The sequence below is a fragment of the Bufo gargarizans genome, chromosome 4 (genome assembly GCF_014858855.1).
Source record: "Bufo gargarizans isolate SCDJY-AF-19 chromosome 4, ASM1485885v1, whole genome shotgun sequence".
Classification (NCBI taxonomy): domain Eukaryota; kingdom Metazoa; phylum Chordata; class Amphibia; order Anura; family Bufonidae; genus Bufo; species Bufo gargarizans.
Window position 1 is genome coordinate 477351627 of NC_058083.1, and position 144179 is coordinate 477495805.

Consider the following 144179-nt stretch of genomic DNA (forward strand, 5'->3'; position numbering starts at 1 on the left):
CTCACCCTGTTGGATCCTGGCACTAATGTCAGAACAAGAGACAACCTGTTCCTCCAAACGGTAGGACGAACAGGAGTCTCCCTCAGGCCGAAACACAAATGGCAGGGAAAAGAGCAACACAAGAAAACCCCAACAATAAACAACAGGGAAAGGAGACACTTTACTTAAAATGGCTATGGAAGCACAGGAACTCCGCCGAGATCAAAACACCAGCAATCCACAACAAGACTAAAGCTATAAACCCCACAACATGGTGGGAGAAGCAACAATAAATAGGGAAGGTTAAATGACCACATAAGCAACACCTGAGGTAAGGGGTGTGGCCATTACCAGAAACCACACAGACACAAATTGATCCACAAGGAACCTGTCAGATAAATCCACGTGTTGCCAGTCTCACTGATCTCCTGGCACCTGTCACGGGAACATCCGTGACGCGTATCCAGCATGCTTCTTTACTGTGGTCATGTACAGCCGACTTACCTTCTGCCTGTAGCTGTGACCAGAGACTGCAATAGAGTACCAAGTCTACCGGGATCATACTTTTACCATATACAATGAGTTGTGAGCTCAACACAGACTGCACCCATACAGCTTGTGTGCCACTAATTGTAACCATCAAGTTGTGTACCAATCTCAGACTGTAACCACAAAGCCAAGAACTATTGTGTGTTGCTGTTTTTCTTTGTGTCTTGGCCGAAATAAAATTCAAGGGTCAAGGGCAACATATTAAAAATATGGGTCCTTTTACATGACAACAGCATGTTCAGAGCAGGTTGACTGCAGTAGATGCAGGTAAATCAAGAAGCAATCTGATGAATGTAATCCAATATGATGTTTGCATTCATTCCTGGACAGCACAGAATGCTGATTTCATGTATTTGTGGAAAAACATTTCATCACTGGCATTATAAGTAGATTATCCAAGGTGTTGCCCTATAGCATTAGAGCTGCGTACACTCTGCTGCAATGCTTTCTACCATTCTAATTATCTGGGACTTTATTCTCTTCCTGGCATGTGCGGCTAGAAAGTGTTGACGAGAGCACAGAGCTTAGCTCTGCTTTAAAGATCATTATTCAATCCCTCTGTTCCCTTCTCATCTCTGACGGCTTAGCAAATTGGAATTCCACATCGCCTCTCTTTATTATTTCAGGGGAGTCACACGGAGCCTGCATTCTGGGATCTCGGCGGCTCTGCTGTTCAGATTATTTTTTAATTCCGTTTTTTTCATGATTGTTTTTTAATCACGGTAATAACGGTAATGGATTCAGCCACTTGAACTGCCGCACACGCTCGGATAGTGCTGGGTCCGGCCGCAGCATTCATTTTCAGAGATATACAGTTATTGTTCAGAGAGTGCAGATAAATATCAGATCTGAAGTCGTGTTACCACATAAAATCCCGTGCAGATGACAGCACTGTGATAGCCGTAAAACCCCGAAAATATACAACTAGCAAAGGTAGAAGCTCGAGACTTTACTGCCTCATTTATTTAGTGCACCCATTCCTCACAGTTTTCAAGATCTATGCGCGCTGTCAGGGAATGGAAACATTATTGCTGACGTTGAGAGGCTGTAATAGACCTAATACCTTTCACATTGGCAGTTTGCTACAATGTATAAGTCAAAGTAACCTTCTTTGAGAAAAAGATTGCGCTGCACACCTGCAAAGTGAGCAGATAAACAGGACCTGTCAACAATCTTGATAAAGAATTGTATTCCCCATGAAATACAAATTCTGAAGCCCCTTTTATTAGAACTCTGTATTGTTCCATTTTTATTTTATTCCTTCTAAAAATCTATTAATAAATGGACAACATGGTTTGACCAGTATGCCTGCTATCAGGACATGCGCCGAGGTTGTGGGGGCTCCAGCTCAATAGGGGTAAGATAATGTGTAACTTGTAGGTCATTGCCATATGTATTGCAGCTCATGTAGGTATAGGTCCCTCTCCACCTTGCAGGTTATGTAGTCTTATACTATTCGGGTGTTTTTTTCTGTTGTTACTGTTAGGACACGACCAAACGGTTCAGTCAGGATCCGGTCTGGTTTAGCCATGCTGCCGTCATGAAGTGTGGGGCCAATTAGCCTGCACTATATAATCGGTCTTCATTGTTAATGGCCCTGCAGCAACTTTAATACCGTGCAGCCATTAACAAAAAAGACCGACTAATCAGTGTGGTTAAATGAAAAGCAGCTGCAGGCAAATTGGCCACATGGTTCTTGACCGTAGCACAGCCGCAACCTGACGGAATCATAACCGTACTGTGTAGTCGTAACTAGGGATGAGCGAACCCGTGGAAGTTCGGGTTCACTGGGTTTGACTGAAATTCAGATCAAGGTTCAGGTCCGGGACACGAACTAGACCCCGTACCTGAACCACATTAAAGTCAATGGGGACCCAAACTTCACTTTATTATTTTCTGTTATAACATGGTTATATCAGAAAATAATAGCATTCCTAAGACATAATGAAAAAGAATATGGTCATTTAGGGGTTAAAAAAATAGACTTTCACCTCATCCACTTGACTGCGCTGCAGCAGTCTATTCTATCTTCATTCAGCAGGACCTGCGATGTGCACAATGATGTCAACGCGCTCTCCGAACTTTTGTGAAAAAGACTGTGTTTGGGTCCGGGTACCCGAACTTGCAAAGTTTGGTACGAACCCGAACTTTGCAGTTCAGGTTTGCTCATCCCTAGTCATAACCTTAGGATCTGGTGGTGTTTATTATTACACAAGAATTTTAAGTAGCTGCAGTCACTTGAGGTTTTTAATTTAAAGTGACAGTACCTTTTTCTACATCAGTTGGCCCAAGCATGTTGATAGAGCATGCTCGGCACATGGCGGTATTTGGCCGAATACCGCATGTGCTCGAGCGCAATGCTTGAGTCTCCTCCCCGAACCTTTGTTGGCTGCTACGCAGCCAATAAACATGCTGGTAAGTACTGCCCTTCAATGTAATGCCATAGCCATGACACGTGTTCGGCTCAGTGTTAGTCAGGGAGAGCTGTGCTGAGGAAGGGAAAGATAGTATAGAGAGAGAATTATTTTTTATTTTTTTGAAGTTGAAAAACTTGTCAGAGACCCAAAAGTCCTTTTAAGGACTATTGTTGTCTGTGGCAGCAGCAATATATATTTTTAGCGCAACCTGCGCTAAATTGCTAAAACTTTACAGACCAAAAAATCCTTTTAAGGACTATTGTGTATGGCAGCAATATCAATTTTTAGCGCATCCTGCGCTAAATAGTGTGCAATAGTTAGTCCGCTGCAAACAGCGACATTATCTGCGTTATATCTCCTGTGTAACGTGTGCATTCCAAAAATATCTGTGATATCCAGTGTACTTTTTCCGTAGACGGTGTCCACTGCGGACAGTGACATTAGCTGCACTACATCTCCTATGTAACGTGTGCACATCCCAAAAATATCAGTGACATCCAGTGTACTTTTTCCGTAGACGGTGTCCGCTGAGGACACTTACATTAGCTGCACTACATCTGCTGTGTAACGTGTGCGCATCCAAAAAATATCTATGACATCCAGTGTACTTTTTTCGTAGACGGTGTCTGCTGCGGACAGTGACATTACCTGGGGTACATCCCAAATACCTGGGGTACATCCCAAATACCTGTGACATTCCCTGTAATTTTATATTAGCCGCTGCTGACATCAGCGACATTATCTGCGGTATTTCTTCTGTGTAACGTGTGCGCATCCCAAATACCTGTGACATTCCCTGTAAATTTTTATTAGCCGCTGCTGACATCAGCGACATTATCTGCGGTGTATCTCCTGTGTGACGTTTCCACATCTCAAATACCTTTTTTAATTTTTTGGCGCATACACTTACAAATCCTAGGCTACTGTACATGTGACATACTTTCAAGCATATGTAACATTGAATATGAAGAAGGCGAGCAGTAAGGGACAGGGAAGTGGCCTTCATGCTGATGGTGCACGCAGAGGCCGTGGCCCTGGGCATGTTGAAACTGTGCCTGCTGCCAGAGCACAAGAACAACAATCATCCATGATACCTAGCTTCATGTCCCAGTTTGCAGGGCGGCGCAGGACAACACTCTCGAAGTCAGACCGGTGCGACCAGGTGGTTGGTTGGATTGCAGCAGATAATGCTTCCAATCGGTTAAGCACCACCCTGTCTTCCACCAGTCTCAGTAGCCAAGAGTCTGGTCAACACAATCCTCACCCTGAACCTCCTTCCTCCCACCATGGAGAGTCTTGCCAAATAAGTGATCCCACACTCGGATATTCCGAGGAGCTCTTCTTAGCGCCATTCCTTCATTTGGGCCTCTCGACAAGCCCACTTCAAGAGAGATATCTTGTGTCCTGATTCCCAAACTCTTGAGCATCCACAGTCACAAGAAGATGACAGTGGGGAACGGCAATTATTGTTTTACGAGGTGGATGATGATGATGAGACACAGTTGCCAATAAGTCAACAGCAATTAGTGTCTCAAGAGGTTGATGATGAGGATGAGACACAGTTGTCAATAACTGAGGTTGTTGTTAGGTCAACAAGTCAGGAGGATGAGCAGAGTGAGGAAGTGGAAGAAGAGGTGGTGGACGATGAAGTCACTGACCCAACCTGTGAAGGTGGAAAGCCGAGCGAGGACAGCAGTACATAGAAGGAGGGATCCACAGCACCGCAACAGGCTGGAAGAGGCAGTGGGGTGGCAAAAGGGAGAAGGCGGGCCACACCAAACAGGCCCGCAACTGTTCCCCGGAGCACACCATTGCGGAAATCTCTCTTGCCAAGGGGTAAGTGTTCCACAGTCTGGCACTTTTTGGAGGAAAGTGCGGACGGCAAAATAATTGTAATTTGCAACCTGTGCCATCCAAAAATGAGCAGAGGGGCTCTCGCCAGTCACTCAACCTAGATCCAGGCATGGTTGTGTCTGATAATGGCCGTAACTTGGTGGCGGCTTTGGAGCTCGGGAAGCTCACACACATCCCATGCCTAGCCCACATCTTCAACTTAGTGGTTCAGCAATGCGTTTTACGCATTTTGGACAACACCGATTACTGGTTGTTCACCTTTCTCGATCCCCGCTACAAAGAGAACTTCTCGAACAAAATGGTGCAATACCAGAAGGTCCTTGTGGAAAAATTTCTCAAAAAATTTCCAGCTGACATTGCTGGCAGCAGAGTACGTAGTTCCTTGGGCAACCGAGGAGGGGAGACGAGGGGAACACACAGCAGTTCCAACAAAAGCAAGGCAACATTCTCCAAGGCCTGGGACATTTTCATGACACCCGCCAGCACCCTCACCCTAATGCGCGGCCTAGTGTCACAAGGAGAGAAAAGTTTTGGAAGATGGTGAAGGAGCATGTAGCAGACCGTGTCAGCATCCTCAATGATCCCTCTGTGCCTTACAACTACTGGGTGTCCAAGGCGCTCTACGCCTTGAATGTGCTGGTCTGCCCTGCCGCCAGCGTTTTGTCAGAGCGGGTTTTTAGTGCTGCTGGGGGCATAATAACTGATAAGCACATCCACCTGTCAACTGAAAATGCTGACAGTTACAGATGGCCTTGCGGTTCGCCCGACGGTCATTGCGTGGTGAACTTTGCTCGTTTGCGATTCCTCAAACATGCAAACATATGGCGATATTTGCACGTGCCATATTTTTGGGCATAGCACCGAACTTTGACCCATGACACATCCATCAGGTGGTTTCAGCACATGGACACACGCACAACCCTATAACAGAACCCGATCTGGCAGGCATTTTACAATATGTGTTTTGCCAGTGTAGGGAGAGGTTGTATTTTGAGCAGGGACAGTTAGGGACACCAAACGCTAGCTAATAGGGCCACAAAAGTCCTTTTAAGGACTGGTATAGGTGTGCTATCGATGGGTGTGATGTAGAGGGGTGTGATATACTTATAATATACTTTCTAACATAGAAATTATATTATAGTGTATTTGTATTGTGCAGCAGTTGTGTGTGGTTCTGCTGCAATACTGCAGCTAGATAGAGGGACAAAAGCTATTGGAGTAACTAATTGCAATGGGTGTGACATACCTGTTGCCCCCAAAAAAACTGCTTGAGGGCTGCGATATACCTTCTTCCACAAAATACTGATTGAGGGGTGCCATATACATGTTTCCGCCAAATATTGATTGAGGGGTGCTATAACCCTGTTTCCGTCAAATACTGATTGAGGGGTGCTATATACCTGTTTCTGCCAAATACTGATTGATTGGTGCCATATACCTTCTTCCACAAAATACTGATTGAGGGGTGCTATTGCTATATACCTTCTTCCACCAAATACTGATTGAGGGCTGTGATATACCTGCTTCCACAAAATACTGATTGAGGGGTGCCATATACCTGTTTCCGTCAAATACTGATTGAGGGGTGGTATATACCTTTTCCCGTCAAATACTTATTGAGCGGTGCCATATACCTTCTTCCACTTAATACTGATTGAGGGGTGCTAATGCTATATACCTTCTTCCACCAAATACTGATTGAGGGCTGCGATATACCTTCTTCCACAAATATTGCTCTTCTCTACAGACTTAGGCCTCATGCACACGACTGTTCCATTTTTTGCGGAACGGAACAGGTGGCCCATTGTAGAAATGCCTATTCTTGTCCGCAGAACGGACAAGAATAGGACATGTTTAATTTTTTTTGCGGGGCCATGGAACGGAGCAACTGATGCGGACAGAACACGGAGTGCTGTCCGCAGCTTTTGCGGTCCCATTGAAGTAAATGGGTCTGCACCCGAGGATGCGGCTCGGATGCGGACCCGAAAAACAGTCGTGTGAATGAGGCTTTAGGCAGAGGGTCATTTAGAAAATGCCATATCGAGCACCGGGGAGGAGGCAGTCCTGTTCAGAATGAGGATCTCTTACTAGTAGCATCTCCTCTATTTAGCAGGAACTAGTGATGTACCCATATTTCCCTTCACAAGGTCTGTCTCATTATTTTGTGATGTTTATAATATCATCCAGGAAAACAATTCATGTACAATAATGGTATGCATTTTACGGTGATTAATTATAAGAATTTTTTTTTCGAATTATTATTTGTATTTTGACCCCTTGAGGAGCCCGACAACTCTCATCCTTGTTGGGGCATTATTATTTCTAACTTATATATATATATATATATATATATATTAATTTTTTTATCTCCCCTTTCTTAGGGCTATATAGGGCAAGAAGGGTACAGTCATGTGAAAAAATTAGGACACCCTTTGAAAGCATGTGGTTTTTTGTAACATTTTTAATAAAAGGTTATTTCATCTCCGTTTCAACAATACAGAGAGATTAAAGTAATCCGACTAAACAAAGAAAACTGAAGAAAAGTCTTTTCAAGATCTTCTGTAAATGTCATTCTACAAAAATGCCTATTCTAACTGAGGAAAAAGATAGGACACCCTTGCCCCTAATAGCGAGTGTTACCTCCTTTGGCTGAAATAACTGCAGTGAGACGGTTCTTGTAGCCATCTACCAGTCTTCGACATCGGTCTGAGGAAATTTTACCCCACTCCTCAATGCAGAACTTTTTCAGCTGTGAGATGTTTGAGGGGTTTCTTGCACGTACAGCCCTTTTCAAGTCACCCCACAGCATCTCAATGGGATTCAAATCTGGACTTTGACTTGGCCATTCCAGGACTCTCCATTTCTTCTTTTTCAGCCAATCTTTGGTTGATTTACTAGTATGTTTTGGGTCATTGTCATGTTGCATGGTCCAGTTCCGCTTCAGCTTTAATTTTCTAACTGATGGTCTCACATGTTCTTCAAGCACCTTCTGATACACAGTAGAATTCATCGTGGATTCTATGATGGTGAGCTGACCAGGTCCTGCTGCAGCAAAGCAGCCCCAAACCATGACACTTCCACCTCCATGCTTCACAGTTGGTATGAGGTTCTTTTCTTGGAATGCTGTGTTTGGTTTACGCCAAACATGTCCTCTGCTGTTGTGTCCAAATAATTCAATTTTGGACTCATCTGTCCAAAGAACATTATTCCAGAAGTCCTGGTCTTTGTCAACTTTATCTCTGGCAAATGTCAGTCTGGCCTCGATGTTTCTCTTGGAAAGCAAAGGTTTCCTCCTTGCACACCTCCCATGCAAGTTAAACTTGTACAGTCTCTTTCTGATTGTAGAGGCATGTACTTCTACATCAACAGTAGCCAGAGCCTGCTGTAGTTCTCGAGATGACACTTTAGGGTTTTTGGAGACCTCTTTTAGCATCTTGCGGTCTGCTCTTGGGGTGAACTTGCTGGGGCGACCAGTCCTGGGCATGTTGGCAGTTGTTTTGAAAGCCCTCCACTTGTAGACTATCTTCCGGACAGTGGAATGGCTGATTTCAAAATCTTTTGAGATCTTTTTAAATCCCTTCCCAGACTCATAGGCTGCTACAATCTTTTTTCTGAAGTCCTCTGACAGCTCTTTTGCTCTCACCATGGTGCTCACTCTCACTTCAACAGTCAGGAGCACACCAAACTAAATGTCTGAGGTTTAAATAGGGCAAGCCTCATTCAACATGCAGAGTAACGATCTACTAATTATGTGCACCTGGTGTGATATACCTGTGTGAGATCTGAGCCAATTTAAGAGGGAATACATGTGAGGGTGTCCTATCTTTTTCCTCAGTTAGAATAGGCATTTTTGTAGAATGACATTTACAGAAGATCTTGAAAAGACTTTTCTTCAGTTTTCTTTGTTTAGTTGGATTACTTTAATCTCTCTGTATTGTTGAAACGGAGATGAAATAACCTTTTATTAAAAATGTTACAAAAAACCACATGCTTTCAAAGGGTGTCCTAATTTTTTCACATGACTGTAGGTACGAGGACTGGGAAACCCCACCATTAGGGGTGATCCCTGGGCTGAGGTTAGATCAGGATCTGACTAGGGAAAGACTCCCCTGATAGTGAGATATCAGCTTCTTTACACCAATATCTGGTCAATGATCCTCTTTCCTCCCCGTTGTAGTATATCCACATTCATTAGTTACATCTGTGGTGGATGCTATATGTGGAGTAATAGGTGGGCTGCATTTGTTCGCCCATGTTTTTGTTGTTATCTGTCACCGATACTGGGGCATATATATTTTTTCAGCTTGATCAATAATAAGTTATATTTAAAGGGTCCTATCTCCTTTAGGTTTAATGCACATTGATTAAAAGAACTTGTTTGTACATAGTAACATAGTACATAAGGCCGAAAAAAGACATTTGTCCATCCAGTTCGGCCTGTCATCCTGCAAGTTGATCCAGAAGAAGGCAAAAAAAGACTGTGAGGTAGTAGCCAATTTTCCCCACTTTAGGGGAATAAAAAATCCTTCCCGACTCCAATCAGGCATTCAGAATAACTCCCTGGATCAACGACCCCTCTCTAGTAGCTATAGCCTGTAATATTATTACGCTCCAGAAATCCAGGCCCCTCTTGAATTCCTTTATTGTACTCACCATCACCACCTCCTCAGGCAGAGAGTTTCATAGTCTCACTGCTCTTACCGTAAAGAATCCTCTTCTATGTTTGTGTACAAACCTTCTTTCCTCCAGACGCAGAGGATGTCACCTTATTACCTCATAATATTGTTTGGAAAGTGTTAATCATTTAGAAAATGACAGGCAGAGGAAGAGGCAGACCATTCCGCAGGGGTGGTAGGGGTCGGGCAGGTGCACCAGGCCGGAGCCTAAATGGGAAGTTGGAGAAGGTGCGTGCGATAACTTCAAAGAGCGCACCAGAGTTGGTTGAGTGGCTCACTGAGCCTTCCGCTTCTGCACCCTCCTCATCCTCTGTATCTGCACTCTTCTCACTCTCTGCTAAGTGCACCCCAAAGACACCACCACCACCATAGCCCCTCCACTCGAGTTAGAGGAATTATTTTCCCATCTATTCTCAGACCTTACCGATGCGCAGCCAATCTTGGCGTCGGATGAGGAAGAGGAGGTAGCAACGGCCGCCACCCAGCGATCTAACGACAGTACCCAGTTCAGCCAAAGGAGGGTGGTCCCCGCTTTTGCTGCCTACTCCGAGATCTCTAATGTCAGTGGTGGTGAAGGTGACGATGATGACGTGTCGATGGACATCACGTGGGTGCCCACAAGACAGGAGAAGGATGGGAGTTCAGAGGGAGAGATGGAGCAGCAGATAGGGAGGAGATGCAGGAGAAGCAGGCAGAACTCGCAGTGCACAAAAGGCAACAAGCAGACTGTAAATGTATCTGGAGCGAGCCATCCACCGTTGCACTGTCACATCTTGTGCTCCCAGAACGCCGGCACATGGCTCCGCATTTTTTTTTTTTATTTTTTTTTACGTGTCAGCTGCTGATATTAGTGTTGCCATCTGCAGCCTGTGCTGTCAGCGTATAAGTCGCTGTAAGCCCAACAGTCACCTAGGGACGACCGCCTTAAGAAGGCATCTTGCCTCCCATCACCGAGCCCAGTGGGAGAAACACCGCCAGAACCCACAATACCACACTCCCAGCCAGTGTCGGACTGGGGTACCTAGGGCCCACCATTAAGTATTTTTTTTTATATGAACATAGGCTGGTTGAGGTACATTAAATATATGCATGTAGTGCAGTAAGTCTACTGTGTTATGTGGCACTTGTGCAGGGGGTGGGAGCCTAGGGGCCCACCTTGCTCAGGGGCCCACCAGGGGATTCAACTGTACCCCTGTGGGCCAGTCCGAGCCTGGTCCCAGCGCTCCAAGTCCTGCCTCTTCTCCTTCTCCTTTTTCTCTCTCCTCCCATTTGTCCTCCACTCCACCTTCAACCATGCCGTCGTCGCATTCATCTGGCACAAGGCAGGCTTCCGTGGGCCAAATGTTCGAGCATAAAAAATTGATGACACCGGATTATCCTTTTGCCCAACAGCAGACTGCCTTGTCGGAACTGCTTGCCCGCCAACTACTGCCATATAAACTGGTGGACTCAGAGGCCTTTAGATAATTTGTGGCCATTGGCACACCGCAATTGAAGGTCCCCAGAAGAAAAATATTTTCCCAATAGGGCATCCCTGAACTATATAGCCACGTTTAGCAGCAAGTTAATATATCTCTGGCACACAGTGTAGGTGCCAAGATACAGCTGATCACAGACATGTGGTCTAGCAAACATGGGCAGGCAAGGTACATAACTTTTTCTGCCTACTGGATGAACCTTCTAATGGCCGTCAAGCATGTAACCCGTGGCACCCATGTGGATTTGGTGTTACCTCCACGGATTGCATACAGGCCTTCCTCTTCTTCTCTTTCTCCTACTCCATCCTCCGTCTCCTCCTCGGCTGACTCCTCCTTTTCTGCTGCTACCGCCTCTTCCTCTGCACCCCCCAAGCTCCCCAGAACCTATTCGACGTGCCAGGTGAGACGTTGTCATGCTGTGCTGCGGCTGTTGTGCCTGGAAGCCAAGAGCCACACCGGTCCTGCAATTATTTCAGCTCTGCGGTCACAGGCCGATCAGTGGCTAACCCCGCTCAATTTTACAGTTGGTAAAGTGGTGTGCGACAACGGTGCCAATCAGCTGAGCGCGCTGAAACAGGGCAAAATGACACACGTGCCGTGCATGGCACACGTCCTGAACTTAGTCATGCAGTAATTTGTTGCCAAATACCCCAGGGTCCAGGACGTCTTGCGGCAGGCCAGGAAAATCTCTGGCCATTTTAGAATATCTTACACGGCCATGGCTCGCATTGCTGATGTTTACCGGCGACACCACCTGCCCGTTAGTCGTCTTATTTGTGACTGCCCGACGTGCTGGATCTCCACCCTGTATATGCTTGATAGGCTGCTCCAGCAGAAACGTGCTGTTAACGACTACCTGTACGAACTCTGCGGCAGGACAGGTTCTGGGGAGCTTGGTTTCTTTTCACCGCGCCATGCGCGATGCATGCAGACTTCTGCAGCCATTTGATGAGATCACCAAACTGGTCAGTCTCAGCCAGGGCGCCATCAGTGACATTGTACCTTACGCCTTCTTTCTGAAGCGTGGATTGCGTTGTGTCATTGATCAAGCCATCGAGGAGCAGGAGCTGGAAGATGAGGAAGTCGCAATGCTGAATGAATTCCCGGGGGGGGGCTACTCAATCTGTGACAAGTCAGCAGGAGTCTGAAGAGGAGTCAGATGAGGATGCTGGCTGGGGGGAGGAGGAGGAGCACGAAGAGCAGACTTTGAGGGGGACTTGAAACTTTTCAGGGATCCCTGGTGTTGTCTGTGGCTGGGGGGAGGAGACCAAGGACGACATTCTCCTGGGCGATAGGCAGGAGCCAGGGCGCTCCACCGCTTCCAATTTACTGCAAATGGGGGCCTTCATACTCCAGTGTTTGAAGAGGGACCCCTGTATAAAAAGCATAAAGGGAAAGGACCAGTACTGGGTGACAACGTACTTAGACCCCCGGTACAAACACAAAATGGCGGACATGTTACCAGCATCACAGAGGGCTGTCAGAATGCATAATTTCCAGGCATTGCTGCGAGAGATGCTGCATTCTGCTGTTGCAGGCACTGGCATAGGAGTTTCCACCCACAGCGAAACAGGTGCGGGTACCAATCCTACCACGCCTGTAAGAAGAGGGCGGTTTGAAGATGTGTTGGTCACTTTGGATATGAGATCATAATTGCAGCCAACCTATCGACAGCTGCCCTCCGAATCCAGCCTCAGGGAACGCCTAGACCGACAGATGTCCGACTACATCGGGTTAACGGCCGATGTGGGCGCTCTGAGAAGCATGGAACCCCTTGACTACTGGGTGTGCAGGCTTGACCTATGGCCAGAGCTGGCACAATTTGCCATGGAACTCTTGGCTCGTCAAGTATCCTGATCGAAAGGACGTTCAGCGCAGCAGGGGGGGATCGTGAACAATAAGCGCACTCGCCTAGCTCATTAAAAATGAATGAAGCATGAATCTCGGAGGAATTCAACACTTGTGATGACCATGTGTAATTGAATTTCCTCATGCCAGCCCACGCATATCCGCCACCACACAGAACAAAGAATGGTCCTTGCTTTATGTATATACAGCTGCATAAAAGGCCTTTTATGTTAGGTGAATGCCTAATTTTTGGGGCCTGTACTGGCCGACAGTTACATATTTATCCTGTGACTGCCTAATGCACCTCCAGCCACAGAATCCAAAGTTCTGTGCTGTCAGGTGACTGCCTATTGGCAAATTTTTGGGGCCTGTACTGGCCGATAGCAAAATTTTTTATCTCTAGCCACATAATCACACCCTTGTCTCACTCCTCTGCCTCTCATTATGGTGGCATATGATCCGCATTCACCATAAGGACCTTCTAATGTCACAGGGTCATGTGACTGTGCCCCCCACCCTGTACTGTGCCCCTCACCCTGTACTGTGCCCCCTTATACCCTGCATTGTGCCCTCTTACCACACCCTGTGCAGTGCCCCTAGTCATTTCCTGTACTGTGCCCTCTTATACCCTTTTATCCGGACACGGTATGGCAGTGTTATCCGTCACTGTACATAGGTGTTATCCGGTCAATGTATGGCGGTGGTATCAAATAACCAGATGGCCATAACTGTTTCCCTTTCCCTGCTCACACCTTCCTTTTTTAGACCTGGCATGAGCGGGAAAAATATGCAGATTGCAGTGCTAAGGACCTTTGCGCCACAATCTGTGTCAGAAATATGCCCAACATAGACGTATTTCTATATAATAAATGACCACCTAATTGTATTATTCAGGGGTAGGGCCAATATCTTTATATTATATAGATTCTAGTGTATTATACTGTGCCCTGTATTTCCCAGTAGAAAATGATCCTTGGGAAACACAGTCCTCATCCCTGACCACCAGGACCAGGTAGCGCTCTGTCAGTACATGACGCCTCCCCTCTAAGCCACGCTGCTCCGCTGTGTACTGGGGCTTATTCTGACACTAGGGATGGCTTCACATCCTATTTTTGCCATCCATTTAATGCATACCAAAAATGTATGCATTAGCAGAAGCCTCAGACTGATTACGTACAGTGGCGTCCGTTCACCATACAGTTCCATGGTAGAAATAAAAAGGATACAAAAACGTGGGGTGCTGCACATTTGTATACATCAGACCGATAGGAATTTTTCTAGGCTCCAGCAGGGCCCATTTTTGAGAGTTTCACTTTAAGACGCATAAAAATGGTCCCTGATTAAAATACATATTTTTTGTGGGAATTTTTGTCAATGAGCCCCCTCTGGTATATCACTGTCCATGTTGTGGGACTATTTGTGTACTTCTAGTAAATGTTTGCTGGCTGCAAATATGACATGAAGGTTTTTCATGTTCACCTGCCATTAAAGTGAATGGGGCCCGCCGCAAACGTGCGGTTCGCGAACATTTGATCGTTCATCACTACTTACAGGTTGACTCTTATAAAAATGAACAAGGCCTGGATTGCCTCTGACTTCTCTACTCCACCAGAGGAAAGCGGTTGAACATACCGGCACATTAAATGTGTTTTTTATAATGTACTAAATACACCCCTTCCACCACAAAAAAGGGTATATGGTTCAATCTTCCTTTTCTCGTCCTCTTCCTCCTCCATCATATCAACAGGCTTATTAGACTGCCCTCGCTCCTAATGTTTTAGAGGGTCAGCTCACCTGAAGGCCCTCACCTACATTATTTTAGAGGGTCAGCTCACCTGCAGGCCCTCGCATGTAATGTTTTAGAGAGTCAGCTCATCAGCAGGCCCTCACCTACAATCTTTTAGAGGGTCAGCTCACTGGCATAATTTTTTCGATGCTCAGATCAGCAACAGGCACTCGCCCTTAATGTTTTAGATAGTCAGCTCTGGCGCAGACCCTGAACCCTAATATTTTAGATGGTCAGCTCAGCAGCAGGCCCTCGCTCATAATATTTTAGAGGGTCACCAGCAGGCCCTTGCTCCTAATGTTTTTGAGGATCACTAGCAGGCCATCAATCATAAGTTTTCAAGGGTGTATGATGCCCACCTTTATGTGTAAAAAAGGGTGTATTGGAGTGCCGGTTCCTTGTACTTTTTGGAAGCCCTTTCACTTAGTGCATAGGCTTTATGAGTGTACCACTACCTGAACAATTGTACCACAATGTGAATGAGACCCTCCATTATGTGATATACAGGTTGTATTGGAATGCCTCTTCCTTGTAATTTTTGGCAGCACTTGCACTTTATATACAAGTAAATATATAGGAAAGAATGTTTCCTAACAATTTTTCCTCTAAAATCGATTCTATCCTCCCCATGCTGTTCCCGGAACTGCTCATGATCCTAAACATACCACCTCATCAGTGAAGCATGGTGGTGGTAGTGTCATGGCGTGAGCATGTATGGCTGCCAATGGAACTGGTTCTCTTGTATTTATTGATGATGTGACTGCTGACAAAAGCAGCAGGATGAATTCTGAAGTGTTTTTGGCAATATTATCTGCTCATATATTTAGCCAAATGCTTCAGAACTCATTGGACGGCGCTTCACAGTGCAGATGGACAATGACCCAAAGCATACTGCAAAAGCAACCAAAGAGTTTTTTAAGGGGAAGAAGTGGAATGTTATGCAATGGCCAAGTCAATCACCTGACCTGAATCCGATTCAGCATGCACTTCACCTGCTGAAGACAAAACTGAAGGGAAATGCCCCAAGAACAAGCAGGAACTGAAGACAGTTGCAGTTGAGGCCTGACAGAGCATCACCAGGGAGGAAACCCAGCGTCTGGTGATGTCTATGCGTTTCAGACTTCAGGCTGTAATTGACTGCAAAGGATTTGCAACCAAGTATTAAAAAGTGAAAGTTTGATTTATGATTATTATTCTGTCCCATTACTTTTGGTTCCTTAACAAGTGGGAGGCACATATGCAAACTGTTGTAATTCCTGCACCGTTCACCTTATTTGGATGTAAATACCCTCAAATTAAAGCTGGCAGTCTGCAGGTAAAGCACATCTTGTTCATTGTGGTGGTGTATAGAGCCAAAAATGTTAGAATTGTGTCGATGTCCACATATTTATGGACCTGACTGTATAATATAATATATTTGACAATATAGGACTTTTTATGGGAATCTATTTAGGTTGTTGCCGTTTTTTTGGTTTAGATTTTTCCTGAATGCAAAGATGGTCAGTGAAAAGCAATGCTCGTTAGCTTATTCCCATTGAAACGAATGTGTCAGGATTCAGTCTGCAAGCTGTCTGTTCATATAACAGATTGTATCTGGATGAAAAACTTGTTCATGGGAAATTAGCCTAAGGATAGGACCACATGGTCAGGTTTGCTGAAACCAGGAGTAAATTCAAAAATAAGGAAGTAATATCTGTCTTTTATACTTTCTCACCTTTTATGATCCTTTCCTGAATTTGGTTTCCTAAACTGCATCATGAAACCTGACCGTGTGGCTTTACCCTAATGGTACGACCACACATATTGGTCGTGAGCTGTTCGGGGCGCAGCTGGCTGCGGTTGAGAATGGCACGGCCAATTAGGCCTCGGCTACCTCTTATTAAACTGATGAAGACCACACTGGATAGCTGGTTTTCATTGTTAATGGCCGCGCAGCACCTTCAATTCAGGGCGACCATTAATAATGCAGACCACCTTTTCATTATTATTTCAATAAGAGGCAGCTGTGGCCTAACTGGCCACTGCCTGAATGGCTACCCTTGATGTATGACCACATGGTGCGGTTATGATGTGGTTAGAAACCTCAGTATCTCATTCCCCAATTGATGTCCATTGGAAAATAGGTTTCTGTGATAGACCTGGCACTTTCAAAGTTGTGATGACTGCACCTGGTTGACCGTACGTAAGACATATCCTGCTGCTTGCGGCTACATGGGGTATACAGTTGAGTAGCCGTTTACGGTATATGTTTAACATATTTTACCAAGTCTCACTATATGAACTTAATCAGAATACTAAAGAACCACTAAAATACACATAAACGATCGCGGACATAAAAACACACCCTAAATGCATGATTATATGACGACCAAGCCGTGTGGTCATACCCCAATAGTTCCAGCAGCATTGCAGAGGTTTCCACAGGAGACAAAGGACCTTCGCAGGAATCAAGGCTCATGTGGTCCGCAAAACACGGATCTGCAAAAAAACTAATGACATCCATGTGTCTTCCGTGTTACTTCATTATATATTTTTTTTTGCGGATCCATTGTAAAACAGACAATAATAGGACATGTTCTATTTTTTGGCGGACATACGTATATGGAATGCACACTGAGTCATTTTAATTTTTTTGTGGCCCCATTGAAATGAATGGTATTGCATACGGGCAAACTGAACAGACAGAACATTAATGTGCATGAGCCCTCACTCAGACCCAATTTGGAGCATTGTAAATCCACTCTTGGAGAAGATGTAGCCGGTTGCTCCTCGGTAATAACGGATAGGCCAGGAAGCAATGCATTAAGTTACAGATCAGACTGACACTGCTGAATTCATTCACTATCTTCTAGTTCTGATAGAAACATAACTATGCCTCGCGGTAATAACTATAAAAGTAAAGGATTAGTGCAGCAGCACATTTGTGTGGGTATAAAATTGAAATATAGATATGGATTCTTCCTTGCAGAGAACCATCACTACATAGGTGATATTAAGAAAGGTGATTGTGCTGCAAATGTCTGAATCTAGGAAAAGATATATCATTTATAATCTATCTATAATCACGGACAATAGCTCGGCTGCTCAGACTTATCATCGAAAACAAGTGGAATGGAAGAAGTGATTGATCCCTAGCACCTCCAGATCTCAAGGAAGATTGATGGGAAAGGTAATGAAAAGCCATATTAAAGAGGTATTCCAGTTTCAGCAATAAGGCTTGGTGCCCCTGTCTTCTTACAGCAGACTATTTCAACAGGAGACTGCTGGCCATAGTCACCTGTGATTTTGTCTTCTGTGCCTCACTACCTGTTAACCGACTTTTGTGGATTCCTGGATTATGACCGCGGATTGCCTGTTTTTCTCTGCCTTTGACTGCCGATTTTGTTAACTGATTGGTTTTCTGGTTCTCACCCTGCCTGGTATTTGACTGTGAGTTGTTCCTTCTGTTGGTGTCATTTTTTTCTCTCCTGGCATTGACCTTGGCTTGTCTTCTGGTTTCTGCAATTGTCTTCTGATTTGGATACAGAAATCTTGTTCTGGTTCTGGCCTGGTTTCATTTGATTTCCCTCATCTCCTGTGCATTTAGTCATAAAGGTACCATCGCCAAGTTGGGGTCCGCCACTTGGGGTTGATTGTCTAATTGGGTAGGGACAGTGATTTGGGGGTGCACTGTTCCCTACCTACGTGACAGCTGTTAAAGAGGTGCAAAGATTTTAATTGATCAGATAATTGTCTTCTCGATGGGGGATAATAAAATATGGAACTACCAAGTTTTACCCGTAGACAGTCTCATAGAAATGACTGGTTCAGCAGCATGCATGCTTGGTCACCTCATGCTCTGCCACATGAGCCCTTAGAGGAGGATGATGTGATACAACTTATCTGTGTACCAAAAATGGGTTGGTACAAGATTTTACTATTGATAGCCTATCCTCAGGATAGGCCATCAATGTCTGATCAGTGGGGTCCGACACCCTGTGAGGCCTCCTCCAGTTGTTGGAGAGGCACTTTGATGAGGGTGACCTATGCTGATCACGGCTGATGTACTGGCTTTTCCTCAGATGTTGCAGTCTCTGGTTGAACAACACAACTGACTTTTATGATTTACAGGGTTCAGGGGACAAATAAAATACAGATTTTTAGCTTTCATTTGTGTCGACATTAGGTCTGTGAAGTTGTCACCGCCAGTTCTGTGAGAAGGTCTGACGGACGTTCTTCTCTACCTCTTGTATGACGTTCTTTGTTTTGGTTTCACTTTGTCATCTCCTTTCCTTCTGCCAGGTGTCACTTATTTAGACTAATCAACTTCCTTTATATTCCCTCCCATACTGCCTCACTTTGCGGTTTATGCTACTTCATGGATGAAGTGTTCATTGCTGGAGGCTGCTGCTGCTGCTGCTGCTGTTAGCTCAGATAAGTCTTTTCCTTTATTGTGTTTCCTTGCTGGCTTGATTCTAGGTGACCCTGACTCCGTCCGTATTAAGTGCAGGGAGACGGTGGTCGTGTCCCCTCACTATTATAGGGTTTTCAGCGGTAACACAGTCTTAGGTACGTGGGCATGCAATCGTCTACCATTGAGACCCTTGCATGTGCATAGCAGTCAGGGAGAGCTCTTAGGGTTTTAAAGGGCTCACCTATATGCTCCTTAGTTTGGGATCAAGCCAGTCGGTCGTTATTTATAAGTTACAGCTATCTGCAAATTCATCCATGACAGAAGTACTGCTTCAAAACATCTATTTGGCCCAGGAGATGGCGCTCTTGTTACCCAATTTAGTAACAATAGAAAAACATTTATATCTCAGTGTGTAGTGCGCCAACACCCTCCAAACCCTTCCATCAACAACTACACTCCCCTGGTGTGCAACCTCCTCTCTACTGCTAAAAATCACATGGCGCAATCCAGTCGTCAGATGGACAGATGTTGTACTGTATTACATAATACTATACATACTGTGCTAGATGCATAAGAGCGTACAGGAGGCAGAAATGATCAAAATCGAGCAGAAAAGCTATGTTACTATGTAATACCACACACGGGCGGCTAAGGGGGTGAGACTGTTATCTGCTCTTGTATTGCTGCTGGACTGTATTAAATGGCATATCTCTGCATTTAGTAATCATGAATTTAGCAGGCCTGGCAATTATCACTGCTATATTATACATGTGCATGCCTCCCAAGTAGAGATGAGCGAATTATTGGAAAATTCGATTTGGCTGCTTTGCAAAAAAAATGTTAGCTTTGCGACAAATTACTTTGTCACGAATAGGGATGAGTGAATTTCATGTTATGAAATTCACTTTGCGCTTGGTTTGGTGGTAAAAGCAGAATTGCGTTATGGATTCCCTTGCCACGGACCATAACGCACCTCTATGACAGAATGTATAACGGAATGCGTTTAGAGGCATTCCATTATTCATTCCGTCATAATAGAAGTCTATGGCCCTCTTTATTGTTGTGCATTCTGTCATAGAATTGCGTTATGCTCCGTGGTAATGGAATCCATAACGCAAATCTGCTTTTACCACCAAACGAAGCGCAAACTAATTTCAAAATATGAAATTCGCTCATCTTTAGTCACACTTTGTAAGTAGTGGGTGCAATGACAGGGTGCGACGATTGCCACGCTCGCCATCCTTGTACCACATACATGATCTTCAAGCAAGTTGCCGGCAGCGAATAGATCAGGCAAGTATCATTTTTTTTTTTTTTTACACTATTTCAGGTTAAATCGATTCACTACCACGAAGCACGAGGAAATTAGGCTTTGCGGTGAATCGAATACATATCTTACATGGAGGCAATGTGGCTGCTGTGTTGTGGGGCCCAAGCACTGAATGAGAGCTCACTACATAGAGATTTACACAGCTCCTATTGAGTTCACTGTAAAAATCCGTATGTATTGAGCTCCCCCTAGTTGATGGAGGCCTATGTGACTGCTGTAGTGGAAGGAGGTCCTAAGCACTGAGGGGGAACTCACTGAATAGAGATTTATACAGCTCCTATTGAGTTCTATTGTAACTGCATAAATTCATATGTATTGAGATCCACTTAGTGGTGGCTCCAGGCAGCCAAAATTTTATCATTTACCTTGCGTTAAGGAGCTCACTGGGTGAGAATAATCAGTGCTATAACAGTCGGGATGAACACCATACTTTTTCTGTATTAACAATCCACTTTTTTCCAGTAATTTCTCCAGCATTCCAGCAAGTTAATGTCAATAGCTAAATATAAAATGTACTACAAACATTTTTCTTCCATTTTTTTTTTGGGCATATTATATGGGTCTATGGCATTCTTTTTTTAAACTGCAGCCCTAGGTGGCCAAAATAAACACACTTTGGGGGAAGCCTTAGGGTACGGCCACATGGTCAGATTTCCTGATGCAGTTTTGGAAGCCAAAATCAGGAGTGGATCATAAAAGGATAGAAGTATAAAGGACAGATACGACTTCTCCTCGTTTTTGAATTCACTCCATGGTTTTGGTTTCCAAAACTGTATCAGGAAGCCTGACCGTGTGGCCGTACCTTTAGAAAAGTGTCAGAACACAACACCAAATCAAACTACACCCTATTCACAAACATTATTTTAGGGAAGGGGGCATTCAAAATTTTGCTGTGGGTCCCTGTGATTTCATTGTATGCCCCTGCCCCTCTTTTTGACCTGAGAAATAATTAGGCATTAATAAACTTACTAAAGTGTTCTAGAAAATGTCTGCTTCCTAACTGTATGTTATAGCATAACTTATATACAGTATTATTTCATGTATTATTTTAATCATTTGGTGAAATTTGGACCTTAAAGGGTTGTGCAAGAATGGGGGTTTTGGCAACCCCACCACCACCACCACTTTACCTGGACCTGTAAAGGGAAGCCTACTTACCTGCTTCCCAGTGCTGGCTCCTCGCTCCTTCTCTCCCAGGCCTGCGATGCTCCTCAGGGCTCTTTTTGCTGTAAACATGCGCCTTGACATCACCACAGCCCATCCCTGGCTGCAGCGGTGACGGGTTCCCTGGTCATGACAGATGGTCACATGAAGCAAGGGGATTAGGTCACCCTCACGGCCAGTAGGTGTTTATAGTAAGGGAAGTCCAGCAGAGCATCGCGGGCCTAGAGGAGAAGGTACAAGGTGACAGAGATGGGAAGAAACAGAGAAACATAGAATGTGTCGGCAGATAAGAACCATTTGGCCCATCTAGTCTGCCCAATATACTGAATACTATGGATAGCCCATGGCCCTATCTTATATGAAGGATGGCCTTATGCCTATCCCATGCATGCTTAAACTCCTCCACTGTATTTGCAGCTACCACTTCTGCAGGAAGGCTATTCCATGCATCCACTACTCTCTCAGTAAAGTAATACTTCCTGATATTACTTTTAAACCTTTGCCCCTCTGATTTAAACATATGTCCTCTTATAGCAGTTTTTCTTCTTTTAAATATTCTCTCCCCTTTTACCTTGTTGATTCCCTTTATGCATTTAAACGTTTCTATCATATCCCCTCTGTCTCGTCTTTCTTCCAAGCTATACATGTTAAGGTCCTTTAATCTTTCCTGGTAAGGCTACTTTCACACTTAGCAGGCAGTGTGATCCGGCAGGCAGTTCCGTCGTCTGAACTGCCCGCCGGATCCGCCGATCTGCCGCTGACTGAAAGCATTTGTGAGAGGGATCCGTCTTGTATCTTTTTTCAAATTTTTACTGGTCTGCCCTTGCGCATGCCGGAAGGACGGATCCGGCATTCCGGTATTTTGAATGCCGGATCCGGCACTAATACATTCCTATGGGAAAAAATGCCGGATTCGGCATTCAGGCAAGTCTTCCGTTTTTATGGCCGGAGATAAAACCGTAGCATGCTACGGTTTTATCTTTTGCCTGATCAGTCAAAACTACTAAACTAAAGACATCCTGATGCATCCTGAACGGATTACTCTCCATTCAGAATGCATGAGGATATGCCTGATCAGTTCTTTTCCAGTATAGAGCCCCTGTGACGGAACTCTATGCCGGAAAAGAAAAACACTAGTGTGAAAGTTTTATCCTGTACCAGTTTAGTAGCTCTTCTCTGAACTCTCTCCAAAGTATCAATATCCTTCTGGAGATATGGTCTCCAGTACTGAGCACAATACTCCAAATGAGGTCTCACCAGTGCTCTGTAGAGCGGCATGACCACCTCCCTCTTTCTACTGGTAATGCCTCTCCCTATACACCCAAGCATTCTGCTAGCATTTCCTGCTGCTCTGTGACATTGTCTGCCTACCTTTAAGTCTTCTGAAATAATGATCCCTAAATCCCTTTCCTCAGATACTGAGGTTAGGACTGTATCACTGATTTTATATTCTGCTCTTGGGTTTTTACGTCCCAGGTGCATTATCTTGCACTTATCAACATTGCATTTTAGTTGCCAGATTTTTGACCATTCCTCTAGTTTTCCTAAGTCCTTTTCCATTTGGTGTATCCCTCCAGGAACATCAACCCTGTTACAAATCTTTGTGTCATCAGCCAAATACACACCTTACCATCGAGGCCTTCTGCAATTTCGCTGATAAAGATATTAAACAATATGGGTCCCAGAACAGATCCCTGAGGTACCCCACTGGTAACAGGAAGGTAAATAATCTTCCCTTTACTGATCTGGTAAAGTGGGGGCAGTTTGGCAACCCCCCTCCTCCCATTGTTGAATAACCCCTTTAAAGGTCAGGTGATGCTTGTACATGAAATAAATTGATGTTTCATACTATGAACCAGGGGCGGACATATCACCTGTGCAGCCGGTTCGGCTGCACAAGGGCCCAGCAATGGAAGGGGGCCCTGTGTAAATGACAGGGCAGCGGGAGATAAGTGATTCCATTGTGGAAGCGCTGATCTCTATATTCATCAGCATACAAATGATTGCTGCGGCGGGGCAGTGGAGAGGCTTCTCCCTTCCCCGTTTCTCTCATAGGCTGCAGGCCTAGCGCATGTAGCCAATCAGAGGCCTATGCAGGCGGCGCCTGAGCCAGGCAGCGTACAGCGCAGGACACAGCCCAGAAGAGGCCTGCACTGCATCGCTGACAGCCGCATGGAGGTAAGTATGTGAGTTTATTTTTTTTATTTTTTTTTTGCGTTCTGAGGGGTACTATGGAGAAGTGGGGGAAAGGAGCACTATGGGGGTGTCTACTGGGGGCCCTATATACTGGCACACATTACGGAGGGCACTATGGAGAAGTGTGGGAGAAGAGCACCATGGAAGCATTATACACGGGCACTACGGGGTGGAGATGAGCACTATAGGGGCATTTTATACGGCCACTATTGGCAAGGGGGAAGAAAAGCATTATGGGGGCATCTACTTGGGGCACTGTGTAGGGGCATTTTACACTGGCACATTATGGTGGCAATATGGGCGCAATGGAGGAACACTATGGGGTCTTCTACTGGGGGCATTATATAGGAGTATTTTATACTGACACAAATTATAGGGACACCTTGGACACTTAAGCTCAACTGAGGGATGTAAGAAAGTTTATTTATTTTTTTGCACTCAGTAGGGGGCATTGGCACACATGAGGGCACTATGGGAACATTGGCTCTACTGGGGGCACTAAGAGGAGATTTTTTTTTTTTACTGCCACACAACAGTGCATTTTTTGTACTGATATACATTATAAAGGGGATTTTGTGCACTGGCACACATTATAAGTGGGCATTTTTGTACTGGAGCACATTATAAGGGGACATTTTTCGACTGTCACACTATATAAGCTATCAGCTTAGCACAATTCTTTTTGAGGACATTATGTTTACACTATTAGTGTCAGGGGCACTATTTGCTGGGTGCAGGTTTTTTTAGGGCACTGTGTGCCAATAATTATTGAAGGGGCACTATCTGTGTGGTATGAGTATTTCCAGGGGGATTATCTGTTTCTGCAGTATAGTATTGGGGGTGCATGATGGGCTGTTGAGATGGTGAGGAGGGTAATGGAAAAGTAGGAAACTAAGTTGTCTGTTTGTCAAACTCTGCAGAGACGAGAAATTGCTGAAAGAAATCATCATGGTAGGTCTGGTCTGAATGGAGAACATGAGGAAAGAGAACATCTACATCAAAGAAGACGTCATTGGATGTAAGAGGTATGTGACGCTGTACTGTATTAGGCTATCTTCACATCTGCATTAGTGATTCACTGGATCCAACACTGCTGGATGCAGACAGAATGCCCGCTGGCCTCATTAACTATAATGGAGTCTGGCAGAGATTTGGCCACAATCTGGCAAAATACAGAGAATCACGGGACACAAACCGCTGCATGCTGTGGTTTGTGTCCGGCCGATTCCTTGCATTCTCTGCCAGACCAGGTGGCCGGATGGTAGTGCCGCAGGTGTGAAAGTAGCCTTACCCTGTATGTTATGTATTGCTGTATGTAATGTTAGGAGGGAATAGGTTAGGTTGAGAATTTGGCGTTGGGGGGGGGGGCAGGCACATTCTTTGCACAGGGACCCTCTGCCGTCTGTGTCCGCCCCTGCTATAAATCCTAAGTATCCCTCATTGACAGTACAAAAAGTTAAGATACATCTGTGTGTGTATGTATGTACTGTATGTGCAGGGCCAGATAATAGCCTAAAAATATAGATGCCAGGGGCATTTACTTTGGCTTTTGGTTTCAGCAATAGACCACTATACAAAATTGCTGCATGCTCACACCAATGCAGTTCTGGCAAATGGCAATACACAAGGGAAATAACATACTATTCCAATGAATCACCAGATTCACTAATATTTCTCATGTTTAAAACTAGGAATTATATAGTTTGTTTTTTAAAATCTCAGATATGGTTGTTTTATAAGGCATTTTGGTTCCTATCAACTGCAGCTTCATACATTAACCCAAACCTTGTAGTAGTAGTAATAAAAGCAGGATCAACTCTATCAAAGCAGGTATATTGCCTGGTAGGGTTGATCATGCTGACTAAAACGATACCTGTATGCCAAAAATCCATTGTGTCCTTCCAAAGATACCAAAGTTTTAATATATATGCAAATTGGAGCTTTAATGCACCTAGGGGCAGGCCCTAACCCCTTGGTGCACCTTAGCCTCTCCTCTCTCTCCTGAGTTTGCATTCCCTTCCCTGTCTTTGACTGACAAGGCCAGGCATCATTGTTGTCCTCCTGCCTAGTCATGCAATTCTGTGCGTGTACCATACAGCATATGCTGTGAAGATACGAGATGTGCAGCACCTGAAACTACGGATACTGGAAGCCTGTGCTAGCATTTCTCCTGCGCTGTTGCTATCAGTGTGTGAAGACTGGGAGAAGACGGTTGCATTGACCATCCAACACAATGGGCAGCACATTGAACACATTTTATAAGTGGTCAGCAACTTGTAAATAACTCATGAAAGAATAAAGTTACGTTAAAACCAAGCACACCATTGTTTTTCTTGTGAAATTCCCAATAAGTTTGATGTGCCACATGACCTTCTTCCTATTGAAAAAACTAAAGTTGGATTCAAAATGGCCGACTTCAAAATGGCCGCCATGGTCACCACCCATCTTGAAAAGTTTCCCCCCTCACATATACTAATGTGCCACAAACAGGAAGTTAATATCACCAACCATTCCCATTTTATTAAGGTGTATCCATATAAATGGCCCACCCTGTATAACTGACAGATGCACAGTACTTCTTTTTCAGGTTTCCCCAATGCCGAGATCAGCATTAAGCAGGATCAACTCTACCTGGTTTAATCAGGTTGATCCTGCTGACAGGTCTTCTTTAAAGATTATTTTGCAGTTTCAAAAGCTGAATAATAACCTTTTATCTACCAGGCTCAGAATGCCTTATTTTTATGTTCATTTCCTTAGTGAGGGTTTTAACCTAATTTTCATACCAGAAGGGAAGATCATCCATTTCTTGGGGGCCAAGTCCTTCCATAATTCCTTTCAGTTTAGGGAAATAATCCAAGCAAATTCCATAAAAATGGTAGCTAGTTCCACACCTGCGGTAAATCTATCTGGCAGGCTTTTCCAGCAAGGAGCAGATTGCTGGTGGTCAACTGTATCTAGCCTAGCCGGATACTGCCATTTATCCTCTAGATGCCCTTGACTTCAATGGGATCTGGGGAGGATCTGATGACCTTCTGGCATGAGAACCGCGTTTCGGACCGAAAAACCTGGTATACAGTTTTTGTCCTGTCAAAACCCAACGCTCATGGCGGAAACTGGCTGAATACCCGTTGAATCCCTCTATAGTTAATGGGCTCCGGTGGTGCATGGCCCTATCTGGCTAGGCCGGATACAGTGAACTCCAGCAAGCTGTTTCTCTGCCGACACAGCCTGCCAGATAGATTTACCCAAGGTGTGGAACAGTCCTTACCTGAATTTCTTTCTACTCAATGTACACAAAAACAGTCAAGTGTTGTCTCCATCCACCCAATAGACATTGAATAAAGTGGCATGACGCATCCGTGGGGTCCACTGAAACTCCTCCTGAAGTGAAGAGAAATGGGAGGCTTGGGACCTCCTTTCCAGTGACCGGTGCTGGTCCCAGTGGTTTTAGTCATTAGACATTGGATTTCCATTTGTGAGCAAAATTGGGCAGCATGCTTTGCTATTTCGAGTAATATTTTTTGACTGAATCTGTGACAGAGGCTGTAAAACTGAGCCTTCAATGCAAATGTGAACAGAGTCTAATCAGTATCGATGCCATTTATTTTGGTCACTTGATACAAATTTTCAAATAAATAAAGTCACAAAACTTTAGAATCTTTTTAATTGTAGAACTTTAATGTTTTACCGACATTGTCAAATTAGATATATTACAAACCGTGAGCAGGAACTAATGAAGCAACATTTTCTGAAGGTGAATATACAATGAACGTACCATATAATGCTGCTTAAAGAGATAGTCCCATATTAAAAAAAAATATATAATAATAATAATAATAGCATATCACTAGGATTTGCCATCACTTTATGTGGAGGTCCAACTGAATGGAGCTGATTGCAATTACCTGTATAACAGGGTGACAAGGATTGTCAATCCACAGGAAAATCGTAGTTGGTGGGGATCTTCACCATTGCTCTGGCACTTGCACCCTCAAGATTATTGAGGGCCTCAGAGGTTGTTCCCACTGATCATAAAGTGATGGCATACCCTAGTACTGTGATGGCTAACCTCCGGCACTCCAGCTGTGGTAAAACTACGACTCTCAAGATGCCCCATTGCTTGGCTGGTCTCAGAACTCCATAGAAATAAATGGAGCATGCTAGAAGTCGTAGTTTCGCCACAGCTGTAGTGCCGGAGGTTAGCCATCACTGCCCTAGTATGATGGAAATACCTTACTAATGTTAAGGTGAAATCCAATTAATATTTCTTTTTAAAAAGGAGCCACGGATATAACAAATACTTGTCTTCTGCCAGAGAGATGCCAAGCATCCCACTGAAATGAGTGGATATAAATATATGGGTATGGGGCAGCAGCAGGGGTTGTCAGATCCAGATGCCCTCAGTCAATGCTCTGTAGCTATCGGCTGTATCTGGAGACCACTGACTGGAGCATAAGCTATAGCCACCAGTTGCAGAGCAGTCGGGATCGAACAACCTCTGATGCTGCCTCAGAACTGTGCAGCAGAGGTTGTTTCCACTGAGAGGTCATGACATCTACCTGGCAAATAATGAGCAAAACTATGTTATGTGGAACATATAGGTCCATTTAGCAAAAATACTCCTTTTTTTTTTACCTGGAGTTTTGACTTTAAATATTATTTCACTTTGCAATTACAAAATGATGCATAGTTTTGTTATTTCCTTTCACTAGTGTTTAGGTTTATATATTGCTGTAAACTGTACTTATCATCATGTTCTAGTCTGGGTTACTACAAGTACTTATACATATATTTTAATTCTATGTGGTTTAAACTTAAGATCCCCGGTAGGAGAACCGTGATTGAGCAGGACAGAACACATTGTCTTGCACTTCAACATTTTTTATTGTGTGTGTGTTTTTATGTAATTATTAGAAATAGTCAAGTTCAGAATCTACGTTGCCGTTAGAACAGAATGGAAATAAAGTCCAACATTACAATGTTCTTTTCTTTGACTTTTAGCACCCTTTAGAATGTAATTCACTTTCCATCCAAAAATTTTCATGTTACCTTAAGGTCAAACATGGCAACAAAAAAATATCCTCTAGCACAGAAACCTCTCCAATCCTTGGGTTGAATTTTATGGACATATGTCTATTTTCAACCATACTATGTAGTTATGTAATGTTAGAGAGAAAATCAGCCTTTACAGTATGTTCCAACATAATTAGAATATGACTTATCAATCTCTAATATTTCATTGTTGGTAAAACTAGTACTAAACAGATAAGAATTTAAAACCTTTAAAACTACATCAAACAATAGAAAAGAAATCATGAAAATGTTACAATTTCTTTCATTCTCATGTTTTCATTGTTCATAGGAAAAATATATGACTATTAGCCAGAGACAGATGGTTAAGGAACGCTAAACACAGAAAATGCACAAAATTTTTTAAACAAAAAACCAGCACCTTCTTATTTTGTCTCCTCCTTCCCTTTGTCCTGTTTTTTTTCTCATATTTCAATAAAAAATTTGAAAGATTTAAAAAACTTTTCTCTGTCTGAGAAGTACAGTCATGTCCCCTTTGCTCCTCCTCACTGTCCGGTGTCTGGTTATAAGACAAGTGGCTGCAGCAGGAGCCTCCCCCTCCCCATTGTCTGTATTAGGACAAAAAGATCATTACGCCACACTGTCTTTCTTAAGCCACGTCAGTTCAACCGTCCACTAGCCAAGGAAGGAACCGATCAGGAGATAAACCCCTGCGTAGTCTACAGGATTTTCAACCCAGACCCAGAGTACTTAAAATATTATCCAGACTGAGAAATAGTAAGGCTAACTAGATTTCTTGTTTACTTTTAGCATTCATTTCTAGGTTTAGCGTTCCTTCCGGAAGAATTATTCTACCTTGCCTCGCTTACAGGTGTTTTGTAGTAGAGAAGAAAGTCCAGAAGCCATTTTACAACTTTTTCTGTTAGCTTTGATGGATGTATAACAAGTTAAGCTCAGCAGATGAGCTGAAAGGAAAATTCCACAGAAATAGAAAAACCTAGAGTAGGCATCACCTGTTATCAAACACTAAACATGTTGGACTGAAGTAACATATAATTCGGTGACTCAAGAGAGGGTCTACATGCTCTGGTGGCAATTTTTTTCCTTTATGAGTAGGATGGTCCATGTCTATATATCAAGTGATGACTTCTTTGACAGGAGGCAAGTTGGAGCAGGGAGCAGGAATGAATCTAATTTATCAGTCCTATTCTTACTGTTTCAGGTGAAATTCTAGATAATCTACCCTTAAGTGAACATTTCCAGGTGTCTACCAAGATATTCCTGAAGGACGATGATGAATGGAGGCTTTAATGAGCTAATATGGTTTAAAAACAATAGCCATTTATCTGAAAACATCTTGCATGGCCTGGGGCACATTGTAGCCTTTCGCGAAAATGTCTGCACAGACAGGTTGCCCGTTTGCAGGTATTTTTCAAAGTGACATTACAAAAAAAAAAAAAAAAAAAAATCTCATCATTTCCGCTGACCAGTTCTAATTTGTCTTAAATATTCCAAGAACAGACTGGATAAAATGCTATTGACTCCATGCTGTATAATAGCTAAAGGCAACAAAGAGCATGCAGTGAGACAAAATACCAAAGCTTATTTCATTCAAGGATGCACGAGATAAATCCTGCATTAGCTAAAATTGATTTTTAGAATTTCACAAAGCATCTGGAGGAGAAGAAGCAGAAGGGAATATCTTCGTAGCTGTGAAGATTACACAAGAAGGAAACTGTGAAAAATGGTGCCTGTGCTGCCTGCAGAGTTTACATTGCTGTTTAATGGGTAGAGCAGATAAATGGAGAGGGTGCTGTGCAGCATGTAAGAGGTATATTTAGAGAGGAAACAAGTGGAATAGAGGAGCTAGGAAAAGTCGGATAATCTCTGCATACATTTAGATGGTTGAGGTCAAACAAGGAAATAAGTATCATATTAGAAAAATACCTCTGCAATGGTAAAATGCATAAAAAGACAAGAATGTAGTGAAAACGACAAAAATGTATCAAAAACAAGATCACAATGGTAAATGTTAGAGTTCAGGCACCATAATAACCATTAACTTGCGATGTCATGCTTTCTACTGTACATCAGCGCTAAAGGGTTAAGTTGAGATACTGAGCTACAGATTCGTCCAAGCCTTGACCCACCCAGAAATTCCAGTTCATGATTATTGCCCTTGGCAAGAATAAAACCTGTTTTTGTTCCCTCCCAGCCAAATCTAGTCACAACACATTCACTGCAATAGCAGTGAAAGAAGAATTACGCAGAGCTCCCCACCCTCTCCCTACTAACAAATAGCTTTGGTAAGTTGAAGAACGGCGTCTTAGGCTTCCATGGTCTCGGGGATTTATGGGGATTCAGTGTTTGAAGCATTTCCTTTATTCACATAGAACGGGCGTTGCTGGGTCTGTTGGGAGCAAACAAGCCAAACGTGTTAATGACTTTAATTGTTTTGTGAAGACAGATTAGATATGTATTTATACAGTTATCCGTAGCCAGATTGTTGAATATACCAGTGTGTTATGGTATTTCCCTAGAATAATATCATTAAAGGAGTTATCCAGATTTTACTAAGCGATAGCCTATTTGTTATATACAGTATTTTACTCACTTACGGTATATAGCGCTGACCTGTTCCATAGTGCTTTATGTCTCTGGAGTGTGGGAGGAAACCCACATAAACTCAGTGAGAACACACAAACTCCATGCAGATGTGGTCCATGGTCAGATTTAAACCTAGGACCTCAACGCTGCACGGCACCAGTGTTAACTAATGAGCCACCGTGCCTATAGGATAGACCATCACCAGCCGATCAGCAGGGGTCCTACACCCCGCAATGCTGCCAATCAGCTGTTTGGATGTAGCTCCATCTCCAGACCTTGGACACAGAACTATACAGCTCCATCAACTGTGTTGCGGCCAGATCTCATCACCGCAGTACTGCTGTCGGTGACTTCAATGGGAGCAGCACTGTAGTAATGTGCTCTGTCAACTACACAGTTGATGGAGCTGTGTAGTTCCAGCTCTGACTACCGGAGATGGAGCTACATCCAAACAGCCGATTAGTTATTGATGCCCCATCCTAAGGATAGGCTATCACTTAGTAAAAGATGGACGACCATTTTAATATTTATGCAGTGAAACCTCTCCAAAAAAAAGAAGATGAGAAGATGACTCCCTTATCCAGACCAGATTTCATCCGGTGGATTTTTGGTTTCCCCCTATAGAGAACTTGACATCTTTGAAGACCACTTTGCAATGCAATTTTGAGTGTTTGTATTGTTACAGCACAAGACTGGATTATTGGGCTTTCTTGACTATAAGACTAAATAGTGGTAGTTCAATAGTGAGGACGATTCAGAAAAATGTGGATGAAATTCCAGTATATTTTTATACAAAATCTACTAGTGCACCACCATAGGTCCTGAACAAATGAAGATGAGCAAATTACTGGACAGGAAGTTCACCTTAGATATTATTATTGCAGAAAAACATGTCCTGAACCAAGTATAGTACAAACACACTGAAAAAATACAATACATATAATAGTTAAATATATCTGAACTATAATAGTTTCATAAAAAGACTAGATATTAAAGGCTATAGACATCGTTGCATCAATTTTTTTGCTTAAAAACATTTTTCAATGTGGATTTCACTAAACATTTTGCTTTCATTTGGCATCTGCTTCTGATATGTATATACAGTGCACAGCAGGCTGCAGAATGCAGTTCACTGGCAAATCCGTCAGACTGGTTGACTGATGGCGTGGTCTCCATTTCCTCACTCTATTCTCCTAAACAATCTTCTAAGCTGATTCATAGCCACATCAAGGTGAACTTTATATGGTAATAAATCAGCTTAGAACACATCTGTAAGAGTTATCACAGAACAGCATTGTGCAGCCTGCTATGTAATGTACCGGTATATGCATGTCAACTGCAGAAGCCAAATGAAAGCGAAATTATTAAACCTAATTCGATTTTTTCCCCCCACAAAATACGGTACATGGAATCCAATTGAAATATTGATCCATAGCCTTTAGCAAGGTAGAAAATTCTGACGACAGATTGCAATCTGTGGAACCTATTTATGAACCCATCATTTCTCTCCTGTTCTGCACCTATAAACCCAGATGTTCTCCAGTGTGATGACCCCAAAGAACATCACCCCAGATCTTAGCTTCCAAAATAAATACAACTTGGGGGTATGGAGTGGAAATGGTTTCAGGATCTTTTTTAAGTTTCCATATAGCTCCAAGAGAGAAAGAGTTTATTAAATTATTACATTTCTTTGACTTATATAGTACCAACATACACAGTGGAGTCACATTATTATGACCACTCCCTACTTTTGAAGTTAGCAATGCGTACCTTTTGAAGGAAGTCACATGTCATGAGCTGGTTTGGTGGGTATATAAGGCGTGTGATAGTCTGTCTGCACACATATCACTTATTGCTCTCATAGGTAAAAGGGTAATTTCTCAGAGTTTCAAAAAGGAATGATTATTGGATTTCGGTCCAAGGTATTTCTGAAACTGTGCAGCTTGTGAACTATTCTCATGCTGCTGTGGAGAAAGTGTATTGTGAGTGGACAAATGGCACCGATGTAAATAAGAGACATGGATGCCATTGATGTGAGAAGTATGGAAGGGAAAATGGACATGCTGCAGTGGGGCAGCTCACCACCAAAATGAACCAGAGGACTACTAGACGTGTTTAAACAGTGAACAGTTCAACAATCCCTACTGTATATGGGGCTTCGAAGCAAAAGCTAACAAAGATGCATTGACAGAAAAGGCTTCAAACCTTGCGGCAGTATCAGAATTGGACCTCTGGTGATTGGTAAAGGGTTCCTTTTTCAGATGAGTCATGTTTTCTTAATTGAATGGATGGTGTTAGGTGAGAAACATCATAGAGCAAACACTGTGCAACCATTGCTAGAGGAACACAAACTGGTGGTGGCAGCGTTATGGTCTGGAGAATGTTTTCGTGGCATCCTCTGGGTACACGCATCTCTGTGGAAGGCACTCTTAACCGATTTGGGTATGAATCCATCCTTGCAGATTACATACACCCATACATGCTGATTGTCTTCCCTGGGGCAGATGGGATCTTCCAGCAAGACAAAGTGACATGTCACACTGCTAGAAATGTCCGACATTGGTTGGAAGAGCATGCCCAAGACATCCAGGTACTAACCAGGCCCCCTAAGTCCCCAGATTTGAACCTAATCTGTGGGACCACCTCGATCGCCATGTTCATTCTATGGATCCTCTCCCGCACCCCCTTCAGCAGCTGTGGGATGCACTGCAGTCAGCATGGCTCCAGATACCTGTGAAAACCTACCAGGACCTTATTGAGTCACTCCCAGCCTGTCTAGCTGTTATCTGTGCTGCACATGGTGGTTACTCTGGATATTAGCTGGTGGTCATAATAATGTGACTCAACTGTGTGTAATGCAGCACTTTACAGAGATTGTCATCACTTACTCAGAAGTCCAGAGGACGTTCTTCCTTGTACAATTGTGCATACAGATACAGCTGTCAATCACTGAGTAGAAGCAGCCACTGGACTCCTAAGCCCAGAATGAACAGAGATTTAGATCCATAAAATAAAAATCAGGACCTACCAGAAGACTTTGCTTTGATGATTTCCATGTCTGTGGCAGAGCTTTTGCTGGCTGATGTCTATTCATCATTGGATAAACTAAAATTGAGATATAAATAATTATTAGCATTAATGCTTGGTTAATGGGGTCGAATCAGTTAATTTGGTTCATTATATACTAAGCATATCTCGCGGGACCACACGCCGTGCTGTTCTGAAAATGTCCCTGCCTATTAGACAATGTCAAAGCATTGAACTACACATCAACTAAGGAGATGTCTCTGTAAATGCTCCTCGGACAAACACAGACCTATTTCCACATATGAGTAATGGCAGGGACCAGAGACATAAAAATAATAGCAGAGCATTCAGAGGAGTGGCAACATTTAAAGGGGTTGTCCGGAGGATAGGTCCTCAGTATCAGATCGATGGGGATCCATCTCCCGGGACCCCTGACAATCAGCTGTTTGAAGAGGTTGCAGTGCTCCAGTGAACACCACGGCCTCTTCCTAGGCCAGTGACATCACATTCATCGGTCACATGGCAGCTCAGTCCCATTCAAGTGAATGGGGTTGAACTGCAATAGCAAGCACAGCAACTATGCAATGGAAGGCGCTGTGCTTGGTAAGCTGTGGGGAGGCTGCAGAGCACACCTGAGCACCGTGGCCTCCTCAAATGGCTGATTGGCAGGGGCACCAGTAGTCATATCCCCACCTATCACATACTGATGACTTATCCTGAAGATAGGTCATCAGTATAAAACATTCAGAAAACCCCCATTTAAGGGATGTGCTTGTTTCACTTTTTTTCAAACAGGTGGTAGGTCCTTTTTAAGTGTCCATCTAATATTGTCCACATTGACCAATCCTGACCAGTCTACCACTGAATTCATGGATAAAACATCTAAAGGGATTACATAAAATAACATTACCGTTCATGTTATAGAGGTTGTTTTCTTGCTGAGCGTTGGTCTCTGTGGTTGTCACGTTGGATGAAAACTGGTAGGAAGGTCCTTGGTTGGTGGCTACAATAGAAGACATAAATTATTGAAATAAAGTTGTGGCTAGGACAGCTTGAGACAGGAACAGTTTTTTTTCTTTAAAATGCCTTTAATTAGATATTACATGATAGCAAGACCCATAGTGAAATCGTACCTACATGATGTCATGTGTACTATGAGAAGCATATGTGAAGCAGGTGCAAAAGAAACATTTTCACCAAGGATAACCTGAAGGCAAGAATGATGCACAGGAAGGTTCCCAGACCGTAGAACAACCAGGCTTTAAATGAGTAATCAACTAAAATATGGGGGAAAGGGGGCTGGAGAAGGGGGGGGGGTAGCAATGATCTAATAGATACAGATCCATGTGTTCTCTGAATAAGGAGAATTGAGAAATTTGGACACCTCTGGTGGTGGCTTATCTTTCCTCAGAACGAAAGTATTGAGCATCTTGCAATCCAAACGCCCCATCTATATCTACCCTGATGGCAAATGGTTGACTTGCCTTTTCTGACCATTTTCTTTAAAAAATATAAAGAGTTGACTCGTGTACTGATCATGTGCAGTGCAGAGCCAACATTTAATTTCTTAAATGATTGTTAAAGGGGTTTTCTGGAATTAAATATTGATAGCCTACCTCCAGGTTAGCTCACAATATCTGACTTCAGCACCCCTGCCTATCAGCTGATTGAAGAGGTTGTGTTGTTCCGGTGGGCGCTGTGGCCTCCTCACAGCATACCAAGCACAGCGCCATACATTGTGTAGCAGCTGTGCTTGGTATTACAGGCCAGGCCAATTCACTTAAATTGGATTGAGTTGCAAATAGGCCAAGTAACCAATAAACATGATGTATCTGATCTAGGAAGAGGCTACAGCGCTCAATGGCCTCTTCACTTAGCTGATCAGTGGGGGTTCCAGGATTTGAACCTCCACCAATCAGATATTGATGGCCTGTCCCAAGAATAGGCAATCAATATTAAACTCCCCAAAAATTACTTTAACCTGTGCCCATTTTGAACAGGTAAAATTGCTGTTTACCTGCAAAAAATACACAGACTTTAACAATTTCCAGTATTTGAAAACCGTGCCAATTTAGACTGAAACTACCCGTCGGCTCAGCATTCATCCACATTGTGGCTGCTACATGTTTTTGTACCTTAAAAAGTATAAGTAAGAAGATAAAGAGGAATTCATGCTAATACCACAAGGGTGAGTTTACACTGGGCCAATTAATTTCAAAAATTTCTGACACTGTGCCATTCATCATAATGGACCTTGTAGGTATCTATGTGCATGCTGCCAAAACAACCAAATCTGCTTTGTGTATATATCCCTCTAAAGGCACCACATAATAAACAGATCCGCAAATTTCCAATGGCACTACATGAATATATACAGTCAGGTCCATAAATAATGGGACATTGACCCATATCTAAACTTTTGGGCTCTATACACCACAACAATGGATTTGAAATGAAACAAACAAGATGTGCTTTAACTGCAGACTTTCAGCTTTAATTTGAGGGTATTTACATCCAAATCAGGTGAACGGTGTAGGAATTACAACAGTTTGCATATGTGCCTCCCACTTGTCTGGGGACCAAAAGTAATGGGACATAATAATAATCATAAATCAAGCTTTCACTTTTTAATACTTGGTGTCAGCAAATCCTTTGCAGTCAATTACAGCCTGAAGTCTGGAACGCATAGACATCACCAGATGCTGGGTTTCATCGCTGATGATGCTCTGCCAGGCCTCTACTGCAACTGTCTTCAGTTGCTGCTTGTTCTTGAGGCATTTTCCCTTTAGTTTTGTCTTTAGCAAGTAAAATGCATGCTCAATCGGATTCAGGTCAGGTGATTGACTTGGCCATTGCATAACATTCCACTTCTTTCCATCTGCACTGTGAAGCGCCGTCCAATGAGTTCTGAAGCATTTGGCTGAATATGAGCAGATAATATTGCCTGAAACACTTCAGAATTCATCCTGCTGCTTTTGTCAGCAGTCACATCATCAATAAATACAAGAGAACCAGTTCCATCGGCAGCCATACATGCCCACGCCATGACACTACCACCACTATGCTTCACTGATGAGGTGGTATGCTTAGGATCATGAGCAGTTCCTTTACTTCTCCATACTCTTCTCTTCCCATCACTCTGGTACAAGTTGATCTTGGTCTCATCTGTCCATAGGTTATTGTTCCATAACTGTGAAGGCTTTTTTTAGATGTCATTTGGCAAACTTTAATCTGGCCTTCCTGTTTTTGAGGCTCACCAATGGTTTACATTTTGTGGTGAACCCTCTGTATTCACTCTGGTGAAGTCTTCTCTTGATTGTTGACTTTGACACACATACACCTACCTCCTGGAGAGTGTTCTTGATCTGGCCAACTGTTTTAAAGGGTGTTTACTTCACCAGGGAAAGAATTCTTCGGTCATCCACCATAGTTGTTTTCTGTGGTCTTCCGGGCCTTTTGGTGTTGCTGAGCACACCGGTGCGCTCCCTCTTTTTAAGAATGTTCCAAACAGTTGTTTTGGCCACTCCTAATGTTTTTACTATATCTCTGATGGGTTTGTTTTGTTTTTTGTCAGCCTAATGATGGCTTGCTTCACTGCTAGTGACAGCTCTTTGGATCTCTTCTTGAGAGTTGACGGCAACAGATTCCAAATGCAAATAGCACACTTGAAATGAACTCTGGACCTTTTATCTGCTCATTGTAATTGGGATAATGAGGGAATAACACACACCTGGCCATGGAACAGCTGAGAAGCCAATTGTCCCATTACTTTTGGTCCCTTAACAAATCAGAGGCACATATGCAAACTGTTGTAATCCCTACACCGGTCACCTGATTTGGATGTAAATACCCTTAAATTAAAGCTGACAGTCTGCAGGTAAAGCACATTTTGTTTGTTTCATTTCAAATCCATTGTGATGGTGTATAGAGACAAAAATGTTAGAATTGTGTCTATGTCCCAATATTTATGGACCTGACTGTACATATATATATATTCCTCTTCCTTATCTAAGATGAACAAGGCTTAAATACTCAGAACCACAGAGAGGATTAGAGGGAAAAGCAGCCTTTTGAAAGAAGTTCCTTGCTGTTTCTTTCACTGGGCCTGCACTTGTCTTCACAGCTGTATTACATAGTAAAGGTAGTAAAAAAAAACAATGAAATTCATCGGATAAAAAAAGTATCAAAGAAAGTTATTTCAGGAATATGTGTTTAAGCTAAAAAAAAAAAAAACATTGAATGACTGGCGTTATATTTATCAGTATTTGACAAATATAAAATATTCAGGATGACATCAGGCAGCTACTCCCGACATCAACTCGACCCTGATATCTCAAAAATACAAGGTTCCTTGGCGTAAAAGCCCTCAGTCACAGCCTATAATGGGTTAAAAATGCTGTATTTAGATTAGTTGCAATGTGATTCAGTGTCCCAGTGATAACACTGATCTGTTAGTGGCAGGGGCGTACATAGAAATCATTAGGCCCCATAACAAAAATCTGGATTGGGCCTCCATGCCCCATCCTTAGCCTCTCCCACTATCTGTTCCCTCCTCCTGGCTGTCTGCTTCTACTTACTATATAATGTGCCATACCTCATCCCCACCATCATAAACTGTGCCTGTTGCTGCGTGTAATATACAGTGTGCCATAACCAAATAAATGATGTCTATTGCTGAGTAAAATATATAGTGTGCCATCCCCCCCATCCCCAGGAATTACTGTATGCCTATATGGTGTGCCATACCAGCCAAGAACTATGGCTGCATATAATATATAGCTGGGTCAGAAGGAGGAGGAGAGCAGGGAGCTGGAAGGCAAGGACTGAGCCCAAGGGAGGACTTGGGAAGTGACAGGAGCTTGTGTGTGTAATTTAGAGGCATCCATGGCCGGGACCTTTTCCCCCAGGGGCCCCATGCCAACTGCGTGGTCTGCCTCTATTGGAGGTACACCACTGGTTAGTGGGGATGACATGGGGTGGATTTGGCATTTCTGGGGCACTAAGCAAAGTCACATTGCGCCGCTAAGCTCCAGTCCATTGCACTGCAAAGCTCTTCACCCATCAGCCCAGTAAGATCCACTCTTAGTTTAGCAGTGCAGCCTGGGCACTTCTGCTACCGCTCTACCACTGGGAAAGACCCTATCTCCCCTGGGGTCCTGTGCAACTACACTGGCGATATGTCCGTTCAACCACTAAATATGGCCGCCTGATCTCTGTGGGCCACGAGCATTTGCTTGATTTGCATGGTGGAAACGTCCACCACTGGGGATGACCTGTATTTTAACCATTTTTGACTATAACAGGTAGATGATGCATTATGGTGGTTCCGCTTGAAGCCACATATACATGGGAATGATTTTGATGCATATTTTCCATGGGGATTTGCATGTGGATCTTTCTTTGATTTCTTAGATATTTTCCCAAATTTCACCGTTTACATTGAGATGAAAATCCTCTTTTATTTTATTTTGAGTCCACTGCTTTTTTTGGCTTCAATAATATGGCACATGTGAAACTACATACTTTTAACAAATCCTTTCTTTGAACAGACATCACAACAGTCGCTCTTCTCTCCAGTCATAGAAGAGAGGCATATTCTGGAGGGATACATACATACGCTGGAGGGCAGCTACAGGGGATCCAAATGCTCCACAGCTGCCCTGCACTACTATCCAAATCTCTTGCAAAAGCTATTTCAACGAGTTGTAATCTGAAGGAAAACCAAGCACCACATGGTCACTTCCCCATCAGCGCAACCACAGAAGTAATGGAGCAGTACATGGTGGCCATGCTGGGTGTTCCATGCTCTTTGAAGCTCATCAACTTCTATAAACTAAGAATTTTCTAATGAGGTATTTATAAATAGATTTTGTAATAATAAAGATAGCCCCATTAAAGGAATTGTCCAGCTTTTGGCAGCCTTTCTGGCTGCCCCCCACCCCACCACCACCACCACCACCACAATCTTGTTGGACTAGCAGAGGGAAGCATGCTCCCTGCTCTGGTTTCAGCACTTTCTGTCCAATACTGTGGTTTTTCACTCTGGTCCCAGAATGTCAACGTCTGGCATGGACAGGGGTCATGTGTGCCTTTAAAGCCATGATTGGCTGCAGCAATGATGTGTCCCCCAAACGGCACATAGTTACATTGTTGATGCGGTTGAAAAAAGACATTCTGTAAGTTCAACAAAGGGATGGGTGGGGATGTGAATTTTAGAAAAAGGGTTTGAGCCCCAGACTTATACACATTTTCATAAGCTTTAATGTTATTTCATTTTAAGAATTCATCTAAGTAGTCCTGAGGTAGACTATGACACAGATTTACAGTTCTTACAGTAAAGAAGCCTTGATGCCTCTGGAGACTGAACTTTTTCTTCTCCAGACGGAGACAGTGCCCCCTTGTCTTTTGAGAGGATATTACATAGAACAGCTTTTCACCATATTTTTGTAGGGCCCATTTATATATTTGTAAAGGTTAATCATTTCATCCCTTAGAAGCCTCTTCTCAAGACTGAGTGAATTTAATTATTTTAATCTTTCACACTAGAGTTATTGCTGGATCCGGCAGGGTTCAGCATAAACGCTTCCGTTACTGATAATACAACCGCCTGCACCCGTTATGAACGGATCAGGTTGTATTATCTTTAACATTGCCAAGATGGATCCATCATGAACTCCATTGAAAGTCAATAGAGGACTGATCCATTTTCTATTGTCCGTTTTACTCCACATCCCAGGTCGGAAAGCAAACTAAAACATGTTGTGGTTTGCTCTCCGGTATGGGAACGCAACTAAACGGAACGAAATTCATTTTGGAGCATTTTGTTCTGTTCAGTTCAGTTTTGTCCCATTGACAATGAATGTTTTTTTCCTGTATTGAGTCCCTATGACGGCTAGTGTGAAAGTAGCCTAAGGCTCTGCATTCCCCTAATCAGTTTAGTTGATCTCCTTTGTACTTTTTTCCAGCTCCAGGGCATCCCACGTGACCCAATGATGTTCTGCTTGGAAGACATACCACTGTTGCAGCCAGTCATTGGCCCATATGCCAAGCTGACAAGTGGGGACCAGAGCACTCAGAACTCAACAATAGACTGCGAGAGCTGGAACACAGCGAGAGACAGCAGGTAAGTATGCTTCCCTCCGCAGGCCCAGAAAAGTCCGGGGGAAACCAGATAGTTTACCAAAGCTAGATAACCCCTTTAAGATGGATCTATCATCAGATTATGTTGTCCTATATAATGACGGCACACAATGGGGACAGGTCTGCTTTACCAAACAAAAATATATCTATATACTGTATATTGTACCATTTGTAATCTTAGAATTCTTGTTATTACTGAGTGCAAGTAAGAGATTCGACCTTTGACAACATCTTCATACTTTTCATAATGCAATAGCTTCACAAGAACTTCAACTATCGATTGCACTTCATGGATTGGAAAACAACATTCCATTTTATTGACACAGGGAACAAATGTTAAGGTCGATAAATGTGTCAAAAGGCTTTCAAATATACTGTATGTCCAAATTATATTTTAAAGTTGTTTTCCATAATCCTTCCTTAAAGGTGTTTTCAAACCAAAAACACATAAATTTGACATTGGTGGGGATCTGAGACCAATCACTAGCTGTTTCCATTCATCTCATTGAGCTTAAATTGGAACCGCAGCACACGTGGCCCGACTCCCCTTAATACAGAGTTGCTGCTGGGGGAAGGTTATATGGGAATGGTTTACAGCAGTCTACAATTGGTCCAGCATATTGACCAGTGGCCTACACTGCACTAGCTGCCCCTTGTATCTAAATGTACTGTAGTTTGCTGTCAAAAAATGAGAATCAGTTTGCAGCTCTGTATTGCACATTGTGCTCATTGTGATACAGTAGGAGCAATAGTCCTGTCATCTATACAGTAAATAATAAAGCATGTGAAACTATCTCTTTTAGAATATTAAAGGGGATGTCCATTTTTTCCCCAACTGCTTACAATGGGGTAAAATAAAAACAGAGTAATACTCACCTTACCACTTCTCTCCTCCTCCATTGGTGCTGACACTTCCCAATCCCCGGCCAAATTTTGTTCTTCCTGCTCCGATGAGGACATGGTGATATGACATGTGACAGCTGTAGTAAATTATTGGACCTCTGTGGTTATTGACACATCACCACTAGAGGCAGTGATTGGTCACATGTCGTGTTGATACATCATCAATGGAGTAGAAAGAACAGAGACCTGTGGTGGACCAGGGAAGTGGCACTGGAGCATCAGGGGAGTGGGTGAGTATTACTCTTTTTCTATTTTATATCAATGTAGGATGTTTTCTAAAAGCATACTGTAGATAGTTTTTTTTTACTATTTACTGTACAAACACAAGTTACAAGGCTTGCAAATTAGAATAAAAGCTGAAAATTAATGTAAATCCTCAACATTAGAGATAACAGCCTGAAGAGAAAAGCACTTAGCAAAGCATTCCCCCAAGATTAAGAGCCCCCTCCCCCTCCATAGATTATTACCACTATAATCTATGCTGCAGATAGCAGGGATTATATTTGCTAAAAACAGTAGGAATACCTTTCTGATTAAAGTTCGATGCTGAGATGTTGGAAGTGTCCTCATTGGTCTGAATAGGAGAATGGTCCCACATCCTGTAGGATCCTAAGAGAAGAGGTGCTATTCTTTAAGAAATAGTCTATAGAATAATACTATGGCCTTATTTAATACATCTGTATGATTCCTCAGATTTTCTTATAAATTATAAGAGTGTCAAGTCTATATACATGCTAATTAGTTTGTGCCTCTGGGCCACCAGCTGGAATGTAGCTGTCCTATAAGTCAATGTTTGATTTTTTTTAAACAGGGCTTGATAGATTATTTAGAATCCAAGCCAGTACCTCATCTGCAGACAGATGTTTCAGGGTGATTCTTTTTCATCATTTCATAGCAGAAAGAGCTGCTTCTGGCTTGGCTATAATCCTCATGTTATGTCTCATGGCCTGTTTAGAAGGCCGAACATTGACTTATAGGATAGCTACCTTCCAACTGTTGGCACTAGAGGCATAGTGTTCTTTTCTTTTTTTGAAAAGAGAGCTAATTTTCTTACCTTTTTTCAGAGAATCATTACATTGCATAAGACTCCTTAAAACTACTTGGCACTCTCTACAAGTAGAAATAGTACCTCCCAGATCCATGTCTATATTCATATACACTGACCCATGGGGAGTCAAGAGACACTAGTGCAGGGCACTGAAGGGTCAGGCAAAATCATGATCAGGGACAGACCGAGGTCAGGTCAGGCAGAGTACATGCAATACGGTAAACGGTCCGAGATAAGGGCAGACATTAAGAGTCAAAATCCAGAAAACTGGCAGAAAGTCAATACATGGGTGGACAACAGAAAAAGCACACCTTCACGGGATGCTAACACCCTCCAATAGGGAAAGGTGCCTTAGGTACCCTAAGGTAACCAGCTCTTCAGAAGCCAGAGGGTGCATATGTGCACCCTACGGGCACAGGAAGAAAGGCCTTTCCAACAAGCAGATGACAGTCTGTCTGAAGGTATGGAGATACCACAGCATCCAGGCCTGCTGGTAAGAGAAGAGAAGGAGACGGGCCTGTGCCATAACTATTGAATATGATATTGACCTAATAGCAATATCCCATAAAAGGTTAGTACATATCAGTATGCAATAAAAGCCAGTTGAGTACTTTATAAGCAGCTTATTGCAAAACAAATACACATTGAATTGCATCATGCATTAAAAATGTAAACCATGGACATAGACACAGTTAAAGGTTAATTTAGGTTACTTGGTTACCATGACATATGATAAAACACAAAATATTAAAAACAGAGTCACAAAAATATTTAAACAGCATATATTACATTATACGTGTCTGATAGTCTGTTGGATTTTACCCGAGAAAAATGATGTTGAGAAACTTTGCACAAATTAGCTGCTCTCCAGGAGAAAGAAAAACAACCCTGTAGTTTCTATTTATTGGAGGTACTGTACCCATCAATGTCCAATCTTTTAATGAGCCTTGCATCATAAGGTAAGGGCTAAGGATATCAACCCAAAGGAAGAAACATACTTCTGTAGAAACCGGTTCTTCGTGAGGGTCCTGATTCTCCTTGAGGAGACCATCTGCTATCAGAGTGAGTCTTATAGGCCAAGCCAAGCCAACCAGTACTTTATACTACTCTATACTGACGAAAGCCAAGAATTCCAAAAGCCACAGGTGGGTAATACTTCCTTTCTACCAAACTATGATTTAGTTGATATCCTTGATCATGTTGCAAGGCTCGTTAAAGGGTCAAGTGTTGATTTATAGAGTACCTATCTCTAGTAGGTAGACTAGAGAGTCGGTTTTCTTCCAACAAGAGGAGAGCATCTGTAAAATCATATAGACATTATGTCCCTTTATCAATATGGCCTACAGACATATTGGTCTTATTGTCTATAGAAACCAACCAGATATCAGTTGTTATTTCTTAAAGAAGTTTTCTGCTTGGGGCAATCCTTTTTGTTAGAAGATTCTCCCAAATGATAAGCAGACCTGAGGTTGGCCCAATGCTAGGTTCCATAGAGAACAGCTGTAATTTGAGTGGTTTGCTTTCTCTGTTTTGCTAAATGTGGCCCAATGCCCATGTGTCCCAAGAACTTGCATCTCCCAGGAAGCATTGTGATTGCTCATGCTTCCTCACCTGCATAGAAACTCACATATAGCCCCAGGGATACATATGGTTTGTGATGCCCCCACAATTTCCTTTTCCACTGTCTAGAGAGAGAAATACCAAGTTCCATCTCCACTATCTAGAGAGGCATATTCCTATATTTTTCTATGAATTTAGAAGTAGGGGTGAATGGATGAACGGTGTCTGGGCCGCTTCACCTGCTATTCAATGAGATCACTACATCAGCACTAAGGCAAGGGGCAGCAGGGAAGCTACTGAGCATGTTAGTCCACCACTGAAAGCAGGAGAAGGTGGACAAGAAGGATAAACAGCAGGGGGCACTACCAGAGAGGGAAATGTCATGTATCTAAAAAATAAAAATGTATATTGCAATAACACTTGATATAAAATGCCCTATTCATTGCTTACTTTTCATGGGATAACCCCTTTAAAATACATTAACAAGTGTTTCCTGTACACTGACCAAAGAGGTAAGAGTTAACTACAGTAGCTAATATAAGCCTCCTTCCAAAGTTGCCAACCATCAACTTACGAGAAGTTATTGTTGTTGTCTGAGATTAAAGGCTCCTATGTAAGCATTTAGGTTGTGGTTCCTCTAAGCCTCCCGCAAAAGAAAAATTTATAGTAACTGCAATCCGTCTTTCAAAGTTGTCAAGCAACCTACATACAAAAAGTTATTGCTATTGTTTCCTGGTCTGAGACGTAAAGCTATTAATATTATCTCTAAGCTTTCCAGAAATGAAATACTGTAGTCACTTTCTTATGGAGTTCACTAACATTTCTTTTTTCTATCATGAAAGAGAGGAGATATTCAGTGAGCAGAGAAGAGACTCTCGGACGGACTGTGGCTCCCCTGATCTGAACTGGATCATAGTGATTTAGGATGTCAGTTCCTATCTGATTGTGGGTCTCTTGTACTGTACTCACATCATCAATGTGAATACAGTACAATAGATCTGTGATCACGTATTAGGCTACTTTCACACTAGCGTTTTGGCTTTCCATTTCTGAGATCCGTCATGGGCTCTCAAAAGCGGTCCTAAACGGATCAGTTTTGCCCTAATGCATTCTGAATGGTAAAGGATCCGCTCAGAATGCATCAGTTTGGCTCCGTTCAGTCACCATTTTGCTTTGGAGGCGGACACCAAAAGGCTGCCTGCAGCGTTTTTCTGTCTAATATGTGGTGCAGAGCAAGACGGATCCGTCCTGGTACACAATGTAAGTCAATGGGGATGGATCAGTTTTCTCTGACACAATTTAGAAAACGAATCCGTCCCCCATTGACTTTCAATGGTGTTCATGACGGATCCGTCCTGGCTATAGAAGACATAATACAACCGAATCCGTTCATGACGGATGAATGCGGTTGTATTATGGTAACAGAAGCATTTTTTTTCTGATCCATGAAGGATCCGCAAAAAACGCTAATGTGAAAGCAACCTAAACCAACTCTAAAACCCTATGATACAGTCAGTTCCTATCCAATCGCGAATCTATTGTACTGTACTCACATGATGATGTGAGCCTCAATCCGTTAGGAACTCACTGTATCTAAATTATTATGATGCAGTCAGTTCAGGTCACGGAAGTTCTGGTCGGTCAAGGATTGGTGACCAACATATGGGCCATGTTTTCCACTGTAGTGACTTTGTTATGGGGTTCACTAACATTGCTTTTTTCTATAATGAAAGAGAGGGGATATTCAGTGAGTAGAGAACAGTCTCCCGCACCGACTGTGGCTCCCCTGATCCGAACTGACCGCATCATAGTGATTTATGATGTCAAATCCTATCTGATTGTGGGTCTCTTGTACTGTACTCATATCATCATGTGGATGCAGTACTATAGATCTGTGATCACGTATGAACTGACTGTAAAACACTATGATACAGCCCGTTCCTATCCAATCACGGAACTATTGTACTGTACTCACATGATGATATGAGCCTCAATCAGTTAGGAACTCACTATATCATAAATTTTTATGATGCCGTCAGTTCGGGTCACGGGAGCCATGATCAGTCCAGGAGTGGCGACCGACATACGGGCCGTGTTTTCTGGGCCGACTTCCCAAATAGAAGCTTTAGGGTGTCTTCCTATGGTATGTGGCAGATTAGTTTCTATGTAATTTCATACATCTGAATGAAGTTTGCAACAGTTTATGCACGTGCTGCAGAAACAACCCCATGCATATGTACAGAACATGTTGTCAGCCACAGTAGTTGCTGCAATAAATCTCATGCAAGCAAATATATTCTCATCCTCCTCCTGTCTCTGGTGTGTGCTATTACTTTTTCTACAAAAAGGCAATTAATGATAAGTCTTAAAGGGGTTGTCCAGGTTAAAGATATTGATGATCTTTCCATAGGATAGGTCATCAATTGCAGATTTGTGGAAGTCAAACACCATGCACCACCACTGATCAGCTGTTACCTACAAACGAAGTTCCAAGAAGTAAACAGTGTACGGAGCGGAACACCAGAGTGCTATACACTGTCTAGTCGCCATTCTGAAATACTGCAGTCCAGCTCCTAATCAAGTGAATGGGAGCTGAACTGCCGTACCTGAGAATGGCCACTACATACTGTAGTGTACAGAGCTGTGCTGTTCTGGCTCAGACAGCAGGTAATAGATGACATTGGTGCCAAGAGTTGGACCTCCACCGATCTAATACTGATGACATATCCTATGATAGGGCATTCATATCTACAGGGTGGGCCATTTATATGGATACACCTTAATAAAATGGGAATGGTTGGTGATATTAACTTCCTGTTTGTGGCAAATTAGTATATGTGAGGGGGGAAACTTTTCAAGATGGGTGGTGACCATGGCGCCCATTTTGAAGTCGGCCAGTTTGAATCCAACTTTTGTTTTTTCAATAGGAAGAGGGTCATGTGACACATCATATGCTGTGAAGATACGAGATGTGCAGCACCTGAAACTACGGATACTGGAAGCCTGTGCTAGCATTTCTCCTGCGGTGTTGCTATCAGTGTGTGAAGACTGGGAGAAGACGGTTGCATTGACAATCCAACACAATGGGCAGCACATTGAACACATTTTATAAGTGGTCAGAAACTTGTAAATAACTCATGAAACAATAAAGTTACGTTAACACCAAGCACACCATTGTTTTTCTTGTGAAATTCCCAATAAGTTTGATGTGTCACATGACCCTCTTCCTATTTAAAAAACAAAAGTTGGATTCAAAATGGCCGACTTCAAAATGGCCACCATGGTCACCACCCATCTTAAAAAGTTTCCCCCTTCACATATACTAATGTGCCACAAACAGGAAGTTAATATCACTAAGCATTCCCATTTTATTAAGGTGTATCCATATAAATGGCCCACCCTGTATAACCTGAAAAACCCTTTTAAGGGTGATTTGACACAACTTGTTGCCTTTTGCTTTGGAAAATCACCTCTACAGTTTTTGATGCAGTTTTTGAGCCTGAAGTAGATCCAGCAGGAAGGGAAAGTATACGTTTTTCTCAAATGGCCCATTCACACAGTGTCTTTTGACAGCAGAATGTGGCACGGATTCTGCTCTAAAAAGGCACAGGCTAGCCAAGTGATATCTGACTTTCATTGTTTTCAATGGGAGCCCATGTTTAATGGTCACAACTTCGCCAGGAAATGACAAGGCAACCAGATGAATAGCAACATGGCCTGCTATTGCAAACAATGGCAGGTGGTCTCCACACTGCCATCAGATGTTTTTTGGAGTGGAAGCGATACCAAATTCTGCTGTCAAAAGATGGTGTGTGAACAGCCCCTTACTGTATGTTTCTCATTCCTTTTAAACCTACTCCTGGTTTTGGCTCTAAAAACTGCATTAAAACAGTCACAAACTGCGTATTTTTTCAAAAAACGCTGAGCCTGAAACCACCATAAAAGGAGTTTTCCACTACTGCAAGTAAAGTCTTTGGAAATTGTACTGTACAGAGAAAAAAGGTTGAAAGGGCTAATGTCCGTCTGTTCTGGTGATCAAGGGCGTGACTATGGTCTGACCCCCGGCAATGGATGACATCACTTGCTCGGAGGAATGCACTCTGCAAACTCCATCATTTCCATGGATATTCATGGACAGCCACTGTGCTCAAGCTCAGTAAAGAGGAATGGGGGGCCCGGGAACCTTGTTCTAATGATTTGTGGGGGTCAAAGGGAAAGAACGTAGGTGATAAATGTCCACTGTAAGACAACCTCTTTAACTCATTCAGATACAGTAAAATGAGAGGTCATGTCCTGCAGTTTACATGGCTACTTAACATTTATTGCCTAGCTTTTACCTTAGATTTTTGGGATATAGATGACATTTTGTTGCTTTTGATAACCCTATGTCTTATTGTAAGATATCAACTTTGTAAACTGATAGTGATAGATTTTCATAGCATGAAGTACAGCTTATACAAGTCCGGTCATTGCAATAAGTTGACTTTCATATTTAGTTTTTAACATGCTTTTTGCACAAATTACACTTCTTAGCTTCAACTACTTTTAGGGGTGCCAAGTAACTTCTAACTATGCTCGATTGCAAAAGGAGGATGTTAAATGTGTTTTCTGGGAGTATCTTATTGATGACCTATCCTCTGGTCATGTGATTGGTGGGGGTCCGACACCCGGGACTCCGCCACTCCGGTTTGACGAGACCTTGGTGCTCCAATGAGTGTTGCAGCCTCTTGCTAGGCCAGTGAAGTCACATTCATCGGTCACCTGACCTAGGTGTAGCTCAGTACCATTTAAGTAAAGGGGCCTGGGCTGCAATACCAAGCACAGCCACTATACAATGTACAGCACTGTGGTTAGTAAGCTGTGAGAAGGTCGTGGAGCACACCGGAGCACCGTGGCCTCTTCAAACAACTGATTGGAGGGGTTGCCAGGTTTTCCGATCTCACAGACCAGATATACTGAGAATAGGTCATCAATTTACTACTCCCTTTGATATCTATACAACTCCTTTTTCATACAAGCTATCATTTCATACTTTACATGTGTTGCCTTATACCATTTAGAAGTAAATGCATAGCACATCACAAAACAGGAGTCATCAGTATGTATACAGTACATGTGTAAAACATATTTTATATGCATAGAAAGACACAAACCTACACAATCTTCTAATATTCCTTCTAAATAAAACTTTTGTACCTTTGTTTCCGTATATGCTGTTCATGCCTGAAGTATCTGCCAGAGAGCGCACAGGGGAGGGCTGGAAGGACTGCCGAGAACCTATAGAAGAAAAGAAACTTGTGTAAGGCCGTGTTCACATCAATGTTATGAATTCCGTTATTGCTTTCCGTTATAATATGGTCATAATAGAAAATAACTGAGGCGTTCCGTTTTGATCCGTCAGAATAAAGGTCTATGGGCAGGCATAATGGATCCATCTGGTTTCTGTTATTCAGGACGGAAAAGTAAGTTCTGTTGAACCCACCTTAATTCTGATATTACAGAACACTTAATCATTTCCAAAAACACACCGTCATTCATGTGGATCTCCTGCCTGTTTTTCTGCACCCGTGTGAAGGTAGTCCAAGGCTACATGCACACGACCGCGCCGTGTTTTGTGGTCTACAAATTGTGGATTCGCAAAACACGGATGCCGCTCGTGTGCATTTCGCAATTTGCCAACCATAATGAAAATGCCTAGTCTTGCCCCCAAAACAGACAAGAATAGGACAGGTTCTATTTTTTGGTTGCGGAGCCACAGAACGGAGCAACGGATGCAGACAGCACACAGAGTTCTGTCCACATCTTCTGCGGCCCCGTTGAAGTGAATGGGACAACATCCGAGCCACATATTTGAAGACCCAACAATGGTCGTGTGAATGAGGCCTTACAGAAACTTAGGACTAATAGGTTTCATCCACAACTGACATTCATTTCAAAGCAAATTTTTGGCCGGACCAGTCAACCATCTAATATGTCTGGGGATGTCCCGATATTTGCCATCTGGGGAGGTAAGGATCAGACTGATGGAGTTGAACCTGTCCAGTCCTTTTGTTCTCGGGGAGATAAGCCACCACCATAGATGTCTGGCAGTGGCTTTTATGTGCACACTTGGCCAAACATGAGTATGGGGGAGGGTTAGGAAAGATAGCTGGCGGCCAAATGAGCATTCGGTAGACAGTAATCCTACATGTAAGTCAAAAAAGTGTATTATCAAGTAAAAACAGACAAAGCCAAATTACATTGAGAACACACATATACTGAAGAGCAGCATCACCAGTGAACCATTACTACCTCACCCAAATAACTTGTTTGATTCACTTTCATAGAGTAATATAATTACTTGGTTAAAGCACAATTTGACTGTTCAGCCCACTCAGGCTCTTCATCCTGGCTCGTCTTTGAATTTAATATTTTTTTTTACTAAAATCTAGCAAGGCCTTGCTTATGTAGAGCTTTACAGCTAATGAGCTGCTCTGATTGAACAATTCCAACAAAATACTAGTTCCCCATCGCCCCAATCTAATTATTTTGCCAGTAGCAGAGGATTACAACTATGTGCTTTAAACATAGTAAAGGGATGATGTGCCCGTTCATTTAAAGGGGGTGGTAAAATGTCCATTTAAAGGGGAAGTAGAAAAGTTTCACACTTATGGAATAATACTTTACATATATATATATAGGGATAGGGGCGCATTCACATATGAACTTTCAAATCACTTTTTTTTACATATATGGCATCCGTAGTGTGTTTTAAATTGTCTGTTTTTCATCTGCATTTGTTCTATTTTTGCTGAAGGATGAAAATCTTTTTTGCTGTTTTTGCAATGTTGTAGAAATACAACGGCTAAAAAAATAAATACACACGTGAACAATACAAATTTTAAAGGGAATATATCATTTATACGTTTTTCTGCCAGTCACAGATAGTGACACATATTATTATTTTCTAATCTGTTGTTTTTATTTTTATTCTATTTTCCGAACATTATCATGGTGGCGGCCATCTTGCCTGAGCTGTTAACAGACACCATGGGCCAGAGACACAATGGACAGGAGGGAGAGTTTTCTACGCATGCTCTGTGACCTGTGCAGGATAGGGAGGGAATAGATAAGCTGTGATATCACCTATTGTGAATGTTGGATCCTGTGTTATTATAGAGGTGATATCTGTCATTGTAATCCTGCCTGTGATGATGATAAGGTAACTGCATTAGGTGACAGGTATACATTAGTAGAGAGGTTGCGTTTCGGATGGACGGGCCGAAACGCATCCACTCTACTGATGTATACCTGCTGAAATAAAATAAGAGTATGATAGAAAGGTGTCAGAACACACAGGACATCACAGTGCTGTGGCCTCTTCCTGGGGCGAGTGACGTCACGTTCATCGATCACCTGGCCTAGGTGCAGCTCAGTCCCATTCAGGTGAAGGGAGCTGAGCTTCAAAACCAGGCACAGTAGCTATCCAGTGGATGGTGCTGTGCGTGGTAAGGTACGGGAGGCAGCAGGACTCACTCCTCAAACAAGCTGATCGGCACGGGTGCTGGGTGTTGGACCTCTGCCAATATGATATTGGTGACCCCTTTAAGTGTTGAGAACATTTTGTGTCGTTGCACTTGTGTCTCACAAGAAGAGTTGCTCGGTAAGAAAAGGAGCAATGTGTAAATTAGAAATATTAAAAATAGAACACAAGACACAGGGATGAAACATAAGGAGAAAGGGCCTTTAAAAAAAGAGAAAAGAAGGCTATCTCTGACAATGTTAATATTACCTTTGACATTAAATAGAGAGCCGAACCTTCCGAATGAGTCATTTGCCGGAGCCCAGTCACTCGCAAGGTCTTTCATCATGTATCTGTTCTCCACTATAAGAAAAGAACAGCAGATTAGAAAGTAAACTGGAAAGGTGATTTTCAACAAAAATCTCTTGAAGGATATACCTGTATGCCACTTCACAAACTTTTTCATTCTTTCAATGCAACTAAAATGAAAACTGAAGCAACTTCACAACAAGTCTTAATTAAAATTGATTAACTGAAGGCCATTGTGGTACCAAAAGAGGTATATTACAGAGTGGGCTCAGCATGTATGTGGAACCTGCATTCCCTGAATTGAATGGAGGTCAGTACGGCACCAGCGGAGGTGATATTTAATATAGGTTCCTGTCCTAAAGAGATCACCTTGACGATGGTGTACAGGCACAAATAATTTTGTACAAAATGTATTTGCCAAGAATCTCACAATTATAATGTAGCATTAGCATTAATACATTTTCTAGAGTGAGTATGGCACTATTGTATTTACTTGATTATTTGTGTTTGCAGAGTGCTATAGCATTGTGTTTGTTTTTGCTTTTGTGCTTCCAGCCATGGCAACGTGCACCTGCGCACTGGGATGTTCTGACGAACCCCCATTTCTTTCTTTGTAATTAAAATTTTCCTCCCATTTTGTTTCTTGAGCTTCTATGCAGACTATACATCCCCATGGTAACAGACAACAAACAAGCTCTGTGTAGTCTGATCCTGAAGTCTTTTTGTCTATCCTGCAGTCTATTTCTGGTTAGCCTTCCAATAGTACATTAGCACAAAGTAGGGGACAAATGGCAGAAAGTATGAGGTTGCAAAACTGCAGGATTACACCACCCTGAATTAGTTGTATGTTACCATGGAATTGCATGAACTGCAAAGGAGCTGCAGGATCAAAACAATTGGAAATGTATAATTACAGCCGATTGAAAAGTTGCTTCATTTTTCATTTGTCATTTTGTGACAATTAAAAAAAATGATTGCGAAGAAGAACATAGCCTTTGAGCTGTTTGCCATGTTGCTGTGAGATAAGGTCACAAACTGTATAAAGTAAATTTACATAATAGTGTACATTATATAATAGTGAAAAGAACATACAAACATTCAGTTCAGATGAGTTTTTTTACATAACATAAGAGCAGGTTTAAAAATAGATTTTCTGCATGGATTTTCAGGCTGATTTCCCTGCATTTTTCCTAACTAAATCCACATGTGTTACTTCAGATTTAGTTGCAAATTTTGATTTGGGTTTGCGCTGATCTCACCCTTTGCCAAAATCGGCAGAAACAAATGACAAGCTACAAATTTCAAAAACCGCACAGCAGATCAATTTCCGCATGGAAATACTATGCAAAGTATATTTGAGATTTGACAAACTTCATTCACTTTGCCGGTACTGTATTAGGGTCCATTCACATGTCCGCAAAATGGGTCCAGATCCGTTCTGCATTTTTTCGGAACAGGTGCGGACCCATTCATTTTCAATGGGACCGGAATGTGCTGTCCGCATCTGCATTTGCGGATCTGCACTTCCGTTCCGCAAAAAAAACTGAACATGTTCTATTCTTGTCTGCAATTGCGGAACGCATATTGCCAGTGTCCGTGTTTTTCCGATCCGCAAAACACATACAAACATGTGAATGGACCCTAATGCTGTGTTTTTTACAACACAAAAATTTGCATGGAAAAAAAACACCTAATCCACAATGTGTGCAGGTAGCCCTTGGATTAGGAAGACCTAGCTTGTCTCCCGTCCTCTCTCATACCTACATCATTTTAATGGTACTAAGTCCTTTTTATATAATCATTACACAGTTTTATATATATACAGTTTACTTCTGAAATATTATTTATATGTATATTCCATATTCTCTGTTTTAATCCCACTACTTTCTCAGATCCTGCCGCCTCCAACTGAAAAACATTCTACATGTCTGCTCCCTCCGCAACTGTGAGTCAACAAAAAGTTTAGTGCCAGTCCTCACCATGACCTGCCTAAACTGCTGCTACATCCTTCACTGTGGCCTCCCATCTAACACTCTTGCTCCCTTGCAAGCCATCATCAGCTCAGCTACCAGGTTAATCTACCTCTCTCCTCATTTCTCCTCCGTAACTTCCCTCTACCAACCCTTTCACTGGCTCCTCATAACCATGAAAATCCACTTCAACATACTAACAATAGCATCCAAGGCCATCCACAACCTGTCCCCTCCTTACATCTCTGACCTACTCCCTATTCCCACACATAATCTCTGATCCTCCCAGGACCACCTCCTTTAGTCTTTTATAGAGATGAATGAATCGATTCTAAATCGGATTTGAGGTGAATCAGAATCTGAATTTTTGGTGATTTGATTTGAGAAGAAAGAGAAAGGAGAAAACAATTAACATAAAAAAAAAGTGAGAGACAAGGGCGGAAAAAAGTCCTAAGAGACCTCAGAGTGTTGTACACAGATTTTCAGGCCAATTGAAACACTTTCGATATGGATCTAATCAATTCGGACCCAAATCAAATTGGTCAATCATTTCAGCCAAATCGAATTTTGAGCGATTCGCTCATCTCTACTCTCCACTTGTCTGCTCTTCACACAATTTTCTCCAAGATTTTTCCTGTACATCCTCCACACTTGGGAACTGCTACCATAGAACATTAGACCCTGCCCCTCCCTCCATCTGAACCTTCAAAAGCAACCTGAAACCCTAACCCCTGCAGGAAAGCCGACAACCTACAATAACCCGCTGCCACCAAACACCAGCTTCAACCCTTCCCTCATAAACTGTAAGCCTTTAAAAACAAGGTCCTCTCCCTCTTTCTTCCAGTGTGTCACTCAGTTAATTCATGTTTATTGTACCGGTTTTAATATTATGTATGTAAACCTGTTTTAAGAATGGATCTTTTAAATTAATAATAGCCTGATCCGCACGACTCTATAAATATGGATGCATTTATCCCTAGTATTACCTTTTCTCCTATGCCTGTTCTTCAAGTTCTACAATGTAGCTCTTAAAAATACGTAGATGTAACTGGAAAAATCGATGAATCAACAGAGTCCCCATTGCCAATGTTTTTTTAATTTTTCATTGCATGTCACTTTTGAATAATTTATTTTACTAGCTATATAGTAATCTCTTATATGTATACAAAGGCAATGAAATTTACTCGCTGAGACGTCCTACCACCATCCGCCATGGATATACACTATGCATGAGGTTTTGTATAATATTTAGTTCTTTTACCCCAGCATTTTAGAAGAAGTGATAACTGTAACTGTTTCTGTTCTGGAACCATGAACACGGCCGTTGAGGGGTGGAGAGCTCATCAAATATTTAACTCTTTCATTCCGGATGGCTAAGCTTACATACAATCCAAGGATGAGGATATTGGTTGCAGGCAGATTTCCAATTTGTTGATTAGACTTTTCCTTTGCATGGTCTAAATTTTAACCTTAACCATATTAGATATGCTTTGTTCGGGTGAATGATACGCTGCCTGCATTGAGCACGCTTCATGAAGCTGATCATGACCTTACTGCTTGGAATATTATTTAAAGTTCGAATCTCTGATAGGAAATGTCTCCTACGCTGAGATCAAATGTGGTTCTATCAATAGAGCGGACGCTTTCATGACAGGGCTGTGCAGCAGGTGTTCTGGGAGTGAGATCAATGGTACTAATGCCTTGATGACAGCCCTGTGTTCTCATACCTGCTGTGCCACCACCATGATCATTCAGATGAATGCTAATGCTTATACAAGACATATATTGACCCAGAAGATGCTCTGCTATCAATGATTGCAATAACAGAAGACTAGTCGAGTGAAAAGATATGGGATGAGAATGCTGTGGATTTTCCTTGCAGATTTGCACGTGGAAAATCCATGGCAGAATGAAGTAGCAAGGATAGTTGAACAAATTATATCATCACTGAAAGCAAGAATAAAATGACTAATTGAGGGACCAGGCAAATATTGTGTTATACAGTAGTGGCCCAAAGCCACTGCTGGTCTGCTCACCTATCCCAGCTCCCGAACCCACCTCCCGCTGCCTCCTTCTTCCTGGCAGGCCTGGCCACCGGGCTTACTTTACTTCTCCATGCAGGCTGTGGCCTGCATACCAGCAAAGCTTTGCCTCCTCAGCCTGTAAGGCACACGCAAGTGCTCCTAGTAAAAGGCCAGCGCACATCCACCCTGATCTTACCAGCCAATGACTGACAACCCTAGGGTACCTAAGATGCCTTCCCCCGTGGGAAGGTTCTTGAGCAATTGGTTCCATAGTTGGCTAAGTTCCTGCAATGGTGTACTGTTTCTGTTGTCTACCTATCTACTGACTTTCTGCCCGTTTACTGGATTCTGAATCTCTGCTGTCTGACCTGAATTGTGCCTGACCTCCGTATTGACCCTTTGCTGCCTGCTCTGACCTCAGACTATTCACCATTTAGCCTGTACTCCACCTGCCCTGACCTTGGCATTAGAGTCTCTGACTCCCATGGGTCAGCTGTCAATCATACAGAGACTACTCCAGGATGTAACAGCTTGGTAGTTTCCCTGCAGAAAAGTCCAGATCCCTATACAGGGGTTGAAAAGTGAAAACCAGAAAAATGCCAGGATAAAGCCCTTAGGATTGTCACAAAATCAAATCTGTTGGTTGACACAGTGGTGCCACACCCACTGCCTTAGCACGTTGGCATGGGAGAGCCAAAGCATTGCTGTAGTAAGGATATGCGTGTGTGTAAATGAGCAACATAGATGGTTGTCCTAATAATTATTCATGAGAAAACCACAGCCTCAAACAGGTAGTCCGACACAATTCAATTTTGTATATGTAGAGCAGAATGTGTTAAATGTGCCAAAAAATATAAGCATTACTCTCCTCATAATCCACTGCTATTGCTGTCTCAACCATTACTGGGTGTGTACTTCGGTGACCTGTCAGTGATTGGCTAAGGAGGAATCTCCGACATTTCCTGCATGTCAGGACCAGAACGTGGAGACCAGCAGAGAACGGCAGTGGCAAGGGATCCTATCTCACATATAAAAATGTAATCCCACTGGACAATCACATTATAAAGGACCTATCGTGACAACTTTTTGTTTTTTCTATTGCACCCCCACCCCTCACCAAACCATTCACCCTGAATCGCTGCCTTTATTATTGAAATTTTGTGTTTTTTTTTTTTTGTGTATGGATCGAATTAAAAGAGGCCACAGTCCGGGTCTTTTTTTCTACAGTTGTGTTAATAATTTACAGTATAAGTTGACAACTGGGTGGTCTCCACTTCCCAGTGTTAAAGGGACCACTGGAGCCAGTCTGATGCCGCCTCCACACTGGACCATTTCAGAGCTGCTAATGCCCCTTTGACACTGGATTGTGGAGACCACCCAGTTGTCAACATAATTATTGGAGGTAAAAGTAATGGGGCCGATTGCAAATAAATAAGAGAGATGGAACTATATTTTTTATACAGAGCTCCAAATCCTCTGCGTTGGGGTGGGGTTTATTAAGACTGACATTGATAAAGCTAAGCTTATGCCTCTTAAGAAATCTGGACAGCCATAAAGACAGAAAATGAAACCTATGACTGTTAGGAGCTGGCATAAATTTGTACTAAAAATTGCACCAGCACAGATACATGCGCCAAAGTTTCTGGTGTGTTCATACCCAAAAAACTCCCTCAAAACATTTAATACATTCACCCACAGGGTTAAAAGATACAATTCTTGCTGCATACTATTGAACTCAATATTGAACCAAAATGCAATAAGCTCTTAGGCTCCCTCTAGTGCTGACCGGCGGCAGCTAGAATTTTATCTTTTAATTCTATGTCTATGCAGTTGATTTGAAGGTCTGTATCAGACAAAACGTAGAATCAACCAAGTTCATAGATTTAAAAAAAGAGAATCAGCATAGAATTAGCAATTTTGCCAAATCCAGAAGTAACTCCTAAGAAATTACTAAATATATATTTCTCCCATTTTTGGTTAAAAAAATGCACATACATTATGAAAAAACAGCTGCTTAATTAGTATAGGTAGTCGATATCAGATCAGCGGGGTGTGACTCATGGCGACCCCGCCGATCGGCGTACGAGTGCTGCTTCCGCTTTAGAATTATCAGACCACTGCCAATCTGATACTGATAACCTATTTTGAAGATAGATCATCAATATTGTAGCGCTGCACCACTCTATGTATAAAATATTTAATTAAGACTGGTTTCACTCATTCTGTATCCTGTTTTGCTGTTTTAGCAGGTATTTTTTTTGCAGCATTTCTCTCTTTTGTGTCGGTGTTCACAGTTTGTATGCATTCAAACGTGACTTTAAAGTAACATAGTAATTTATGAAAGTCACTACAGACAAAACATTTTTGATGACGTTCTTTGTGTTGTGTTTGTGCTCTTTGAGCATCATTTTTGACAAAACGCAGCATGCTCTAGGTATGGCATTTAAACAATACAAGATTTAAAAAAAAAAGTTAAAAACAAATGCAAACAAAAGAAAAAAAAGAGAAATGACATTAAAAATATGTGCCATTTTTTTTACAATGCAATATAATTGGAGAGATTGAAAACTACCTAGTGATTGAAAAGTCCATTCAACAAAACACCCAGCAGAAAGTTTTTGAACCTCTTGAAACTTGCAAACTTAAATTTACTGTAAATCACCTTGATTGTCTAAGTTAATGACCCTTATTTCTCAAAAATAATATTATTATCTCTAGCACAAGACTCATTTCATTTCCAGCCTGCACGAAGGAGAAAAGTGAAAAAAATAAATGTTATTACACTAAAAGTTTCTACATCCACATGAACTTAGAAAAGCAATTAAGCTCCTCTGCATGGCACCTATTTTCTGCGCAACATCCTGGGAAATAAAGGATAGCAGATTATTATGACTAGTCCTCATAGAGAGGAAATATTCCCTCCAAATAGAATGATTAAATCAGTTGGGACTCACTGAAAGACTTATTTGTAGGTGAATTGGCCACAGTAATTAAATTGTTATTGTAGTACTTTAGTGTTTTTAATAATTTATTATGTCCTATAAAGGGTCCAGGTTCTTAGGACATATATAAAATAACAAAGTATAGTACACTTCAGTACTGGAGATTGGTAATTATTCTTCACTATTTATGTGTCCCACTGCAGGGTTTCTTGAACTGTACTCTATGCACTGTATGTCCCACAGGTTATGTATTGGGAGAGAAGCAAGTCCCTAGTTACTGTTGCTAGGTAGGGCTGGTACCACCACTTCCTCTACAGGAAGTGAGGTCAGTGTAGAGTGAGCTGTGGGTGAACTAGTAGCTAGGAGCACGGCTGAGCAAGGAAATCCTTTATCCTAAGGAATACAAAGCCATCAAGTGGCAGCATACGTGCCAACCCTTAAAGGTTCACTAATTTTTGCAAAAGGTTTGATATATTGTAGAAACATATCACCAAGTTTAGACTGGTGGAAGTCTGGGAGCTGAGACCCCCAAGATCTCTAGAACAAGGGGATTGAAAGGCATGCATAGTTCACTCTCTCTCTGCTAGCTTCGAGGATGGAATCAAGACAGGCACATAGACTTCCATGGAGCCCAGCTCATGTAGTTCTCTTCCCTCATTCCAGAGATCGGTGAGGGTCTCAGTGCTCAGACTCCAACCAATCTAAACTTTCAATAATGTCTCTGAAACACATCTAAAGTTTTGTGAAAAAATAGTGACCGTTTAAGGCAAAGAGCTCCTGGATTCCACAGAAGGTTAAGTGGCCATAAAGGAAGTAGTACAAAACACCTGGCAAAGATTGTAAAAAACATTTACGTTGGGGCTACAGACCTCCCTGCATGTGGTGGGAGAAAATAAACTTCCAGCTCCCCATCATAGTAAAAGAACAGACTGGCTGCATGCGTACATACATTAAATGAAGTGGCAGGAAACTGTACTCAAAATTTTCCTAGGTTTTCAGAAAAAATTATGGAACAGACACATAAAGAGAAAACTCATTCCAAAGTTAGAGATGTAGTCATGATATTAGGTATCTGCACACTATAGGATTGTGTAGTAAGGTATTTAGTGGTTATCTCCTTTTAAAAAAAAATTTAAGTAGTTGCTTAGTGGTACCAGGTACCTGGCCACAGCTTTGATGACTGTTAATTACTTTACTCTGTATGTTATCTTTTGTATATATGTTTAATCCTAGTTTAGTAACCTTTTTATACACTTAAGCCATGTTAAGCCTATTTATTCCCCAATCTCAGGATTCACGGTAATACAGGGATATATTCTTATTATGACTATGTACATAAAAGGTCCTTATACATCGTCCGATGATTGGGAACATTAATAGGAATATTTGTTTGTCCAACCATTGGCCTGTCTAAACTTCCCACCATTTAAAAGCTGGTTGGCCAGTAATCATGTTTTATGAAGGCATAGAAATGCTTGTTGGTTGGCAGAAGATCTTCCCGTTAAACAAATAATCATGTTAAAGATCGTTCATCCCTCTGAGAATTTCCATCAGCCTGTGTAAAGGTTGTTTAAACGAGCACAGAAGTACTTAGTTTAATCATCGATCTGCACTCATAAACAAATCGAGTGGTCTACAAGCACCCATAGCCAGTGAATACAAATGTTACTTAATAAAAAGTATGATAATTACTTATAAATCACTGTCACAAGATCTGAAAGCAGAATGAGAAATGCCAACAAAAGTGAAAATAAAACAGCAGAGCTGCTTATGAGAACTAAAAAGACTTCAGCCGTTATCAACGTTACGAAATACATACAAGAGTGTGAGCAGTGGCGTAGGGAAGCACTACTGGTCTTCTTCTAGATTAGTTTATATAGTTCAGTATCATTTACAGATCTGTCTTACCATTCTTTTCAACCAAATTCCGGTTAGCTTCCATTTTAAAGTATTTGTCTAAGTTCTTCTTGCCAGCTGTAAGCAGCTCTTCTTTTAAGACACCCATTGCTTGGGTCAGCTTTTCTGCCTCCAGTGTCACAGTATAAGTAGGCAGTGGGGGGATTGGAGGGGCGTTTCTAATACACATTTGGAACTCCTGTGAAAAAACATTAATATGTCATAGATTTTCAGTTCAATACCATCCACTAAATTAGGGATTTTATTTAAAAAAATCGACATTCACTGATTTTCATAGCTTGTCTACGTATAAACTGCAGTTTGTCTGGGAATAAAAAACTTTTCATGGATGCATCCACTTTGAGAGTGCTTACCTATGTCCTGCTGTCTGGCTCCCGCATGTCCATCTTCCGGTCCTCAACTTATTTACTCCCACCAAAAGAGATATGTCACTGCTGAATTCAGAGCAGGTGACCTGGCCTATGCCTGGGAGGAAATAAAAAGGCTCCCTACTCCCTAGATGGACATGTGGGAGCCATAGAGCAGGACCTGAGTGGCAAGGAACAGGTAAGCACAATTCTTTCCATAGTGGAGGCAGGCTGTGGGCATCCATTAAAAGTTATTTATTCCCAGACAATTCCTTTAAAGAGAACATGTAACTACGAAATGCAATGCAATCTGCAGGCAACATGTTATAGATCAGGAGGAGCTGAGCAGATTGATATATAGTTTTATGGGAAAAGATTTAGTAAAATGTATATCTCCGCTCTTTCTGATTTCAGTTGTACACAGGGCTGTCTTATCAGTAAATGATATAATTCTCTGTGTAACTGTGTATATAGAGATAGCTGTCGGTCACTGATAGCTGTACACATGAAAGGTGTAATCAGTGATTTATAGCATTCTCTGTCTAAGTGAGTATACAGAGATAGCTGTGAATCACTGATAGCTGTACACAGGGAAGTGTTATTAGTGATTGATAGCATTCTCTGTGTAAGTGTGTATAAAGAGATAGCTTTCAATCACTGATAACTGTACACCAGGGATATTTTATAAATGATTGATAGCATTCTCTGTGTTAGTGTGTATTCAGTGATTGATACATTTATCTTAGTAAGTGTGTATACAGAGATATCTGTCAGTCACTGATAACTACACTTGGAGTTGCTATCAGTTATTGATAGCATTCTCTGTGAAAGTGTGTATACAGAGATAGCTGTCAGTCACTGATAGCTGTACACAAGGGAGGTGTTATCAGTAATTGATAGCATTCTCTGTGTAGGTGTGTATACAGAGATAGCTGTCAGTCATTGAGAGCTGTACACCAGAGAGATGTTATCAGTGATTGGTAGCATTCTCTGTGTAAGTGTGTATACAGAGATAGCTGTCAGTCACTGATAAGGGGTCTGGAGAGTGGGACCCACAAATATAGGACATTGATGGCCTATCCTGAGGATGGACCATTAATATCCCAAACCTAGAAAACACCTTCCCCAAGGACTGCATATTAATTTTGAAAACAAACATTTATGGAGGTTCTCTAGGGCTTTGGTATTGATGGCCTATATAGCAGATTATTGAAGGTCCTACTCTCTGTATCCTCATCTATTTGCTGATCGAAAGGGCCGCAATGCTCTGGCAAGCATCACGTCACCTTCATTGTTTACCAGACAGAGCTCCATAAATTTTTGAAGAGGTCATGCCTGGTACTGCAGCTCACTGCTGCCTCACTTGAATTGGGACTAAGCTGCATGCCAGGGACAGGCAGTGCAAAATGCATTGAGCTGTGCCTGTTAAATGATGAAGGGGACAAGCCCTGCTGATTAATGGGAGTGTCAGGAGTTGGTTCCTCAGTGATCTGATATTAAATCCTAAGACTAGGCCATCATTATCAAAGTTCCCTTAATGATAAGTCCAAAGGGCAAATCCACAGTATTTAACTACAATTTGGTGTTAGTTTTGCTGCTGTAGATGTCTGCAGATACTCTGTGGATTTTATTTACTAACCGGTCTTGTGTGCATGTACCCTAAAAACGTATTAGATAGAAGACAATTCCCTTAAAGGGATAACAAAACCCTCAAGATAGGTCATCGATATCTAATCAGTAGGGGTTTGAAGAGGCCTCGGTGATAAGGTGAGCACTGAAGCCTCCTCACATCATACCAAGCCAGCACCAAAAATTGTATAGCGGCTGTGCTTGGTATTGCAACTCAGGCCCATTTACTTAAAAGGGATTGAGCTACACGTAGGCCATTTAACTGATGACCTAGTGACCGAGGAAGAGGCTTCATCACTCACTGGAGCGCCCAGCCTCTCTAACAGCTAATTGGTGGGGCTGAGTTAAATGGAGTTGTATCCCCACCAATCAGATACTGATGACCTATCCTGAAGGTCATCAATATGGCATTCCTGGAAAACCCCTTTAAAAATATTCTTAATACAACACACTATAAGCAGTAGTAACATTCCCCCTTCCCCTGCCTTTGTGAATCGCCATGTCTACAGCAGCTGTATGCATGCAATTTTTATAGGAAATAGAATCTGCTCATCTCTCGGTCTATGGTTTGTGGTATTGAATGGTAGAAAGACTAAAACTTAGACTCTTGTCTAAGGGTCATCTCAGTTACACGTAAGCTGAAGTGACTCTAGATTGATGTTCTCACCTCACATCACCCAACCGCTCATATTCTAACTTGCCGGATATGCTGTATTTAATGAAACACTATGTGATGCGATACTTGTCACATAGCTAAAGCTGAAAGGTCAATGCATTTACATTACATTTTATGATGTTGTTGAACTGTGTAATGTTGGCGTTTCTAACCCTCCTTCCCAAGTTTTGGCATGCTTCTATTAACATTTAATGAACTCACTTGCAAGAAAAGTACAGCATCTGTGGTATGTAACAGCTTATCTCCATCGTGCTGCTTGTCTTGGAGTTGGTCTCTTTTTACTTGTAAGTCGCCTATAATTTGCTCAATTTGGTCAACAGCAGCTCTCTCCTTTTGCTCTAGACATGCCTTCACTTCCTCCTGCTGTTTCTGAAGCTCCCGGATGAGATCCTTGAAGCTATGGTCAACAGCAGACTTTTGGTTGGCTGTAAAATTCTAAAAAGAGGAAATGTAAAAAAAAAAAATCATTATTATGTTATTGCCCTAACAACATAAGCACCACATAGAGCATCACAACACATAGAGATTCAACATGAGTCACGAGTGTCAGCCAAACGGTGTCCGCTTCTGACAGTGACATTACCAGTGCCACATCTGCAGTGTAACGTGTGCACTGCAAAAATGTATCTGTGACATACAGTGTCCTTTTTCTGTAGACTGTGTCCACTGCGGACAGTGACATTAGCTGCGCCACATCTCCAGTGTGATATGGATCATTTGGTTGGACTTTGCGCACAAATCTCCGGTGCACTAAAAGGTGCACTTCAGTATTAAATTGCGCCCAGCACAAGCAATTCCGTAGCTATTATTCAGTTCTTTCTGTATAAGGGATGAAGTACTTTTTTAGCCCAGGAAAAGTCAGACACAATGCTGGTTCAAGCTGGAGTCAGTGTAAAAATCCCTTCAGAAGACTCCAGACTCCTTCTTTATTAAGGCAATAGAACGACGCCTAATGGGAGATGGCTTTACAACTTGAGCCAGTCAGCCCAGAAAGTGCAGGTACATATCAAAAGGACAAGGGAAGGGTATCAACATGGCCGAACAGTGCAATGCACACACCTCATCCCTGTATAAGGAAGGATGAGTCATGTCCATTGTCTGATCAGCCAGGTGGCTGCCCATCCCCCATCACTGTCAGCATGGACCCCATTCAATACTGCTCAGAGTGACCAGTATCTAGTGAAGATCATTCTACTGATTCTTATAGATTTGGGACTATCTGCGGGACATTGCTACGGCTAATGTCAGTATACGGTACGAGTATACCGACAAGGCAGATATGCATGTCTTAAAAGCAGATATGTATCCAGAAAGGGATAGCGAAGTCGCAACAGAGGTATAATATGTATCTCTCGTTATGCAGACTTCACTTCTCTAATGTGTATAGACATTTGAAGGGAAGAAGCCCAGTGCATTGCACTTAGTGCTCACAAACCGGCAAACGCTTCCCCGCCCCTTCCCCCCCCCCCCCACACACAAACACTGAGAACACATCTCCAAGCCCATGAGAAGGTTTTCATACCGACAGTTTTACCGCTGGTCCCGATTCAACCCAAGTACCCTCTGCTAGAGCGTTCCTCGGTTAAATCCGACACAGGGAGACAGATGACAATCTATAAAACACACACACACACATCCTAAGATAAAATGTCCACATAATTCCATATAATAAAATTTCCACAACAAGTGTAACGTGTGCGCATCCAAAAAATATATGTGACATCCAGTGCACTTTTTCCGTAGATGGCGTCTGCTGCGGACAGTGACATTAGCTGCGCCACATCTCCAGTGTAAAGTGTGCGCATCCCAAAAATATCCAACATCCAGTGTAACACTGATTCACCGTTACCCATGGTCACCATGGTTTGAGCTGAAAATAACATTGAAAGTTGATAGGGCAGACATCCGAATGGATCGTTGCCGTCACGGGGATGTGCGATCGGCCCCAGGATATCTAGAGTCACCAAAGCGGCAGCATGCCCTCACCCATAATGTTTTAGATGGTCAGATCAGCAGACCCTTGCTCCTAATGTTTTTGAGGGTCACCAGCAGGCCATCAATCATAATTTTTCAAGGCTCCATATGATGCCCTCCTCAGGGGCGTAGCTAAAGGCTCCTGGGCCCTGGTGCAAGAGTTAGGCTTGGGCCCTCCTTCCCTCAGTGCTTTGTGTGTCTTCTTATGCACCACAATGGTCTTTGGGCCCCCTCAGGCTCTTGGGCCCGGTAGCGACTGCTACCTCTGCACCCCCTATAGCTACGCCCCTGGCCCTCCTTTATGTGTAATAAAGGGTGTATTGGAGTGCCGGTTCCTTGTAATTTTTGGCAGCCCTTTTACTTTATAAGTGTAGGAGTCCCACTACCTGAACAATTGTACCACAATGTGAATGAGGCCCTCCTTTATGTGATATACAGGTTGTATCGGAGTGCCTCTTCCTTGTAATTTTTGGCAGTACTTGCACTTTATATACAAGTAAGTATATAGGAAAGAATGTTTCCTAACAATTTTTCCTCTAAAATCGATTTTATCTTTGGTTTTGTGCGTATTGTTGTCAGTCTGTAAAAGTGGCGTACTACTCGGACAAAATCGTTCCCATTAGCGACCTGGGAGTCCAAGATGCATCCAGACATCCTCCCTATGCTGTTCCCGAAACATTTAGGTGGTGTTTCCATCAATTTCTGACCTTTTCCTATGAACCAGACACCCTCCCCTCTTCAGAGCAGGGGGTGCCTGGTTTAATGCTCATGTCCTCCCATTGACTTGCATTATATTAGTAGTCCAACCCTCTACAAGTGATGGACTATCCTCAGAATAGGCCATCAATATCAGATCAGCTAGATACGACACCCCGTAACAAGTGCTAACAACTCTTGTTAAATAGCACAATTTCTACAGGTAAGTGCATTGGTACAAAGTGTGCTCCTCATACCTGCATGGGTCACTACTGCCTATGAAGCACTCTGTTTTTTTTTTATATACTGCATTGTTCTTTAGGGTGGTTTCACATATTCAGCATTTTTTTTTTTCATTCCACTATATTTAGAAAAAGCCATAAGTGGATCCAGCAGGAAGGAGAAGTCGAAGTCCTACTTTTATATTTTCTATTCCCTTTGAAACCACTTTTGACTTTGGCTGAGAAAAGGGCATCAAGAACTGAAATTGTATTTTTCCAAAAAATTGCGGCATGTGAAACCATCCTTGCAGAATAATGTGTGATGTGATGCTGGAACATTGTAATCCATCAATATACTATTAGTAAGATAACTGATTGACAGGCACACCTCCGCCTACTTAAATATAGCAATGGGGTTTGTGCCAGGTTGTCCAAGCCAATTTAGTAACAACTGACGTGTCCATAATATTTTAAAATTGGATTTCCAACTGTGACATTTTCCTGTTTATGCATAACCATGCCATGGAAACCTGTGTATTTAATTATATAACGTGCCAGGTACGGCATATAGTTATTATTTGTAGGACATTGATTGCTGACTCGAGTGGTCTGATATGCCAGGTATTTATGGTATGTCATCCATTAAGTCACAAAAATTTTCTAATCATGGAAAACCATTTCATTATTACAACATACACTCATTATATCACAACCTGCCATTTTACACTCCTGGGTATTTATTTTATACTATATTTACTATGCACTCACGTCATAATAGGCACATATTCAGACTATTCCTGCTCCTCACAGAATATATATTTTCCTTACTATGCTTGCTATTCGTCTGAACGTGGATTACTGCTATCAAACAATCAAGAATGTTTTTTATGACATTAAACTCTGTATCTGGTGAGAAGTAGATGCATCATAGTGTCAAGTTGGCTAGTTCTACTGGTACTGACAAGAAATAAGGATTTGCTCATGTGTTCGCAAGCAGATGTTGGTGGTAGGAAATTACCAGTATCTCTTGGGCAATTACATGTCCCACAAATGAAATAGCTGTCCCCAGGACAGAAAAATGTCTGAACGGGGGTCCCATGACTGATCGCTAGAATGGGTCTTCTAATCCCTTGCTCCTCCTCACTGCATGATCGATGAGTTTTAATGGAAGGTCGGCTGAGCCTGCACCCCGCAAATCTATCTAAAGTCTATAGTACTGAAGGAGGGTGAAGTGTCAGAGCAGGCAGTACAGGGTTAGTATGGAGATTAGGCAGAGATCAGGTTAGGCAGCGAAGGGTTCAAAACCACAGGAAGAAGTCAGTACATGGAAGAAGGAAACAACACAAGTAGCACACCTTTGCAGTAAACTAGACAACTAGAACCTATTGCTCAGGCACCCAGTCTACTAATTAAAAGTTCTGAAAGTTTTAAACAAGCTGTGCTAGCATTATTTGAGAAATTCTGATTTAAATGGAACCTGTCATATCGTAAATGTGGGGAGCATGGTCTAGAGTAGGAGGAGCTGAGCAGATTGATATATAGTTTTTGAGCAGTCCAGTGAATGGTCCTTTCAGTGACCGGCAGCTATTTCTGTACATATAAGGAAGGCCATCAAACCCTGATAGGACCACTCACAGGGCTCCTATGAAAAGAGCACAAACAATATATCAATCTGCTCAGTTTCTCCTGCTCTATTACATGCTGCCATGTTCAACGTGACAGGATCTTACATAGTTACATTGTTTGTAAGACTGAAAAAATACATCCATCCAGTTCAGCCTGTTATTCTGCAAGTTAATCCAGAGGAAGGCAAAAAAAAATAAACTTGAGGTAGAAGCTAATTTTCCTCATTTTAGAAAAAAAAAACCCTTCCCGACTCCAATCAGGCAATCAGAATTAATCCCTGGATTAACAACCCATCTCTAGTAACTATAACCTGTAATATTATTACACTCCAGAAATACATCCAGGCCCCTCTTGGGGTGAATTCAACATCACCACAGACAGTGAGTTCCATAGTCTCACTGCTCTTACAGTAAAGAATCAAAGAACCCTCTTCTATGTTTGTGTACAAACCTTCTTTCCTCCAGAGGCAGAGGATGTCCCCTCGTCACAGGCACAGTCCTGGGGATAAATAGATGATGGGAGAGATCTCTGTACTGACCCCTGATGTATTTATACATAGTAATTAGATCTCCCCTCAGTCGTCTTTTTTCTAAAGTTAATAACCATAATTTTGATCATCTTTCTGGGTACTGTAGTCCACCCATTCCAGTTATTTTCCTTTTCCATTTTCAGTGTTACCGAGTGTTTTACCATTTAGTATGTACGGGTGACTTGCATTATTCCTTCCCATGTGCATAACTTTACATTTTTCTGTGTTAAACCTCATCTGCCACTTATCTGCCCAAGCCTCCAATCTATCCAGATCCATCTATAGCAGTATACTGTCCTCTGTAGTATATATATATATATATATATATATTATACTATTTTCTGTAGTATATATACAGTATATATGTTCTCTGTAAAATATATATACAGTATATTGTCCTCTTCCATGTTAATTAGTATACAGTTTAGTGTCATCTGCAAAAATTTATATTTTACTCTGCAAGCCTTCTACAAGATCATTAATAATAGTGTTGATTGCGAATATTCAAATCGCAAATTTTTATTGTGAAAATCAGCACTTCGAGAATTGTTGAAGAAGATGTAGAAGATGTAGAATATAGTGCTATATATTCGTAATCGCAAATATTCTAGATTTGTGTTTCATTAGTAACCTCCTGTCTTTTTTGTGGGCCAATGAGAAGGCTGAAATATCTTTTTCAGAGCTTAGCAACAACCCTAGCAACCAATAGGAAAGTTGCCTACCCCTTACTGTATATGAACCTCCCCAGCAGCCATTTTCTGTAGTTTTTTTGCAGTTCTGAGAGAGAGAGCAGTGACATTGCTGTGCTCTGTGCTTTCATCTGGATCCTATTCCTTATCCAATTACATTAGATAGTTAGTTAGCTCATATATATAATACAGATAGTGGGAGATAGTCAGTGTAGGTCAGATAGTGATATAGGGTAGCTGATAGGTGTTAGGTAGTGTGATAGGAATTACTGTTTCTCTGCTGTCCATACATACATGCTACAGACATAGTGCTGTGATGTCACAACAATACTTAGGGCACCAATCAGTAATATCTACTCAGACCTGATAAAATGTGAAGTTGAATGTATTGCACAAAAAATCTGCACATCAATAGTGTCAATTTGCGCAATCACAAAAATAATGACTGGAGATCACGAATTCTAGAATTGATTGCGAATATTATGCGAAAAATTTGCAAAATATCACAAAAAAAAATATTGCCCATGCGGCTCATCACTAGAGTTGAGCGAACACCTGGATGTTCGGGTTCGAGAAGTTCGGCCGAACATCCCGGAAATGTTCGGGTTCGGGATCCGAACCCGATCCGAACTTCGTCCCGAACCCGAACCCCATTGAAGTCAATGGGGACCCGAACTTTTCGGCACTAAAACGGCTGTAAAACAGCCCAGGAAAGGGCTAGAGGGCTGCAAAAGGCAGCAACATGTAGGTAAATCCCCTGCAAACAAATGTGGATAGGGAAATTAATTAAAATAAAAATTAAATAAATAAAAATTAACCAAAATCAATTGGAGAGAGGTTCCATAGCAGAGAATCTGGCTTCCCGTTACCCACCACTGGAACAGTCCATTCTCAGATATTTAGGCCCCGGCACCCAGGCAGAGGAGAGAGGTCCCGTAACAGACAATCTGGCTTCATGTCAGCAGAGAATCAGTCTTCATGTCATAGCAGAGAATCAGGCTTCACGTCACCCACCACTGTAAGAGTCCATTTTCATAAATTTAGGCCCAGCACCCAGGCAGAGGAGAGAGGTCCCGTAACAGAGGATCTGGCTTCATGTCAGCAGAGAATCAGTCTGCATGTCATAGCAGAGAATCAGGCTTCACGTCAGCCACCACTGCAACAGTCCATTGTCATAAATTTAGGCCCAGCACCCAGGCAGAGGAGAGAGGTCCCGTAACAGAGGATCTGGCTTCATGTCAGCAGAGAATCAGTCTGCATGTCATAGCAGAGAATCAGGCTTCACGTCAGCCACCACTGCAACAGTCCATTGTCATAAATTTAGGCCCAGCACCCAGGCAGAGGAGAGAGGTCCCGTAACAGACAATCTGGCTTCATGTCAGCAGAGAATTAGTCTGCATGTCATAGCAGAGAATGAGGCTTCACGTCAGCCACCACTGCAACAGTCCATTGGCATATATTTAGGCCTAGCACACAGGCAGAGGAGAGAGGTCCCGTAACAGACAATCTGGCTTCATGTCAGCAGAGAATCAGTCTGCATGTCATAGCAGAGAATGAGGCTTCACGTCACCCACCACTGCAACAGTCCATTGGCATATATTTAGGCCTAGCACACAGGCAGAGCAGAGAGGTCCCGTAACAGACAATCTGGCTTCATGACAGCAGAGAATCAGTCTGCATGTCATAGCAGAGAATGAGGCTTCACGTCACCCACCACTGCAACAGTCCATTGGCATATATTTAGGCCTAGCACACAGGCAGAGCAGAGAGGTCCCGTAACAGACAATCTGGCTTCATGTCAGCAGAGAATCAGTCTGCATGTCATAGCAGAGAATGAGGCTTCACGTCACCCACCACTGCAACAGTCCACTGGCATATATTTAGGCCTAGCACACAGGCAGAGCAGAGAGGTCCCGTAACAGACAATCTGGCTTCATGTCAGCAGAGAATCAGTCTGCATGTCATAGCAGAGAATGAGGCTTCACGTCACCCACCACTGCAACAGTCCATTGGCATATATTTAGGCCTAGCACACAGGCAGAGCAGAGAGGTCCCGTAACAGACAATCTGGCTTCATGTCAGCAGAGAATCAGTCTGCATGTCATAGCAGAGAATCAGGCTTCACGTCAGCCACCACTGCAACAGTCCATTGTCATAAATTTAGGCCCAGCACCCAGGCAGAGGAGAGAGGTCCCGTAACAGACAATCTGGCTTCATGTCAGTCTTGATCCCTGACCTCCTGTTCAGTCTGCACACTGCAGAAAGACGCAGCAGTTGGCACCTGTGTTTCGTCATCATCAGAGACATGCTGAGGTGGTATTCCCATGTCCTCATCATCAGGAAACATAAGTGGTTGTGCGTCAGTGCATTCTATGTCTTTCACCGCTGGGGAAGGGCTAGGTGGATGCCCTTGGGAAACCCTGCCAGCGGAGTCTTCAAACAGCATAAGAGACTGCTGCATAACTTGAGGCTGAGACAGTTTCCCTGGTATGCATGGGGGTGATGTGACAGACTGATGGGGTTGGTTTTCAGGCGCCATCTGTGCGCTTTCTGCAGAAGACTGGGTGGGAGATAATGTGAACGTGCTGGATCCACTGTCGGCCACCCAATTGACTAATGCCTGTACCTGCTCAGGCCTTACCATCCTTAGAACGGCATTGGGCCCCACCATATATCGCTGTAAATTCTGGCGGCTACTGGGACCTGAGGTAGTTGGTACACTAGGACGTGTGGATGTGGCAGAACGGCCACGTCCTCTCCCAGCACCAGAGGGTCCACTAACACCACCACGACCATGTCCACGTCCGCGTCCCTTACTAGATGTTTTTCTCATTGTTATGGTTCACCACAACAACAAATATATTATTTGGCCCAATGTATAGTATTCAAATTCAGCGGGATATAAATTTGAGGCCTAGTATTTAGGCGCTGGGTGACCGGTATGGATTTAGTGACAGAATTAGACTTGGAAATGCACAGAAGCGTGTGTGTGTGAAGTTATTCTGAATGACCCAATGTGCACCTTGAATATTATATACCCTTTTAGGGATAGATTTCAAATAGCTCTGATATAGCAGAAACCACTAAATTATGAAATTGTTAAATTGGGAATTGTATTTAAACCCAGAACAAAAAATGTGCTTTGACGGACACTAAATAACTTTCCCAGCCACAACAGGACAGCGTTAACGAGAGATTTAGCAGGATATAAATTTGAGGCCTAGTATTTAGGCGCTGGGTGACAGGTATGGGTTTAGTGACAGAATTAGACTTAGAAATACACAGTAGCGGGTGTGTGTGAAGTTATTCTGAATGACCCAATGTGCACCTTGAATATTATATACCCTTTTAGGGATAGATTTCAAATAGCTCTGATATAGCAGAAACCACTAAATTATGAAATTGTTAAATTGGGAATTGTATTTAAACCCAGAACAAAAAATGTGCTTTGACGGACACTAAATAACTTTCCCAGCCACAACAGGACAGCGTTAACGAGAGATTTAGCAGGATATAAATTTGAGGCCTAGTATTTAGGCGCTGGGTGACAGGTATGGGTTTAGTGACAGAATTAGACTTGGAAATACACAGTAGCGGGTGTGTGTGAAGTTATTCTGAATGACCCAATGTGCACCTTGAATATTATATACCCTTTTAGGGATAGATTTCAAATAGCTCTGATATAGCAGAAACCACTAAATTATGAAATTGTTAAATTGGGAATTGTATTTCAACCCAGAACAAAAAATGTGCTTTGACGGACACTAAATAACTTTCCCAGCCACAACAGGACAGCGTTAACGAGAGATTTAGCAGGATATAAATTTGAGGCCTAGTATTTAGGCGCTGGGTGACAGGTATGGGTTTAGTGACAGAATTAGACTTGGAAATACACAGTAGCGGGTGTGTGTGAAGTTATTCTGAATGACCCAATGTGCACCTTGAATATTATATACCCTTTTAGGGATAGATTTCAAATAGCTCTGATATAGCAGAAACCACTAAATTATGAAATTGCTAAATTGGGAATTGTATTTCAACCCAGAACAAAAAATGTGCTTTGACGGACACTAAATAACTTTCCCAGCCACAACAGGACAGCGTTAACGAGAGATTTAGCAGGATATAAATTTGAGGCCTAGTATTTAGGCGCTGGGTGACAGGTATGGGTTTAGTGACAGAATTAGACTTGGAAATACACAGTAGCGGGTGTGTGTGAAGTTATTCTGAATGACCCAATGTGCACCTTGAATATTATATACCCTTTTAGGGATAGATTTCAAATAGCTCTGATATAGCAGGAACCACTAAATTATGAAATTGCTAAATTGGGAATTGTACTTCAACCCAGAACAAAAAATGTGCTTTGACGGACACTAAATAACTTTCCCAGCCACAACAGGACAGCGGTAACGAGAGATTTAGCGGGATATAAATTTGAGGCCTAGTATTTAGGCGCTGGGTGACCGGTATGGATTTAGTGACAGAATTAGACTGGGATATGGCCAAAAAATAACCACACTATTGCTGGTTAAATGCACTTGGTGACGGGCGCAGCTTGCCCCTGATTTAGTATATGGCCAAAAAATGAACAGACTATTGCTGGTTAAATGCACTTGGTGTCACAGCTTGACGCACCACACTACTGAGGGTTAAATGCACTTGGTGACGGGCGCAGCTTGCCCCTGATGTAGTATATGGCCAAAAAATGAACAGACTATTGCTGGTTAAATGCACTTGGTGTGACAGCTTGACCAACCACACCATTGAGGGTTAAATGCACTTGGTGACAGGCGCAGCTTGCCCCTGATTTAGTATATGGCCAAAAAAATGAACAGACTATTGCTGGTTAAATGCACTTGGTGTGACAGCTTCACCCTGATGTAGGCTTTAGCCAAAAAACAACCACACCATTGAGGGTTAAATGCACTTGGTCGCAGCTTGGATGCACTTGGTCGCAGCACCGCACAAGACACAAAATGGCCGCCGATCACCCCAGAAAAAAGTGACTGACAAACGGTCTGGGCAGCCTAAAAACAGTGAGTGAGCATTTGAATTTCAGCAGCTCAATGATGCACAGCTGCAGATCGATCGATTAATCAAGTGAAGTCCTTTGGAGGAGTTAATCTGCCTAATCTCGCCCTACTGTCGCATCCGCAACCTCTCCCTACGCTAATCAGAGCAGAGTGACGGGCGGCGCTATGTGACTCCAGCTTAAATAGAGGCTGGGTCACATGGTGCTCTGGCCAATCACAGCCATGCCAATAGTAGGCATGGCTGTGACGGCCTCTTGGGGCAAGTAGTATGACGCTTGTTGATTGGCTGCTTTGCAGCCTTTCAAAAAGCGCCAAGAAAGCGTCACAAAAGCGCCAAGAAAGCGACGAACACCGAACCCGAACCCGGACTTTTACGAAAATGTCCGGGTTCGGGTCCGTGTCACGGACACCCCAAAATTCGGTACGAACCCGAACTATACAGTTCGAGTTCGCTCATCCCTACTCATCACTAATAATAAATACTGTATATTGAAGAGGAACAGCAACGGGTCTTGCATATGTAAAATACGTATATATGTCTCATTACCATGTTTGAAATTGGTATTCTAACCTTTGGATTCATTGGGAGAAGATAAGTAAGTGAGATTTGTCACAGTAAACACTGTAAATAGCAACAGCGTCCAAGACAAACAGAAGTATGCAAATAAGGTGCAGGCAAATTAGATTTATGCAAAATAGAAAGCAGCTTTCTGTGCATATAGGCAGAAGTATAGAGAGGCTTGTTCATCTCTTAATTAAAGGATTTTGAAATAGAGAAGAGTTTCCTCACATTCACAGTCAAGTATTGGATGTGACAGAAAGGCCAAGATATTATATATTACAAACATCTTCATTTTGCAAGAGGCAGATAGATGAGCTAAGCTTGGATGGACTTTGATGTGGAGGAAATATAATTTCAAGTTTACAGGTGATTAGGCTTCACATGGAGAACAGACACAAAACACGACAATATCCGGCGTCAGCTCCGTTGCAATGGTCTGGATTATAGTTATATACATAGAGTATAAGGCTACTTTTACACTCACGGCAGCCTTCTCCAGCAGCCTGTTCCGGAGGGTGAACAGCCTACTGGATCCGTGCTGCCGATAGTGCATGCGTGCTGCCGGAGCTCCGCTCCAGCCCCATTGACTTTAATGGGGCGGGCTGGGGTTCTGGCGGCAGCCCGGCAAACATGCCGAGAGGCAGCCGGAATAAAACTATGACATTTAGTACTTATATTCTGGCCGCCTCTCGGCATGTTTGCCAAGCTGCCACCGGAACTCTGGCCCGCCCCCATTATATTCAATGGGGCTGGAGCAGACCTCCGGCGGCACGCGTGCACTAGCGGCAGCAAGGATCCTGCAGGCTGTTCACCCGCCTTAACAGCCTGCCAGAGAAGACTGCAAGTAGCCTAAGACTTGCAGATTTTAGAATGGGAGAGAGTGAAAAAAAACTAAATTATTGACAGCAATAAAATATCGGTAAAAATCGGTTGTGGCGTTTCTGAGAATTTTTTTATTTATTATTTATGTAAATTAGGGCTTCAGTGCATAAAGGGCCATGGCCAGCACTGGAAGGCTTAGGAGATGATGCTTTCTTCCCGATAACTGTCTGCTCCTCGGAAAAGTGTAAATGCACCTTAAAACTTTTCCCAACGAATAACAAACAGTGGCCCACATTTAATAATGTGAATTTATAGAATTACACAAAGGGAATAATCCATAGCACCTAGCCAAGAAGTTTTTGGTCTCCAGCTAACCGAAATTTTGGCACAAATTTTTTTCCGCAAAGTAAGCCAACCAAGTGGTGATGTGAAGTGTCTTCCCTTCCAGTAAATTTATCATCCAGACTGAGCCACTGTGATAAATTTGTCAAATTACCAGACTGTCTGGTCTAAGTTTACAATGTCTACATTTTAGACAGGATTAGTACATTCTACATGAAGTAGACAAATTTCAAGTTTTCTGCTCTCGTGACATCTCCTAATATTCCTAATATTAGCTTTCACAAGCTTTCTCAACACAGACATCATGAGTCTTGAAAATCTTCTCCTGGGAAATGTTCTCCACTATATCATTAATATGTAGGTTATATCATAAAATTCATAGAATAAAAATATTTTGTTACCTTGACATCTCACTCGCAAACCCACTCGCTGTCATGAGGAAATTCAATCAAACCCATCATCTTAAGATCATATTTACTTTCATCACGTAACCTGAAAATCCAGGCCACGTCACGTATGGCGCAGTGCCAAGTTTGGGATTTTCCCATGGAGGCTCATAAGAGTACGCTTGCATGGCAGCACCTTTAATTATCTTCCTACTTAATAGCCTTGCTTATTGTTACTATCATCTGCCGCCTACTGCATCTAGTGTCACAAGTGATACTGGGAGTAGTGATGGATGAACATTGGCTGGGACGGCTCAAATGTTCACAAACCGTGTGTTCGCAGCGGGCGCCATAGACTTGAATGGCAGGCGAACGTGAAAAACCTTCAGGTCAGATTTGCAGCCACCAAATAATTACTAGAAGTGCACAAATAGCCCCACAACATGGACAGTGACATACCAAATGTATTATTCAAATTTGCGATCTCCATTCATTATGTTTTTTAATGCAAAATATCGGCAATGTAATTTTTGCGTATGCGCATGCACTAAATAGGCGCAGCCTACTACAGCATCTGGTTTCCACCAGACCGAAGTTGGATGCGATCAGAAAAGATGATTGGCAACAATTTTCACAACGTTGAGGAAGAACTTCTCACTGTAAGTAATTTGACATTAAAGCAGTGTATTTGATTACATTTCACATGCATGTTAGAACAACCGGTATATGTGCAGACTGAGAGTTTAAAAAAAAGCGCCATTGCGAAAATCCCTAATGATGCGATTTAATTTTTTCCGCGGTACACACAACTTCACATTTTTATAAGGTCTCATGAGATATTAGTGACTGGTGCACTAAGTATTGTTGTGAGAACTTGCCAGTACAGGCCCCAAAAATTAGCCAATAGGCATTCACCTGACAGCACACAACTTTGTAGGATTCTGTGGCTGGAGGGACATTAGGCGGTCACAGGATAAAAATAAAACTGTCGGCCAGTACAGGCCCCAAAAATTTGGCATTCAACGGACATAAAAGGCCTTGATTTCAGGGACCATGATTTCTTCTGGGTGGTGACGGATATTTGTGGGCTGTCATGAGGAAATTCAATCAAACATAGACTCGTCACATGTGAGGTAGTCCACACTGTCGTGAGCTAGGCGAGTGCGCTTATTGGTCATGATCCCCACTGCTGCGCTGAACATCCTTTTGGACAGGACACTGGACGAGGGGCAAGCCAAGAGTTCCATGGCAAATTGTGCCAGCTCTGGCCACAGGTCAAGCCTGCACACCCAGTAGTCCAGGGGTTTATCGCTTCTCAGAGCGTCCACATCGGCCGTTAACCCGATGTAGTCGGGCACCTGTCGGTCTAGGCGTTCCCTGTGGCTGGATCCGGAGGACGGCTGTTGATGGGCTGGCTGCAAGAATGATCTCATATCTGTAGTGACCAACATATCTTCAAAGCGCCCTCTTCTTACAGGCACTGTTGGATTGGTACCCGCAACTGTTTCTGTGTGAGTGGAAATTCCTCTGCCAGTGCCTGCAAAAGTAGAATGCAGCATTTCTCAAAGCAAGGCCTGGAAGTGCTGCATTCTGACAGCCCTCTGTGATAGTGGTAACATGTCCGCCATTTTATGTTTGTACCGGGGGTCTAAGTACGTTGCCACCTAGTACTGGTCCTTGCCCTTTATGCTTTTTATACGGGGGTCCCTCTTCAAACCCTGGAGCATGAACTCCCTCATTTGCACTAAACTGGAAGCGGTGGACTGGCTCCTTCTCATCATCCAGGATAATGTGGTCCTCGTTCTCCTTCCCCCAGCCACGGACAACACCAGGGATCCCAGAAAAGTTTAAAGCATGCTCTTCTTGCTCATCCTCCGCCCTGGCACCATCCTCTTCAGACTCCTGTTGACTTGTCTCAGATGGAGTAGCCCCCCTGGGAATTCATCCAGCATTGCGACTTCCTCATCTTCCTGCTCCTCGACGGCTTGATCAATGACACAACGTAATGCACGCTCCAGAAAGAAGGCGTAAGGTACGATGTTACTGATGGCTCCCTGGATGCGACTGACCAGTTTGGTGATCTCATCTAATGGCCGCAGAAGTCTGCATGCATCGCGCATGAGCAGCCACTGGCTCAGTGAAAAAAAAACAATCTCCCCAGAACCTGTCCTGCCGCAGAGTTCGTACAGGTAGTCGTTAACTGTACGTTTCTGCTGGAGCAGCCTATCAAGCATATACAAGGTGGAGTTCCATCACGTTGGGCAGTCACAAATCAGACATCTGACGGGCAAGCCATGGCCGTGTAGGATCTTCTAAAATTGCCAGAGATTTTCCTGGCCTGCCACAAGACGTCCTGGACCCCGGGGTATTTAGCAACGAATCGCTGAACAACTAAGTTCAGGATGTGTGCCATGCACGGCATGTGTGTCATTTTGCCCTGTTTCAGCGCGCTCAGCAGACTGGCACTGTTGTCGCACACCACTGTCAAATTGAGCAGGGTTAGCCACTGATCGCCCTGTGACCACAAAGCTGAAAGGAATACAGGACCGGTGTGACTCTTGGCTTCCAGGCACAACAGATGCAGCACAGCATGACAACGTCTCACCTGGCACGTCGAATAGGTTCTGGTGAGCTTGGGGGGCACAGAGGAAGAGGCAGTAGCAGTGGAAAAGGAGGAGTCAGCCAAGGAGGAAATGGAGGATGGAGGAGGAGAAGAAGAGGCAGGCCTGCATGAAATCCGTGGTGGTAACACCAAATCTACACGGGTGCCAGGGGTTGCATGCTTGACGGTCATCAGAAGGTTTACCCAGTGAGCAGTAAAAGTTATGTACCTTCCCTGACCGTGTTTGCTAGACCATGTGTCTGTGGTCAGATGTATCTTGGCACTGACACTGTGTGCCAGAGATACATTCACTTGCTACTGAACGTGACCATATAGCTCTGGGATGCTCTTCTGGGAGAAATATTTCTTTCCGGGGACCTTTCATTGCGGTGTGCCAATGGCCACAAATTTTCTAAAGGCCACCGAGTCCACCAGTTTATATGGCAGCAGTAGGCATGCTAGCAGTTCTGACAAGTCAGCGGTCAGCCGTCAGGCAACATTTGGGGCACGGAAGCCTGCCTTTTGCCAGATGAACCCGAGGACGGCATAGTGGAAGGTGGAGTGGAGGACAACTGGGAGGAGAGAGGAGAAGGAGAAGAGGCATGACGGGGAGTGCCAGGAGTGTGGCTTTGTGGGTTCTGACGGTGTTGCTCCCACTGGGCTCGATGATGGGAGGCCAGGTGCCTTCTTAAGGCGGTCGTCCCTAGGTGCTTATGTGTTGACAACACAGGCTGCAGATGGCAACATTATTGTCAGCAGCGGACACGTTAAAAAAAAGCCCACACTGCAGAGCCATGTGCCGGCGTCCTGGGAGCGCCAGATGTGACCGTGCATGGTGGATGGCTCGTTCCAGATACATTGGCAGTCTGCTTTTTGCCTCCCATGCACTTTAAGTTCTGCCTGCTTCTCCTCCTTCTCCTTCCTATCTGTTGCTCCGTCTCTCCCACTGAACTCCCCTCCTCTTCCTCTTTAGTGGGCACCCACGTGACTTCCATCAACACCACATCATCGTCACCTTCACCACCACTGACATTAGAGATCTCAGAGTATTTTCCATCACTTTTTGTAAGCCTAAGCTAAGCCTTGAGAGAGTAAGTATAAGACCATTTTCACATAGCCGAAATACTTTACATGTGTCATAGGTTATGATGTTGACTGCACTCAAAAACTATTCAGTGCCCAGCATCCTGGGCCTGAATGTCACTGATGACCTGTAAGCCAACATATGGTGAGCCTAGGGTGGGGGATGCCACTATAAGGCTGTATGTGTAATAACAGTGCTCCATATATGACTACAAGGCAGTAGATATAAATATGTGACCCATTTCTGACTATAGCACTCTATATATAATAAGGGTGCTCCTTGCTTCACTATAGGACTATATGTGCAATGACTGGGCGTCAAATATCACTATAGAGCTGTACAGTATATCCCATGATGGTACTCCCCATTTGCCTATAGAGCTGCCTATAAAGGTTCGGGAGCTCTGTTCCTGAAGGGGCTATACATCAGTTTCACACTGGTCCCACCTACTACCAATGTGGCTATTGCTGATGGTTCGCTTGTGTGGGTCCTGCTTGGTGCCAATTTAGACCCTCCTATGACATGTTCCCAATCCAACCCTGGTCAAAAAAATTCATGTATTTGCTGTCAAATACATATTGTTCTCTGTCACAAGGCAATCACCATACAGCAAACGCTATCTGTACAAGCAATGTCGGACTGGGGTTCCTGGGGCCCACCAGAGGAAATTATTCTCAGGACCCAAGTTCTGTATTATCAATGCAGTCCAATAAATTTTCTATGAAAGTAATAGACCCTAGTGGCAAGTGATCAGCTCCAAATGTTGTCTCCTCGCCAACTATGGCTTTAGACACTGGGCCCACTGATGGATCCTCTGTTACTCTGGTGGGCCAGTCTGGCTCTGTGTACAAGAACCCTAAGGTCACTTTCACAAGTGCTGCTTTCATGCATTATTTTATGCAGTTTTTGAAGCCAAAGCAAGGAGTAGATTAAAAGTAGAATCTTTCCTATATTTTTCTCCTCCCTTTACTGTTCACTCCTGGCATTGGCTTCAAAAACTGCATCGAAATGGCTCATGTGAATAGCTCATCTTTAAAAAAAATATATAATAATAATAATTTGCAAGAAAAATAAATTCTTGACTTACACTCATCCCAATTTATGAAAAAAAAAGTTGATTTATCTGTTCTGGTAGATTAAGGGTGGTTTCTAGGGATGAGCGAATCGGCTTTGGATGAAACATCCGAAGTCGATTCGCATAAAACTTCATTCTAATACTGTACGGAGCAGAGGTATTAGAACTTCGGCTCTGATGAGCCGCAGTTATTGCAATAACTTCATAAATTAATTTGTACTGTAAAAAAACATTTCCCGAACTCACGTTCGTTTCCAAGGTACCACTTGGAACTGAACCCGAGTTCGGGAAATGTTTTTTTACAGTACAAATAATTTATGAAGTTGTTACGCAAAGTCTCATGAGACTTTGCGAAGCAATACCTTCGGCTCATTGGAGCCAATCCATTCTAATACTGTACGGAGCTCCTGCTTCGTGCAGTTTTAGAACTAAGTTTTATGTGAATCGACTTCGGATGTTTCATCCGAAGCCGATTCGCTGTCCATAGAAATCACCCTTAGGCCTCTTTCACACTACAGTATGTTGAATTCAGTGTTTTACGTTCCGTTTTTCACGGATCCGTTGTTCCGTTTTTTGCTTCCGTTGTGGTTCCGTTTCCGTTCCGTTGTTCCGTTCCGTTTTTCCGTATGGCATATACAGTATACAGTAATTACATAGAAAAAATTGGGCTGGGCATAACATTTTCAATAGATGGTTCCGCAAAAAACGGAACGGATACGGAAGACATACGGATGCATTTCCGTATGTGTTCCGTTTTTTTTACGGACCCATTGACTTGAATGGAGCCACGGACCGTGATTTGCGGCCAAATATAGGACATGTTCTATCTTTTCAACGGAACGGAAAAACGGAAATACGGAACGGAATGCATACGGAACACATTCCGTTTTTTTGCGGAACCATTGAAATGAATGGTTCCGTATACGGACCGTATACGGAACGCAAAAAACGGACCGCAAAACGGAAAAAAAAAACGGTAGTGTGAAAGAGGCCTAAATCTAACTAAACAGATAAATCAACTTTTTTTTCATAAATTAGGATGAGAGTGTGGTTTCACACGTGCCTAATGGCACCAACGTTTTGATGAGCGGCCCATGATCTGATCTCATCCTTGGCACCAAATATAAGGCTCTTGTCATAATATTGTCATGTGCATGAGTCAGTATGGGAAGCATAGGGTGGACATGGAAACTCCCCTTGCTAGAAATAGGTGCAGGTCCCAGAGTTGAGACCCAAACCTATCAGACATGTATGGCATATACTTGGGAACTGGGAAGCCTCTTTAAAAAAAAAAAAAATGTACAAAGAAACACCACCCGTGACTGCTCCACACAGAAAATAATAAACTTCTGTAGTCTGAACTTTTTTTCACACAGACCAAACTACAGTTTGGAACATCAGATAATCCAGATAAGCTGCTCAGTGCGACATCCTCCAGGCAAGAACCATTCATGTAAATGAAAAAGCTTTTGTTAAAAGAAATGCAGAGAGAGGGATGATCTGGAAGAAAAGGCACCGGTGAAAGCACTGGCGGAACGGAACAGCAGTGGAAACAGATCGCTCACGGCTCATCTGATCATAATGGCAGTAATGAGAAACGAGAATAATGCGAGCAGCAGTGAAGCAGGATTAACATCACCCATAGCTGTAGACAGTAAATAGCAAGCGCTCGGTAACTGAATTTACTGAAGGATCCATGATAGCGTGCGCATGGAAGCAGGAGTGGGGTGGCAGAGAAGACAAGCAGTCAAATTACTTTCAAGTCCTGAACGATGAATACAATTGTGTAATGAATTATTACAGACAATAACATTTTCACAGATTTTCTTTAATATACCCTATAGAAATTTACATGTATTGCACAACTTCCACCTGACATTATATCTATGTCATCATGGGCAAAACTTTGAGGTCCCACATCACAATGACCGCCTTTATTTTGGTCTTACTATTGCAGAGGGATCATGAACTCAGCGATGTCACAATAACGGGATAATGTGCTCTGTGATGTCACGTTTGTGGGATAATGCACACAGTGATGTCACAATGGTGGGATAATGGATACAGACAATGGTGGGTTAATGGATACAGTGATGTTACAATGGTGGGATAATAGCAGAGTCATGCTGTCACAATGCTTTGATAATGCATCCAGTGATGTCACAATAGTACGATAATGCGCACTCTGTTGTCACAATAGTTGTAAAGGGCACTTAGTGATGTCACAATAGTGGGATGATGGGCTCAGTGATGTCACAGTTGTGGGATAATATACACAGGGATGTCACGTTGTGCGAAGTATTAGAAGCAGAATTCGGTCCGGGTTTAGGAAAATGTTGATTCTAAAAGAATCTTAAGTTCCTTGCGCTTCATGGTAACGAATCAGGTTTTCCTAAAATGGTGGCTGCACATGTTACTAAGTGAAAGAAAGAAGATGAGATCTCCCATAATGCCGTGCAGCCAGCCAATCCACAGATAGCCATATAGCCATACCCTGTGATGTCACAGCCCTATAAAAGCCTCATCCCTCATGGTCTCCACCATTGTCCTGTGAGCTGAGCATGTGGAGAGACATGGCAAGTGCTCATGCTCTAGGGACAGTGTTGCTGAAAATGACTAACAGAAGAATATTGGAGAGGGAGAGTGCAGAGAGACTGCAGGGAGATTGCAGGGTGAGTGCAGGGAGACTGCAGGGAGACTGTAGGGTGAGTGCAGGGAGACTGCAGGGTGAGTGCAGGGAGACTTCAGGGAGACTGCAGGGTGAGTGCAGGGTGAGTGCAGGGAGACTGCAGGGAGACTGTAGGGTGAGTGCAGGGAGACTGCAGGGTGAGTGCAGGGAGACTTCAGGGAGACTGCAGGGTGAGTGCAGGGAGACTGCAGGGAGACTGTAGGGTGAGTGCAGGGAGACTTCAGGGAGACTGCAGGGTGAGTGCAGGGAGACTGCAGGGTGAGTGCAGGGAGACTGCAGGGTGAGTGCAGGGAGACTGCAGAGAGACTGCAGGGTGAGTGCAGGGAGACTGCAGGGTGAGTGCAGGGAGACTGCAGGGTGAGTGCAGGGAGATTTATTCTGCGTCAGTTTTATTTATGTATTCCTACATCCGCAGTAAACAAAGATATGTAATTCAGTACCAATAAGATGGAAGCCTTTATTATTCTGGTGCCAACCAATACCATCCAGTCTGCATCCCTTAGGGGGGCCAGGTCTTAATGATGACCATCCTTATCTTTTGCTGGCTTTACTTTTTCCAAATCATCCTTCAAAGTCTCTATGTCCTAGAAAAGTCAGCAAGATGCAGAGAAAGGAGGAGCTGGATGTTCCTGATGACATATTCTCATCTTTACATATTCTCATATCCTAATATTAATCTCAGATTCCACAATCAGCGATGAATGCAGCTTCTGAGGGATTCAATGATGGGGCGGCACAATTGCCGTTACCTGTTATTGTACCCACTACTTACTAATCTTTTTTTTTTAATTCGGCAAAGCAGCCAAATCAAATTTTAAGAACTTCGCTCATCTCTAGTCATCATCACAAATGGCTGTTCCTTCATCATCCATCTGCTATAAGACAGGGGGGGAAGAAATCTTGTGACTGTACTATGGGCTGTAGTCATTCAACACTTATGAGGATAGTTGGCAAAGCAAACACCTTCACACAGAAGACCTACAAATATGTTCACTACAACATTTCCTGAACCTCCAGTTTTCATCTGCATTCTGCTGAGACGGGTGAGCGCCTGCGGCTCAAAAGTAAAAATAAGCGTTATGCACTTAAGGGAAGCGTGACACCAAAATGAAAAATGTGCACCTCATACCTGTATAAATGTCACATACAAAGCCTTACCGCGGAAAAAGCCAAAGTATGTGCAGAAAGATCAGATAATGCCAGAAATGCAGGGAAAGTTAGAATAAGGCCTCATGCACACGACCGTTGTGTGCATACGTGGCCGTTGTGCCGTTTTCCGTTTTTTTTCGCGGACCCATTGACTTTCAATGGGTCCGTGGAAAAATCGGAAAATGCACCGTTTTGCAGCCGAGGCCGTGATCCGTGTATCCTGTCCGTCAAAAAAATATGACCTGTCCTATTTTTTTGACGGACAACGGTTCACGGACCCATTCAAGTCAATGGGTCCGTGAAAGAACACGGATGCACACAAGATTCGCATCCGTGTCCGTGATCCGTGGCCGTAGGTTGCTTTCATACAGACGGATCCGAAGATCCGTCTGCATAAAAGCTTTTTCTGATCTAAGTTTTCACTTCGTGAAAACTCATTTCCGACAGTATATTCTAACACAGAAGCGTTCCCATGGTGATGGGGACGCTTCTAGTTAGAATACACTGCAAACTTTGTACAAGACTGCCCCCTGCTGCCTGGCAGCACCCGATCTCTTACAGGGGGATATGATAGCACAATTAACCCCTTCAGGTGCGGCACCTAAAGGGGTTAATTGTACTATCATATTCCCCTGTAAGAGATCAGGGCTGCCAGGCAGCAGGGGGCAGACCCCCCCTCCCCAGTTTGAATATTGTTGGTGGCACAGTGTGCGCCCCCCATCGGGCCCCCCCTTCCTCCCTCTAATGTTAGAAATCGTTGGTGGCACAGTGTGCACCCACCATCGCCCCCCCTCCCTCCCTCTATTGTAATAAATCATTGGTGGCACAGTGTGCCCCCACCATCGCCCCCCCCCCTCCCTCTATAGCAGTAACAACATTGGTGGCAGTGTGCGGCCTCCCATTCCTCCCCATCATTGGTGGCAGCGGAGTTCCGATCGGAGTCCCAGTTTAATCGCTGGGGCTCCGATCGGTAACCATGGCAACCAGGAAGCTACTGCCGGGAGCTCCTCCTACTGGTAAGTGACAGTTCTTTAGCAATGCGCCGCACAGACCTTTCACTTACCAGTAGGAGGAGCTCCCGGCCGTTCACAGACATCGCAGCAGCAAGCAGGTAAGTATGAATCTTCTACTGTTGTACTATTGCTAAGTAACCATGGCAACCAGGACTGCAGTAGCGTCCTGGTTGCCATGGTTACCGATCGGAGCCCCAGCGATTAAACTGGGACTCCGATCGGAACTCCGCTGCCACCAATGATGGGGGGGGGGGGAATGGGAGGCCGCACACTGCCACCAATGTTGTTACTGCTATAGAGGGAGGGGGGGGGCCGATGGTGGTTGGCACACTGTGCCACCAACGATTTAATACAATAGAGGGAGGGAGGGAGGGGGGGGCCATGGTGGTTGGCACACTGTGCCACCAACGATTTAATACAATAGAGGGAGGGGCGGGGGGCGATGGTGGGCGCACACTGTGCCACCAACGATTTCTAACATTAGAGGGAGGAAGGGGGGGCCCGATGGGGGGCGCACACTGTGCCACCAACGATATTCAAACTGGGGAGGGGGGGGGCTGCCCCTGCTGCCTGGCAGCCCTGATCTCTTACAGGGGAATATGATAGTACAATTAACCCCTTTAGGTGCCGCACCTGAAGGGGTTAATTGTGCTATCATATCCCCCTGTAAGAGATAGGGTGCTGCCAGGCAGCAGGGGGCAGTCTTGTACAAAGTTTGTAGTGTATTCTAACCTGAAGCGTCCCCATCACCATGGGAACGCCTCTGTGTTAGAATATACTGTCGGATCTGAGGTTCACGAAGTAGCTCATATCCGACAGTATATTCTAACATAGAGGCGTTCCCATGGTGATGGGGACGCTTCAAGTTAAAATATACCATCGGATTGGAGAAAACTCCAATCCGATGGTATAAAAGAACTCCAGACTTTACATTGAAAGTCAATGGGGACGGATCCGTTTGAAATGGCACCATATTGTGTCAACATCAAACGGATCCGTCCCCATTGACTTGCATTGTAATTCAGGACGGATCCGTTTGGCTCCGCACGGCCAGGCGGACACCAAAACGACTTTTTTTTCATGTCTGTGGATCCTCCAAAAATCAAGGAAGACCCACGGACGAAAAAACGGTCACGGATCACGGACCCACGGACCCCGTTTTTGCGGACCGTGAAAAAAAACTGTCGTGTGCATGAGGCCTAACTCTAAGATGAGATTTTCTTCAGCATGTAGGGAAATCTACTAAAAAGGGGCAGGTTCTCACCATCATTAGAAATTCCGTTATACTGTTCCATTATTATAACAGAGTTATAATGGAATACAATGGATATTTAGGACAGAGTGCAAAACGGAACCCTTTAAGAGGCATTCCGTTTTGCTCCGTCCTAATACATGTCTATGGACACAAATAACGGTTCCGGGGAAAAAGTCTTGTTGAATGGAACAGTATAATGGAATTTCTAATGCTGATGCGAACCCACCCTAAGGGCTCGTGCACATGAACCATGTGCGGCCGGGCCCGTATTGTGGCCTGCAGACAGCGGGTCTGCAATATACGGGCCCTGGCCATTTGTGCACAGCATCAAGTGAATAGGTCCACAATCCGCCAGGTGCGGTGCAGAATGGAGGCATGTTACCCCACGGAAGCACTACCTAGGTTTCTCCCTGTGCCTCTGCACCCCAAAAAAATAGAACTTGTTCAAATTTTTTTGCAGCACGGACGGATCATGGACCCATTCAGGTTGAATGAGGCTGCATCCGTCTGTAGAAACCGCACGGATGGTGCCTGTGCATTGGGGAGCGCAAATTGCGGTCCACAATGCACGGAACGGCCGGGACACGTGTGCATGTAGAAAAGAAAGGCCACATGTAAAGGCACGGCGCCATTGCTGGACAGGCAGCTGTATGATGGAAGCATGTAAAGCTACGTCCTCATGTTATTAATGGACAGGTAGGCATGTACAGGGGCAAAGCTGCAACTAATGCTACACTAGCTGATACAATTTGAAAAATATTTTTTTTTACAAGATTGATACTTTAAAGGGAATAGTACATGTTATTTTAAAAGGGGTATCCCATGACTAATGCAAAACAGTAAAATCAGACATCATCTAGTACAGGACAATATCTTTCTGACAAAGCTAGAACCAGCCCTGCACCTCACATGGATCCAGAGATCTCCACATTCATTGCTCTGCTAGATTTATATCAAGCTGACAGCTCAAAAGGCGTGCACTTTCTCAGGGGGGGGGGGGGGGGGGATAGTTGAAGGATGGAACTGAGTATCTATGTCAACCTCACTGAGCTGGACAGAGAATTTAGAAAAAAAGGCAAACAGCAGGTGGCGCTACCCAGATACATTTTATTGAATAGCTCAGCGGCTATACTAAATTTTGCAATTACAAAAACGTTCAGATCCGGGTTCTGGTTTGAAAAATGTAGAATATTTTTTGTGGGACAACCCCTTTAATATTATTCAGCATGAAACCTAGTTTCATTTGTAATTTACTTTCTTTTACAAAAATGTTCAATTTGTGTGCTATTCTCTTTCCTTCGTTATAATGGTGCCCCCGGTGTTTAATCTCTATATTTATGTGCATGTCCACCTACTTAGGTGGTCACACATGCTCCATCCTTCAACTGCCTCTAGCTGGATCTTCTTTCAGAAGCTGTACAGGGAGAGAGCTGCAGTAGAAAGAACACCCCCCTGAACTGTAAGAGAGAGCTGAAGCAGAAAGGACTTGCCCCTTGAGCTGTGATAGAGGGATACCTGCAGCAGAAAGGAAACATCCCCTCAGATGTGATAAGGAGAGCTGCAGCAGAAAGGACACACACCCCCAGCTGCAAGCTCGATGTACTGTAGATATAGCAGAGCAATTGGAACAGTGAATGTGGAGATCTCTGGATACATGTGAGGTGCAGGGCTGGTTCTAGCTTTGATAGGGCTCATACACACGAACGTATTTTCTTTCCGTGTCCGTTCCGTTTTTTTTGCGAACCGTATGCGGAACCATTCACTTCAAGATAGACAGATAGATAGATAGATAGATAGATAGATATGAGATAGATAATAGACAGACAGATAGATAGATAGATTTGCACTGCTTGCTTTCAGACTCTGTTAAAAAAAATGGTAGAAATTACCTTACACTATTAAATTGGCAAGCGGGGAAGAATCAGGACGCCCCTATCAGTGATGGCCAGTTTGCAGTGTTCGCCTGCGCACACATGCGGGCTGCCATCTTGACTCACAAGCCCTTACCTGTGCCGGGAGGCGGTCTGAAACAAATGCGGTCACCGGGAGCAGGCAGTTCCAAGAACAGCCCGATGAAGGCCCCCGGCGGCTGTTCTCGGAACTGCCTGCTCCCGGTGACTGCATTTGATTTCGGACCGGCTCCCGGCACAGGCACAGGTAAGGGGTTACCTGTGCATCGCCGGACTTGTGAGTCAAGATGGCAGCCCGCTTATGTTTGCGGGGCGAACACTGCGAACTGGCCATCACTGGTCCCTATATACACAATATACTGCCGAAATCTGTAGGTTTAGCCACTTCACCTTTAGGGTTTGTTCACACGTGCCATGGGGCTGCCGCATGCAGATCTCGACCCCATTCACTTGAATGGGGTCCGCGATCCATCCGTTCCGCAAAAAGATAGAGCAAGTTCTATCTTTTTGCGGTGCGGAGGCATGGAACGGAACCCACGGAAGCACTCTGTGGTGCTTCCGTAGGGTTCCGTTCTGTGGTTCCGTTCCGCACAGCATCTCCAGATTTGCGGACCCATTCAAGGAAATGGGTCCCCATCCGTGATGTGAAATGCGCACGGCCGGTGCCCCGTGTATTGAGGACCCGCCGTATGCAGGCCACAATGCGGCAACGGAGGGGCAACGGTTGTGTGAACAAGCCCTTAGCCTTTGTTTCTTTACATTCCCCACTAAGGGACAATAATTCTTGGTTCTTTTGCGTTAACCAGAATACAGTTATCTGTCCTAGCGTGTCACACCCCGAGATGCTGCATAAAAATGTATCATGTTAGGAACAGTTAGGTTCTTCGGCAGAAAGTAAAGTCCTTTAAGTTCCATTCTTTTGGGTATGTTGAAATGTCCACAAAAGACTTCTCCTGCGCTGTCACCGCCATTCATATGGCTCACTTTGTAGTGGGGCCGGTCCTGATGGATAGGACAAAGCTTTTAAAAAGCCACGGCGAATAAAATGCAAAATCAAAGCTTTAAAATAATGATGACGGTTTTCTTACCCTAATCCGATCCTTCTCCTTGTGCCATCTTTCCACCTCATCATCTACATCAAGTAACTGGAGGTGAAGCTGATCCTGGATTTCAGACAATTCTGCCTTTAATGGAAGGAACAAGAAACGTTAGACATCTTGAATAATCATCAGGTCGTTATCCTGCAGATATAACTATAGGCAAAGGGAGAATTTACTGAATAATATCATACTTATTAGTAGGAAGCATTTGCTGGATCACATTCAGAGTTTATAGCTAAAAGCCTATATATAAATAGTTAACCCCTTAAGGACCTTGCCATTTTTCACCTTAAGGACCAGGCTCTTTTTTGGAAACTTGACGTGTCACTTTATGTGATAATAACTTTGTAACGCTTTTACTTATCCAAGCCATTCTGAGAATGTTTTCTCACGACACATTGTACTAAAAATTTTAGTCTATATAATTCATTTCTATTTATTTAAAAAATCCAAAATTTACAGAAAATTTAAAAAAATTATAAATTTTCCAAATTTAAATTTATCTGCTTTTAAGGCAGATAATGATACATCATAAAAGAGTTATTACTTCACATTTCCCATATGTCAACTTTCATATTTGCATCATTTTGTAAATGTAATTTTATTCTTTAGGATCTTATAAGGCTTTAAGAAAATCTCTAAAACCCACCTTTTTCAATTCTAAAGTCACTTTGTGGGGCTTACATAGTGGAAACCACCCATACATGACCCCATTGTAGAAACTACACCCCTCAAGTTATTCAAAACTGATTTTACAAACTTTGTTAACCCTATAGGTGTTCCACAAGAATTAAAGGAAAAAGGAGATTACATTTTTAAATTTCACTTTTTGGGCAGATATTCCAATTTAATTCATTTTTTCTCTAACACATCAAGGGTTAACAGACAAATAAAACTCAATATTTATTACCCCAATTCTGCAGTTTACAGAAATACCCCACATGTGGTCGTAAACTGCTGTACAGGCACACGGCAGGACGCAGAAGGAAATGAGCGCCATATGAATTTTGGAGGGCAGATTTTACTGGGATAATTTTAAGTTGCCATATGACATTTAAACACCCCTAGAGTAGAAACTCAAAAAAATTTACCCCATTTTGGAAATTATAGGATAAGGTGACACGTTTATTGGTATTATTTCGTGGTATATATGACTTTTGATTGCTAAATATTACGCTTTTTGTGAGGCAAGGTAACCAAAAAATGTTCTCCTGACAGGGTAGATCATGTGCAATTTTTATAGAGCAGGTTGTTATGGACACGACAATGCCAAATATGTCTACTTTTATTTTTCTTTTGTTTCAGTTTTACATAATAAAGCATTTTTTTAATAAATCATGTTTTTGGGTTTCCTTTTTCTGAAAGCCATATTATTTAAATTTTTTAGGCGATTGTCTTAGGTAGGGTCCCATTTTTTGCAGGGTGAGATGACGGTTTGATTGGTACTATTTTAGGGTACATACTACTTTTTGATCATTTGGTATTACACTTTTTGTGATGTAAGGTGACAAATAATAAATTTTTTTGGGCACTGTTGTTTTTTTGTTTTTTATGGTTTTCACCTGACAGGGTAAATTATGTGATATTTTTATAGAGCAGGTTGTTACACACACGATGATACCTAATATGTCTGTTTTTTTCATATTTTTTACACTTTTATATGTCTATTTTTATGGAAAAGGAGCTTTTTTTTTAATTGAAACTTAGATTTTTTTTATTGTTAAAAACAATGTGTGAATGTGGCCTAATACACTGATAGTTTGCCTATGAGATCCAGCCTGGGGGCTGGGCCTCATAGGCCTTTGTACATGCCGGGCCCCAAGGCCTTTGAATGGCTTGGCGCTGCCATGGCAACCATCGGGTCCCCGCCACCGCAGCGCAGGGACCCGATGGATGAGGAGAGGGAGCGCAAACCTCCCATATGCAGCAGTCAGTGCTGACTGCGGCATATGAGGGGTTAATCCACTGGCATCGGCGTTATCACTGATGCTGGTGGATGCAGCAGGGATCCGGCAGTGTCAGTAACAGCCGGATCCCGTCTGCTGATCGCGGAACCGCACATAGGGGTGGAGGAAGGACCACAGGACGAAAATGCTTGTCCTGGGGCACAAAGTACCGTCCATTTAGGACGAGCATTCTCATCCTGGGTCCTTAAGGGGTTAAAGTGTAAATGTAATATTTTTTAGTTTGTCAATGATTGTCAAAAGATCTGTAATTACCATATAATACCAGCTTTTATTAATGTCCCCTGTCCCTTTCCACTGGTCACTTAAAAGACCCTTGCTAGGGCTTGTCTGTCTTCCTTTTAATATAAACAGAAGACAGAGGGGCGGTCCTTCACACTGCATGCCTGCATTAGGCTTCAGAGTGAGAAGGTGTGTCTCTCAGTAATCCAATCTGATTGGCTGGCAGAAAGCTGCTGCTACAGCAAGTGTGTATGTGGAATGAGGGAAACAGTTTAGGCCTCAGAGAACTGGCAGAGGAGCCATTTTGAAAAGATCCTCATATTGTAGGGGTTAAAACAGCCGTGACTAATGGAAAAGCTCAAGGAAAACAGTGGTATGTGAAGAACCTAAAGATTGCTTTTTGTATAATGCTGCAGCAGCAGTAATATATGCAAAATTTTTATTTATTTTTTAAATGAAAACATGACAGTTACACTTCAAAGGGGTTGTCCAAAAGGCTAAATGTTTAGAAAAAAATTAAGATAAGCATTACTCTCCTCGCCAATTCCTCACCCTGCTGCCGTTCCGATGCTTACAGGATCAACACTGGTCTCCACTTCCTGGTTCCATCTGGACACACAGGAAATGCCTGCTCAGCCAATCACTAGTTGAAGCAGGTCACTGCTTTGACCAATGATTGGCTCAGTGGACCTTTCCTGGCATTTCCAGCATGTGTTAAGCCAGAGAAGATATGGACAGCACTGGTCTAGCATCAGACCAACAGTGGCAAGGAATTGGTGGAGGTGAGTAGTGCCTCTTTCTAAATTTTTTAACCCTTTTTGACAAATACAAAAAAATAACTGTCCAGAAAACTCCTTTGAAAGGGATGTCCACATCTTTTTTTAAATCCCACCCATCCAGTGGGACCTGTGAAGGAAACAATACTTATAGTACCTGCTCCCTGCCATTCGGTTCCATAGGTCCCCATCTTTCTTTACTTCACTTCAGGTCTCCACCATGTAAACTTTCTGCATGGATGGAGTGACGTGCCTTGCTGCGGCCAATGGTGATGCGTCTCCGAGCAGCTTGGGGACATGTCACTGCTGAGGCTAGTCATTGGCTGCAGTGGCGTACGTCAACCCATCCATGCAGGAAATGCACATGCAGTGCCGGAAATACAGTGAAGACATCCCTGGACCCGCAGAGCCAAAACCAAGTAGCAGGAAGTAGGTCAATATAGTTCCCTTCACTGGTCCCACTGGGTGGAGGAGGTATTTATAAAAAATCCTGGAGAACCACTTAAACAATTAACTTTAATGTTGTTTAATCCGTCTAATTTACGTCATATAGTTATGAGATTGCTTGTATCATTATGCAAATGGTGTGAATTTCCTGTTCACAAAAGCCTTCCACCACCGATAATTGTTATCTCAATGAGCTTTCCGCACATTCATTTGCATTTTAAATTGTACTGAAGGACCGAAAGGCCTGCCAAGGAGAAAGGTTTCTACTGATGGAAGCAAACCTATCATGAGCTGGCTTTATGCCATTACTGGAAGCAGCTGTATAGACAATTTCACAAAGTCTTTGTTTCAATCCACCTCCCAAAGTTTCCCTTGCAAAGGTGAAATCAATTTTTTCCAGAGGACGCAGAGTCCTGATCTAGTAGAATATTAGGTAAAATATATATATCAATCTATCAAAATAATTAGTCTTAAATCCAGGCCAGTACGTTACCAGCTTATCACTACATCCTCCCCAAAATACTAACTCACAAATATTCCTAATGTATCATCTACATTGTAAAATAGTGTAAAGACTATCCTTCTAGTAAGATGAGTTAAGCAGACGATTGTCGGGGAAGAAGCGTTCCGTCCCAGCAATCGCCGGCTCGGCAGTGAAGGAGACTGCTGTATCTACATGCAGCAATCGCCTCCAAAGGATGGGGAGGAGCGATCACTAATGCCATCGCTCGTCCCCATCAGGCGCGGACTGGAAACTTAAAGTGGCCCTGGAAAAAAATCTCAAATTGGCCCCACATGTTGGTAGGTGGGTCCAAATTGTACAGAGGGTGGCTCAACACAAGTAGGTGGAGTCAGCAATACCATAGTGAAAAATACAGTCCCATCAGAACCATACAGTCCCATCAGAACCATATACCACACTGAAGCACAATATATTGCCCCAAAGGCTGTTCCTTTGTGGTGGCCATCGATAGATGCCATTTGCTGTCCTTTACCTCCAATTGTCTCTGATTAAGATATGGAGCAGGGGACTTAGGAGACGAGATGCATCCACAGCAGATGAATTCAGGAGGGTATGTGCGGTGGCTGGGTACATGAGTACCTGATTCTCACAGTGTTAATTACCACTCACTATCTACCCGGCCATTGGCAAAGAAGAAGGCTTGAGCGGCCCCCTGGGCAATGCCCCACTGGTAAATTTACCTGTAAGGTCTATGGCCAATCCGCCCTTGGTTCCCATACAGAATTATTGTTTGCTGGCAGTTTCTCAATGTCTGATAGGTGCAGGTCCCACCTCTGGGACCCACACCTATAAATAGAACGGAGCCCGCAAAGTGATGGAGGGTGCACCGCAAATGCGTAGCTGCCGTCCATTCATTCCTATGGGAGCGCCGCAAATAGCCGAGCAGCACACTCGGCTATTTTTTGGAAGTCCCCACTAAAATGACTGGGAAGCGCACTGAGCAAGCACAGTCACCACTCTATTTACTTCTATGGGGCTGACGGAAATAACCGAGCCAGTGCTCCCATAGGAATCAATGGATGGTGGACGTGCGCCCAACGGCACTTTGCGGGCTCTGTTCTAAGTATTGGTGGAGGGACCAGAACCTATCAGACATTGGGGACCTATCCTAGCGATATGCCCGCAATGTCCAAGATTGGATTGCCCCTTTAATCCTGCTGACAGACACACTTTAATGGAACTTGTCAAAAAGAATATGCCGCCTGTCCTGCCAGCAACATATTATAGCGCAGGATGAGCTGAGCAGATTGATATATTTATATATATAGGTTTGTGGGAAAAGACTTAACTTTTTGGTAATTTATAATTCAGCTTTTTCTATACTTAGGAGTCCAGTGGGTGGTCCTACTCAGTGACCGCTATCTCAGTATGCACGCTGATATGAAGAAGGTTGTCCGTCACTGATAAGAATCGCTTACTGTTCTCCTAAGCCCAAAACGAGCAAAAGTTTAAAAGATGGCCCCGGGGAAAAGCAGAGGAGCAATGGTGCAATGAACGGCACAGCCCCGCCCTCAATGCACTTAAAACCTAATTAACATAAAATACAAATAAGCATTTCTCTGGATTAAGGGATCAGATTTCCACAAGAAGAGTAAGTTTATGTTTCGGTATGCTCTATTTAAAACCAATTGGTGACAGATTCCCTTTAATTGACAAAAAATTGCAATTTATAACGAATTTTTTCCCATAAAACTGTATATCAATCTGCTCAGCGCCTCCTGCTCGGTGTCATGATTGTTGTAGAAGGGTCTCGTCATGCATTTCAGGTTCCCTTTAAGTGAAGTGTTTATAAATCTTATTACGGTAAAATTTTATGACCATTTCAGTTCATTTTATATTATATTCATGTTATGATATCATCAATACATCATTATTATATTTGTATTTTTCTCTTTTTATCTAACATATTTTTAGGATATTATCTCCGGTAAACAAGCCCCGCTTCCATATTTGTACCCTATGAATAAACTATTAACTTTAATGACACAATTTGACTTTTCTGCTCTGTAAATTACCTTTTCTCCTCTAAATCTCGGCGTTTCGCACTCTAGTGACGCTTCGTGTGTCTTTTATGGTCTGTGTACTCATTTGGTTTTGTCTCTAATGACCTTTTGTACTGTAGTTATAAAAATCCCATCTCACAGATCTGTTCCTGAGCAGTTTATCTGCAATTACAGCCCAGATAACATTAAGATAAACTGTCAGAGCCTTCCGAGATGACAGGGCTGACTTCTCTTTTCAGCTTGTAAAATCCATGACAAATTATTAATGTACAGAAATAGAAATAAAATGTATGGCAGGGGGAGCGCCCGGGTTTATTGCTTGTTAAAGTGTTTTATATGCATATAGTTGAGAGGAGGGAGTATGAACCAGCTTTGTATTTGATCTGCCCAGATTCTCCACCCATCTTTCATAGAGGAGTGTGGGGAGTTGTTTAAAAAACTTGCCACATTGGTTTGGCCTAAAGGGAAGGTGCTTGGATGAAGGGCTCCTGACTCAAGCACTAAAGCGGACAATACACATTCGATCTATAGGCCCAATACACATTAGATCTATAGGCCCCCATACACATTAGCTTTATAGGTCCCCATACACATTAGATCTACAGGCCCTGTACACATTAGATCTTAAGGTCCCCATACACATTAGATCTATAGGCCACATACACATTAGATCTATAGGCCCCATACACATTAGATCTTAAGGTCCCCATACACATTAGATATATAGGCCCCCATACACATTAGATATATAGGCCCCATACACATTAGATCTATAGGCCACATACACATTAGCTTTATAGGTCCCCATACACATTAGCTCTATAGGCCCCCATACACATAAGATCTATAGGCCCCCGTACATATTAGATCTATAGGCTACCGTACACATTAGATTTATAGGCCCCCATACACATTAGATCTATAGGCCCCCGTACACATTAGATCTATAGGCCCCCACACATTAGATCTATAGGCCCCCACACATTAGATCTATAGGCTACCATACACATTAGATTTATAGGCCCTATACACATAACATCTATAGGCCCCCATACACATTAGATTTATAGGCCCCTATACACATTAGATCTATAGGCCCCCATACACATTAGATCTATAGGCCCCCATACACATTAGATCTATAGGCCATACACATTAGATCTAGGCCCCCATACACATTAGATGTATAATACCCCATATACATTAGATCTATAGGCCCCCATACACATTAGATCTATAATACCCCATACACATTAGGTCTATAGGCCCTCATACACATTAGATCTATAGGCCCCCATACACATTAGATGTATAATACCCCATACACATTAGATCTATAGGCCCCCATACACATTAGATCTATAGGCCCCCATACACATTAGATGTATAATACCCCATATACATTAGATCTATAGGCCCCCATACACATTAGATCTATAATACCCCATACACATTAGGTCTATAGGCCCTCATACACATTAGATCTATAGGCCCCCATACACATTAGATTTATAGGCCCCATACACATTAGATCTATAGGCTCCCATACACATTAGATCTATAGGCTCCCATACACATTAGATCTATAGGCCCCCATACACATTAGATCTTTAGGATCTCATACACATTAGATCTATGGGCCTGTAGGAAGGTGTAAGGGTCCGTCATTGACGGAAGGTACGTGTCACCAAGGTTCCTTGCCTCGGTGAGATAAGAACCGGTAATTTTGTGTGTCAGCGGCAGCTAGTGCTCGCTGACATTGTTTTTCTTACTGTGACTGTAAAGCCAATCTGGGCCGGTTCTTATTGGGAGAGGTCAAAGAGCAGGGTGGGTGGCTGTTCCCCACTTCCAGGCCAGGTTTTGGGCTGGGATTTAAAAACCCAGCCAGCAGCTCATCTGGGTGTGGTATGTTCCCTCAAGTGAGAGAGGAGCTGAGAAAGCTCTGTGTTTTTGAGAGCTGCGGGCGCCCTAAAGCCTGCTGTGGTCTGCCAGGTGATTTATGTTATTTTTGGGAGCTCTTGCGGTGTGAACTAACACCAGGACTCTGTAAAGCATTGGTTTTTCTTTTCTGTCTTTTCTGTGTGACTAAACACTGGACTTTTGTTTTTTCAATCATGGTCTTGCCTATGTATTGCGTCCGCTTACCCTGCCTACCAGAGCAAATTCCTACAGCTCCCATACACATTAGATCTGTAGGCCCCCATATACATTAGATCTATAGGCTCCCATACACATTAGATCTATATGCCCCCATACACATTAGATCTATATGCCCCCATACACATTAGATCTATATGCCCCCATACACATTAGATCTATATGCCCCCATACACTTTAGATCTATAGGCCCCCATATACATTAGATGTATAGGCCCCCATACACATTAGAGCTATATGCCCCCATAAACATTAGATCTATAGATATCCATATTCATTAGATCTATAGGATGCCATACACATTAGATCTATAGGCCTCCATACACATTAGATCTTTAGGTTCCCATACACATTCGATCTATAGGCCCCCATACACATTAGATTTGTGTTTGCCTAACCCACCAATTTCAGCAGGTTCCAACGACTGTCTAATGTGTATGCATGCCTCCCAACAGATCCGGGTCCAATGGGACAGTCCAGAACTTTGGCCTTGGTTGCCTTATGCCCCTAAGCATGCATCCTGTATAGAAAGGCACTGAGCATAGTTTGTGTCATGGCTTTACGTAAAATAATTTGCCACTGATATTGTCCCTTCTTGAGTTTTTCAAAGGTTAGAAGGTATGTGTATTGTATTCTCCTATCTCTCCTTCAACAGCTTACATTAGGAGAGATAAGGATCGGGCATTTTGGATTCCAGCTGCTTGATCCTTTTGTTCTCGGGGAGATAAACCACTGCCTTCTCCCCAATAACTATATGGACATGCTTAGACAAGCATGCATATGTGTGGGAGGATCAGGAGAGATAGCTGTTGGCCAAATGTGTCATCTCTGTATGACCAGCTTAAAAAAAAGTGGACCAGGAGGATAATTTTGTCCTAGATTCTCCTTTTGCACTTAGAACCAACTGGCAACCTGCAATCCATGCACCAGTGGAAGGCAACTGGATAGGGTACAGTGCCTCTCTCAGATCAGGGCAGGGGTGCTACAGTAGTATACACTGAGTGCTCTGCTTCATCATAGAGAAAAAGTCTGTATGTACTGTGTACGTATGCTAACCGTTTTTCTACTGTGGTTGAACGTGTTGTGAAGTCTTCTGATGGAGTAAAAGACCACCTTCGATTTTCTAAGAACCTGCAAGTATGCTAGAAATTCTGATACCATGTCCTTGCCCTACCAGTGCCATAGACGGACGCAGTCATTTTTTATGGCAGTGTATATTTAATGCACAGACTGTATGTCAGCCTGAGGTGTGCTGCACAGAGGTAAGAGCCTAAAAATTATTATCCTGAAGGTCACAAGTTAGTCATTACTTTGAGTAAACTTATATAATAACACCTTGAAAAGAATTTTCAAAACATTAAGTATTGATGGTCTATCCTCAGGATAAGCCATACATATCTGATCGGTGGGGGTCCTCACTCTGGTGAGCGTTGTGACTCCCTTCTAGGTCACGTTCATTGGTCACATGACCTAGGTGCAGCTCAGTCCTATTCAATTGAATGGGCCAAAGCTGCAATACCAAGCATGGCCACTATACAATGTAAGGCACTGTGCTTGGTGAGCTGTGAGAGGGTGGTAAGCTCACCAGGGCGCCATGGCGTCTTCAAACAGCTGACCAGCAGGCTATCCGGGTGTTGGACCCCCTGACGATCTGATGTTGATGACCTATCCTGAAGATATTCCATCAATATTAAATTCCTGGAAAACCCCTTTAAATTAAGCTCTTAAAAGAGACCGTCTGCATTAACTGGGAAACAAACAGAGCACTTAACTGGTCTTGGATGGTCCACCAATGCTCCCATGAGCAATGGTGTCCAATCTGAGCAGGAAGTGTCTTGGACTACCCAAATGCAAAGTATGCATCCGGTAGCCTGAGAAGCAATGCAGCCATCTTGGATGACAGAAGAGGAGCCTGGCAACTGGCGGATCCACAGCTGACAGCTGAGGTAGCAGGTAATGTAAAAGTTCTGCTTATTCCCAAGTTAATGTGACTTTTTTTCTTGAACCAGAGGGTTGCCTTAAGAGGAGTTTCACTTTAAAGGGGTATTCCCATCTCATAATGTGATTGAATATTGCTATTGCTAAGATGGGAACCCCAACCGATCCTGATAATGAAGGTTCTGCATTGATGATTGATTGATGGAGTTACCCTATACAGCAGGCGGCGCTGTTGTGCAGGGACAAAAGACCGAAGCAGCTGTGCCACCAAATCAATACTTCAGCCCCTTTATTTTCAGGATTGTTGAGGGTTCCAGAAGTTGAACCCCCACCGATCATAAAAAATATGGGAATACCCCTTTAAATGCATCACAACATTTTCTTTTCAGTTGAGAGTTCATATCAGAATTAGTAAGAGATCTAGTTTACTGTGCATTCAAATGTGTTATCGTGATGAACGTCCCTGAACCTGTTCTGCTATGACAACGACCTTTTGCCTCATGTGAACATGCCCTACAGTGCTTGTGTGCTAGTAATAATGTAATGGTATGCTATGCATTGAGTCTGTAAATCACACACAGCATAAGAGAATAACAAGCAATAAAACTGAGTTATTTGGACAAAGACTACGCTTTAATATATAGGTACAATGAATTCAGAAAGTTTTCAGACCCTTTTACTTTTTTCACATTTTGCGGGCCTGTGCTATGATAAAAAAAATCAAGTTTTCTCCTATCAATCTGCTCTCAATACCCTATATTGACAAAGAGAAAGCTGTGTTTGCAAATTTATTAAAAAGGTAAAACTAAAATTTAGCATGGACATAAGTATTCAGACACTTTGAGATGACAATTGTAATTTAGCTAGGGAAGGGGGGACATCTAATTTCTCTTGATCATCTTTGAGATGTTTCTACAACTTGATTGGAGTCGACCTGTGGTAAATCAGTTGATTGGACATAATTTGGAAAGATACAGCCCTGTCTATATAAGGTTTCCTAGCTGACAATGCATATAAGAGCACAAACCAAGCTATGAGGCGGAAAGAACTGCCTGTAGAGCCCAGAAACAGGATTGTGTGGAGGCACAGATCTGGAGGGTACAAAAAAAAAATCTGCTGCACTGTTCCCAAGAGTTCCCGAGAGCACAGTGGACTCTATAATTCTTGAATGGAAGACATTTGGCACAGCCAGGACACTTCCTAGAGCTGGCCGCGCCACCAAACTAAATGGGGGGGGATTAAGAACTTGGTAAGACAGGTGACCAAGAACTTAATGGTCATTTTGGTCTATCTCCAAAAATCCTGTGTGCAAATTGTAGGAACTCCCAGAAGGTCAACCATCACTACAGCCCTCCACTAATCTGGGCTTTATGACAGAGAGGCAAGAAAGAAGCCTCTCCTTGGCAAATGACACATGAAAGTATGTTTGGAGTGTGCAAAAAAGCACCTTAAGAACTCTCAGACTGTGTGAAACAAGATTCTCTGGTATGATGAAACCAAGAATGAATTTTTTGGCCTCAATTCTAAGCATCATGTCTGAAGGAAACCAGATACAAACCTGCCCAATACAATCCCTACAGTGAAGCAAGGTGGTGGCAGCATCATGCTGTGGGGGTGTTTTTCAGCGTCTGGGACAAGGAGACTGGTCAGGGTTGAGGGAAAGCTGAATGGATCAAAGTACAGAGATATTCTTAATGAAAACCTGATCCAAAGTGCTCTGGACTTCAGACTGGGCTAAAAGTTCACCATCCAACAATATAATGACTCTAAGCACACAGCCAAGACAACACAGAAGTGGCTTAGGGACAACTCTGTGAATGTCATTGTCCTGAAACCTCTCTGGAGAGACTGGAAAATGCCTGTCCACTGATGGTCTCTATCCAACCTGACAGAGCTTGTGAGAATCTGCAGAGAAGAATGGCAGAAAATCCCTAAATCCAAGTGGGCAAACCTTGTGGCATCAAACCCAAGAAGACTGGAGGATGCAATCACTGCCAAAGGGGCTTCAACTATGGTAAGTCCTAAATAAAGGGTCTGCATAATTATGTCAAACAATTTTAGTTTTTCCTTTTTAATAAAAATTTGCAGAGATTATGAACATTCTGTTTTCACTTTGTCTTTATGGGGTATTGAATGATGGGGCAAAAAATTGATTTTTTCATTTTATTTTTTATTTAAGCACAAGGCCTCAACATAACAAAATTTGTAAAAAGCAAAAGGGTCTCATGTAATAGCAGAGGTGTCCTCTACTGGCTATCTGACGATTGCCGGGAGGGAACGCTTCTCCCCAGACAATCGTCTGTGGCATCAAGGTGTCTAATACACAATTAAGAATATGCCAGCAATATCAAATTCCTGGAAAACCTCTTTAAAAGCTAATGGCCGATAGCTAATCTTTAAAACATAGGATTCATCAACTAAGGAAAGCCACAACTAGGGTGTGTGAGCCTGAGGGGGTCCACGGAACATCTTGTCTCAGATGAGAAGATCAGTATAGATTATAGTAGGGAGCCCTGTTGAGAATTGTGCATTGGGCCGAAAAGTTTCAAACTGCCCTTCTGCAACTGGGCACAGTCGTTAGAAAGTATTGAAAGATAAAACCCTCAACACGCATCTACAGTATAGACAATAAACATCATTGCTGGGGGCCCAACTTCTGGGGCCACCACAATCACTTAAATGGAGGTCCCAAGCTCCCCGTTCTGGAGACATTTGAATGGAGCTATGCACACTGTTGCTCCATTCAATATCTATGGGACAGACAAAGATAGCCAAGCTAGCCTATCCTTAGGAGAGGTCATCAATATGTATTTGGTGGGGGCTCCAAACTCCTGGCCCATCAGCTGTACGAAGAGGACATGGTTCTCCAGCGAGTGCTGCAGCCTCTTCCTAGGCCAGTGATGTCACGTTCATCGATCACATGGCCTACGTGCAGCCAAATCCCATTCAAGTAAATAGGCCTGGGCTGCAATACCAAGCACAGCCATTACATAATGAATAGTGCTGTTCTTGGGAAGCTTTGAGTAGGCTGCAGCACGCCCTGAAGCCCCGCAACCTCTTCAAACAGCTGATCAGTGGGGGTTGATGAGTGTCGGACCACCACCAATCTGATATTGATAACCTATCCAAAGCTAACCCTTTAACTTTTACAAAATGACAGTTTGCTGCCGCTTTAAATGTGCTCTAATAGATTCTAGATCGATCCAGTTTTTAAGCCTGAAGCCTTTATGGGAAGAATCACCTACAAAACAGTTGAGCACACAGTCCACAAATGCAAGTTGTCACATATCTGCTCCCCAGGGGGGGTTGAGGGGATTTCAACCTGCGTAACTAACTGCTAACATGCTGTATTAGGCTACGGGCAGGTGGCTTGTCTGCATAATGCGCAGGCACACCCAAGGTGTGGCAGGACAGCAGCCGTAGATTTTAGCTATTATACGGAGGCATTCATGAAATGTCGTAATAAAGGAAACGCCCTCAGTCTATGTTTTGTTCAGACAGGACCACAGCAGAATTTAAGCTCTTACACATTTAACCACTTCCAAACTGTACATTCCTCAGTGGGAATATCCCAGGTCTATATACTTTCAAATAAAATAAAAAATTTAATAAAAAAAATACTTAAAAATGTTCCTGCTCTCCTTTTTGAAATTTAGAAAATCACAACAATACTTCTTAGAAGCTTGACCATTGGTGATGGACAAATTGCTGGGTGGCTGGAATATAAAACTCCTACGACTCTGCCACTTGTAATTTTTTTCTTACTATTATTTCAATTTTTATGATGTTTCTTTTCATAATTTATTAAATTTAACCAAATGAACTATTAAAAATGATTGACACTAAGATTCCAAATGAATTAAAGCGAAGGAGTAACACAATTATAATGATTAAATCGTTACAGACAAGGGAAAAAACATATCTGGATTCTTGATGTCAAATCTCTAAAGGCCATTAAGCCGTAAAGTCGCTCTAACCCTGCAGTAATCACTGTAATGCAATTATAATAGAGGGGAATTCTGAAATATGGCTTTATTATAATATATTAACTCTCGTTAGCTCCAAGTAAGCAATTGTATGGGAGTGGAGTGTGAGATGTATTCGTTGATAACTTTACAAATTTGCTGTTAAAGAGTCTTGGGAAGCCCCAATGGCACATGTTTTCCCATGACTAAGAAACTCAAATGCATGTTCACTTGGGATTGATTTGATTTTAGTGGGAAACTATTTCTAATAGTTTTTACTCTATTGATGTCTATGGAAATCAAATCAAATATAAATCATGTTGATTTAATTTTTTTTAAATGAGCTAATATAAAAAAAAACCTATATTTAAAAATATTCTAATCTTTACGGATTCAAGTTGAAAATTATCTCAATTCTCAAACCATTGTAAACTTGGTGACTTGGTAAACTCTAGTTGCAATAATTACTCATTTGTAACTTGAGTAATGTACAGTAATAACTATGAAAAAATCAGCACTTACCTCTTTTACATATTTCTCAGCCTCCACCGTCACGGTATTGTGGTTCTTGTGTTCTTGGAACATACACAGGTAGCAGATGCAGGTTTGGTCTGATTGACAAAACAGCTCCATTGTCTTGCTGTGAAGTGGGCATTTTCTGGCTTCAAAGTCCCTAATGGGATCCAGCAGTTTGTGGTCCCGAAAAGCAGCTCCTTCCAAATGGGGTTTAAGGTGGGCTTCACAGAAGGAAATCTGGCAGACTAGACAGGACTTAACAGCTTTCTTTTTGTCTTCAATGCATGTATCGCAAAGGACATCATCCGACTCTATATTAGACCCTACACTTACGCGAGCAGACTTGCGATTTTCTAAACTATCATGACCAGGGCTTCCAGGAGCTTTCGCATCAGATCCACCATAAAGATTCAGACGATTGAATTTCATTCCAGCCCCAGGACTATTCTTCAGCACTGTGGTTTTTACGCCTCCTTGGTCTGGTCCTGGGCTACTTAGGATCTCTGGAGTTTCATCAATACTGGAATTTGCTGAATCTTGTTGAAAACTCTCATGACCATCTTCGGAATGGGAGCCATTAGCTGTCTTAACATCTTGATCTTCCATTGTCTTAGTACCTGGACTTTAGAGGACCCTTGTTACTCCTGTAGATTCCTTGTGCTTCTAAATCTGTGGAGATACTCTAAGATCACAGGTAGAGCAAGGAAAGTACTCTGATAAATATCTGACTGTGACTCACAATTAGTCTGAGGAAACCTTATTCCTGCCGATGACGATGAACCACAGCAAAGGAGATATGATGAAGAGATGAGACAGCTAAGGTTACACAATGTGATCCACACCCAGGAAGCCCTGAGAACATTCCTGCCCTGCCCTCTTTTACAGAATGAGACTTCTTTTTTAATTATTTTCCTAGCTGGCTGCAACCTGTCCTAGTTGTCAGTGTAGACAATTATTTTCTAGCTCTCCAAACTGCTGATTAGGTGTTTTATATGGGGTTAGTCTCCTACATACAACTATCAGTTATTGCCTTTTACACGGAACGATTATCATATAAAAAAAGTTATTTTATGGAGTAAGTGTGTCCAGTCACTGTGTAGTGTAAACAGGTGCAGAGATTTAATGATAATTTTTCATTGATTTTAGGTTGGTAGGAAAGGAGGAAATAAAAGTGATATCAAAAGCAATCAAAATTACAAAAAAAAGCATATGATCACTGTTACACATAAATGCACATATTTCGAACATTAAATCGATAGTAGGCACTCCTTACTAAATCAGTGATTGTCATTCTTTACTAAATCAGTGGTCGGTGCTGCTTACTAAATTAATGACTGCCACGCCTTATTTACTAAATCATTATTGGCATTCCTTACTAAGTTGATTGGTGCTTGTTATTAAACAGATGATCAATGCTCCCTAATAAATTTAGGATACGCACTACTTACTAAATCATTGATTTGAACTCCTTCGGGGTTGATGATAAATCAGTGATCGGCGCCCGTTACAAAATCGCACTCCTTACTTAATCGCTAATCGGTGCTTCTTACTAAATTGATGATCAACACTTCTTACTAAATCAATGATTGGCGCTCCTTACTAAATCGATGATCAACTCTCCTTACTAAATCGATAATCAGCACTCCTTACTAAATAAATGATCGTCCCTCCTTACTTAATCGATAATCGTCGCTCTTTACTAAATTGATGATTGGCACACCTTACTAAATCAAACATCGGCGCTCCCTACTAAATCGATGATCGGTGCTCCTTACTAAATCGATGATCAAATCTCTTTACTAAATCAAACATCAACTCTCCTTACTAAATCGATGATCAGCGCTCCTAACTCCTTACTAAACCAATTATCGTTGCACCTTATTGCTTATTAGTGCTCCTTACTAAATTGATGATTGATGTTTCTTACTAAATCGGTGATCGGGTTCCTTACTAAACTGATGATCGGCACTCCTTACTAAATGGCTGATTGGCGCTTCTTACTAAAGGCCACTATTACACTGCTAGATTTAGCAGACGATTGTCGAGAAGGAAGCATTCCTTCCCAACAATCACCTGCCGGTCAGTCAAGGAGACCTCTTTACATGCAGCGATCTCCTCCACAGTATGGTGAAATGCTTGTTCATCGGGTGATGGCATCTTTCATGTGGTCACCTAAATCATCAGCTGATTGTGCCAACTAAACAGCACTTTGCTGCCGACAAACAATAATTCTGTATAGGGACGACCAATGGTATTAGAGATCGCTCTTCTGAATACTATGGAGGAGATCGCTGCATGTAAATATGGGCGGGTGATTGTTGGGAAGGAACCCTTCCTTTCCAACAAGCATCTGCTAAATCTAGCAGTAGAGAGGGGCCTTCATGACCCGATGAATGAGCGTTTTCGTACCTTTACGATAATTATTAACAAGCTTGTTAGAGATTATCTGTCCGACGCTCAGCCAGTCTAAATACTCTTAATACGATGATCAAATCAACGATCTGCACTACTTTGGCTAGTTTCACACTAGCGCTTAGTATCCGTCAGGGAACAGCCTGTGGGATCTCTCTGCATTTCGGCATTGCCGGAAGCTCGTCGTCATCCGTCTCTATTAACTACTGTATAATTGGGACCGGCAGGAGATCCAGACCAAACCCGGCAAATATGCCGAAAATTGGTTGGAAGGAAACTGCCGCAAACTAAATTATCAACACTTCTTACTAAATGGATAATCGGTGCTCCTTTTTACAAATTCATTTTCACCCTTAGGCAATTATCCATGGACAAACAACATAAAAGCCACTGTAAGTTGTTTTCTTTTTGCAATCTGCCTTGAAATAACAAATGTACTGTAGTATTCAGTTCTGTGGTAAAAAAAGAAAATACATTGAAGATGACATTTACCAACAACTGAAGTTCTCAGCACATTTTTCACACGTCTGCAGCAATCGATGTGTGTCTCACAGTTACAGAGCCAAGGCAACAGGATCAAGAAAGCGCGCCTTTTCCCAGTTATGATGTTATCTAGTAAAACAAAGTACACTTCCATTTCAAAGGTATGTAAATTGCAAAGCCTATTACACTGCTCGTGTGTGTATGCCTCAGAGCAATGGTCTCCAAGAACACTGAGGGCTGTAATTTGGCAAAAGTTGGAGAGCTGTAAGTTCGAAATCACTGTCTTCCTTAAGGCTCCATGCACACGGCTGTATGTATTTTGCGGTCCCCAAAAAACGGATCCACAGAAAATACGGATGACATCCATGTGCATTCCATATTTTGTGGAACGGAACAGCTGGACCCTAATAGAACAGTTCTATCCTTGTACGCAATGCGGACAATAATATTACATGTTCTATTTTTTTGCGGAACGGAAATGCGGACATACGGAAATAGAATGTACACAGAGTAACTTCCGTTTTTTTGCTGACACATTGAAATTAATGGTTCCGTATACGGTCCGCCCAAAAAAAAATGGAACGGATACGGAAAGAAAATACGTTCGTGTGGATGAGGCCTTAAGGAATAAAGCCGAAGCTGAATGAATATTGTCTCCAAGAATTGGAGGAGTTTTGCATGTTTTTATTTTTTTATTTTAAAGATATTGCAGAAATTGTACCGCTAATGGTCTTGCGTGTGCCATTATCAAAGAAGCCCACCCATTGTTGGATAGTTTTGCTCCTAATTTCAGCCCACATAATACTGTATCACCACACAGTGCCAAGGAAATGCTGCTATATACAGTACAACCCAAAAAATAATATAATTATATATTACCCCTTAAGGACCCATGACGTACATGTAAGTAATTTCTTTGCGGGACTTAAAGACCTGTGACGTACATGTACTTCATGGGGATCAGGCGGGTGCATGAGCTGCTCCCGCCCGATCCACGGCAGGGGTCCAGCAGTGACTGATAACCGGACCCCTGCTGCATGCGCCGGCATCAGTGAAACCACCGATGCCGGCGCATTAACCCTTCATGTGCCGCGGCCAGAGCTGACCGCGGCACTTGCGATGTCGGGCGGGGATCGGCGCTGCCATCGGGTCCCTGTGCTGCTGTTACCTTAGGCATTGGGGCTTCCTTCCGGTGAAGAGCCTGTGAGATCCAGCCCTCTGGATCTCACAGGCAGGAAGCTGTATGAGTAATACACACTGTATTACTCATACAGCCAATGCATTCCAATACAGAAGTATTGGAATGCATTGTAAAGGGGATAAGACCCCGAAAAGTTGAAGTCCCAAAGTGGGACAAAAAGTAAATAGAAAAAAAAGTTGACAAAATAAAGTTTTCCCCCCCAAAAAATTTAAAGTTTCAAGTAAAAAAACAAAAAACGTCATTTTCCCCAAATAAATTAATTAAAAAATGTGTAAAAAATAGGGAAAAAAAAGAAAAGTTGACATATTAGGTGTCACCGCGTCCGTATCGACTGGCTCTATAAAAATATCACATGACCTAACCCCTCAGATGAACACCGTAAAAAAAAAAAAAAAAAAACTGTGCTAAATAAACAATTTTTTGTCACCTTAGATCACTAAAAGTACAACACCAAGCGATCAAAAAGGCGTATACCCGACAAAATAGTACCAATCTAACCGTCACCTCATCCCGCAAAAAAATTAGCCCCTATCTAAGACAATCGCTCAAAAAAATATATATATATATGGCTCAGAATATGGAGACACTGAAACATAGTTTTTTTTTGTTTTAAAAATGCTGTTATTGTGTAAAACTTAAGTAAATAAACAAAGTATACATATTAGGTATCGCCGCGTCCATAACAACCTGCCCTATAAAAATATCACATGACCTAACCCCTCAGGTAAACACCGTAAAAAAAAATGATGTGCACTACTTCGGCTAGTTTCACACTAGCGCTTAGTATTCGTCAGGGAACAGCCTGTGGAATCACTCTGCCTTCCGGCATTGCCGGAAACTCGTTGTCATCCGTCTCTATTAACTATAATTGGGACTGGCAGGAGATCCAGACCAAACCCGTCAAATATGCCGAAAATCGGTCGGAAGGAAACTGCCGCAAACTAAATAATCAACACTTCTTACTAAATGTATAATCGGTGCTCCTTTTTACAAATTCATTTTCACCCTTAGGCAATTATCCATGGACAAACAACATAAAAGCCACTGTAAGTAGTTTTTTTTTTGCCCAAAAAATAGGACAGTTGCCCAAAAAATAACTAAAACTACGGCTTTCAGAATGTGGAGACACGAAAAAAAATATTGGGTTTTCAAAAATGCTTTGTTATGTAAAACTGAAACAAACAACCCCAAAAAGTTGTCTTATTTGGTATTGTCACGTCTGTGACAACTTGCTCTATAAAAATACCACATGATCTAATCTGACAGATGAATGTCGTAAATAACAAAAAATATAAAACCTTGCCTCACAAAAAGTGTAATATAGAGCAACCAAATATCATATGTAGCCTAAAATAGTACCAACAAAACTGCCACTTTATCCCATAGTTTCCAAAATGGGGTCACTTTTTTTGAGTTTCTACTCTAGGGGTGCATCAGGGGGCTTCAAATGGGACATGGTGTCAAAAAACCAGTCCAGCAAAACCTGCCTTCCAAAAACCGTATGGCATTCCTTTCCTTCTGCGCAATGCCGTGTGCCCGTACAGCAGTTTTTATGACCACATATTGGGTGTTTCTGTAAACTACAGAATCAGGGCCATAAATATTGAGTTTGGTTTGGCTGTTAACCCTTGCTTTGTAACTGAAAAAAATTGATTAAAATGGAAAATCAGCCAAAAAAGTGAAATTTTGAAATGTTATCTGTTTTCCATTAATTCTTGTAGAACACCTAAAGGGTTAACAAAGTTTGTAAAATCTGTTTTGAATACCTTGAGGGGTGTAGTTTGCAAAATGGGGGCTGCTCACATCTGCGGGGGTCCGAAACCCGGCACTCCCTCGGATCAGTGAGCGCCGTGGAAGCCATGCGAGAGCCACTTCCTATTCATTACACTATCATTATTTCCTAATCCTAGAGCCACCACCTCAGCACTGGTCCAAAGTCCGTTCATGCACCTATCTTATTATCCTGTTTGAAATCAAATGTAATAAAAAGGAAAGAACTTAAGAAAATGATTTCTCACGGGATTATGAGAGGTGGCTCACACTTGTGTAATTGGAAAATTAGTAATAAGCAGGGAAAGTAATGCATGGATTGTGTTTGACTCAGGATGTTGGGTTCAGGACTGAATATGATAGGTGACAGACATGGTATATAATGTGATAGGAGAGGACAAGGTGCGTATGAGACAGTGAGTGTGCAGACAGGGAGAGGTTAGGAGTAAAGAAGGTTAGACACAGTAGATTGCTGATGGCAAAATACTCCCACTGTACAGCCGACAGCTATTCCTCCCAAACCCCCATACACTTGTACCTTCAGTTTTCCCAAGGAACCAAGTGTTTGGAATGTTATTTATATTATTATATTATATTACCACCTTTCTCTACTACTCCTGCTGCCAAAATATCAATAAATTGGGTATGGGATGAACCCATGGTGCTGCTTACCTTGTGCGGAACATAGAGCTGGATAGGTTAGATCAGTGGTGCCAAACCTTTGGCATGGGTGCCAGAGGCGGCTCTCAGAGCCCTCTCTTTGGGCACCAATGCCATGGAAAAATTCTATGAAGTACCAATATGCCTTAGACTTTTCCTGCCATTCATCGCGCTATGAACGGCACAGGCAGCGCTTTGAATGTAGATAGGCTATTATAGCTGTTGATAAAGTACATGGAAGATATAGTATATTGGACTGTAGTATTCAGGTTAAATTGCTGTCTTGGCATGTTGCCATAAATACGTGGGTTTGGGCACTTAGTCTCTAAAAGGTTCACCATCACTGAGTTAGATTATCAACATAATGATGGTCCTTGCAGTAATTAATGCTGAGAGCATCAGCTCGTTATGTACCTGGCCGGGGTCAGTGAGGAGGGCTTGGGGGCCTACTGGGCATCGGCCCATCCGGAACTTTCCCTGTAGGATCTATGGCCAGTCCACCCCAGCCCAAGAACATCTCTACACCCCCTATAAGACCTATAATCTCAGGGATTAGCTCTGTGTGCCAGAGGCTGTCGGGGTGGTTTAGTTTCCTCCTGCAGCCTCTCGTGTGCAGGGCCCTTGGTTTTTTGAGGGACAGCAGAGATGTCTTGCGGTGTTTTGCACATAAGACCTGGCACTAGGATTATGTCTGACTGACCTGTGATATCCAGGCTTTATACAGTGCCAGACCTTATGATATTGCGCTCAAAGCACTCACTTATCATCTCCAACATTACCGTTGACACAGTGATACGTTATATGAACATATTTTAGATGTTACTATGTTTCTCATTACTCACAATTTTTTTTGTCTTTAATGAGCAGTATAATATGTAGACTATAGGCGTCTTCATGGGGCGAATTATTTCCCCTCCTTGGCAAAGTTAGTTATGTCAGACAGGGAGGAGCTGTTTTTGTACAGTGAGAATATTTTTTTGGTGGATTGTGCACTGGTAGGCAGGGGTGAACTGGAACTTAAAGTGCGCCTGGAAAAATAACTAAAAGTAGCCCCATGCAGTAGGCTCAACTGCCCCAGCATCACAAAATACTTCCTCAGAAGCTGTCCTCTGTGGTGGCCAACGCTGTTTGCAAAGTTCTGCCCTCCTCCTCCAGTTGTCTTAGTTGAATTCAAGAATCAGGAGGGAACTTGTGGTCGCTGAATAGTTACATAACTACTTGACGACCCCAGCATTAATTAACTCTGGAGCGACAGATCATTCATTACCTGGCTGGCGGCCGTGAGGAGGGATTAGGCAGTACCCTGAGCATCGGCCCACCAGGAAATTTCCCTGAAGAGTTTATGGCTAAATCACCTCTGCTGGTAGGGCAGATACATTAATGACCTGCTCTTTGTTTGGCAGGGTGATGTATCTGCCATACCGCCATTCCTGGACTCTCTTCATGACAATGAATTTCATTTGAGATTCACATAAAATTTTCATCCTGTGTCTACTGAATTTTTGGATCTTGTGGTGAGGGGGCAGGTGAACCACACTATTATAACATCTACCTATCGAAAGCCCACCGCAGACAATACAGTACTCCTTGCCTGCAGCTTTCATCCTAAATATACTTTGAAGGCTATTCCAGTTGGGGAGTTCACTAGAATTAGGAGCAATTGAAGCTCTGACATGAATTTTCTGACTGAGGTAGCTTGTTTGTGGTCTCTTGCCTCAGGGCTGGAGGCTATGCTAACTGGATGCTCTCCCGGGCTGAAAAACTGGTGAGTCAACGTGACTAGTTACAACAAAGGATGGTATATAGCCAGGGTAAACATGCCACGCCTACAGTAACTTTACAGTATAGTAAATATACTCTACTATTTATTCTACTCTTACTTTAAAACACTTACCTCCGTTAGTGATGATGATGATGATGATATACTGACTGATCTTCTGCAGCATGGATGTAGGATTGTATATCGGAAGCCCCGAACTTTAGGAAATCTTCTTTCACCCGACATGTACTGTACCACTAAACATATTTGGTTAAAATGTCTGAACTTTTAGAAATGTGGGGTTGTTCTTTGTAAAATGTGCAAATATGTTAATAGTGATAATACCCAGAAGTTTTAGAGATTGTATAAATTGTTCCTCCACTTATGTGGTATACATGATTATGTGGCTCCTCCACTTATGTGGTATATATGATTATGTGGCTCCTCCACTTATGTGGTATACATGATTATGTGGCTCCTCCACTTATATGGTGTACATGATTATGTGGCTCCTCCACTTATGTGGTATACATGATTATGTGGCTCCTCCACTTATGTGGTATACATGATTATGTGTCTCCTCCACTTATATGGTGTACATGATTATGTGGCTCCTCCACTTATGTGGTATACATGATTATGTGGCTCCTCCACTTATGTGGTATACATGATTATGTGGCTCCTCCACTTATATGGTGTACATGATTATGTGTACCAATTGTAATAAGATCTATATAGGAAGTACAATTAGACCCTTGAAGGTGCGCTTCTTGGAAAAAGGTAACACCTTTAGGACCGAGCCACATTCTTGCACCACACCTTTACTGATGTGGTCAATCCCCAGTGGTCACTCGGCCAATATTTCCAACATATTTATTATTTTATTTTTTTACTAGCAGAAGGACTTGGCTTCGCTCAGGTATATTTAATCTATTTCATTTAATGTTTGTGTGTGTCGTTAAAAGATATCGTCAGTATCCCCCATAACAGTGACCTCTACAGCACCCCGCCCCTTTAACAGTGAACTCCACAGTCCTTCACCCCTTAACACTGACCCCCCCACAGTGCCACTTTAAAATGGGACCTCCACAGCAGCCCTTCCTCTTAACTTTGACCTTCACAGAGCCCCCCTTTACCCCTTTAACAATTAGTTTCACAGTACCCCGCCCCCTTAACAGTGACCTCTACAGTACCCCGCTGCCTTAACAGTGACCTCCACAGTACCCTGCTGCCTTAACAGTGACCCCCACAGCAGTTGCCCCTTTAATAGTGCCCACTCTTTTAACAGTGACCTCCACAGTGGCCTGCCCCCTTAACAGTAACATCCACAGTGACCTCCACAGTGCCTGCCCCTTTAATGCTAGGGCTACATGACGACATGTGTTGTGTGACATTGGTGCGACATCAATGTCGCGCGATGCATGTAGCAGTGTAGTTGTGCCCTATGTGTCGTGCGACTTATTATTGTGCGACACATGTCGTTGTGTAGCCCTAGCCTAAAGCTGACCTACAGCAGTGAAGAAAAATGGCTGGGTTGTTAAGGAAACCTGGAGTAAAAATGTGTGTATGTGAAGACTAAGGGCCTGCGAGCTTCTATTGGCTGATAAGGGACATGTGACCGTTTGTATGGCAGTTGGGATATGAAGAGAAAGACTTGCAGGCTTGTATTGGCTAATGCAGGTAATTTTGGGGGAATATCTCAGGAACGGTACGTCCTAGAGAGCTGTGACCCCCCACAAGATTTTTTTTCCAGGTAGCAAGGGATGTGTATACCAAGTTTCGTTGAAATCAATGGTTTTGAGTGATCGCGGAACATATATACACACATATATACGTCCTTTTTTTATATATATAGAAGATTTTTTAGGCACTTATATAGCGCTGACATATTCCGCAGCGCTTTACAGACATTATGATTAACTGTCCCTAATGGGGCTCACAATCTAAGTCCCCTATCAGTATGTCTTTGGAGTGTGAGCGGAAACTGGAGAACCTGGGGGAAACCCACGCAAACACAGGGAGAACACCACTTCCTGCCGATGTTGTCCTTGGTCAGATTCAAACCTAGGACCCCACCCCAGAGCTACACTAACCACTGAGACATGCATGTTGTTGGTATTGAGAGGGTTTGGTCTCCACGTAGGGGAGGGGATCATGAGAAGATATTAAGAACTCGGGAAGATGAAGCTTTTGCCATGGCCCTCAGAGTCCCCTGATCTGAACATCATTGAGAATCTGTTGATAGACCTCAAAAGAGCAGTTAATGCCCAGGAATGTCACAGAACTGTAAGACTTTTAAAAGAAACAATGGATGAAAATCCTTCAAACAAGAATTGAAAAACACTTGGCTGGCTGTAAAAAGTGTTTACAAGCTGTGATACTTGCCAAAGGGGGTGCTACTAGGTACTAACCATACAGGGTGTCCAAACATTTGCTTCCGGACCTTTTCCTTTTTTGTTATTTTGAAAATGTAAAAGATGAAAATAATAAATAGTTTTTGCTTAAAATACAAAGGGAATGTGTCATCTTTAACTTTATGCCTTTTGGAGATTATTTCATCTTCAATTAGCTTACAGGGGTTTTCTGGGTTTAGGGCTGATCCTGGACATACGCTCCCCTTCACTCCTTTGCTCCACTGCTCCCCTTGCCTTCCACTGCATCGTGCAGGGCAAGGTCTGTTTGTTGTGAGCCCTAGCAAAGAGCCCAGTGAAGTCACCGGCGTAAATGATCAGTGTATAGCCCTGTATATAGCGCTGTTCTGGGTGGTTTTAGAGGCAATACACACCACTCATTTGTGTCACTGGGCTCCCTGCTAGGAGGACATCTCCGCCTAGCATAGTGTTGTGAACCCTGGTACGTCAGCGGCTCGCAAGAAAATGCCCTTGCCCTGCATGCAGCATAAGGCAAGTGGAGCATCGGAGGAAGGAAATACTCCGATGCTCCACTCGTACATGCTAAAGGAGTAAAGGGAAGTTTATGTCCCGGTTCAGCCCCTTCAACTGTTCACAGTAACAGTAATGGCACTGTATTTTAATCCTGCAGATCTTGCACACAACAATGTTTCTGTTTTCCAGGACGGTGGAGAAAGACTGCCATAAACTCACACACAATTTTTGCATAGGTCTGGGATATTTTTAGCCTGAGCCCATAGTATCAGATTCAGAGGCATCATCAGTTCCCGAGCTGATCATAATAGGAGCAGATCTGGCCCTGGCAGTTTTTGGGGGGGTTCTGGTCATATGTTGCTTCTGCTCTTTATTGCCGCTGCTGCTGCCACCAGCCCCCCCCCCCCCCCTCTTCTGATGTTACCTCCTTAGCACCCTGATCCAGGGCCCAGTTCCTGTCTATCACACAATCATAGTCATAGTCCTCACCCTCTCCATCAGTTTTATCAGATTGTGGCATGTCGTGAGACCCTTGGCCCCCCTCCCAATTCCCTGCTATGTATTTGCCCCTAGTGCCATTGTTGCTACCACTGTCCATACCACCACCACTGTATAGGTGCCACCACCAACACAGCTATGCATGGAATACCCCCGCCTCCCACTGAAACTCCTCCTCATGGCAGGCCAAACACGGACAGTTCTCACACATCTCATCTACAGGTAGATTCTCTTGACTATCTAACGTAATGTGTCATGGGAATTTCTTGCCTCTTCTTAGGAAAAAACTGCTACAGGCCGGATGACTGCTGCCCACATTCCAGCTCTGGGAGGATGAGGCATAGGTCTATCGTTTTGCACTCCTCCGGTTTCCAGACATTTTATTATGACATTATAATATATAATGTATTAATATAATGTATAATATATAATATATAATTTATATATTATAAATGAAAACTCACAGGTTTACTATAAATGAAAAGTAATGTTTCCAAAAATGGAAAACCTGCATTTGGTACATACAGATTATTGAAAGTATGTTTTCAGTAATTTAAAGACAGATGTGCATTAAATGTCCTATCCCTTCTACAAATACACTGCACACTGCTATTGACAATTAATTTTATAATGCAGTGTTGGCAGTGAAATTTCTATAAATTTTGTATGTGTTTAATAACACTGGTTCAAAAATGGTGCAATGCAATAATCTGTCCGCCTACCATCAATATAATGATGCAGTGTTGGCAGTGAAATGTATTTGAACTATGTAGTTTGTGTTTAATATCACTGGTTCAAAAATTTTATTTTTGTACTATAAATCATATGGTGCAATGCAATGATGTGTCCACCTACCACCAATATAACGATGCAATGTTGGTGGTGTATTGTCGCAGTGCTGTTCACTGTGACAAGGAGTTACCATGTTGACTGGCTGCCTGCGATTTTGCGTACTGGCTGTAGTTGACCTGTCCTGTGTATGCTGGTTGCTTGTGTTGTGTGTGCTGGCTGCAGAATTCTGTGGAAGTGTGTGAACAGTTTCCTGTGACTTGTATGCTCTCTGTGTTCATGTAAGGTTAATATTTCCCTCATCTGTGTCATAAGGTGGTCAGGTGTCCTAATCATTCTGCTATTTGGACCTGTGAGCTATGTGCCTGGGAGAGAAGTCTGTCTTCTGTCTCGAGGAAAGCTGCGTGCAGGTAACATGCTACATGACCAGAGTGTTTGTGGCTTTACCTGACTCGTGTGGTCAGTCTGAATATTCATCTATGGAATCTGCATGGTCAAACATTGGAGCCAGCAAAGTAACTTGCTACTGCAGCATTTCAGACTTTGTTGCTGTGGAGGAAACTGCTAAGACTCCCTTCACCCTTGGACACGTCCTGGCTAGAGTTGAGCGAACACCTGGATGTTCGGGTTCGAGAAGTTCGGCCGAACATCCCGGAAATGTTCGGGTTCGGGATCCGAACCCGATCCGAACTTCGTCCCGAACCCGAACCCCATTGAAGTCAATGGGGACCCGAACTTTTCAGCACTAAAAAGGCTGTAAAACAGCCCAGGAAAGAGCTAGAGGGCTGCAAAAGGCAGCAACATGTAGGTAAATCCCCTGCAAACAAATGTGGATAGGGAAATGAATTAAAATAAAAATTAAATAAATAAAAATTAACCAAAATCTATTGGAGAGAGGTCCCATAGCAGCGAATCTGGCTTCAAGTCACCCACCACTGGAACAGTCCATTCTCAGATATTTAGGCCCCGGCACCCAGGCAGAGGAGAGAGGTCCCGTAACAGAGAATCTGTCTTCATGTCAGCAGAGAATCAGTCTGCATGTCATAGTAGAGAATCAGGCTTCACGTCAGCCACCACTGCAACAGTCCATTGGCATATATTTAGGCCCAGCACCCAGGCAAGAGGAGGGAGGTCCCGTAACAGAGAATCTGGCTTCATGTCAGCAGAGAATCAGTCTGCATGTCATAGCAGAGAATCAGGCTTCACGTCAGCCACCACTGCAACAGTCCATTGGCATATATTTAGGCCCAGCACACACACAGGCAGAGGAGAGAGGTCCCGTAACAGAGAATCTGTCTTCATGTCAGCAGAGAATTAGTCTGCATGTCATAGCAGAGAATGAGGCTTCACGTCACCCACCACTGCAACAGTCCATTGGCATATATTTAGGCCCAGCACCCAGGCAGAGGAGGGAGGTCCCGTAACAGAGAATCTGTCTTCATGTCAGCAGAGAATCAGTCTGCATGTCATAGCAGAGAATCAGGCTTCACGTCAGCCACCACTGCAACAGTCCATTGGCATATATTTAGGCCCAGCACACACACAGGCAGAGGAGAGAGGTCCCGTAACAGAGAATCTGTCTTCATGTCAGCAGAGAATTAGTCTGCATGTCATAGCAGAGAATGAGGCTTCACGTCAGCCACCACTGCAACAGTCCATTGGCATATATTTAGGCCCAGCACCCAGGCAGAGGAGGGAGGTCCCGTAACAGAGAATCTGTCTTCATGTCAGCAGAGAATCAGTCTGCATGTCATAGCAGAGAATCAGGCTTCATGTCAGCCACCACTGCAACAGTCCATTGTCAGATATTTAGGCCCAGCACACAGGCAGAGGAGGGAGGTCCCGTAACAGAGAATCTGGCTTCATGTCAGCAGAGAATCAGTCTGCATGTCATAGCAGAGAATGAGGCTTCACGTCAGCCACCACTGCAACAGTCCATTGGCATATATTTAGGCCCAGCACCCAGGCAGAGGAGGGAGGTCCCGTAACAGAGAATCTGTCTTCATGTCAGCAGAGAATCAGTCTGCATGTAATAGCAGAGAATCAGGCTTCACGTCAGCCACCACTGCAACAGTCCATTGGCATATATTTAGGCCCAGCACCCAGGCAGAGGAGAGAGGTCCCGTAACAGAGAATCTGTCTTCATGTCAGCAGAGAATTAGTCTGCATGTCATAGCAGAGAATGAGGCTTCACGTCAGCCACCACTGCAACAGTCCATTGGCATATATTTAGGCCCAGCACCCAGGCAGAGGAGGGAGGTCCCGTAACAGAGAATCTGTCTTCATGTCAGCAGAGAATCAGTCTGCATGTCATAGCAGAGAATCAGGCTTCACGTCAGCCACCACTGCAACAGTCCATTGTCAGATATTTAGGCCCAGCACACAGGCAGAGGAGGGAGGTCCCGTAACAGAGAATCTGGCTTCATGTCAGCAGAGAATCAGTCTGCATGTCATAGCAGAGAATGAGGCTTCACGTCAGCCACCACTGCAACAGTCCATTGGCATATATTTAGGCCCAGCACACACACAGGCAGAGGAGAGAGGTCCCGTAACAGAGAATCTGTCTTCATGTCAGCAGAGAATTAGTCTGCATGTCATAGCAGAGAATGAGGCTTCACGTCAGCCACCACTGCAACAGTCCATTGGCATATATTTAGGCCCAGCACCCAGGCAGAGGAGGGAGGTCCCGTAACAGAGAATCTGGCTTCATGTCAGCAGAGAATCAGTCTGCATGTCATAGCAGAGAATCAGGCTTCACGTCAGCCACCACTGCAACAGTCCATTGTCAGATATTTAGGCCCAGCACACAGGCAGAGGAGAGAGGTCCCGTAACAGAGAATCTGGCTTCATGTCAGCAGAGAATTAGTCTGCATGTCATAGCAGAGAATGAGGCTTCACGTCAGCCACCACTGCAACAGTCCATTGTCAGATATTTAGGCCCAGCACACAGGCAGAGGAGAGAGGTCCCGTAACAGAGAATCTGGCTTCATGTCAGCAGAGAATTAGTCTGCATGTCATAGCAGAGAATGAGGCTTCACGTCAGCCACCACTGCAACAGTCCATTGGCATATATTTAGGCCCAGCACACAGGCAGAGGAGAGAGGTCCCGTAACAGAGAATCTGTCTTCATGTCAGCAGAGAATTAGTCTGCATGTCATAGCAGAGAATGAGGCTTCACGTCAGCCACCACTGCAACAGTCCATTGGCATATATTTAGGCCCAGCACACAGGCAGAGGAGAGAGGTCCCGTAACAGACAATCTGTCTTCATGTCAGCAGAGAATCATTCTGCATGTCATAGCAGAGAATCAGGCTTCACGTCACCCAACATTGGAACAGTCCATTGGCATATATTTAGGCCCCGGCACCCAGACAGAGGAGAGGTTCATTCAACTTTGGGTAGCCTCGCAATATAATGGTATAATGAAAATAAAAATAGGATTGAATGAGGAAGTGCCCTGGAGTCCAATAATATATGGTTAAGGGGAGGTAGTTAATGTCTAATCTGGACAAGGGACGGACAGATCCTGTGGGATCCATGCCTGGTTCATTTTTATGAACGTCAGCTTGTCCACATTGGCTGTAGACAGGCGGCTGCGTTTGTCTGTAATGACGCCCCCTGCCGTGCTGAATACACGTTCAGACAAAACGCTGGCCGCCGGGCAGGCCAGCACCTCCAAGGCATAAAAGGCTAGCTCTGGCCACGTGGACAATTTAGAGACCCAGAAGTTGAATGGGGCCGAACCATCAGTCAGTACGTGGAGGGGTGTGCACATGTACTGTTCCACCATGTTAGTGAAATGTTGCCTCCTGCTAACACGTTGCGTATCAGGTGGTGGTGCAGTTAGCTGTGGCGTGTTGACAAAAGTTTTCCACATCTCTGCCATGCTAACCCTGCCCTCAAAGGAGCTGGCATTGACACAGCTGCCTTGGCGACCTCTTGCTCCTCCTCTGCCTTGGCCTTGGGCTTCCACTTGTTCCCCTGTGACATTTGGGAATGCTCTCAGTAGCGCGTCTACCAACGTGCGCTTGTACTCGCGCATCTTCCTATCACGCTCCAGTGCAGGAAGTAAGGTGGGCACATTGTCTTTGTAGCGTGGATCCAGCAGGGTAGCAACCCAGTAGTCCGCACAGGTTAAAATGTGGGCAACTCTGCTGTCGTTGCGCAGGCACTGCAGCATGTAGTCGCTCATGTGTGCCAGGCTGCCCAGGGGTAAGGACAAGCTGTCCTCTGTGGGAGGCGTATCGTCATCGTCCTGCCTTTCCCCCCAGCCACGCACCAGTGATGGACCCGAGCTGCGTTGGGTGCCACCCCGCTGTGACCATGCTTCATGCTCATCCTCCTCCACCTCCTCCTCATCCTCGTCCTCCTCGTCCTCCAGTAGTGGGCCCTGTCTGGCCACATTTGTACCTGGCCTCTGCTGTTGCCAAAAACCTCCCTCTGAGTCACTTCGAAGAGACTGGCCTGAAAGTGCTAAAAATGACCCCTCTTCCTCCTCCTCCTCCTCCTCCTGGGCCACCTCCTCTTGCATCATCGCCCTAAGTGTTTTCTCAAGGAGACATAGAAGTGGTATTGTAACGCTGATAACGGCGTCATCGCCACTGGCCATGTTGGTGGAGTACTCGAAACAGCGCAACAGGGCACACAGGTCTCGCATGGAGGCCCAGTCATTGGTGGTGAAGTGGTGCTGTTCTGTAGTGCGACTGACCCGTGCGTGCTGCAGCTGAAACTCCACTATGGCCTGCTGCTGCTCGCAAAGTCTGTCAAGCATGTGCAAGGTGGAGTTCCACCTGGTGGGCACGTCGCATATGAGGCGGTGAGCGGGAAGGCCGAAGTTACGCTGTAGCGCAGACAGGCGAGCAGCAGCAGGATGTGAACGCCGGAAGCGCGAACAGACGGCCCGCACTTTATGCAGCAGCTCTGACATGTCGGGGTAGTTGTGAATGAACTTCTGCACCACCAAATTCAGCACATGCGCCAAGCAAGGGATGTGCGTCAAATTGGCTAGTCCCAGAGCTGCAACGAGATTTCGCCCATTATCGCACACCACCAGGCCGGGCTTGAGGCTCACCGGCAGCAACCACTCGTCGGTCTGTTGTTCTATACCCCGCCACAACTCCTGTGCGGTGTGGGGCCTGTCCCCCAAACATATGAGTTTCAGAATGGTCTGCTGACGTTTACCCCGGGCTGTGCTGAAGTTGGTGGTGAAGGTGTGTGGCTGACTGGATGAGCAGGTGGAAGAAGAGGAGGAGGAAGCCGAGAAGGAGGAGGTGGCAACAGGAGGCAAAGAATGTTGCCCTGCGATCCTTGGCGGCGGAAGGACGTGCGCCAAACAGCTTTCCGCCTGGGGCCCAGCTGCCACTACATTTACCCAGTGTGCAGTTAGGGAGATATAGCGTCCCTGGCCGTGCTTACTGGTCCACGTATCTGTGGTTAGGTGGACCTTGCTACAGATGGCGTTGCGCAGTGCACACTTGATTTTATCGGATACTTGGTTGTGCAGGGAAGGCACGGCTCTCTTGGAGAAGTAGTGGCGGCTGGGAACAACATACTGTGGGACAGCAAGCGACATGAGCTGTTTGAAGCTGTCTGTGTCCACCAGCCTAAATGACAGCATTTCATAGGCCAGTAGTTTAGAAATGCTGGCATTCAGGGCCAGGGATCGAGGGTGGCTAGGTGGGAATTTACGCTTTCTCTCAAATGTTTGTGAGATGGAGAGCTGAACGCTGCCGTGTGACATGGTTGAGACGCTTGGTGACGGAGGTGGTGGTGGTGGTGTTGGTGGTACATCCCCTGTTTGCTGGGCGGCAGGTGCCAACGTTCCTCCAGAGGCAGAGGAAGAGGCCGAGGCGGCAGCAGCAGAAGAGGCCGAGGCGGCAGCAGCAGAAGAGGGAGCAGGGGGAGCCTGAGTGACTTCCTTGGTTTTAAGGTGTTTACTCCACTGCAGTTCATGCTTTGCATGCAGGTGCCTGGTCATGCAGGTTGTGCTCAGGTTCAGAACGTTAATGCCTCGCTTCAGGCTCTGATGGCACAGCGTGCAAACCACTCGGGTCTTGTCGTCAGCACATTGTTTGAAGAAGTGCCATGCCAGGGAACTCCTTGAAGCTGCCTTTGGGGTGCTCGGTCCCAGATGGCGGCGGTCAGTAGCAGGCGGAGTCTCTTGGCGGCGGGTGTTCTGCTTTTGCCCACTGCTCCCTCTTTTGCTACGCTGTTGGCTCGGTCTCACCACTGCCTCTTCCTCCGAACTGTGAAAGTCAGTGGCACGACCTTCATTCCATGTGGGGTCTAGGACCTCATCGTCCCCTGCATCGTCTTCCACCCAGTCTTGATCCCTGACCTCCTGTTCGGTCTGCACACTGCAGAAAGACGCAGCAGTTGGCACCTGTGTTTCGTCATCATCAGAGACATGCTGAGGTGGTATTCCCATGTCCTCATCATCAGGAAACATAAGTGGTTGTGCGTCAGTGCATTCTATGTCTTTCACCGCTGGGGAAGGGCTAGGTGGATGCCCTTGGGAAACCCTGCCAGCGGAGTCTTCAAACAGCATAAGAGACTGCTGCATAACTTGAGGCTGAGACAGTTTCCCTGGTATGCATGGGGGTGATGTGACAGACTGATGGGGTTGGTTTTCAGGCGCCATCTGTGCGCTTTCTGCAGAAGACTGGGTGGGAGATAATGTGAACGTGCTGGATCCACTGTCGGCCACCCAATTGACTAATGCCTGTACCTGCTCAGGCCTTACCATCCTTAGAACGGCATTGGGCCCCACCATATATCGCTGTAAATTCTGGCGGCTACTGGGACCTGAGGTAGTTGGTACACTAGGACGTGTGGATGTGGCAGAACGGCCACGTCCTCTCCCAGCACCAGAGGGTCCACTAACACCACCACGACCATGTCCACGTCCCTTACTAGATGTTTTCCTCATTGTTATCGTTCACCACAACAACAAAAATATTATTTGGCCCAATGTATTGTATTCAAATTCAGCTGGATATAAATTTGAGGCCTAGTATTTAGGCGCTGGGTGACAGGTATGGGTTTAGTGACAGAATTAGACTTGGAAATGCACAGTAGCGGGTGTGTGAAGTTATTCTGAATGACCCTATGTGCACCTTGAATATTATATACCCTTTTAGGGATAGATTTCAAATAGCTCTGATACAGCAGAAACCACTAAATTTTAAAATTGCTAAATTGGGAATTGTATTTCAACCCAGAACAAAAAATGTGCTTTGACGGACACTAAATAACTTGCCCAGCCAGAACAGTACAGCGGTAACGAGAGATTTAGCGGGATATAAATTTGAGGCCTAGTATTTAGGCGCTGGGTGACCGGTATGGATTTAGTGACAGAATTAGACTGGGATATGCACAGTAGCGTGTGTGTGTGAAGTTATTCTGAATGACCCTATGTGCACCTTGAATATTATATACCCTTTTAGGGATAGATTTCAAATAGCTCTGATATAGCAGAAACCACTAAATTTTTAAATTGCTAAATTGGGAATTGTATTTCAACCCAGAACAAAAAATGTGCTTTGACGGACACTAAATAACTTGCCCAGCAACAACAGTACAGCGGTAACGAGAGATTTAGCGGGATATAAATTTGAGGCCTAGTATTTAGGCGCTGTGTGACCGGTATGGATTTAGTGACAGAATTAGACTGGGATATGCACAGTAGCGTGTGTGTGTGAAGTTATTCTGAATGACCCTATGTGCACCTTGAATATTATATACCCTTTTAGGGATAGATTTCAAATAGCTCTGATATAGCAGAAACCACTAAATTATGAAATTGCTAAATTGGGAATTGTATTTCAACCCAGAACAAAAAATGTGCTTTGACGGACACTAAATAACTTTCCCAGCCACAACAGGACAGCGGTAACGAGAGATTTAGCGGGATATAAATTTGAGGCCTAGTATTTAGGCGCTGGGTGACCGGTATGGATTTAGTGACAGAATTAGACTGGGATATGGCCAAAAAATAACCACACTATTGCTGGTTAAATGCACTTGGTGACGGGCGCAGCTTGCCCCTGATGTAGTATATGGCCAAAAAATGAACAGACTATTGCTGGTTAAATGCACTTGGTGTCACAGCTTGACCAACCACACTACTGAGGGTTAAATGCACTTGGTGACGGGCGCAGCTTGCCCCTGATGTAGTATATGGCCAAAAAATGAACAGACTATTGCTGGTTAAATGCACTTGGTGACGGGCGCAGCTTGCCCCTGATTTAGTATATGGCCAAAAAATGAACAGACTATTGCTGGTTAAATGCACTTGGTGTGACATCTTCACCCTGATGTAGGCTTTAGCCAAAAAACAAACGCACCATTGAGGGTTAAATGCACTTGGTGACGGCCGCAGCTTGCCCCTGATGTAGTATATGGCCAAAAAATAAACAGACTATTGCTGGTTAAATGCACTTGGTGTGACAGCTTCACCCTGATGTAGGCTTTAGCCAAAAAACAAACGCACCATTGAGGGTTAAATGCACTTGGTGACAGGCGCAGCTTGCCCCTGATGTAGTATATGGCCAAAAAATAAACAGACTATTGCTGGTTAAATGCACTTGGTGTGACAGCTTCACCCTGATGTAGGCTTTAGCCAAAAAACAACCACACCATTGAGGGTTAAATGCACTTGGTCGCAGCTTGTGCTGGCGCACCACAAGACACAAAATGGCCGCCGATCACCCCAGAAAAATGTGACTGACAAACGGTCTGGGCAGCCTAAAAACAGTGAGCAATTGAGGATCAGCAGCTCAATGATCCACAGCTGCAGATCGATCAGTTAATCAAGTCCTTTGGAGGAGTTAATCTGCCTAATCTCGCCCTACTGTCGCAGCCGCAACCTCTCCCTACGCTAATCAGAGCAGAGTGACGGGCGGCGCTATGTGACTCCAGCTTAAATAGAGGCTGGGTCACATGGTGCTCTGGCCAATCACAGCCATGCCTATAGTAGGCATGGCTGTGACGGCCTCTTGGGGCAAGTAGTATGACGCTTGTTGATTGGCTGCTTTGCAGCCTTTCAAAAAGTGCCAAGAAAGCGCCACAAAAGCGCCAAGAAAGCGACGAACACCGAACCCGAACCCGGACTTTTACGAAAATGTCCGGGTTCGGGTCCGTGTCACGGACACCCCAAAATTCGGTACGAACCCGAACTATACAGTTCGAGTTCGCTCATCCCTAGTCCTGGCCAGACATGCCTTCAAAACCCTATATCTGACAGTGGTCACTACAACCACCATTGTAAAAGTAGGATTGCCCACAATAGATTCTACTGAGGGAGACTTTAGAAAGATAGTGTACAAAGAGAGCCATAAATTCCACCCATGTCTAAATCCATACATCGCTATCTGGGAGAGAATTGTACTTTGTACAGTTGGAACTGTGTATGCTATAGTTGGATGTACTACAACTCACATTTTGCACTTGAGAAAAGAGAGACATTTGTTATGACTCAGAGTGGGCATTACCACCTACTTTGTACCCTCACTATCTTGGTTGGTGCATTCTGCGTCATTTCTGATATTTAATGTCATTTCCTGTAATGTGTGTACAGGTCCTTCAAAAAAAATTAGCATATTGTGATAAAGTTCATTATTTTCTGTAATGTACTGATAAACATTAGACTTTCATATATTTTAGATTCATTACACACAACTGAAGTAGTTCAAGCCTTTTATTGTTTTAATATTGATGATTTTGGCTACAGCTCATGAAAACCCAAAATTCCTATCTAAAAAAATTAGCATATTTCATCCGACCAATAAAAGAAAAGTGTTTTTAATACAAAAAAAGTCAACCTTCAAATAATTATGTTCAGTTATGCACTCAATACTTGGTCGGGAATCCTTTTGCAGAAATGACTGCTTCAATGCGGCGTGGCATGGAGGCAATCAGCCTGTGGCACTGCTGAGGTGTTATGGAGGCCCAGGATGCTTCGATAGCGGCCTTAAGCTCATCCAGAGATTTGGGTCTTGCGTCTCTCAACTTTCTCTTCCCAATATCCCACAGATTCTCTATGGGGTTCAGGTCAGGAGAGTTGGCAGGCCAATTGAGCACAGTAATACCATGGTCAGTAAACCATTTACCAGTGGTTTTGGCACTGTGAGCAGGTGCCAGGTCGTGCTGAAAAATGAAATCTTCATCTCCATAAAGCTTTTCAGCAGATGGAAACATGAAGTACTCCAAAATCTCCTGATAGCTAGCTGCATTGACCCTGCCCTTGATAAAACACAGTGGACCAACACCAGCAGCTGACATGGCACCCCAGACCATCATTGACTGTGGGTACTTGACATTGGACTTCAGGCATTTTGGCATTTCCCTCTCCCCAGTCTTCCTCCAGACTCTGGCACCTTGATTTCCGAATGACATGCAAAATTTGCTTTAATCCGAAAAAAGTACTTTGGACCACTGAGCAACAGTCCAGTGCTGCTTCTCTGTAGCCCAGGTCAGGTGCTTCTGCCGCTGTTTCTGGTTCAAAAGTGGCTTGACCTGGGGAATGCGGCACCTGTAGCCCATTTCCTGCACACGACTGTACACGGTGGCTCTGGATGTTTCTACTCCAGACTCAGTCCACTGCTTCCGCAGGTCCCCCAAGGTCTGGAATCAGTCCTTCTCCACAATCTTCCTCAGGGTCCGGTCACCTCTTCTCGTTGTGCAGAGTTTTCTGCCACACTTTTTCCTTCCCACAGACTTCCCACTGAGGTGCCTTGATACAGCACTCTGGGAACAGCCTATTCGTTCAGAAATTTCTTTCTGTGTCTTACCCTCTTGCTTGAGGGTGTCAATGATGGCCTTCTGGACAGCAGTCAGGTCGGCAGTCTTACCCATGATTGCGGTTTGGAGTAATGATCCAGGCTGGGAGTTTTTAAAAGCCTCAGGAATCTTTTGCAGGTGTTTAGAGTTAATTAGTTGATTCAGATGATTAGGTTAATAGCTCGTTTAGAGAACCTTTTTATGATATGCTAATTTTTTTAGATAGGAATTTTGGGTTTTCATGAGCTGTATGCCAAAAATCATCAATATTAAAACAATAAAAGGCTTGAACTACTTCAGTTGGTGTGTAATGAATCTAAAATATATGAAAGTCTAATGTTTATCAGTACATTACAGAAAATAATGAACTTTATCACAATATGCTAATTTTTTTAGAAGGACCTGTATATGAATTTCCTTGCCAATGTTATGTTAACATGTAATGTGCCTGGTTCACCAGCAGGTGGCAACAACATCGGCAATGTTAGTTTCCCTGGAGAGGAACCTTCTAGTTCCCTTCCAGCCCTCTCTAGAGAGGGAGGAGTTAGTTAGTTAGTTAGTGTGCAGTCTAGCCTACCCCCTCCTGGGTAAAGGTTGTGTGTTGGCTAGCAGAGCTCTGCTAGGCCCAGAGGCCCATCCTCTGAAGTCTACATGGTTACTTGTCCCCTCCTGAGCTTGCATTGCCTTCATCCAAGCTGAAGCTAGAGCTTGAGGTACTCAAAGCCAGTACAAGAAGTTCCTAGGATTAAAGTAAGAGACAGACTACAGACAGCTAAACTAAGTTCCAGCAGAAGAGAAAAAGTTCCTATTTACTCCAGCTAGCATAGCAGAGCTGAGATTGTTGCAGAAAAGCATTTGCCTGCCATTTAAGGCAATACCTGCTGATGACCAAGATAAAGTTTGGAAACTGTTTGGATTACCGTTTATGCCAAAGTAAAGCTGTGTTCGACGTTACTACAAGTCTGGACTCCATTTATTCTACTTATTCATCATCCAAGTTCACCTACCCCTTTTTGCACTGCTTCGGACTACACCATATCTGGGATCCAAGGATAGACATTGTAGGCTACTCTACACCACTCTGCCAATCCTACTCTGGGTACCAACATTACCATCTACAAAGGAGACTCCATTTCCTCGTTGCTTAACTGCAACTGGCGTCACGTTTACTTGCTCTATAAGAGGAACATATTTCGTAGAAACCTCCTAAGGGGCAAGGAATCCCCCAGACGCTCTTCACCGCAGGCCCATTGCACATTCATTCTTCTACCACTGTCCTGATTTTCTGACTCCTACACCATACCCTGGCCATTACACTCTACATGCCCTGCTTTGCACCCATTTGAACACCTAACAAGGGGGTAGCCCCAGAATCAGAGTGTGCTCCGAGGGGAGAAAGGGTGCCCCCTCCTTTCACTGCATAGCCCTAGGGAGCAATTGTGTGAGGACAGCAGCTGTGATTGACTGAAAAAATGACATGCCTTAAATTCCATTTTTGAAATACCAATCATAATTGTAAATACTTTTTGTTATTTTTTTTACCAGAGAATTAATATATCATGAAGTAAAGCTATTGATTAAAAACATGAACTCACTAGGCTTTTATTCTTTGGTTTGTCTCATGTGTGGCTATTTTACAGTTTATTTTCTGGAGATCTATAGCTCTTTCTAACACTGACCATAATCGTCCAAACCACCAGGGAAAGTATCTAGATAAATCACTTGCTAAAAGCATTTATATGTATTCTCACGGTGGACAGATTCATTTCCACAAACTTATGGACTACATTTGTGCACATTTGTTGTCCCTTCGGTCAAGCCTTCAGTGCCATAATTCAGAGATTACTGTAAATGGTTGGGGTTTTTTAATAAGATATTGAAAATGCAAAAATATTTGCCATCATTCCTGCTCTGCAACTTTGTAAACTCATATTTAGTGGATTTTTATTCCTCTTAAAATATTGTATCTCCAGTATTACTGATTTTATGAGCATTAATTACAGTGACATCTACATAAGGTGCCTTGAATTGCCTACAACAATTTATTTGGTTAAAGAGAACATTTCTACCGGCTGTATGTCACTACCTGTTTTTGCTAAATTTATTAAAACATGTGCTGTTGTATTACCTTTCAGGATTCAAGGAGGTACAGCCGCTCAGGAAAAAAGTAATGGCGGCCATAGCCAAAACTTGCCAATTCTGTCCTGATTAACATCCCTGAGGACACAGTATGTCAACTCAAGCTTGTTGGAAATTCTGTGCATGAGCAGTTGTCTTCTGGTTCTGGCACATGTATTTTCCCTGGTTTCATTGGTACAGTGTGCAGCGGTCAGCCTGTCAGAAGAGGATTCTCACTTGCTGTGCATGTGCCAGAACAAGGAGGAGTACACAGTTTAAACATGGTGTATTTTTTAAGAATCAAACAATCTTGTACATTATGAGGCTTCATGGAGAGCCTGATTTAAGGTTTGGTCTGACAGCACCAAAAAAACTGTAGTCACTTTTTGCTGTCACCTGTTTCCAAAAAATGATTCCATTTAGAGAAACCTGTGCAAAAGACTATCAAGTGACCAGCCTGGTTGTCTGATCTAATATACAATTACAACTGCACATAATTAACCCAACTATAAGGGAACAGCCACACAGTCAGGTTTCTTAATGCAGTTTTGAAAGCCAAAATCACGAGTGGACCTTAAAAGCAGAGAAAGTATAATGGACAGATATGGTTTCTCAGATTTTTTTAATTCACTCCTGTTTTTGGCTTCCAAAACTGTAACAGGAAACCTGACCGTGTGATCGTACCCTAAGGCTGGCTTACACTGTCAAAAAGGATACATCTCAACCTTGTGCTTTACTGTGCATAAATGTGTTCACAATAAGGATAGAGAAGTCATCCACGGCCAGATTCCTTGAGACCAATGATCAGGCATGTTGAAATTCAATAAACCATAATGATCTTTCTTCTGAAATCTGCCATTCGAAGAGAGTTGGGATACCACTATATGCAGTGGTTGGGTTTGAGGTGGCCCCCAATCCTGTGCTGGATCCCACATACACTGTTGAGGTGTCACAATGTGCTGCTCTCTGGAGTTGAAGTTTAGGTTTGGTGCATCCCAGTGAGAAATAAGTCCAGAAGAAAGTCAGGATTTTGCAGGAAATTAGTGTGCTTCTTTAGTGGAGGAACTCAAGTGAAAAACAATGGAGGCAACTCACTGAGCTGGCTTCTCCAGTCTTCGCGAAGGTAGCAGAAGGTCCTGTGCTGATAAAAAGTGTGATCTAGCTGTGCCTCTCTTTCTTAGAATGCTGATATCTTGCCCCAAAGGCCGGTGATCCAGGATCTGTGGCAGAGTATTCCCGTCTCAGCATCTTCTTCTAGTCACTCATGCAGTCTGGTAGAGTCTCTCCTACTAAATACTGATCTGCAGGCAACAAGGGCTCTGACTGCTAAATTTTTATACATTTGATCTGGAACCTTCTAGTGGGAAGGGTGAAGCTGGAGAATCACAGCCTAAAACAAACAATGTTGCAGTTCAAGCTTGCCACAGACTTGTATTGGGCCTCAATAAAAGTCAACGGAAATGAATACGCAGTTTTCAGTAATATTCTGACAGAGTTAAATCAGATGGTCAAATGTTCACGTTGTCTGTATTTTCCATCCAAATCTCAACTCGCATAGACAGCAAAGAACAATTACTAGCTTCTTAGTGAACAGGCAAAGTCTCATAGTTTGAACTGGCTGTGCATTAACCATTCCCGCAGTGTAGTGGGATATATCATATAAAATCATAAAATGTAATTCAACAGTATAAAACAGTATAAGTGCAAACAACAGCATAAATTACAGTGCAAGGTAACCCTTCAAAGAGCACTAAAATAGTGAGTTGATGGTTTTGCATAGCAGAAATAGGGGCAAATGTCCACAAACATCCAGTCTCCAAAGTACCCTTGTTCCAGGGTACTACACATCAGATGGTCTGCCGGTCCCAGCAAAAACATCAGTTGGTCCACATTTATCTAATGTGTATGGCCATCTTAATATATGAGATATCACTGTGACATTGTTTGTGTATACCTAGTGTATACATTTAAGGGGCATCTACAGTGCCTTTCATATGTCTCTCTTCCCCCTAGAACATTGAGTTGTCATTGGGTGTGTGTGTGTGTGTGTGTGTGTGTGAGTGGCTGAGGCCACATGGTATGCCTGAGGAGTCTGTGTTACAGTATACTGTATTCCCCAGGTAACAGGGAGACAAAACACTCTATGAGTGCTAACTGGTGAAGGGTACCAGAGCCAGCAATGCATTAGGAGTCCAGAAGGAGAAAGACTGATACCAGCTCAAACGCAACGGCAGTCTCCACTACAGAACAGACAGTATATCAATACTACCAGCGTGCTTAGGACTTCCAAATAATGTGAGGATTACTAAAAAGGCTTTCCATTGTAAATCTGTTAGGATTATTCTATTGTTGTGGACAGTTACTCATATGGACTACATTATTAATATTGTTTATTCTGAATGTGTTAATCAATTATCAGTTATTTTTACAGCTTACAACTAGACCAGACAGAAGACAAGCCAAATATTATATCGGATCACATTGTGTGGTACATCTGGTGTATCCTGCTAGACATTTATTAAAATCACAGCGAGTGAAGAAGATCCAAAGAAAACACATTACTATTTGAAGGTGAAACCAGATACCTCGAGCCATTGCTTGCGCTGGTTAACAAGTGTGAGTCAGAAGTTAGCACTGGTGAAGGGTTATTTTAGGATAACTGAGGAGATTCAGCATTGATGATGGTGCCAACACCAGTGATGAGTGGCAGGGGCAATATTCGAATTTGTGATATTTTGCAAATATTTGGGCGAATATTCGTAATATATTCGAGAATTCGTGATCTCCAGTCATTATTTTCTTGATTGCAAAAATCGGCAATCGGAAAATTTGCGATATACGAAAATTTGCGATTAACACTACTCTTAAAGTTAAAGATATTGCAGCCTTCTCATTGTCCCACAAGCAAGAAGCAGTGAGGGATCATGGGTGCTGATGAAAAAAATTCTAGAATATTCGCAATTACGAAGATATAGCACTATATTCTAGATATTCGCGAATTCTCAAAGTGCCAATATTCGCAATAAAAATTAGCGATTAGAATATTCACGATCAACACTAGCCAACACAAGAAAAACTTAATCGATTGATGGGGAAATAGTTGAGTGTCTTGTCTCCACCTCCACACTCTGTCATTGTGCCGCTCTGTGGCCTTCTGATGCAGCCGCCACCTCTGCAATGTCATTGTGCCACTCTATGGCCTCCTGATGCTGCCGATGCCACCTCCACACTGTCATTGTGCCACTCTGTGGCCTCCTCATGCTGCTTCCACCTCACCACTATGTCATAGGGCCACTCTGTTGACTTCTCATGCTGTTCCCACCCTCCCTACTTCATGACTGGGCCACTATTTTGCCTTTCGGCCTGGCTGACATCATGATTTATTTGACCCTTCTTCTAATCAGTCAGAAGGAAGGTAAAATGAGACGCATAACGGATCCTGTCTGTGTAGCAGCTGTAAGGCCTGTATGGTCCCATCAGAATTGACTTCTGATTTGGTTGCCAAAAGCAGGAGTGGGTACAAAACACATAAGACATGCAAATATTCCATTCATCTCTGTTTTGGATCCACTCCTGTATTTTTTGGGCATTAGCAATACTGATGGATTACTTACAAAATGCTGAGAGTGAAGGCGGATGCTCCACAGACAGGATCTGTTTTTTGGGGGTTATTGTTCTCACGGATCAGAGGAAGGGCAAAATAATCAGTAACGTGAACACAAACTTACTGCTGACACCCTCTCCACTCTGTCGGGACTCTACTTGTATAGGCGTTTAATAGAACAGGTTCTGTAGACCTCTATGTGGAATCAGCTGACGACGATGTAAAAGGAGTGCGCTTCTTCTTGGCGCTAACATCAACCTGTAAGGCTGAGTTCATACTTGAGTTTTTTGGTCAGTTTTGGCCCTGTGACTAAATAAGTGAAGTGTGCAGTGATTCTAAGAGCGACGCCTATCATGTGCATGTCATACTGACTCACAGCATTATTTCACTACCACAGCAGACTCCCTATACGTGTTACTGCAAGGCAAAGTGTTCTACACCACTATACAGGCTCTCTGCAGCCAGGAAATAGCTGCCTTTTAACACGATTCGCCATGAATAAATTTAGAAAAATTCGCTCATCTCTAGTGAACATCCATGAACAGTGCTTCGTGAGACATTTAGAGCTTAGGATATCTTTTTATAATCTAACCATGCTTTACACTTCTCCACAACTTTATCCATGACCTTTCTTGTGTGTTTCTTGGTTTTCACAATGCTGTTTGATCACTAATGCTCTCTAACAAACCTCTGAGGCCTTCACAGAACAGCTGTAGTCATACTGAGAATAAATTACACACAGGTGGACTCTATTTACTAATGAGGTGACTTCGGAAGGAAATTGATCACGCTGGGTTTTATTTAGGGGTATAAGACTAAATACAAATGTAAGCCACATTTTTAGATTTTTATTTATTAAACATTTTGAAAACCATGTATCATTTTGTTTTCACTTCACACATTCTTTCTAATTTTTGTTGGTCTATCACATAAAATCCCAGTAAAATACATTTAAAGGGGTATTCCCATCACAATGATCACTGTTAAATCTCTTAATGATTTGACAGTGATCATTTTTCTAAATACATTTTATTAACCAATTCCCACCCTTTTTGAGAAAATAAGTCCCCCTCTTACGGCCACCTCTCCTGTCGAATACCGCCGGGCCGCGCTTGCGCAGAAGACTGAAGATTCTCTCCCGGCCGGGCCGCGCAATGTCCTGAAAGCGCATTCCGCCACGCATGTGCCATGATGACTTCTTCCTGGCCAGTATACTACAGAGCCGCGAACGCACACGCCAGCTCTGTACTATACAGGCCAGGAATAAGTCACCATGAAGCATGCGGGGCGGCGTGCGCGTTCAGGACATTGCACAGCGCGGCCGGGAGAAAAATTTCAGTCTTCTGCGCAAGCGCGGCCTGTCCGGGATTCGACAGGAGAGGTGGCCGTAACCAGGGGAGACGAAAGACAACAATCAAGCACCGCCGAATCCAGGAAGTGAACGTTGCGCTGGACGAAGGTAAGTATGAAAACTGAAGATGAGAATACCCCTTTAAGTTTGTGGGTGTGACGTGAAAAAATTTGGAAAAGTTCGAAGGGTATAAATATTTTTTCAAGGCACTGTATATATTGGATAAGGGGTTCTCCAGGGAATTTCCTAAGTCCTCGGTTTTAGCTAAGGCTACTTTCACACTTCCGGCAGAGTGATCCAGCAAGCACTTCCGGCAAAACCTATGCCAACTGATGGCATTTTTAAGACTGATCAGGATCCTGATCCGTCTTACAAATGCATTGAAATGCCGGATCAGTCTTTCCGGTGTCATCCGGAAAAACGGATCCGGCCTTTATTTTTTTCACATGCGCAGACCGGAAGGACGGATCCAGCATTCCTGTATTTTGAATGCCGGATCCGGCACTAATACATTCCTATGGAAAGAAAAATGCCGGATCCGGCATTTAGGCAAGTGATCAGTTTTTTGGGCCGGAGATAAAACCGTAGCATGTTGCATTTTTTTCTCTGTCCTGATCAGTCAAAAAGACTGAACTGAAGACATCCTGATGCATCCTGAACGGATTACTCTCCATTCAGAATGCATGGGGATAAAACTGATCAGTTCTTTTCCGGTATAGAGCCCCTAGGACGGAACTCTATGCCATTGTGCTGCCAATTTCGTTTTCTTGGCTGTAATCATGTGACCGCCCAACTGCCTGTAGGCTCTTCTGGTAAAGTCTCTACCGGATGTGCTAATGTGCCTTTCTGTTCCACTGCATAGTGTACCCGCAGCTGAACTGGAAGAAAGCGGGGCACATCTGGTCTGGACATATGATGAAGTGCACACAGTCAGTCGTGATTACAGCCAAGATCGCAGAATCGTCATCACAACAAAAGTCCTGCTGAACCTCTCCTCCTCCCATGGGTTAGCTGAAACAGATAATTTAAATAAAGCCCCAAAGAATCCCTTTAAGTACAGCTGAGTTATGTGGCAAATCAAGGATCTGAAGCACACAAGTAAGGGCTCGTACACACGACCGTGTGAAGCCCGTGCGGTGGACCGCAAATTGCGGTCCGCAATGCACGGGGACCGACCGTGGCCCAGCCGCATGGGAATCATGGACCCATTCACTTGAATGGGTCTGCGATCCCTCCGTTCCGCAAAAAGATAGAGTATGTTCTATCTTTTTGTGGTGCGGAGGCACAGAGCAGAACCCCAGGACCACTCAGTTCCAATCCGCACCGTTCCGCATCTCCAGATTTGCGAACCCATTGAAGTGAATGGGTCCGCATCCGTGATGCGGAATGCACATCGAACGGCCCGCAATACGGCCATGGGCAGCACACGTTCGTGTGAACGAGCCCTAAGGCTACATGTGAAATTAAAGGTCTGCATTACACTACTTACCAAAGCCTTACCATAAGCTTGAGAATCTGTAGCAGATCCAGAAACAAGCAGTTCATGCATGGATTTCTTCCAATATGTCTGAATTTAAATAGTTCAGGTCTAGACAATGGACTAGAATTTCTCATCTGTTATGAAAAAGAATGCCATTTAAGGGCCTATTACACAGGTCGAGGATTCAAAAGATCATCGCTAACGAGTGTTCTTAGTAATGCTCGTTAGCGATGATCTGGCAGTGTAAATGTACCGCCGATTACCGAGTGGAATGCTCGTCTGTGCAGTACAAAAATCCAAGTTTCCCAGTGGCAGATCGTGCCGTGTAAACACAATCTGCTGCCAGGAAACAACGAGACAGTACGGGGAAGATCGGTGGCATTAGCGATCACTCCTCCCCATACTGTGCAGATGCTGCAGGAGATCATTGCATGTAAATGCACCTGTCTCCTTCGCTAGCAATCAGCAGATTGTTGGAAACAAAAGCTTTCTTCCCGACAATCTGCTTGTACATTATCCCATGGAAAGGGACATTTAATCATAGGCAGGCGCGTACATACAGGGGTCGCAGCGGTTGCAGTTGCGACCGGGCCCGGCACTCCAGGGGGCCCGGCCGCCTGTGGACCCCTGGCCCCTGCAGTAGTGCTGTACCCAAGAAGGCAGCTGGGGCCCGCAGATTTTAAAAGTTTTAATAGTATATGGCCGGTCGGGCCCCGGCCTCTATGACTGGCCGGTGGTGCAGCACTGCGCACTCGCAGTAAGTAACTTACGCGGCAGCCCCTCCTCCACCCAGGGCTGCTGCCAGTGCCTCGCTCCAGACCCGTGACCCTCGCACCAGGTCTCGCGGGATCACGCTGCTTGACGGGATGACGCGGCCGACGCACGCCAGAAGACTGGATTATGAACAAGACGGTGGGAGCAGAGCAGGTTCAGAGTAGGTTATTTTTTTATTTTTTTTATAACACAGGGAGCATCTGGCACAGTGGGAATCGCAGCAAATCCTTCATAGGGGCCCTATATACAGAGGGGGCAAAATATATATATATATATATATATACACATATATACACAGGGCCCCTGTATATATATCCATGTTGCCCCCTTTGTATATATTCCATTTGTCCCCTGTGTATATATTCAATTTTTTGCCTCCTCTGTATATATATTCCATTTTGCCCCCTGTAACTGAGAGGGACACATATCTGGCCATAACTACTACTGTGAGGGGGCACATATCTGGACATAACTACTGTGAGGGGGACACATATCTGGCCATAACTACTGTAAGCGGGACACATATCTGGACATAACTGTGAGGGGGCACATATCTGGCCATAACTACTGTAAGCGGGACACATATCTGGACATAATTACTGTGAGGCGGACACATATCTGGACATAACTACTGTGAGGGGGACACATATCTGGCCCTAACTACAGTGAGGGGGCCATATCTGGCCCTAACTACAGTGAGGGGGCACATATCTGGACATAACTACTGTAAGCAGGACACATCTGGCCATAACTACTGTTAGGGGGACACATATCTGGCCATAACTACTGTAAGCGGGACACATATCTGGACATAACTACTGTAAGCGGGACACATATCTGGACATAACTACTGTGAGGGGGACACATATCTGGCCATAACTACAGTGAGGGGGCCATATCTGGCCATAACTACAGTGAGGGGGCACATATCTGGACATAACTACTGTAAGCAGGACACATCTGGCCATAACTACTGTTAGGGGGACACATATCTGGCCATAACTACTGTGAGGAGGCACATATCTGGACATTACTACTACTGTGAGGGGGCACATATCTGGACATTACTACTACTGTGAGGGGGCACATATCTGGACATTACTACTGTGAGGGGGCACATATCTGGCCATAACTACTGTAAGCGGGACACATATCTGGACATAACTACTGTGAGGGGGCACATATCTGGACATAACTACTGTGAGGGGGGCATATATCTGGCCATAACTACTGTGAGGGGCCACAAGGAGGACATAACTATTTTGAAGGGACCACAAGGTGGGCTTAATTACTGTGAGGGTCCATAAGGTGGGCATTAGTACTGTGTAGTAGTACTTAGGGGAAATGTATGCTATACATTGGCATGGCTCAGTGTTACAGGCCAGCACAGCGCCCCCTGCTGGTGATTTGACAGAGGCAGTCACCATCCCTTCCTTATGTGATTATTATTTTTTCTCTATCACCACAGGGACCTTGTTCTGGATCCAGCGGACTACACGCCGACCCCAGCGACACCCTGGATGAGGTAGGACCAGATTTTATTAGTTAGGACTGGGTGAGTGTAGCCATGCATTGGGCTTAGGGCTCTTTCACATGAGCGGAAGCCGTGCGGGTAATCTGCTGCTTGAAAGAGAGCCATGCCCCGTCCCGGACAGCCGAGACACGGAGCATTAACACGATTAATAATGCTCTTTGCCTCTCTGTGATCTATTTGCTACAAAATCACAGTGACAACTTTATCTCACTGTGATTTTGTAGTAAAAAGGTCACAGAGAGGCACGGAGCATTATTAATCCCAATCCAGGGGGCCCAAGTAAATTCTTGCGGCAGGTTGGGGGGGGGGGGCGACAGGGAGGGGGCCCCATGGATCAGTTTCGCACCGGGGCCCCATGGATTTTGTGTACGCCACTGATCATAGGAAGAGTCTGGTTGCAATTATTTAAATCAAAGGACTGTCCTTCTATTGCTTGCTTCTTCATAGCTACAGACACTCTTGGTAGCTGAGATACTGAAAGGGAGGCCTGGTAGGACCTGGTCTATCAGAGCTGGAACAGAGTGGCAGGGAGTGCTGTCCAAGGCCGAGATGAAATTGAGGTGAAGCTAGACAACCTCCTTAAGGTAACAGCAATACTTTTCTTTTATTATTCAAATGAGTTGTCCAGTCTAGGAGCCAACAACCCTAGTGGTCATAACATTTGGCCAATTAAAAAAATAAATAAATTCCTGTCCACGGTTCTGCCATTGCCATGCTACTGCCCATTGGACTGGAAGAGTCTTGGTCCCATGACCTCTGGAACCAATCACTGGCCTCAGCAGTCACATGTGCTAGAACAGCATGTCACTAGTATGTTAATAGCAGTGATGTGCCACTCTAGCATGTGACGGATGAGGCCAGTGACTAGCTTCAGCAGTCATAAAACCAAGGCATTTTTGGTCTATCACTAAAGAGAAGCAGCAGGACAGCAGTGTGGGAACACCGGGACCGTAGGTTGTTGTTTTGTCTTTTAAATTAGCCATAGGTTATAACCATTGGACATGTTGGCTTCTAGGACAGAACCCCCTTAAAAGAATAGAAATGTGTAACAAATATGCAATTATAGGGAACAAGTATTTTTTCAGACCATTTGATATAAAAGCCTTCTGCTCAGTGTTGGACTGGGATCCTTGGAAGCACCAGAGGAAGTTGTTCTTGGCGCCCAAACCTTATATAATGAATAGAGTTTAATAAGTTTTGAGTCAAAAAAATGATGACCCTAGTGGCAAGTGATTGGCTCCAAAGTCAGCTCCGAATTTGTTTTTTATCCTAAACCTTTGAGGCCCACTATGGTATCTGAGCCTGGGCCCACCAGAGGATCTTCAGTCCAACTCTGATGCTTGACGTAGTACAGCATAGGTGCCTGAATCATTGTACTGAAATTCCTTTAAGATGCCATAAAGTTAAAACAAAGAATATATCAAAGATCCCTAGCTACAAGAATCTGTAGAATCGAATAAGCCATATATCAGCATATGTTCGATAGACCAGATTACTGAACAGTTCTGTAACTGACAATACAAGTACTGTCCTGCTATTTGTGTATGTATAATTGCAGATAAAATTACTGAACAGTGAATTATTTTTCACTTTTCTGCATATAATGGGTGGAAAATAATACGGCTTCCTGGAAACGAACCACACTGCATAATAAAACAATCCAAAATTAGAGTGACTAGAGAAAGCAATTACCATATTGTAATCCTATAAAAAGGATGCATCCACTCCCTGGACTAATTGCCTCTGTCTCCCTGTAATATGCACAATATATAGTGGACCTGGAGGAAATTACCACCAGAGAAAATGAATAGTTCCTGTTACTATATGGACAAAAATAAAAATGCAGCAACTTTTGTGTAGAACAATTTCCAGTAGTTATATTGAAGGAAATAGGCATTTCACATAAAATATTATTGCAACATCCATGCAAAAAAATATATTTTAAGGTATTTTATGTACATTTTCTTCTCTGGTAGCGCTCTCTGCTGTTTCTTCTGTGGCTGAAATTCTGGTCCACTTTATACTGCGTTCAGTGGTGGACCAACATACTCAGTAACTTCCCTGCTTCCAGTAGCTTCCCTCTCATAGTGAAGAGGACCAGACAAAATTAAAGGGGTTCTCCGGGAATTAAGAAAATGAAAATACTTAAATATTGCTTTATTATAAATATATTCCCAAATACCTTTGATTAGTTATAATGGCTCATTTTGTCTAGGGAGCAATCATCATGAGAAATAAAATGGCCGCCGTCCTATTAGTACACACAAAACCTGTCCTAATCACACAGCAGGACAAGTTACTTCACCACAATGAGCTAAAAAGCTGCCCCGTCCTCCTCTCTGCTCTGCTTGTCAGGGATTATGATCCTGAATACAGCTGATAAGATCTTCAGCTGTATCTCTGTAGGAATGAAGGTCATGAGGAGACATACAGAGAGGACAGGCTGTGGTAATGGAAACTGTATACAAGAGCTGCTGCTCATTACCACATCCCCACCTCATGTCTGTACTTCATGTCTCACTCTCCTCATGACATCCATTCCTAAAGAGATTCAGCTGAAGATATTATCAGCTTCATAATCTCTGACAAGCAGAGCAGAGAGGAGAATGAGGCAGCTCTTTAGCTCAATGATCTAAAGTAACTTGTCCTTTTGTGTGATTAGGACAGGTTTTGTGTGTACTAATAGGATGGAAGCCATTTTATTGCCCCTAATTAAAGATGAGCGAATTTTTCAAATACTCGATTCACCGGTTCGCCGAATTTTTCGGGGAAAATTTTGTTCGATCCGAATATATTTGCGGCAAATTACGTTAAAAAACGTCTATTTCCTGGCTGCGGAGAGCCTTTATAGTGGTGTAGAACACTGTGCCTTGTAGTAACACGCATAGGGCGTCTGCTTTAATAGTGAAATAATACTGTGAGTCCATATGACATGCAGATGACAGACGTCGCTCTTAGAATCACTGCACACTTCCACTTATTAGGGCAGTCACAGGGTCAAAACTGACCAAATAACTCAAGTATGAACTCAGCCTTACAGGTCGATGTTCACGCCAAGAAGAAGTGCACTCCTTTTACACCCTCATCAGCTGATTCCACATAGAGGTCTACAGAACCTTTTCTATTAAACGCATATACAAGTAGAGCCCCCCGAGTGGAGAGGGTGTCAGCAGTAAGTTTGTGTTGACGTCACTCATTAATTTACCCTTCCTCTGATCCATCAGAACAATAACCCCAAAAAAATGCATCCTGTCTGTGGGGCATATGCCTTCACTCGGTCAGCATTAGCTCAATAATCCATCAGTATTGCTAAATGCCCCAAAAAAAATGGAGTGGATCCAAAACAGATGACACGTGAATGGAATATTTGCATGTCTTCTGTGTTTTGTACCCACTCCTGCTTTTGGCTACCAAATCATAAGCCAATTCTGATGGGACCATACAGGCCTTACAGCTGCTACACAGATAGGATCCGTTGTGTGTCTCATTTTTCCTTCCTTCTGACAGATTAGAAGAAAGGTCAAATAAATCATGATGTCAGCCAGGCCGAAAGGCAGAATAGTGGCCCAGTCATGAAAAGGGGAGGGTGGGAACAGCATAAGAAGTCCACAGAGTGGACCTATGACAAAGTGGCGAGTTGGAAGCAGCATGAAGAGACTACAGAGTGACCCAATGACAGAGTCTGGAGGTGGCGGCAGTATGAAGGGCCACCAAGTGGCCCAATGACAGAGTCTGAAGGTGGCAGCAGTATACGGAGGCCACCAAGTGGCACAATGACCGAGTCTGGAGGTGGCAGCATCAGGAGAAAGCCACTGAGTGGCACAACTACAGAGTCTGGAGTTGGCAGCAGTATGAGGAGGTCACTGAGTGGCACAATGACCAAGTCTGGAGGTGGCGGGCATCAGGAGAAAGCCACCGAGTGGCTCAATGACAGGGTCTGGAGTTGGCAGCAGCATAAGGAGACCACAGAGTGGCAAGGTGACATAGTTTGGGGTGGCGGCAGCATCAGGAGGTGACAGAGTGGCAAGGTGACATAGTGTGGATATGGCGGCAGCATCCGGAGACCACAGAGTGGCAAGGTGACATAGTGTGGATATGGCGGCAGCATCCGGAGACCACAGAGGTGACATAGTGTAGAGATGTCAGCAGCATGAGGTGACCACAGAGTGGCAAGGTGACATAGTGAGGATATGGCAGCAGCATCCGGATACCACAGAGTGGCAAGGTGACATAGTGTGGAGATGGCAGCAGCATGAGGAGACCACAGAGTGGCAAGGTGACATAGTTTAGAGGTGGTGGCAGCATCAGGAGGCCACAGAGTGGCAAGGTGACATAGTGAGGATATGGCAGCAGCATCCGGATACCACAGAGTGGCAAGGTGACATAGTGTGGAGATGGCAGCAGCATGAGGAGACCACAGAGTGGCAAGGTGACATAGTTTGGAGGTGGTGGCAGCATCAGGATGCCACAGAGTGGCAAGGTGACATAGTGAGGATATGGCAGCAGCATC

At 43.4% G+C, this 144179-nt stretch overlaps 1 protein-coding gene and 1 long non-coding RNA gene across 3 annotated transcripts; one reads left to right on the forward strand and one right to left on the reverse strand.

Annotated features, from left to right (window-relative positions):
• Nucleotides 1–27327: 27327 nt before the first annotated feature.
• TRIM29 (tripartite motif containing 29) lies at nucleotides 27328–106382 on the reverse strand. Of its 2 annotated transcripts, XM_044288671.1 has the most exons (10): nucleotides 105579–106380; nucleotides 91050–91145; nucleotides 64503–64736; nucleotides 61641–61827; nucleotides 52758–52850; nucleotides 50183–50263; nucleotides 42904–42987; nucleotides 35246–35338; nucleotides 34337–34413; nucleotides 27328–31111 (listed from the first exon to the last, which is right to left on the reverse strand). In XM_044288671.1, the coding sequence occupies exons 1-10, from the start codon at nucleotides 106176–106178 to the stop codon at nucleotides 31052–31054; spliced, it is 1605 nt and encodes a 534-aa protein (XP_044144606.1). In that variant the 5' UTR covers nucleotides 106179–106380; the 3' UTR covers nucleotides 27328–31051. The 2 variants fall into 2 exon arrangements, with proteins under 2 accessions (XP_044144606.1, XP_044144607.1); XM_044288672.1 differs by lacking the exon at nucleotides 42904–42987 and having other exon boundaries at nucleotides 105579–106382.
• LOC122933708 lies at nucleotides 38316–47976 on the forward strand. Its single transcript, XR_006388536.1, has 3 exons — nucleotides 38316–40187; nucleotides 41301–41458; nucleotides 47914–47976. It is a non-coding gene; the product is annotated as an uncharacterized LOC122933708 (long non-coding RNA).
• Nucleotides 106383–144179: the final 37797 nt, after the last annotated feature.

What these genes read in the sequence shown, in the direction of transcription:
- TRIM29 (XM_044288671.1), bottom strand. Translation starts at nt 106,178, where the DNA reads ATGGAAGATCAAGATGTTAAGACAGCTAATGGCTCCCATTCCGAAGAT. An exon ending in CTGAGAAATATGTAAAAGAG is followed by an intron (nt 91,146 to 105,578) that starts GTAAGTGCTGAT and finishes CTTCCATTAAAG; the next exon opens with GCAGAATTGTCTGAAATCCA. An exon ending in CATCAAAGCAAAGTCTTCTG is followed by an intron (nt 31,112 to 34,336) that starts GTAGGTCCTGAT and finishes TGCTCCCAACAG; the next exon opens with ACCCAGCAACGCCCGTTCTA.